This window comes from Gavia stellata, chromosome 4 (assembly GCF_030936135.1).
Source record: "Gavia stellata isolate bGavSte3 chromosome 4, bGavSte3.hap2, whole genome shotgun sequence".
Taxonomy (NCBI): Eukaryota; Metazoa; Chordata; class Aves; order Gaviiformes; family Gaviidae; genus Gavia; species Gavia stellata.
This window is the reverse complement of record NC_082597.1, coordinates 75,346,545-75,490,723: the sequence shown is the minus strand read 5'-3', so window position 1 is coordinate 75,490,723 and position 144,179 is coordinate 75,346,545. Positions and strand designations below refer to the sequence as shown.

Genomic DNA, 144,179 nt, shown 5'->3' with positions numbered 1-144,179 from the left:
CAGTTCCTTAGGGGTGTAGCTGGGCTCATTTTTAACTAGGCACTTGGAGAACCAGTGAGGTCCTGGGAGGGCAATGACCTGGCTTTGGGTGGCTGTCCAAAGCTTTGCTGTTCAAATGCCATGGGAGCACCGTACCTGGCTTTCCCTGGCTCCTCACCCCTTTTCACTTTCTTGCCAGCCTTGAGAAGGCATTTCATGACATCCCCACCGATACGCAGTGGTTGTGCTGGGGAAAAAATGACAACGTAGAACATAAGCACCGATATGCTGCGACTCCACAGGTAGTGGTGACATTGATAGAGGCAGACTTCTGAAAATACACGACAGACTTCAAATGTCAGGTTGCTTCTTGAGCCCTAAATAAGCCTGCTTAGACTGCTGCTTTTGTTTCTTATGGCTGCAAATTTAACTCCCTGCAAACACATCTTGTGATCTTTCCCTTAGTTCAAAGCTGTGGTAGTTGTGTGTTTGCATCTCAGACACGCTGTCTTCCAAAAGCCTTAAAATGGCCTAAAGCAAAGGTCCGCGTTGGCTGGGGAAAAAGCACACTTGCAATGGGATGCAAAAAAAAAAAAAAGTCAGTCGGGTGGCAATCGGATGCAAAATCATATGGCCAAGTTGCAGTCAGGTGCTCTCTGGCGATGAGCAGCTGGGGTCAGTAAACACTGCTCAGATGGAACCAGAGCCACAGCTCTGACCTCTAAAAGTGGCTGTCTGGAGAAGGAACGTTTTCAGCCCACAGAAACTCTCATCTGGGTCATACAAGATCTGTGTAATTCTCTAGACCTCAAGGTAGACTTACATAGGACAAGAGTGGAGCCACAAGAGTGGACAAGCGTGAGATACAGGAAAGGATTGGACCCGCTTAGCTTACATACAGTGCCAAGGAACGGCTACCTGCTAGCTAGTCCTTGATATATGGCCTCAAACCTGGGCTGAATGAAGAGCCCATGGCAGGGTGAGGTGTGTTACTTGACCTCTGTTTGGACTGGGACCACAGGGATGCGGGCAGAGGCGTCCCTCCACCGGCAGCGAGTCTCGGCCACCTGGAATTTGCAATGTAAGCATCAAGCTAAACTTCAGAAAAGTTTCTGAGGACTTTTTCTGGGGCAGACATGTGCTTCCTCAGCAGTTTTGGGAAAAAGCCATGGGGACACAGGAGAGTTGACAGTGCTGAGCAGCCAGGGGCACTGCTTGAAAGCCCTTTTCTGATCTGCGTTAGCACTTCAGTAGGGAAAGGCTGCAGGAGAGCTTTACCCGCTGCAGCTCCTCAGGCCTAGCACAAGCTCAGCCTCTCTCATCTGCGTATCTGTGGCTCTGTAACTTGCCTTCAGAAGCGACTTCACACACCAGCTCGGTGCAACGAGGACTTTCGCAGGATGCAGTTACGTTCTGTGGAAGCATCTGCATCAAGCACTTGCCAAAGCAGAGGTCAGGGTTGCTCTGCTTTCTGCAGAAAGCCTGCAAATTGAGTGACAGCCACTGAGATCACCTCAGCAGTCAAAAGGATGGCATGAGACAATTATCTCTTGCAGTGTGTGGTACCGTTATGCCTTCCCTAGCAAAATAGTCCAAGAAATCACTCCATGTTGGCAGCATCTGTACTCGTGAGCATGTCGGCTAGGGCCTGTTCTCTGGCCCTGAGGTCAAGCAACAGTACGCAGAGCCCAGCTCGGGTCCTCGGGGCTGACCTCGTTTTCTCCCAAGGACAGGGTGAGCTCACCCATTCTGCGGTCAGGACCAGCCCCGGGGCTGCCAACTGGGAGAGCCCAGGGTATCACAGGCCAAAACTGTGGCAGGGAACATGCTAACAGTTAAAAAGCATGGAGGGCTGCATGATGCTGCTTGAGGCTGTGCCCAGACCCTCTTTGGTTTACTGGTGTAGATATCATCACTGGAAATAAGAGTCGCTGATGGAAGCGATGCTCTGCTCATTTGTAAATGAGGCAAAAGCTTAAATTATTGTCCCTTCCCCCAGCAAACTGCCTGCCTATGCAGGCTGGCTGGGGAGAGCTTTCCTGTGCTACATGGCTGCATGGTCTCTCCTCTGCCCCGGCCCCTCTCTGCCTCTCCTCCCTGCCCGCTCACCAAATAGATGGGAAACATGGCACAGGCGTCAGGCACAGCAAGGCTTGTCTCTCAAAGCCCAGGAAAGATGGCAATTTTACAGTTCTGTGCTATTTACGGAGGAGCTTGCCGTGGCCTCTCCGCTGTACCAGAGTCTGTGTTGTGTGGTGTGGCTGAATCCAATCCCTCCAGTTGAGCCACATCTCCGTGTAATCCTGCCGGCTGCACGGGCAGCCAGAGTTCAGAACCTGGCCGAGCTGCTTCCCTTGAATGACAAAGGCATGAGTCAGTTACAAGCTTGGTGTAACCTACTTATTTATAAAGACTGTATACAAAGATGATTTTTTTCCCTCCTTGGCTACTGCATCCCTTCCAGCAGGGAGAAGCCTCTTTGCCCTGAACTCATGACAAGTCCCCCCAGCTCTGATGAGGCCTCGCTTCTCTTTTTCTTTACAGGATCCAGTTGGATGATTTGCAATCCATGGAGTTAGCAGTGAGCCAAGCACGCTTGTTTGCACTTTCTGATTTGCAGTACGTGCCCGAGGCAGAGCAATGGCTGCAGGAGTCAGGCTGTGGGCAGGATCATATCACGCGTGTAGCTACCTACAGCGTGACCGAGAGGGAACCAAAACTCTCAAGTCCAAAGTTGTGACCCCTCCAAAAAACCACACCCTTTCAGTTTCCACCTAACTCTAGAGGCAGTAACATTCTTTCCTGACCTTAGTTTTTTCTAAGTGCTGCATCTGTGTAATCTGTGTAATTCAGTAGACCACGTCTCCCTCCTGCCGTGCTCCAGGTATCGAAATGACATAACAGGGCAGGGCTTCAGACATGCCAAGGCCACATTCATTTGCCTAAATGTAGTCACGTAGTGCTATTTTAAGCACGTTCATTTACCCTGCCCAGCCTCTAACTGGCTGTTTTATACATCCTACAATACCCAAAACACCCGTACGGGCCTGGCATGTCTCACACGCAACCCATGAGAGTCCCACGCCCTTCTGGACTGGCAGGGAAGGGCTGAGCGGGATACACACATATGCCTAAAATAGCACTAGACACCTCTGCTTTGGCAGCTAAATCCTTCCCACCACCAGCTTCAGCATTTCCCTGGCTGGTCTGCACAGTCCCGCTGGTCCAGCTACTAAAGCCTTACTAGTAGGGGCTAATTTTCCATGTCAGTGCGATTTTAATTTGCCAGAGTTGCACCTGGTTAGGACTGGTTATTTATTGTTTCAGCAAGAGCAGGACTTGATGAAATGTTCAAAGCTATATATAATAAAGTTCAGGATAACCTGGCGTGCACAAGAGCATTGAACAGTATAAAATGCCAAAAGCAATATAGGGCTTGATAGGACTTGGCTGCCTGCATGGTGTGACTACTTACAGATCATGGACCTGAATCTTTATGGTGCTGCACCTTGTGTGGTTATTTATTAGAACATAAAATGGGAATAAGCGTTAGCAGTCAGCCTTAGAAGTACTTCATGGCAACTTTGCACCGGAATAAATGACTGTAAAGCATGCTATCATTTGGTACTTTCAATCTACTACTGCAACAAGATTTTCCTACCTTAATATTTGTGTTTTCTCATGATCAGGTTCCAGTTCTACTTGCCTTTTGGAGGAAAACTAGCAATCTCTGGATACGCCTGTATACACAGGTAAAGCGATAAACTTGCCTTGCCAATTGCATTGCATCAGTAGGTTTTGATTACAATGCACCCCTCGTGCAAAAAGTGTCTCATTACACAAACCAACTGTTGTTGTGGTAGAAGGAGCAAACGGACCCACGGTCTAAGTAGGTTTGAGCTGGTGAGACAGCGCAGCTCCATGGGCACCACGGTGCTCACTCTCCGGCAGAGCTGCTCCACAAAGCTTCGGCTTTTGAAACTTTGACATCAGCAGGAAGCAAAGGGGGAAAAGTGCAGGTATGCAAGAGCAGCTCCCCCTTTTTAGCTCACTCTGCTAAGCCCGACTGACTGTCACTGCTGGGATAGAGGGTCTGTGTTCAACACGCGAAAATGCACGAGCACCTCGCGGTTACGTACGGTGACTTCGAGCACGCGGGTGCAGGGGTTCAAACCTACCTCTGGCCACGGCGCTGCCACCATTGGCCCCGTTGGACGTCTCAGTAGAGGGGCAGAAGGAGGAGAAGACTTGAGGGCCAGCTAAGGCGGCCAGCCAGCCCGCGGCGGGCCCTGCAGCGGGACGGGAGGGTCCCCGCACCGACTGCCCGCGCCTCACAGCCGTGCCGCCGGCAGCCCTCGCGGGTACCCACCAGATCTTTAGCTCCGTACCGACCTCCCGCCGGTGCTGGTGTTTCGGGAGCGGCCCGATGGGCTGGGATATGGGGGGTTACAGCAGCGAGGCCGGCTGAGGCCGGTGAGCCGGCGGCAGGAAAGCCGCTGGCGAGCAGAGGGCGCTCCGCCACCGCCATCCCCCGCCTCCCCGGGCTGGGCCGCGCGGCCCCGCCGCTCCCGAGCCACCCCGCCGCTCCCGAGCCACCCCGCCGCTCCCGAGCCACCCCGCAGCGTGCGGGGGGCTGAGCCTTACCGGGCTCGTTTAATACCGCCAGAGCAGGGCAAGGGCTGGCCGGCGGCCCTTTGCAAAGCCCACTCTACAGGTATGTCTGTCGGAGCCGCTCATGCATCGACTCCGTTTCTTGGGGATGCAAAGACCGAAATGGTTCATTCTTGCAGGCCAAAAAAAAAAAAAAGTCGAGTATTAAAGGTCCGCACTCTTCTCCCTGCCAGCCGAAATGGTGAAACCAGGACGGGAGAAGAAGTATGAACTGCAGCTTTGAACTGTTACCTTCTAATACAAGAACCCAGTTGTACACTGGGTGCTGAACACGTTTTCTGCTTTTCTCCGGCATGCAAATGCAGCAGAGCCGTGAAACGTCAGTTAACATGAAAACTGAAACCTGCGGCCTGTGGTTCTCAGCTTTTTGTGTTTCCTTTTTCTTTTTACTCTGCATTTCCTTCTCTCGCCCTCATCGTACAAGCCCTCTGACAGCCCGTCAGGCTCAGACAAGTCACTGGGGCTGCAGCGAAAGCAGTGCTTCCAGGTTGCGACAGCTGGCAACCATTTAGCTGCTATACAATATCATGGCCAGCGACGTCCTGAAACCCTGCTTGTCCGCCCCCCCGGCCCCCTCTTTGTACCACGCGTCCCCAGTTTAGCCCGGCAGTGCCTGCACGGGATCTGCACCGCAGCACCTTTGCTTGCTGCGGGTTGAGGCACCGTCCTGCCCTGTTGGGAGGTGGCTCATGCGGCTGCTTTTGGTCGACCTGCCGGGGCCCAGCAACGCCTTGTCTCTGAACGTGTCCCTGCAGAAGGGTCACAGGTAAGCTGGTAGGCATATTTTCAGACTAAATGGACAAATTTTTTTTTTTTTTGTAATGGTTGGACTTGATGATCTTACAGGTCTTTTCCAACCTTAGTGATTCTGTGGGAAAATACTGAGCACGGGCAGTTTTTAAGCATTTGGCACTTTTTGTGATCTAAAAAAAGAAATTTACTATTGTTACTGTAGCTGTTAATGATAATAAAAGTAGGTCCTGATGCAGCATCCCCTGCGCAGATCAAACCCGCATTTGTCACAGAAGTAGGACTCCTCTGCCCTGAGAGATGCTGGATGTGCGATTAGATCTTCTTCCAGTTTGAAAGTTGTTTTTCAAGAGCCACTCCCGCCAAAAGAGTGAAGAACAGCAAGAGAGGGATGGAGGAGCAGCAGCCACTCTTCCTTGGTTTGTTTATAGCACAGCTCTTCTTGTGAATGGCAAAGAGTCTTCACACTGAAGACCAAATAGCAAGGGAGCTCTGGATGTGTTTAAATAAAGCTAGGTTTAATTAAAGCTGTTAAAAAATTAAATGCAGAAACACAATGTACTTATGTTTGCACTCAAAAATATATTAGATCCTCAGGCAGATCTAGGTCAGCAGAGCTCAAGCAAAATTACTGGGAAACGCGGCGTGTGGAAAGTATTCAGTTTTGCCTGTTCAGTGCGAGTGGGTTAACTCTTACAACTGCTGCAATACCCACACCCCCAACACTGGCCTTCAGTATCGTGATGCGGCACAGCTGATGCCAAGAGTTCAGAAATCTTTAACTATCATTCATACAACAACTTCTGGCTTGTTTTCCGTTTTAGTTTCTTTCTCTCTCCCTACTTGTGTCTCCTTTACAGCTACCATAATGTATCTTCCTGCATAGTCACGAGATCCAGAAACATTTTCCTTTTCGTTAATTAAAGCTGAGATTATGTTATATGACTCAGAGTGCCATAGGTCTAAGAAAAACACCCGATAGCTGAGCCTTGAGATAAATCCCCATATATTGGCAACTCCAAGTTGCATTGCTAAGATGTTACATACTAAAAGTAAAAAAAAAAAAAAAAAAAAAATTTGTTTCCTAAGAAATACTCAGGCTTATTGGTTATGTCTCCTGTCCCCCAAGCGCCAGCCTGCAGGTCTAGACTCTGCCTAAGGAAACCAAGCTGCTTACCCCTGAATCACTATTTATGTGGATCGCCTTGTTTTGGTGAGGTCAGGACCAACTGTGGCAGGCGTTGCACAAGCCTGGCAGCACGGCGGGAATTTGGAGGTTGCGTGGATGGGCTATCGGATCAGCTGGGCTTGAGGTAAGGCCCCGTGACTGCTGCAGAGCACGGGAGATCTCTTTCCTGTGGGCCCAAGAGATCCCTCCTTCTGCTGGCAAAGGAGGGAGGGTTTGTGCTTTGCTAAGGAATCAGGGCAACAGTGTAAATTCCAGGAGTTGTCGAAATTCCAGATTTTTGTGCCAAGAAATCTCAACATTTTCTAATATTATTTCAGAGTGAATCAGCAAAAAGTCAACAGCAGTCCTCATTCTTAATTTGGCCTCGTTTGAAATAAAACACTTAACTTACAGAAATTATAACAGACCTAAAGGAGCTATTTGAGTAGCCTCTTGGGATATAAAAAAGCAACATTTTGCTCCGCAAAGCACCTTCGGTTTTTCTGCCTGGCAGCGATGTCCAAGGGGAACTGCGTTCTCAGAAATTTTTGGACAACTCCAGTAAATACAGAACACTTGCTTCTGCAAAGAGCAGTGCTGCAGAAAGCGGGTGCTCAGGGCATCCTGCGTTTATATTCTGGGCTTCCCTCTCCGGCCCAGCCGCTGGTCCAGCCTGGAGCCGGAGGCCTCCCACCCCCCTTGCCCTCCCCACTCCGCTGCTTATTGCCCGCCCGTGGTTTGCACTGTCATCTGTTGACCCTGGCATGACACACCATTGACGTCCACAGTTTCGAGGGCCCTATTTGTCTTTCCCACCCCACCTAGTTCCAGAAATACATCAGTGGGAGCACGAAACGTGCTGCTTTCGGCCCGGATCTGAACCCTCTACAAGGCCGGGGGATGGCTCCTGGCCCCCTCCCGCAGCCAAGGGCAGGCCCCGCACTGAGGCAGTGCCTTCAGCGGCCTCAGGCGCACGGACGCCGCCCGAGGGTCTGCCGGCAGCCTGAAAAGCAGTGCAGTGCGGAGCGGAGCAGCGCAGAGCAATGCAATGCAGAGCAACGCAGGGCAGCGTAATGCACCGCACGGCAAACCCGCCCGGACGCATCCTTCTGGGGGCGGGAGGACGGCGGCCCCGGGCCGTGCCCCCGCCGCTGCCCGCTGCCGGGCGCTGCCTCTTCGCCGGGAAATGGGTCACCGCACGCCTTGCACAACCCGCCCCGCCCCCACGTGACCCGCGGGCCCCGCCCCGACATGCAAATCAGCCGGGCGGTGGCGGCCAATGGGGAGGCGCCCTGCGCCGTTGTATTTATAGACCCTATTTAAAGAGCCCCTGGGAGTCTCTGTGCGGCGCTGGGCGGTGGCGGCGGCGGCGGGGCGGGCGCTCCGCGGCGAGGGCACGTGCGCCCGGAGGGGCGCGGGGGAGGGACGCGCGCGGCCCGGCCCGCCGTTGGCGCGCGAGCCCAACCGCCGCCGCCTCAGGCCGGGGTCCGGCTCTGTGGGAGCGGCCGGGCCGCGCTGCGGGAGGGTCCGTTCGCCGGCGGGGGGGAGCCGAGACAAGCCGAGGCTCAGCTCTCCGCTGCGGCCTCTTCCGCCCGCTCGCACGGCCGCTGCGCGCCGGGGAAGGTCCCTCGTTTACAGCCCGGGCCGAGCGTCTGGTGGATTTTGGGATGTGTCCTCTCAGTATGTACAGACCTAAAGTTAAAATCCAGCGCTCGTCAAAGGTAGCTGCAGTCAAAAGCTAGCGATTTTCCAAGCGGTGGCGTTTTTTGCTTTCAGATCATCCTCTTTGGCCACGAGCTTTGAGATGTGAAAATCCTTTTTGCCACTCCCCTCTCTATCCCCTTGGAAAAACAAAAAAAGTCTCTTTATTGGGCCTTTCTGTGCGGTGGGAGTTGGAAGGGAGACATAAGGCTTTAGGGCTGATGGAGGTTTCCCAGCGGCAGGATTTTGTGATCATTCTGCAGTGAAATAAATGACTAAGGTAAGCGAGCGGCAGTGGTGGTTTGAACCCAGTCTTGCCAGCTCGCTCGTACACAAGTCATGTCTGAGGAATTGGGACCCAGGGAATTTTCTGTCAGGCATGAGAAGAACAGCAGCTTTGCGACTTCTATCTCCATAAGTAATGTGGTTTTTTTCCCCTCTTACGCAGCATTTGATACATACCTTGCAGTCCTACTGAAATCAATAGCATTTTCCCCTTCGCTTGGAGACTAAGCCTTCTATTTCTAGGTGTACGTGTATTCGTACAAATCCTCTCATCCAGTTGATGCCTGTGCTCCCCTTTCCTTCCCACAGTACTGTTGAGCACTGACTTTAATAAGAATTGCAAATGTCTTCACTCCTGATTTAAAGAAAACCTCCACAACATGCTGTTGGCAAGGCAGCTGGGTTACTCTGCTAATGTGTAATTGAGAGAAGGATGGGGACAGGAACTGCTTCAGCTTTTGCTGTTTGGCCCACCAGAAGCAGACTGATAGGTTTCCCTCTGGCTTTTATTAGGATTTGCCTCAAACCAGGAAAAGAAAAAAACACCAAAAGCTTAACCCACCCCCCCCCAACAACCCCAATGCCTACCCGTATTGAGAGCTGACTGGCTTTGAATAGCCTTAAATACCTGCTGCTAGTTTTTAGCAAGCAATTTACTTCGATGGTACTCTGAAGTACACAGATTGACTTGACCCCTGTTTTATTAGAGCATGGCAGTAGTTCCCAGGATAAAACCTAAATGGACCTGGGAAAGGGAGAGATGTGAGTAAATCAGTAACAAGGACAACAGATTACTCATTCTTGTTGTGCATTTAAAACTATAACCAATGCCCATTCAATCTGTGCAGAGACTTACTAGAATAGAAATTTTAATAGAATTTGGGTCAGGCCCTTGAAGAACCTGTGTGCTAAAATATTGTGATGGGTAAGTGCATCTTGCAAGGACTTTTTGAAATGCTTAAGCTGCCCAATTTTCTTTCTTGTTAAGGGTCTCATCACTGCCACAGTGGGCGAGAGGAAGAAAAGTATTTCATAGATGGAATGTGCTTCAAGTGAGTTCATTTTGTTTGGTTGGGTTTTTTCTTCTGTTTTCTCTAACTGCACTTTTGTTAGCATCTACTTGAAAAATGACTGCAATGTTTACATTAAGTTTTAAAGCTGAAGGTTTTAATACCCTCTGCAGTTTAATAAAGTGAATATAGGGAAATTTCCATAGCAAACTGCTTGACCGCTTTAGTGTATGACGTTGACTAGGCCAGTAATTCTGCACCTTCTCCATCCTCTGAATTCGAATTCATAATAAATGAAAGCACAAAACAAACAGGTCCAAAATGAGTGGGGTTAAACTGGTTGTGAAGCGTCACTGGCAAATGCCATCTGCATAGTCATATTGGTCAGTAACACAAAGGATTCCCAGTTCCCCACCCCTCTACTCGGTGTGTACAAAGACATGAACTGCTTTCAAATTTAAAATGACCATATATCAGTGGGGAGGAGAGAAAGGATGGAGGCTTTTGCACATCCCAGTTTAAAAGTGACAGAGCTGGGCAACGAGGGGCAGACATGCATACCCGTCCCCTGTGGCTGCTGAGCAGAAGGCTTTTGTTCTGCAGGGCAAGATCAGGTGGACAGGCATGGTCTGTGCTGGCAGAGGGGACGAAAGCAAGCTCCATCTGTGACAGTACAGCCTGTGAGGGTAACTGACTTTCTGAAAGGCTGTGCTGAAATTTAACAGCCCCCGGTGTGTTCTGGCAAGGGACTCTTACTTCTTGGTGAGCCACCAGAATCGGGGAGTGATGCTGAAATCCCTCTGTCCCTCTCCCAGGTACTCACCTTGTGTGTTTGCCTACCTGTTGTTCTACTAAAGATTCATTCTGGTTATAAGCTCTGATACAGCTGAAGGTGTTTTTTTAATCACTACCCCTGAAAACTGAATAGCATAGGGGATGCCTCAGGTTGTCAGTGTCTTGTCAGCAGGCATGCAGCTCCACTGGTATAAAGTTCCCAATAGCTTTGGGAAGAGCATATGCTTGTTTACCATAACTGTGTCCGCACTGAGATGTGTGCCAATAAAGGTCTTTGGTAAAAGAGACTGAATACTAATCAATGTAGTTTTACCTATAGACAGGTGTATATATAGAAGGGTGTGTGTATATATAAATATGTGTGTGTATATATATATAGGGAAAAAAGTCTGGTTTTGCTTCTTTGCAAATGTTTCACAAAGGTTTAAGTTTGGGATTCTTTAAACATGGAAATTGTCTGCTTTGAACTGTATTGGTAGAATTAAAGCACTATGGGGCCTGTGACAGGGATACTGTTACACCAGTGTTTCTTACTAGTATTTGTTCTCTTAGATCAAAACAAAATAAACGTGACTCTTTGGAGTTTGTAGCTATGTGGTGGGGACTGTGCAGATCTAATGGCTTGTTAGCACCAGAAGGGGGGTGACCTGTTCCCACCCTTCCCTCCGAGGCGGGTGAGGGTGATACTGGTCTGTCCCATACATTCACTGTCTCTGTTGCTTGTCTGCCCCCAGGTAAAGCTGGCTGAATTTACTCATGCAGCAAGAGACTACTAGTACTAAGGCTAATCACAGAAAAAAGTCACTAGTTCTTTGCTAGATTAATGAGCTGCATTGTTTCCCACATGTTTTGATGAGCAATAGAGGCAATGCAAGTGGCAGACAGGGGAGCCTGGAGAGGGAAAAGGGGAGGCACTACCTGTTTTGGAGGCCACAAGCCACTAGCTAAGTGCAAGATGGGGCTGGGCAGCACAACTAAGACATTGTACCAGAATTGCGACATTCGCTTTCCCAGTATGGTTATTTCAGTGAGGCTGTAGGAAGATGTCATTTTTCACATACAGCTTTTTGACTGTTTGTAATTGTCTCCTGGGCGAAGACTGCTGTTCCAATCGAGCTGCCGGTCTGTGGGAGCACATCCTAATTCTTTTCAGGCAAAAATCAGGCAGGCTGGTTTGAATAGTTGCAATAGTGGGTCTGAGCTCATCTGAAGTGAAAGGAGGAGTGCTAGCTGGAACGGCTCCATAGGCAGTTGGATGAGGCCAACATCCAGCATAGGGGCTCGGGGTGGTAACAGATTTTACCGGCACAGCCAGATTCAGAAGATGACATAAGTTCACAGCCAAAAAAAATCACCTCTAGATCCAAAATACATCATAGCCTTACAAAAAGCAGTATTCAAGCCTTCTTTAGAGTAGCACTCAAGACTACTTTGAAGTACTTTTTGTTGAATTTTTCTGCCTGTAAGTTGCACTGGTCTTCGGATCCTTATACCAACTTCAGTCATGTCTATCAGTAGTGGCTCTGGGGGCATTTGAGCATGTGAAAAGGAGTCAGAGTACAAAAATGGGACTTTGAGTTGTGGAGTTTGGCTTGCCATCTGCCTGACAGCGTCAAGGAAATGCAGGAGTAAGGGCATGCTGAGCAGGATCCCACAGGAAACATAAACCCAGCGCAGTTGTTGAGGAAGGTAGTTGCATTTTTCACTTATGCTAGAAATCCGAACAGGATTGTTGTTTTTTAGCTGAATGAAGTACACTCCAAAGGAACATTGTGAGAATGGGTTTTGGCCTTCTGGAGATAGCCCTAAACGTGGCTCTCAATGCGGTCTTCCTTTTCTTTTTTTCTGTCCTTCTGTCTGTCTTGTTAATTATTAATCCAGTGTGTGCGCATTCTTCTGAGCAACTCCTCCCATGTTTCCAACCTGGGCAGCTTGTCTTGCACTATTAGTCTGTGGACTAAAATTGATCCTTCATAAAATACTGTACTCTGGAAAGAAACCCAGGTGGCAGAGTGTACAGAAGGTGTGTCATCCAGGTCTTGTAGTGTGTTATGAGAACTGCCTTGGCTTATCCATTATGCTGCATTCTTGAATGACCTCTGCAGCATTCAGTAAAATGGCCTCAGGTTGTTGTGGACTTTGTGGTCTTTTCAGCACATGCAATTAATCAGGAGGGGAAAATAAATCTAGCATCAGGATGAGTATTTTACTGGAACTGAATTGCAATTTCTGTGCATAATTTAACACTTTGGGGAGTGAACATTCTCTGCTTGCTTGAAATAATTTATAGGCGGTTTTGAAATAGAACACATTTGTGTAAACACATCTTGGGATTAAAGATCTCATATTTAGTTTTCTCCAACATTACGTCTCTGTCTATAGGATGTGCCATGCAGTAATCTCTAAGCTCTGTTCTGCAAACTGTTTCTCTTATGAATAGACTCAAAATAGTTCTCCTGGCATAATTTCATTTTTTTCCCCCTAAATAAGGGACTGTAGTATAAAACCCAATGCAGAGTAATTCTGTGCCTGTTCTATCGATGGGAAAACTGAGGAGAAGTTTGGCTGAAACTTGAAACTTGCCACACTTCAAACTACATCTAGTGGCTCACATTTTTCATTACTTCGTGAGGAAAGCGGGTGTTTTAACACGTGGGTTACCCCAAAATTGCAACCTGAGTTACAGGTTGCGATCTGAGTTACAGGTCGCTTTTTAAAGCTGTCCCAAAGTTACCCAATTAATCTGTGGTAGACCCGAGTGTATAGTTCAGAGGCTAAGTATATAGTTCATTCTGTGTCCTCTCCTGCATTAGTAATACAGCCCAATTTGTGGACCCTTAGTGAGAGATCCCACATTGAAAAAGTTGATAATACTTTTTGGTATGAAATTTGTGTGAAATCTAGTGCGAAATTTGCAAATATGTTCAGGTCCATCGACATGTGCTATTTACAAACACCTTTGTATTGCCCTTTGTTTCTTGTGAGACTAGGGAGCTTATCTGGGATCAGGTGTTGTTTGAAAAGCTCACTGATTGTGTTCAGGGGCTGAAGGATCTCTCGGCATGCACCACCACAGCAGGATCTGAATCTCTGGCAACAAGCATTGGTGATGGCATTTAGAGATCACTTTTTGCTGTGATGGTGTTGTGACATTTACTCAGCTAAGAATAGGCAGTTGTAATAAGTTTTCTGTATATGCTTTCAATATCAGTAAACAAAAGCTCTCTCAAGCAAATGAGTGACAGTGTTTTTGGTTAATGCCTTTTCAAAGCTAGGGCTCATTTATTTTACAGTTAAATAAAACCTGTTGGGTAGGTTAGGGTGTAGGTTGCCACACTTCAAACTACAGTAATTTACACTCCTTTGCCAGTGGCCTCAGCATTTACCTTCACACATGTTATCTGTAAGAGAGCAGAAGTTCTGAATTTCTCCAGGACAAGGAACCTCCTTGATTAATAGAAAAATCCATTTTCAGATTTCTGGGCCAGGCATATTTTCTGCAGTGTCAAGTGGCACCCTGGCTATACCCATTGCATGAATGGTGTGGTGCTGCCTTAGCCTGGTGGACCTTTTGTGTTGGTGACTTGGAGCTACGCAAAGCACAGAAAGCAAGAACCAGTGAGTTAATTCACTATATATTCACTATAACTGAGTGCTATAGCTGATACATGGTTTAGGGGCCAAATTAGTGTTTAAGTGGAACTGAGGGGGCACCAATCTAAGGCTGTCACCTGAAAGTCCCTTGTTCAGCTGCTGCTGAACTCCAGAGGTGTCTGTGCTCGGGTCGCACTGCCCTGTTCGACTATGGGGTTTCCAGCACCGTGGGTTCTGCCTCGAGAACTCGCACGGCTGTACCAGCCTGAGCCGTCCTGCCCCTGCCCCCAGTAGGGCACAGCCGAGCGGGGTGTCCACACGAGGCAGCCCTTTGCCTGGCTCGCTCTGGGGCTGCTCAGGAAGCAGCCTCAACTCACGCTCAGCATTTCTTGGGAGGGTCAGGGTGTTTGAGTCACCTCCGTCAACTCTGCAGAGGGGATGTAATACCCAGTGGTTAGAGCACCTGCGCAGAGATGAGACATAAGGAGGTGTTATGCCCTCTCAGCCAAAGGAGGTTCAAAACCGTATTTCCTCTTCCTAGGAATGTGCTCTTACCACTGTAATATCAGATATTTTGAATAAGGGCCCTCTTTTCCTCCTCTTCTGAAGGCCCTGTGAGTTTGATTTTTTTACTCCAAGTTTCCTAATGTTCCTTTTGCAGACAGGTAAGCAGCTTAGCTGTCAGGCTTGGCATTTCTTATCCCATCCTAGGAAATAGGCCCCTGAAGATGAGGCATGTGAGACTTTCATTGGACCCAGCTCTGTGCATTTTCATTTGATGCCTTGAAGCTGAATCACTGTTGCTCAGTGGAAACCCGCTGCTCTGAAGCCTGAACCCAATAGCTTGCTTGTGGGGTTACGCAGTCAGGTTCCTGGTTCATCAGATAAGGCTAACCTTATTTTTCTATTGATCAGCTAAGCAAGAACTTTCAGTCTGCTGTGTTCAGGGTACAGGATATTCAGGGCTGCAGCAAGGCATGCTCCTGTCTGGGGCAGGATAGTAATTCAGCACTCCCCTGCTTGCCCCCCTGCTCCATGGAGGCTCCCTGCGGGGTCTCCCACTGATGTCCAAATTCATGAGAGCTGCTGTGTTTTGTTCTTTTCCCCATTTTGTGTCTTTGTTGGAGGAACATCCAGAGCTGGCTTGCTTTCTGCCTCACCCTTGGTACAGCCCTGAATATACTAGTGGCCCATGGCTCCTGGAGAGCCTCAGAAGGGAACCACAGGATTTGTTTTGGCTACAAGTGATCAAAATGGGGATTTTTGAACAGGTGTCACAACGGCTACTAATAATAAGTTTTGGAGGGGGATGATTATTTCATTGTAAAGCAAGTTAGAATTTTGCCAGGAATTAATTTGGCCAAGTGTTTTTACTAAACCTCACAACTGACAGCAAAACACCACTAGTACAAACCCCATTTTAGTCTGGCGAGCTGTTGTTAATAGCCAGGGGAAAGGTACTTCTGCAAAGCAGACAAAAGCTGCATTAAGCTACCTGCATGGAGTGGCACACCGAGAAAGAAGAGCACGTTTTACAGAGTAGGGAATTGTTATGTCTAAACCAGTGGCTAACTTGTGAGATTGAATACCTTGAGCACTCTTCTCTTGCCTGGCTGGGTTGTGTGCACGCACTTGGAGCATGAATTCTTGCACAGTCAGATCTGAAATTAATTTTCTGCAAATGCTTATGTGTACAGCTGAGGAAGTGCACTGACTGAAGGTTTTTGCCCAGGCACCTCAAGTGCTTGCAGAAACCTACCACAAAACACTGTGAAGACTGACAAAAAGATTAACTGAACAAACTATATATTACAATATTTGTATTTTCCCCTCAACCCCCTGCTGTAACAATACCTTGTAGCTGGCATTTGCATGAAAAATGCGCAGGCAAGGAATGCAGAAACAAAACCACAGCAGTTACTGACTGTTTCAGTAAACAGTTCACGCATACAAAAAGTTAAGGCTAACAATTTCACATGGGCAGCTGCTGTTCTGTAACATGTTATCCCTCATCAAACTGTGAAGTAATGAGAAAATGATATGCTGGCAGTTCCTATCATTATCTTGTAACTCTTGGGCTTTATTGCTGGGCTGTTGCAGGCTTACTGTGTCATCTTGAGCAAGTGATTTGAGCCTGTGGTGCCTCGGTTTCCCCTGCTGCAAAATGGAGGCAACGCCTACTGCACGGGAGTGATTTGGCCTTGGGAAGCAGCTTGCAAAAGCAACTTGAGAGTCTTTGTTGAAACAGCCCACCGGTAAGATTGCAAAATGTTATTCCGCAGATTGTTTCTAAAAAGATCATGATGAAAAATCAGCCTCATTTCTTTGAGTCTAGACATGAGCCCAAAGTCCTGGCCAATACCCATTGCCTGTAAAATGTACAGTGTAGTATATGAGGTGTTGCTGAGAACACATCTGCTGCCACACTTTCTGTACATCCATGGCCATTAACAGCTAGTTCATTAGTACAAAGGCTCTCACAGCTGTAGTATAAGACACAGTGTACTTCTGCTGTGTCTTCTACTTGGCTCACTTTGTATCACAGGATAAGTGGAGCTGACTTTTCCTTTCTTCCTTCCTTCTTCCTTTCTATCCATCCATCCATCCATCCATCCATCCAATGAATGTAGTTCTGGTGGGGGCAGGGACCTGTTTCTGAGTTCATTGGGTTCTTTCATTCAACACATGTAAAAAGTGTTGGAAAAGTTAAATGTTTCAGTTAATTTTGAAATACTGTTTTTTGTTTTGGGAATTACCAAAATAAAATAATAGCAAGATTTAGGACTCTGGAAGCAAAAACATGTCCTTTTTGAGATTTAAAAAAAAAAAAAAAAAAATTTTCTTTGATCTAAATTGAAAGCTTTGGGGTTTTTTCCATATCCATACAGAAGACAAATGAAAAAATCAAAAAGGCATGCTAATCATTGTGAGGCATTATAAAGTAAAAATGTACTTATGCCGATGGTAAGGGAAAACAGAGTCTGAAAATAAGAACTAATTCAAACCAGAACCTGAGATCCAAACACTGAACGCTTTTGAGGACTTCTGAAATCCAAACATTGGTACTTCAGACTTTCAAAAAATAAGGCAGAACCATATGAAATGTCAAAAATTGAGATTGTTTTTTAACATTTGGCTCTCTGTTCTTCAGCCTTTTGTCCTTTTTTCTCTAATTCTTTTTCAGTAGCTATAGTGGCCACTTGGGCAGTCTCTTCCAAAGAGACACTACAGAAGTAAAAAAAAAAAAAGGGGGGGCTGTTCTGTCAGTAGAAAATTTCCCCTGATTTCACAGTGCTTCTCCACTCAGCAATACTGTCTTCTGCTGCATCGCGGGTGGTCAGTCTGCTTGGAATGGGTGTATCGGAGGGCAATATGATAGGCTTTGACATGGCCTGCACCAGGATGTATTACCACCCCGGCTTTGGGAAATATCAATGGAAGGAGCTTTTGATTAATTTCTATTCTTTACGCAGTCATTATTTCAGAGTATTCTACTATAATACTGAAAACACCCCACTACTTTAAGTTGTATTACTGAGGTTTGGGAGAATTGCAGGGATTACTTCTCTGTTATTAAATGCTCTTTTACTTATCATATTATCTTATGATTTTATAGATAGCCTAGTTTCTACTTTTATTTATGCCAGCCCTTATCTACAGCTTTTCATGTGTTTCAGTTTTAAATGGAGACAGTAGCAAATGGAGGGTATGGCCTATCTTTCTTTTGTTGTTTTCTTTTTAAAAGCATAATTTAGGCATGATAAGGGAGAGAACATCACAGAAAAATTCTCTCACGGGGACTTCAAAGTCTTTCTAGCACCCTGTGGCATTCTCTCGTGTGGTTTATTTGGGGGTGAACATTGTGAAAATGCCTTTGGAGACTTCATTATAGTTTTGATTGCTAAAAAGAGAATGGATGTTTGACTCCAGGGTGGAAATGAGAAACAAAGAGACCAGTTCACCCCTCCCCAACACTGTGACCCTTTAATGCCTGTGAAGCTGTTCAAAGAGGACATCACACAGTAGAACTGGCTTTCTTTGGAGTTCCATGCGGCAAGAGAAAGTAAAGTAGTTATCGGCTGCCTGTGGTCCTTCTGTTACTCCCAACATGGGTACATGCCAAGCATGGAGAGGGTGAACGGGGCAGAGGTTACACTGAGAGTGTTTGCCTACTCCTTTAGATATAATCCTCCAGCTGTTTTAATTTATGCTGAACGCAGGGCTGGTCTTGTGAAGAGCCAAACATTAGAAGCCACCGTGGTGGTCTAGAATAAGGGAGGTGCCTTGATGTAGAGTCTGATACAAGCCTGGAACAAATCATATGAAATCCTTTCAGCTCTTTGAGCTTAACGTAAAGGTATTAAGGGTGAAACTGATGGCATTAAACCCCTTTCTGCTTTCTTAGTTGCCGAGCAGGCTGTTTACAGCAAAGATTATAGACCATGGAAAATTGATTCAGGGAGCATTGACCTTGAATCACACTGCATTACTCTGTTGAAATCATTGCAGGACCATTAGAACTGAGTACTAAGTGCAAGTGTTTTCAGTGCCACACAGGACATAAGGACACTTTGCCTACCGAAAGAGAATTGTCTGGCTAGATGCATTATAGAGCTAAATTTCCCAGTTAATGCAGAACCAGTTTGTAGTCACACACATATTTTTGTCAGCTTATATTATGTAACTTGGAAGCTCTAAGATGTACCAGCTGATCGGCTTTCCTTTGGTGATGTAGCAGAAAGTGTTTTTTCCAGGGAGAGCTGTGCTGGAAAGAAGTGGTTTGTTCCCACATATTCACACAGAAACTCCTGCTCTCCTATAACTATACTGGCTTCATTTCTAATTGCAGACCAGGACAAAGACTTAGCACTTTGACAATTAGCAGATGTAAATAGACATGATGTAAGGACCAACTTTTACTCACGCAAAGTTCTATTTTATGCCTACTTTACATGTGTAATTGCATGTACAGGCTGAAAAGTAAATGAGCATACGCTTCTTAAAACCCATTCCATACGGTAAATTTTCTTCCCCCTCTTCCTTTGGAATGAGAGTCTGAGCCTTTTCACTGGGACTGCAACAGGATGTGCCTGAGCCCTCAGAGTTTAGCACCAAAGCTGCTAATGTTTCCCAGATAGCCTGATGCAGTTGGAGTGCATGGTTATAAAACTCAGGGATGCTCTGGTCTATGTTGACTCTCCTGTCCTAGAAAGGAGTTGCTAAAGCTGCGGAGGTTATGCCACCACGCTGATGGTGAGCTAGGTGAGCTCTGTAACCTTGACTTTGAGGCAAACTCATGTCAGTTCTTTGGATGTTGGTAATGTTGGATATGTCTGTTAAGTCTAATTGCTTTTTAGTTCTTGCAGCTGTTGTTTTTGTTGCTTTACAGAGATTATCTCAGCTGCAGTTCTAGATTTCAACTTCCCCGTTTTTTTTTTAGTTCAGTGCATTGTTCAGCCATCACCACAATGGGTGGCAGAGTAGAGAAAAAAAATGGGACAATATGTTTAAACATAGGAGATGAAATACTCGATTCTTTGTCTGTGCAATAGTCTGTGATGGGAGAAATACTGTTGTTTGGTATGAAAGATAGTACTAATGAACGTGAGGGTGATGCTGTAGTGCAGGAGACTGATGTGGTCTTCAGACAGTCTCCAAATCTTTAGCAGTACTGTGGAAACAGAAGTAGATGCAGGAGGGGACTGTATGAAAGCCAGCAATGAGGGGTTTCTGTGAGACAATTAGGTCAATGTACAAAGCTTTGGAAAGTAAAGAAAAAGAAAAGGGAAGAGTCATTCTTTAGCAAGACCTCATTAGGAGATACAAGAAAGCTGCCTTCTGTTCTGCCAAGAGCAAACACAATTTAGGTGGGGCTGCATGACAGCTGGAATACATGTGCATTGTGTGAATGCTGCCCCTGTAGCCTTTCTGTTTCCTTGTGAATCTGTCCCTGGCTAGGAGGTGTAGTCTTCAGCTCCAGCATAACTGGGAACACACGGGCAAGAACTGTAGTCAGTACAAACTTTCACTTAAGTTGCTGATGGCTTGTAGGTGTAGGAGGTTGCTCGTCTACTTTTGATTGCAGGATCTGGGCCTTAGCTGGCAAAAATTCTTCTGAATTGCTACTCCTGGAATCTGTTATTTCTCAATCTTTCAAACATGCCAGAACTTGGCTGGCAATACACTATTCTTGCTGGACAGGAGCATATAAAACTTTAATAGAAACCTCTTTGATCAGACTGATCACTTGATTAGATTGTCTCTCAGGGAACTAATTTGGTGTAATAATCATAGTGAATGGAAGTGGCTCTTGCTTCACTGAAACAGGATTGTTCTGCTGTAGATCTGCTCATTGGTGGGACTCTTTGATCAGTGTTCAAGGGTTATGCTAATGGAAGTTAGCTGGTGTGTAACCAGGTGTTGAGTAGATATTACACTCTCAAGTACATTTTTGATGAGGGAATGAAGAAATGAAGGTGAAATATGAGTCTGGTTTTGCTCTTGTCTTTTGAGTAATCATAGCGTTCTCCTGCAACTTTTAGAAAATCTAACCTCTGAAATGGTTTGCCTCTGAAATACCTGAAGTAATACACCCAGCAGAGATAAACAGGGAGTACAGGAGGCAGTGGGAGGTTAGAGCAGGTGACCTGGGTCCTGTTTGCAGCTCAGATACTGATTTTTATGTCCATTTAAGAAGTTTACATACAACTTCCTGTGCCTTATATTTTTATACAATGGGGATAATAGTATTTCCTTTATTTAAAAATAGTGATCTGTATTCATTGGACAGTGTGCTATTGCAGTTAAAAGTACTGGGCATGCATATTAACCTGTATAGCTCCCTTGTGATAGGACATACATTTACTCTTCAATGTATTATGGATGGGCCAAGTCATCTAGTACTCCTTCACCAAGGTACAGTCAGTCCAGGTTCCTCTCGGTCTGAAGGGTAGGAAATGCAGTCCAGCACGGGTTAATGTACTGATGACCTTTGCAGCTGGACTCCAGCTGCTGGTCCCAGCTACCAGTTGCAAAGAAGGGAAGGGGGTGGAGAGAAGTGCTGCTAGTCCAAAGGTAGGAGAGGCTCCCTGTTGCAGAAATAAAAGGTCTCTATGCTCATTTGCCTCCTGAGAAGCTCATTGTACTTCATTTTCTGCCTTGGGAAGGAAGAGCCCTTTCTAAACTCAAAGGTATCCTGGAAAAGATAGAGACCATCCTCTATAATGAGAGCAAACAAAGCACAGACTGTGCAGAAGAAGTGCCTGAATATGAACTAACTTTCCCATACTGAAGACTCACCTATGCCTGACATAGCCTTGGATCAGCTCTGACTTCAGTCTAAGCTAAAATTGGCGGTCTTTGTTCCAATTTAACTTCCATTCACTCAAATGGAACCTTTTTTCCTGGGGACAACTGAGAGACTTCTTCCATGGATCTGTATTTTTTTCAGATATATTTCTCTAGGGGGTGCAGAGAGAAGCTTAATTGATTTGTGTAAAGTCTAGGAGTCATAAACTCTAAAAAATGTTCCAGAAATAGTATCATTACAGATTTTTACTGTCAAACCTTGTTTCCTTAGAGACCTAGAGGGCTGACAGCCTCTCTTTAATGTGACATTCATTTTTTACATCTCTACCCAAAGATCTGAAAACAGACTATATGTTCACTGTAATTATGAGTCAGCCTTTACTGATGGTGACTCAAATATGCAACTCTGGCACCTGTTTCATGTCTGTCTGGGTTTCGGATAGCGCTGATGGTGGCACATAGAGCGAAGGTAAACATGAGTGTGTTCCTTCCCAGAAGCCATTTGCTCAATGCGTTGGATGATAAAGAACAAAAGCTGCTATAAAAAGGTGCTTACAAAATTGCAGCTGTAATAGTGGGGCTTTGTAGGGGGTGTCTTATATCACTTACTTCATAGTGGGAGCGGCCTTAGGACTGGAAGCCAGTGACTCTTAACACTTCCTTTGGTGTTTCATTTTGCCTGTTCTATGTACATTCAAGGGGAAGGAGGAGGGAGAATTAAGTTAGCTAATTGTATTAACACGAGTGAGGCACCTTGTGGATGAAAAGTGCTATTTAAGTGTTCAATATTATTATTATCAAGGGAAAAAAAATACTCAAGAGAGGAAACTGTTCTGCATCTTGCCCAGTCATACAACTGCAGACATGTGAAGGGGAGGAAAATCAAGGAGCCACTTTATGGTTGTAAACAAGGGGGTACCAAGTGTTAAATTTAGGTACATAATGCTGGTTTTAATTTGTCCTGGCAAATTTACAATGTACATCTCCAAATAACACTCCCAAAGCCAGAATTGGTTGCTCCGCTTTCCCATGGATATTATTGCCTCAAGTAATTAATTACTGTTGTGTGAAATCTCAGTCATGAGCCAGCACTGCACAAAATAGGCATAGGTATCTGTCTGAAGTGTGGTTGTTGATGTGCCTGTTCATGTGAAAAGTAAGTTCAAGTGTAGGGAAATGCTCCTCACTGAGTTGGCCCCACCAGGTGAGAAAAGGCATTTTACACCTCCTCAGGGACAGTTATGACACATCAGGCTTGGCAAAGGGATTAGTATTTGCAAAAAAAGGTACAGTTTCAGGAGGTGAAGTGTGAAACCAGTTCTTTAAGAAGAAATCTATAATGACTGGAAGCAGGGCCAGTCATGGGAGAGATGTGAAATATGACTCTGAGCAAGTCCTCAGACAAACCCTAAACAAAGGTAAAACTACAGAACTGGTGTGGTTCTAACCGCCTGCAAATGCTGCCTGAGGGCAGGAGTGTGCACAAGGATGAGTCCTGACCATGCGGGTTAAGAGTGGATCTACAGCTTATCAGCTTATGGGGGAGGGGGGAGAGGAGGATGATTTAAGGATTTGGTCATGTGATAAATGGTTTTCTTTCTGTCCTCTTTGTTACCTTTATAAATATTTACAACATGTTATGGATTTTGGATTTTGTACATAAATGCTCTTATTTGCTTTTACCTTACTATGGCTTATGTTAAAGGCAATTGCAAGGTAAGGGCCTACCATCAAGATACACCCTACCTGCATGAGTGGCAGTCTTAAAATCAGCATACTAGAATACTATTACTGTGCCCAACAGCTCAAAACCTTTCTGCGGAATATCCAAAAGCTCTCCAGTTTTTCTCCAGTGATCCACACGGGCCTGTTTATGTCTCATAATTCAGGAGTAGATGTAGAAGTGTTTTCTGGTGGCTGGCATTAATCATGATAGTCAGAACAATGCCCAAAGCCCAGAGCTATGAAAGGGATTTTATGATTGTGATAGAATTGCGTAGGATCTGTGTTTGTTTGCCAGTTAGCATGAATCACAATGTACTCCTGATAAGTCCAGTGATAGCTGTAGTGTTTCAGTGACAGAAAGGGAAAATTACAGTAGTTTTGTTTTACCTGTTTATTTTGGGTGTACACCTTTGCTAGCAGAAAATACAGTTTCAAGAAGCATTCTTTCAGGGAGGTGGGGTACAGTCACAGAGGAAACCTTTGGTAGAGAAAGATATGCTTCTGCTTATACTCAGAGGTGCTTGTTTTGGTTTCTCAGGGAACCAAAGATATCATCTTGCACCTCCCATGTGTCACAAAGAGTATTGTAACTGGGGAGGAATAACCCCATGCACCAGTACAGGTTGGGGGCCAACCAAATGGAAAATAGCTTTGCAAAAAAGGACTTGGGTTGATGGACAAGTTGACTATTAGCCAGCAATATATCCTAGGGACAAAGAAGGCAAGAGCATTAGGAAGAGTGTTACCAGGAGGTTGAAGGAGGTGATCCTTCCTCTCTGTTCAGCAGTGGTGAGACACATCTGGGGTGCTGGGTCCAGTTCTGGGATCCCCAGCATAAGCGAGACATGGAAATACTAGAGCGAGTCCAGCAAAGGGCCACTACGATGATTAAGAGATTGGCGTATCTGTCATACAAGGAGAGGCTGAGAGTGTTGGGCTGAGGAGGCTTGGTGGATTTTATCAATGTGTATAGATAATTGACAAGGGGATATAAAGAAAATGGAGCCAGGCTTTTCCCAGTGGTGGCCAGTGACAGAGGCAATGGGCAGAAACTGAAATACAGGAAAATCCACCTTAAACCCAAGGAAAAGGTTTTTTACTGTAAGGGTGATCAAACACTGCAGCAGGTTGCCCAGAGAGGTTGTGGAGTCTGTCCTTGTCCTGACTCAAAACCCAGCTGGGCATGGTCCTGAGCAACCTGCTCTATGTCACCCTATTTTGAGCAGAGTGTTGGACTAGATGATCTCCAGGGGTGCCTGGAGAAGTGATTAGCTTTCTGTAAGACCAGCTAGACAAATCATGATGTACTGTGTTGGAGTATGTGTGGAGTCAATATATCAGACTGAAAAATTTAGAAAGCTCTTCAGAGAGAGGGGCATTGATGGCGTGAGGAAAAGCCATAATGAACTCAAGAGTGTTGCTAATTGCATGTGACCATACAGAAGCTGTTGGGTCAGGTCAGTCAGTCACAATTTGGGATAGACAAAAGCATCTTTAGCTTACCTGTCTGGTTGTGTGGCAAAAGGGACTGAAATCAAAGCAGGCAACATGGGAGGCTTAAGCTATTCTAAGTCAGGTGTGGGAAAAGCAGACGCCCACCAGGAAGCCTCAGAAGCGAGGTTTGGGGAAGTGAGTGGAACTGCGGGAACAGGGACAAGAAGCCAGACAGGCAGAATAGGACACAGTTGCAACAGAGGCAAATTAGCATCCAGCATCTCAGGAGCAGCTCACCTATTGCATCATCTGTCTGTAAGGGACTGTGTTGCATTACAAGGAAGACTCCTGTCAGGGTGATATCTCGCATCTTTCAAAAGGCTGGGTGATGGTTACATGTTACCTGCATTAACTCTCACAGTGAGAAGGAGCAGGTTTGGCTGTTTTCAGGCCTCTAAGTCCATAATGAGTATTACTTACAGAAGCTCCTTTTGCCAGGGATACTTCACCAGAAAATCCCAAGCTTCAAGAAGCAAAAGGATGCAAGTATCATGGGAGTATATGTTAAATTTCATATCTAAGCTAAGAAATTAGTTACTAACAAGAGAGCAGTAAGAAACAATGCATTTTGCCTAAACAGGGGACAGAAGGGAAAGAAATCTGAGGTTATCAACTTTCTTCAAGAACACATCCAGAAAGCAAAAGCCCCTTGCTTTTTCTCCCTTCCCTACATCTAGCTGACAAGCTGTGGAAACTTCCTAATAAATACATTCAGACATTCAGTCCTAGGGTACATCCTATGTCTTTAGGTTGTGTTCAGGTAGGAAAATTTCAGTCTGGGAAGATATTCTAGCTTTAATATTTCTCCCCACATTTATTTATGTACCCTATATTTACCTCCAATTTATATTTAAGGCAGGCAACTTGATTGAATTCTTCCATTTCTACCCTTTCCCTCCCCTCCAAATATTGATCAGAGAGCAATTTCATCATTTCCCATTGATTAGCCAGGCTCAGTCACCTTCTGGGCTTCATCCCTGATAACCCATGAAGATTTAAACTGCTCTCTGCCTTTCTCAGCAATGTGCTGACCTCAGTCTGAGGTGTGTCCTCCCTAAATGTATAGATGTGTGAACTGATGAGCATACTTCATGCACACTCACATCTGGGATCCATGCACTGAGCTCTTGATAGAAACTACATCCCATGGCAGTCAGCCACTCTGGTTAACAAAGGGTGTGGCGTGAAGAACATTCTATTAGAGCGAGACCTTTACAAATAAACAATTGGTGTTTGTGCCACATGGGTGGGCTGCTCGCGTGCTTTAAAAGGCTTTCCAGAGCACAGAAGTGTTTCAGAAGCAGTGGTGTGCTTTGCCCAGAAGCAGAAATGAGAGGACAGAAAGTTCTTCATGTTGTGGGGATCCCAGCAGCTAATTAACAAGAAGGACATGCTCCAGATCGTGGCCTTGACCACACCTTCGCCCTCTGAGTAAAACCTAGGGAATCCAAGGGGACAGAAGGCAGCTCATTGAACTGTAGTATGCATAGGTGGAAAACTGCGACTGAAGTAATTTTTTGCACTAAAATCTTTTCAACTTACTGAGAGAAATTTAGTTCTTCCTACATACACATCAACAAACAACTTGATCCCACCCACGAATATGCAAACAAATGTATAAGTTAGGCCAAGTATTTCTCCTTCTAGCTGCCAAGTAAGAAAGGGAGATTGTTACCGTGACTTCTATTTTTAAATACTTGGGAGGTGCTCCAATACTACGGCTAGGGGGACTATATAATACCTAGACTCAGGCTGAAAGAGCTCCAACAGCAGCTCCAAGGCTCGCTGGAATAGCTGAGTGGTGCGATTCTCCATCTAAATGATGTTAGCAGAACCATACCTTCTGCTTTAAGTGAGTGCACATATCAACCTCCTTGAGCGTAACTACCTTGCTAATTGCAAACAGGCTACAAATATCCTAACTGCTGTTCCACAGCTTTGTTGCACATGAAAAACCCAGACCATTAAAACATAGCCCAAACCTTGCCCATTACTCTATTCTATTTTGGGCTGTGGCTAGGTGTACGGACCAAGCTGTTTCATTGGAAAGAAGCGTGAAGAAAAGGACTGTTGTTCTGAATGGGAGGTGCGTTAGGTGACACGCTGTACGAAGGATGTGTGCTTGGAAGGCTGACGTGCAGAAATCATTAGTAGGGTGTGTACAGCACAGAGTGGGAACCCAGCCACAGGAGGAAGAAGCCAGGGAGGGCACAGCAATGGAGGATGAGGGTGGAAAGAGCAGGGGTGGAGGGACAGAGACTAAGACAGTAATTGGGCCTACAAAAATCACTGCTGGATGTAAAATACCTGAAGACAAATTCAAAGGCCTCCTTTGGGTTGCCTAAGGGGGTGAGAATTGCTCTTAAATGCTGATTTGATCACCTTAGAAGAGCTAGATCTTCAGGCCCAAATGAGCTGAACTGAATGCAGAACCTGTGGTGAGAGTTAAATCTGTCAGTTATCTTTCTGTTCCCTTAAAACTTTGCAGGGCTGGGATCAATTTGGCTCCAGGGTATTTAATCCCATAGCTTCTTTAAAATGGTCTCATATGAGTGGTTCCGTTGCAGGGGGTGCCTTAGGTCTGGCCCAGTCAGTGTCCTAAAGAGTTTTCTAGTCTGGGTTGGGAGCAGGTGGCATGAACCATCTTTATACCAAATCTGGATTTCTCTTAGTGTCAAGAAAATGCCAGCCACTCTTTTAGGACAGCCCTTTGCCTTGGTACAACACGAAGAGGTTAGCACTGGTAGCCAGAGCTGAATTTGGCCCATGATTTTAAAGGGAGTCTAAATCACAGAAGGGAGATTGTGCAGCAGAAGCAAACAAGAGGGTGTAAATTGAAGACCAGAAATGGACCTTCCTGTTTGCTCTGCCTGCTCCACACCTTTTCTGCCCCCCCTGCTTAGTTATACCAGTGGCTTAGCTACTAGTCTCCCTGGAACCACTAATTCAAATCCTGGCAGGATTGACTCAGCCCCTCTGTAATTTTGAGGTTGAATGAAACTGTAAACCCAAAGATTTTGTGGCAAAATGTTTGCCCCAGTATGTTTGACCAAAATTGTCCTAATGCTGTTTGTACATGGCATGCTGAGCTGATTGGTGTCCTCTCATGCATTGGTTCTTAATTTCTTCTAATGTATTAATTACTTTAATTACTTTACTGCCTCAGTATTACTGAATTAGTCACCTGTTTTGAGGGAGGTAGTGTAGTATATGTTTACTATCCACATCTTCAGTGAGTGCTAGTTGATGTAGTTCTATTGCCATTCCTGGAGTTATGATGACTTGTATGAGCTGAAGATCTGCTCATTAAACATAACCATTAAAATTCACAACAGCGCCTTGATTTCAGTTTTTAAGGATTATTATCTGAGATGGATTATTTACTCTTGAATATGAAACAGGCCTCTGGGCAGTATTAAAAGGATAAACCTGAAATATCTCTTATTACCTGTCAAGCTGGAAGCAGGTTAGATGGGGATTTTGTTGCTCTTCTTTAAGGGAAAAGAAAGCAAACATGGGTGTCAAAATGTGACCCAACCCATGCTTTTTAAAACTCTCTCTTTAACTTTCTAAACTTAAAAACAACCTTCTATGTTTTTTCTTTTTTTTTAAACAGAATATTGCTAAAAATATTCTTCTGACCTAAAAGCTTTGACTGCCAAGATTCAAGTCTTCAAGTATGCTTTTATAGCCAAGTTACAAATCCATGAAAAATAGATTTATCACCTAAGTAGAAATTAACTTGAACATCTCTAAGCCAAAATCCACATGATTCCTTTATGTTTCAGGATGAAATGTCTGCTGTTGTCCGTTTTCCCTCCCAACTCTTGTAAAGGCTGTCTATAAAAGCTAGGTATAGAGACAAATGCTTTTTAAAAATATGTCATAACTCAGGTTGTTTAAAGATAAAGCTCTCTAACATAAAAACAACTCAAAGCAACTTATCATTCAGTTCTTTCTCCAAAGGTCTTCCCTGCTCTAAACGAAATAATGAAAACTAACTTATGATGTTGCCAAATACAGTGGTGAGTAAGTGGACTCCTGAGCAATCACAGCAGCAGCAGCATTTAACTTGTTGCTCAGGAGACCATTTAGTTGGGTTTCTGCAAATAAAATTCCAGCCCTGTGGGACAAAGGTTTCACTCTCTAGGTCTGTGGGACTCCTGGCGAGAACATCTACATCACTCTTTTCATGTTCTTTGGGGGCGGGGGGGCGGTCCTGGCTGTGTACCACAGTCTGAAACCCCTTAGATTATGGTGGTTTTCCAGCACATAAAGCTATCTTTACAGTACCTCATATGGTCTGTGTCCCAGTCTAGCTCATGTTCAATTCTGAATTCAAAAGTGAACAAAGTCATTAACAAGTAGCTTTGTGCATGGATACATGGCTCACACAGCTCTTGGGGAGGCCCAGCACCCCTGCAACCGCTCCCCTACTGCAGCAAGTCCTTCCAGGTCTGTTGCGGACGTCCCCAAAGTTCAAAGAGGCTTCACCAGCAGTAAGCACACAGTTTTGAATTGAGCTACCATATTTCTAACAGTAAAAATGAGGATGAGGAAGGTAAAGGTATTTGATAGGGTAGTAGTAATAAGTAGCATTAACCCTAGTCACACCCCACTAGAGCCCAGATGTAACTGGGAATGCCTGGGAAGGAGAATGTGCCAGGCAAATCCAACTTTGTCTGAGCACTGGGCATGCTAGCTATCCACCCATCTTGTCTCAGAGCCCTCCTGCATTTCCCAGCCAGAGCTCCCATCCGCCAGTACTTCTGTTGCAGTTGCCTAACACCACCTGCCACAAAAGAGGTCTGCCCCTCCTCTACCACCACAGAGCCCTCAGCCCTTCCAGTTCCCCACTTCCCCCTCCGTCCTGCCAGGACTGTCCTTCCTCCAAAGCCCTTTTCCTAGCAGTACACTCCACTCCTTCCCAAGCCCAAACCCCTTCCTCTGAATATGCCCCAGAAGCTCCAACCTCTCCCTAATAATGCACTGCTTCTGTGTTCCTGGCTCCTCTAACTCTGCCAGCTGAAATGCTGTTACTTCACATGTTGACTCTCCTTGCCTGCTACCTGCTGCTGTCATACTACTGCCTGCCAGGCTCAGCCATAAATGCCAAAACCACGGACCTGCTCTCGTGGGAAGTGCAGAATACTTGGCTCAGCTTGCACTTCCTACAAGTATGCCCAGATGGGATGCTGGGAGGAGAAAAGGGCACAACAGAGGAAAAACTGGATCTGTGGTACCTCTCTTCAAGAGCCTTGTTTGTTGGTTTGGAGCAGCTTTTTGGAGTTGTAAAAGCTGTAAGTATTTGTCATTTTTTTCCCCCATCACAATGGCTGCAGATTAAAGCTGTTTGTATTTTAAGTATTTCTATAGCAACATCTCATCAGCATGAATTTTGCTAAAAAGCTGTGTTTTATCTGTGGTATTAGAGTGAAGTCTATAAAATATCACTCATCGAAGGCATTTCGAAATGCTTGTAAAAAGGGAAATCAGGGAAGATCGCATTTTATACAGCTGGATAAAGTTGCTGGCAGTTGGTAGCATAAAAGAGATAATAGTGACAAAATAGATTTTTTTATGTAAAATTACCCAAGATTTAAGTAAGCAATTCCAGAGTGTAATTAGGGTGGAAATAACCATCTCCACATAGGAAGTAGTGAGAAATACAAGCTATTACAAGCTATTTTTCCATGTAGATGTGTCCATGTGGCTTTAGCATAGGCTACTTTGGAAGTGGATCAAATTAAACCACAAAAAAGGCACTTTTAGTATAGAATAAGAGTGTCCATGTGGGCACTTAAACCACAATAACTAGATTCACACCTTGGCAAGTGTCACAACAGCTTCCCCAAACAGTAACGCCTAATTCTTGCAAGCTAACTGCAGCTGAGGACAGAGACTTGAAGGACTCCCATGATGGAGAGGTGGTTAGTGTCAGTTGTAGGCTAAAAGAGCTTGAAGCGACGGAAGAGGAAATGACTCAGGCTAAGAGAGGAAAATCATCCGATGGCACTGTTTATTAAAGGAGGTGGAGGAAAAGTATCCATAACATCATCAGGTCCATGCAAAGTATTTTCAAGGTATCAAATTGCTGGTATGAATTACATATCAGTAGATCAGAGGATCCTGTGTTTAGAACATACATAGAAAACAGCTGAAATGTTTTTTTCCCTAGCCTCCCCTCCCTTTTCCTCTTCTCCCACCCACTCTTTTCCTTCTCTGTAAACTTTGGTGGTTCAGATAAACTGAAACATGGATCTTCCCTCATCTCCCATTAGTTTGCAAAAGGAAATATCTGCAAGCAAGATGTTACAAAATCAGTACTTAGCCATGTGCATCCTTCCTTTATAGTGACTCCTCAGTTGTGGATTCAACCTTCAAGTTATACGTTCTCAGTGTCAGTAGAATATAAAATTAGAAAATGAAAGTATAAACAGTTTAATTGTTATATATTCATACCCCAATTTGTAAATGCACAACAGTTGCATAACTGCTTACATTAGCTTGAGACAATAAACCACAAAAAGAAATGCCTTTAAATGAACACAGATTTATACATCATTTATAGAAATTCCTTCACACAAAGAGATTTCAGAGCCATCGATGTACACTATGCACTGAGCAATTTTTCACCCACTTTTGTAGCTGTCTGAAGTAGAGCACGTTTTGACAAAGACTCAGTACATTTATGTTGTACAAACTTTGCAAAACACAGCAATATGGAACCTGCAGCATAGTTTTTTCTAGCTGAAACTAAGTAGGAAAGCTTGGTAGGCAGAGTGCATTTATTTGCTGAAGTTTGGACAGGATTTTGAGACTAACGTTACTCCTGCTAGGCTAGGAAAGACTAGGAATATGCTAGGAAGTAGAATTTAGGTAAAAGGTTCAGTGATTTTTATGTAGGAGCCAGCCTCCTACATAACGGGCTAAGAGGCAAATAGGGAATAAGCGTTCACAAATAAAAGCTAAATCTAAGCGTAACATTCTGTGTCTGGAAGTTCGCATTGACATAAGCACTTCACGCTGGCTTTGGTCAATCTTTGTGTATGGGGTAGGGCACCCAACTTGAGCATAAGTTTGAAAATTGTCCTCCATGCATTAGACTTTCTAACACTGGCTTCTTTCCTCAAGTTTCTGAGCTACTTGTTTGCCACAAAAATGGAGTGTTTAATTTATCCAAAGTTTTCTGTGTCTTTCATGCTTGTTTTTATCACAAGTTTACCAGTGAAGGAGTATGCTTTGAAAAAGCTTGAAAAAGACAATAGCATCTCTTAAGAGCTGAGGAGGGAGTCTTGATGTGACTTCATTAAATGCCACAAAAAATATTTCAAAAATTTGTGAGAACTGGTTCTTGAAAGGCTGCTAAAGAAACGATACATTCTTACCCTGCCCCCACATTGCTAAAACTCTGCTTTGCTAGGTTTAACCTTTGCAGCTCATGCATTCAGTGTAGGATTTGAGTACCTCAGCTTCCACTAAACCCCAGAAAATTCAAATAGTAAAATTCCTTCTCCTTTTCATAGAACAGCTTGTTTGAATGAAAATATGTGCTTGTTATTCTCAACAAAAATATCTTATTTCTACAATCTCATCCTCTACTTCTGTTCAAGACACATCTTCCCTCGCTACCTGCTTCTGTCATAGTACAACTGTTAAGACACAAATGCCTTTCAGGAGAGTGGCAGCAATTAAAGGAAGTAGGTATCAATTTCATTGCCAAGTGAAGCCCAGATTCTTTTTTCGGTATGATCACGTACACTGCTGTGCATATATAGTGTCACTCCAAGACTTGCATCTAGGTAAAATGTGTGTCTCTATAAACATAGGTGGAACAGATTTCTGTGCATATGTGTGCACACATGTGTGCATATGGACACGTGATCTGAAATCAAGGCAAGTCAATGGAAAGACCCACACTGACTTTACTATGCTTCATGTTAAGATCTACTTCTGTTAAAATTGATTCATTCTCCCTTTCGCCTTTACTGAGTTGCCAGGCAGGAACTATGTTTGTCTTTGTACAGTGTCTTGCACAATAGGCCTTTTGAATAAGATTTTACTTTGTGATTACTGTATATTAATGTATGTGATATAAGTTTAATTATTACTTACCTAGCCAGCCTTTATCTTTTTTCTCCTTGAAACAAAGGAACTGCAGAGCAGAATAGGCTTAAATAAAGTCAGATGAATTAGATTTCTGTCATGCACTCCAGCTGTACTGTTTGAGAACATATATATACACAACCTTTATTTCTGACTGTAATGTCAGATGATACTAATTCTTTCTCTGCCTTCAGTAAGTGAGTATTTTACTAATGAACATTTAAAGGAATGGATGGGCATAAGCTACAAATTTCAGGTGCTAATATGAGTTTATATTTTCAAAAAGTAATGTTAATTTTAACCTAACCAAGTCTTCTTCCAAATTAAAAAGAAAAAAAATCCCAGAAAAACATTGGCTTGAACATCATAGAAAAATGAAATTCCAGGCTGATTCCTTTCACAAAGCTCAGGGAAACTTAGATTTGAACTTTTTCTAAGGAGCATCTCTCTGTTAAAAGGAAAGCTTTGATAAAAATGTAAGAGTGATGTAAGATGATACTGGTCCATAAGGAGCAGGGGCTGGAGGAATATCTGTGACACATGTGCAGACTAAAGAAGAAGAAAATCAAAAGGCTTGTGAAAGCAAGTCAGAAATTACTCTTTCATTTAGGACTGTATGTGGCAAGGAGGAATTTTCATCTCAAAGAGAGCTATTGAGAGATACAGCTCATTCCCTGCTGCCTTCTGTCAGGCTGACTATAGGGTCTCAAATACTGTTTTAAATTGTAAGATCTTCTAGCTTTAAGATGATACAGCAAGAATGAAATGGAAGGGTAGACGGCAAAAGGGAATGTAGGAAAGTAATCTTGCATAGCATGTCTTAGCTGTCAAGAAAGCGTGAGTTAAGTGAACCAACTGGATAGGGGTGGGGTTCGATTTGTTTCTGTGATAGAAAATCAGAGAGAAAAAGCAGAGAGGAGAGAAATTATTTTACTGCCTTGATTACTACCCACCCCCCAAAAATCTCTTTGTTCTATTTTTCACAACCACAAGCCCTAAACAAACATCAGCATCCTCACTAATTATGTATGTCAAGGTGCTCTGAGAACTGCCTGGAGGCCAAATATATTCCATGGTGTCCTAAACGCTGTGTTCCACGGTCACTCCCTCCCCGTAATTGTAGGGTGAGGACAAGGGTGAGTCTTCAGGGTCTTATTTTTGGTGAACTACACCATTTGTACAATGACATCTTGCCGTCCTATATCATCTTCCTTTCCTGGGTTTCAAGCAGATTTATAGGCTTTACCAGCAGTGATGCTCGACAGGAATTTTAGAGGAATTCTTCGAAAGTCAGTAAGTGACATTCCTTGTATATGAAGAATTGTTCTCCAAAAAAAGGAGAGCTATGCTTCTGTGTTTCTTTGTCTTGATAGAAAATATACCTGTCAGCTCATACGCTTCCACTGATCTATTGCTATTCACATCAACAGGCTTTCACTCTTCCCCTCGCCCCATCCATGCTCCCTGCTGAAGCAGATTGCTCTCCTATCTAAGAGTTGTTCCTTGCATTGGCAGCAGTGGTGGCCCATGAACCCTCCCTGGCAAGCGTGCTGGGGCAAAGAATATAACAAGTATGTCTCCTACAGAGATGTATTTGCCGCAGCAGCTTTATCCCTTTATACCGCAAAGCTTAAATCAGTCCACAGCATGAAGAAAGATTTAGTAGCACTAGTAGGTGACTCCTTTACAGGTGTATAAAACCTCAGAGCTTGCTGCAGAAATGCCTGGGTGAGCTTTGTTCTGTGCTGTGCAAGGTGTCAGACTGGCCACCATCTGCCAATGCAGAGAGTTCAAACCATGGTGGTCATATTGCTCATGACTATCAATGACTTACAGTATTACTGATTAGAGGGCCACTAACCCACACACAGGACCTACTGGGAACAGAGAGTGTAAATGAATCATGATTGTCCTTTTCAGGCTGATTTGTGAATGTGTGTAGCTGCTCCCTGTCCACAAAGACTCACATGTGTAGAGAGCCACAGAAATAAATAGCCTTGCCCTGTTAAATAGATGTGGAAACTTAAAGGAGGCTGTATAGAGCCTCAGAGTCCCATGTTGCCAGTGTGCTCAGGATCACTCATCTTTATGTGCCTTTTCAGCTGTCATGAACGAGGCTTTCAAACACTTACACAGTGCTTACGATACGTGGCTCATCTCAGTGAAGAGTGAGGTGGTTCCAGTAAGAAAAAGAAAACATTTGAGGCCTTCATTAACTCTTTGGCTACATCCTCTGTAAAACTGTACAGTCTCTGTTCCTTAAACCCCAGTTAACATTAGTAACCAGAGACTACATCTTCCAATCGGGCCAAGCAGAAAAGAAGCTCACACAGTGAAGCCCACATCAGATGCTATGTCTACACAGACAGTTTAGCCCCACTCTCAGTTCTCCAGATTGTTTTAACACTGTTTGCATCCAAATGGAAAGAAGCTCCAAACTGCATGTAAGTGGCATTCCTTAAGCATGCCTGTGAGCCAGTCTTATCTCCCCGCATCCAGGACACAGCAGGCCTGTGTCCTCCCCTGTGGTCACAGCCAGGACTCAAGTCGCCCATCAGTACCACTGCTGGTGCTAAGTTCCTGCAGGACAGTGCCCTGCTGCTCCCCACTCCCGGTAAGGTCTCAGTTCAGCCTTCCTGCAGAGGCGGGGTACAGACTGAAGTAGCTTACTTTATCAGGTATTGTCCCCTGGATGCCACTGCTCCTGTCCCTGGCACATGCTGTTGTCTCCACGATTGGCTATACCTCCCCATGGCTGCTGTGCTCAGCGGGAGCTGCGTGAGTCAGAAGCCCTGGCCTGTCACTGAAGTTAAGATCTTGCCTGTGTGAGGAGCAGGAGTGCCTGCCATCTGGACAGACTTCAGACACGGCCAGAAGTATGGCTTGGCCACAGCTCGGTCATGCTCAATCTCAAGCCGAAGGCGAGTATGAATGCAGCAATCTAAGAGTTGACAGGGTGACAAACCCAGTGACTCATGTTTCTTCCTTAACCACAGTACTTTTCATCCTTCTACCTGTTCAGTGAAGGTCCACTGGCAAGGAGCTGTTCTAGATACAGCAGTTCTCTCTGACACAAATGAAGTGAAATGTCAGCTATTCACGAGGGATTATTTAGATGTCTTTGAAAAGTGAGAATGTGAATTGACAATTCAAAGGGCAAATTTGGGCTGGAGATGGGCCTTATGGCAGGAGGACAGTGTACGGAATTGTTGATGGTTGACAGGCTGAAGCTGATTCCCCTAGACTAAGTCTTACGAAAACTTTAAGTGTATTTGCACCCTCAGTACATCTGCAAAATTAAATTGGCTTATTTATTGCATTTCCTCCAAAATACATATTTCTATAAATGGCAGTTTTTTCAGGAAAGGATGATGAAAATCTGACAATAAAGGAAACGTATTAGAAAAATTTCACTTCCCCCACTCCTTCTGGTGTTAATGAAGTTTTAACAATATATTATTACAGTTAGTTCTGATCTCACTTTTGGTAGGGTCATTCCCAAGTGGCTTCATTGACTTCAGTATCCTCACTTCAGCTTATACAGCCTGACTGATCACAGAATCACAGAATCACTAAGGTTGGAAAAGACCTGTAAGATCATCAAGTCCAACCTAAAAAAAAAAAAACAAAAAAACCAAAAACCAAACCACACAAAAAAAAAAACCCCACAAAAAACCAACACACCAAAAACCAACCCACCCAACACCACACACCACCATGCCCATCAAGCTACATCCCACAATGCCACATCCACACGCTCCTTGAATACCTCCAGGGAGGGTGACTCTACCACCTCCCTGGGCAGCCTATTCCAATGTTTCACTACTCTTTCAGTAAAGAAATTTTTCCTAATAGCCAGTCTAAACCTCCCCTGGCACAACTTGAGGCCATTTCCTCTAGTCCTGTCACTTGTCACTTGGGAGAAGAGGCCAACACCCACCTCTCTGCAACCTCCTTTCAGGGAGTTGTAGAGAGCGATAAGGTCTCCCCTCAGCCTCCTCTTCTCCAGACGGAACAACCCCAGTTCCCTCAACCGCTCCTCATAAGACTTGTGCTCCAGACTCCTCACCAGCTTCGTCGCCCTTCTCTGGACACGCTCCAGCACCTCAATGTCCTTCTTGTAGTGAGGGGCCCAACACTGAACACAGGATTCGAGGTGCGGCCTCACCAGCGCCGAGTACAGGGGCACGATCCCCTCCCCACTCCTGCTGGCCACACCATTTCTGATACAGGCCAGGATGTAAAATACTGTCTAAAAAGTCTAGCATGCTAACCTCTGTCTTCTGTTTCTTGTTTATAATTGCAAAGTTCCTGACTGCACTGAGATAGCAAAATGCAGTTTAATGGATGTGTGTAATGCTACAATTTGCAACGCCTTTTCAGTGGCTTTTTTTTCTCTTCTCTATTCTAACTCTGTACTTACATAATATTTTGAAAGTCACATTTTTCCAGACGTCACCTGGTTATGAAGACCTCTTTAGAGATAAGCATTTCAGTGAAGCTTTTTTTAGAATTACTGTCCCAAGCACCATGCCAGTTTAAAAAGCTATAGTACAGAACTTTCTTCTGTAGGCATTGAGAAAGGAGGAAGACTATCTTGTCTGTTCTTCTGATCAACTGCAACTCTATCCTCATTTTGGTTTAACACACTCTCTGGTGGTTTGTCTTGTCGAGTTTTAAATGATTCATACAGTAATACTTGAGTGTGAGATAAAAGAGCAGTAATTTCCTGGGACAAATATTTGGAAGTATATATTTCCATTTTTAACAGCAATTAGGGAGAATAAATGAAGAATCTATAAAGTAATCAGTTACTTGATCATATCCTTCTTGCTTTACTTAGGAAGCAGTTCCCTGAGGCTTGGTTCTTTTCTCTTTGCCACTTGTGTAATTATGGATCAACTCCTCTAAGTAACTGGAGTCACCCCAGAGTAAAACTGACATACGTGAGAGCTGAACCAAGCATGATGGAGCTACCTCTCCAAGAAAAGCAAGCAGCAGGCAGGTCTTAGCTAAAATATTTCTGCCCCTTTGCCAAGCAGCAGCAGATTTTGATGTCTTGTAGTCAGGTTTCCTCTCTAAGAGCAGGATACAGAGGTGCTGACTTGGGTATTTCCTTAGGGTAATGTGTCTATTTAAAGAACGTACAGACACTTGCTGATTACCACAAGGGTGGTTATAAACAGCACACAGTCAATTCCCCTTCGCAGAAACACCACAGCCTTGTCGTAAGAAACAGATGCTTTGGTATCCTTTCTTTTCAGGGCACTCGCAAAACCAAGAGGCAGCTGTTTAGACACATCCAGCACCCCTTTCTCTCCTCCCTCCCCGCCGTTGAATGGGGGAAACCTTTGCCCAAGGCTCTGACCCCATGGTGTGGAAAAGTGGCTGGATCATTAAGCCTGGCTTTTGTATCTGTGCTGTGTTACACAAAGGACGCTCAGAAAGGTCTAAATACTTAGACAAAGACGAGAGCTTCAACCCACAGAGTATCCTTAACAATTTTGTGTGTGTGGTTACTGCTTGGGATTTTTAACTTTTCTGTGAAGAATTTTATCATGGGTGTGATACATCATGTGCAAACTATTAACTCCTTTCACCATAGCCATGTATGTTCAAAAACAACAGTGCTCTTTATGAAAGCACTTAAAAATAGCATTCTAGTGCAAAAGGTTATCCAGTGCCTTTCTACTGTAGAGTATGTCAGCAACTCTTCGACAGTTTGCAGTGCATGTCAATGATTTATTTTTGAAATTCCTAGAGAGCAGGGGCAAGCTGCATAAAAGTCTTGATGCGTCAGATTCAACAATGTGTAATAAAAAATGTAACAGCTGATCATGCAAACGTATTGAGGAGGTTGCAAAGAAGACTTTTGGTCTGCAAAGCTGTTGAATGTTGGGATATAAGGACACGCAAACAGGGATCAATTCTGCAAAGCTCAACTGTTTTTTTAATGTGGTCAGGGAGGGACTCACAGGGTGGTGGAAAGAGAGGAAGAGGCTGACATTTACTGACACCTAACAAGAGACAAGGGCTGCTACCTGGCCGCACAGCCCCACTGCAGATGAGAGCTGGATCTGATCCTAAGACAAAGCCCTGGTCTTACCTTGATGCAGGAGTCTAGTAATGCTGACTCTCCTTAGGGCCTCAAATCACCAGCTAATGTAAATCAACATTGCTGTATTGCTTTCTATTGATAGAGGACATAGGCTGGTTCCAATAATTTCAACCTAGCCTGCAGATTTACACCAGCTAAAAACCTGGCTCCGAGCAGACTGTGAGGGAATTTCCTTGACTTTTCTCCCCCTTCCCTTTAGAAATAAATTACTGTTGCGTGTTTTCCATTTTCCTATAAGCTTTCTATCCAATGACCCAAACACTCCAAAATAAACACATACATTTCCTTCCTTGGTACTCTATGTCAGGATCTATTTAACTGCCTCTGCAAGAGCAAGCGATCTTAAACATCTCACCATTGCGATTAAACAGAAGTTTCTTTTATTTTTAGAACCATCTCTGAGAGTACGTGTTACACCTCAGCAATACTTCCCGCCGTATTCACGTTCTTGCAGTGCTTCTAGGTGCATTTTCTAGGGCTGTACACTTCTATTGGACTTACTAACCACCATTAGACAAATTTTGCTACAACTTGTTCTAATTCACGTCTGGAGTAAATGCAGCCATTGATGAATAATTCTAAGTGTGTAAGCTGATAAACATACAGTGGAATCTCCTGAAATGAAATGAGATGAAAACTGAATTGCAGTGCAGCAAAGGAGAACCTGTGATCTTGAGTACAGTGACCTTTTCTTAAAATGAAATTCTAGCATTGGAGTGTGTGTATGTGTGAGGAAGCAGGTAAGCAAACTGCCACTGCTGCAGATACGTATTACTTCTTCCTGTGTTTATTTATTATTGCTGGTATCGTAGTAACAACCAAAGGCCTAAACTGAGATCAAAGAATTGTTTTGTAGGTTGCTACAAAATACATATATTAACATACATAATTTATTTGGGCTGGCTCTAGATGTAGAGCGAGGACAGCAGACCAGGACGGTAAGGGAAGAGGCAGGAACAATGTGGCCCCACTGTCTTTTTTGCCCATGCCTGTGACAGCATGTGGAAGCTGCTGTGCCGAGGAAGAGCTTGGTTGTATGGGATAAAGGTGACTAATATGGTTGGGGCTGGCCGTACCCAGCAGTAGCAACTACTGCCCTGTGCCTCCCTGTGCCTTGGCAGCAACGGGAACGGACAGCTCAGCTCGCCAGAGGTTTTGTCCCAGTTCCCACCACAGAAGTGGCAAGGCCCTCTCTGCCTCTGGCCACTGTATCATTTGAGTTGCAAGGTGTCAGCACAAAATTTGGTATATTCAAACTTGGTTTTCAGTTTACAGAACAATCTGCTCAGAGACCAGATGTGTTTTAAGTGCCCCATGACTGGAAACGTGGGTGCATGCTTGCCCCTCTCTCTGTGTAAAACCACACCACTTTGATTTAGTTGCCTTGTAAATGCACCCTGTCCACACAGGTTTTGGCACTGGTGTGCATGAATGCAAAAATCACAGGGCACGGGGCGTCTAGTCCTGCATCGTTTGGACGGGCCAAAAATACCATTCAACAGGCCATATTTTAAGCCTTTGGGACAGCAGGGAATGAAAGTCATTGACAGTGCATGAAGGTACTACAGCAAGATACGCATGCTTCTTCATAGAAGGTGCAGGACCACATCTTCCATGGGAGAGGCTATGTAAGATGAGGCCAGCATGCTCCCTGCCATCTGCCTTCAGGGTGTGCCAACAGGAGTTAACGCAGTCCTGTGCTGATCAAGCTTCCGCTGGCAAACAGCTGCATCCAGACCATGGCCCCAACAGAGAAACAGGGATTTGCCAACCAGAACTTTCTGTGTGAAACTGGTGATTTCAGTTTAAACTTCTTGCTTCCCTGTCCTTTGCTTTGCCAGGATCTTGGGCTCCAAACCTGCCAGGCAGTGCCCTGGACTGCAAGCCCGGGTGCCTCGGCTTTTCAGGCTCTGAGCAATTCTGCTGTCTGAGAGATCTGTGGACCGCTGAGATGAGGGGCTTCCAACCTTCCCCAAATCTGCAAGTTGTCCAGCGTCTCCAGTGGCTGAGTCTCCCAGGCTGGTTTATATCCCCTTTATATCTGACTCCCAAGCACAGCAGTTTGTGAGGAGGGCTGCCCTGGGATTCTGCGTCCAGTTTCCCAGGGGGGCTGGGGAAATACATCCTGTCCAAGAAAAATGTGAACTGCTACTGCTGCTGGAATGCTTTTTACTTGTTTGAAAAACGTTAGGTCTTCATGCATTGTCCTGAGCTGTAGCAATCTTCTTGGCTTACAGGTCTAGGCAAAATAGGCAAAAGACTGTTGGGGTGGAAAAAGGGATGTAGTTTCCAAAGTGCTGACAACATTTTGATTTTTTTTTTTCCTGAATTAAAAAGACTGCAGCAAAAGAGTAGCTGTCTTGGAAAGAAAATATTTCATTCTTTTTTTTCTTTATGCACCATTTTAATATTTTTCCATGTGTTTCTGATCATCTCAGGGAGATGTATAGTTTTACCAAAGTCCAGAGAAATAAAACTCTTGGTGAGCTAGAAATCTGCTAGATCTCAAAGATTTTAATAATACCAAGGGATACGAGGGGAGGCTAGTGCTGAAGGGTAGGCAATGCTAATATGTAAACCCAGGCATAAGCAAGTGGCAGAACTGCCACTGACTGAGAGCAGGACTGAACTCTAGGTCATGCCAAAAGGCAAAGTCAACCCAGTGTTTTACTTTGTTTTCACTCCCAGCCTGACTCAGCCGCACACACAGACCCCTTTCGCTCATGGACAGGGTGCTTTTAAGCAGGATGGACTTAGCTGGAACCAAAGGTTTTGCTCAAGGCCTGTCAGCTCTGCACTGAGAGCACAAGCTCTGCCAAGACACTAGTTATTCTCCACAGTTCTTCCCTGTCGAAGAAAGCAAGACACAAAATTTGTTAGGAGAACGTCAGGGAGCAGCTGACCCTAGCACAACACAAAAAGCACGGGATGTATTAAAGTATGCTGCCATGCAGCGCTGCCATGTTTCCTCAGCATTTCTCCCACCAGCTAGAGCCGAGGGGCAATTCACAGAGCCGGTCACTGTGTTGTGCCTGACACACTGACTCACGAGGATGGGAAGAGGAAAACACGCAGGAGAGAGGTGGGAGCTGCCTCCGAGGAGTAGGTCATGCCGGGGCTGGCATTCTCTGTTCACCTCCTGCAGGTTCCACTTGAGGAGCAGATGTCTGGCATGTGTCAGGACTATGTTTTGCTGCAACTGACCCAGTCACACTGCAAGTGTGTGGTGTGGAGCCCCCTGTGCTGCTCTTCCATGCTGTCTCAAGTAGGAGAGACCTACTTAAAGTCCTTCTTCCTAGCGTTTCTTTTTGGCACCCTAAAGGCATGGGTGCAGTGGGATGGCGAACTTCCACTGTGTCTAACGCTCTCTTTTTCTCCCCACGAGGTAGTCTTCAGTCCCTTGAGAGACCCGTTAGATGTGCAGTGTTGCATACTCAGTCAGTTTTGGGTGCTGAGCTGCGGGTGCCAATAATAGAAATGAGGCATCTAATCACTTGGTTTAGAGAGGCAATTTGGACACCCCATTGATTTTTCCAAACATTTCTGGGCCTAATCGGAATGAAGCCCATTAACTTCAGTGGGCTTTGGATGATTTCCTATATACACAAAACTTGAAAAATTATGCTTTAAAAGGAATACCAAAGTTAAATTGGGAAATTTTAACAATTCTTTTTGTATTTTAATTCAGTGGCTGTATGCTGACAATATAATAAAAGAGATGCTATGTTAATTAATGCCAGATGACATTAGTGGGATGGCAAAAGCATCGAGTTTTCTGAAGAATAGTTCACAGTTGAACTCTTCCTCTCTCCCCACCCCATTTTTAGCAGAGAACTATATTCAAAAAGTCAGACAACTGAATTAAACCAAAAGTCAAACCATTTGCAAATACCAGTAATGTGGTATATCTTAGCACATTACTTTCAAGCCAAATCTAATGTTATTGCAGAAAAATACATTAACCATGTTTCCTTAGCACCTCCATATATAAAAGAAGGAAGGTTTGCAGGACCTTGCGCTATTCTTGTGTTTAAAGTGGGTAGTGAACAACCTAGCTGCCACTGAAGCCAACGGACCAGAACCTAGACTTGTGTTTTATACAGCTGAGCATTTAAAAGGTAATTTTGGTTTAGGGTTTGTGGATTTCTTGGGGTCCATCAGATAATTCGAAAAGGATTTGCAGTGACAAGTCAAAACATGTTCACATTCAGTGTGAGTCCATATATGCTGTGTTCATATACTGTGTGAGTTCATCTATGTTAAACTTCAATCTATACATGTAAAATAGCAAAATAAAAGGTCCATACCACTATAGGAAATTCGATAGGGCACAAAAAATAACATCCCATGAGAACTGTAGCCTTTATTTTAATATAAACTCACATATTTAAAATTGCATATATAGAGATATTTATGTATGGATGTAAATATTTGTATAAATTCACTGCTTGCTGTCCTATATATGTCTTGTAGATCCTGTCTTGAGTAGAGTTAGTGAGTTAATTGTATCCTGCTGTGTCAGCAGACAAAAATTTGTAAGGGCGTTTGCACTGCTCTAGATAGGACTTAAAAAGAAGAATCTTCTGTAGGTGGTCTTAACAACGATAGGGCAGCATAATGAAGTTGGCAGGACGTCCTTAAAAGTCTTAACTTTCCTGGGAGAAGAACAGGAAAAGGTAAAAACTGAAGGCTGGTACATCCCAAATGACAGGAATGTCTCAAATGCTGCTCCTGGGCGACACATGGAATCTTACAACAGAGCAAAATAATATGCCTGCATAAAACAAAACACAGCCCATATAAACGCATGCAGCCAGGTCAAATGTCTTCAAAAACTGTCATGTAAACACTTCACATGTGCAGGCTGATCAGGTAGTCTCTGTCCTTGCACAAAGTGCCATAATGGTGGCCTAAAAGCGTGAAACCACCATTAACGCCAGCATTGTGGCCTCTGGCTAAACCAACTGAAGTATAACTATGTGCTTGTGCATGGCCAGGAGTGAATCCGTATTGGTGATTATCAGACAACATATGCATCACTACTGGCTGTACGGGCCAGGGACTCTTGGCCTATCTATGTGTGACAGAAAAATTCTCTTTACTAATATTCCTAATTTATGGCAGGCGAACTTGAAGTTGCACAAACCCACTTATCTTCCTGTAGTAACTCTACATTGGCTTTGCATCTGCTTTGCATAGAGTTCAATGCCAGGAAAAGCCACAGGAAAATTAACTCTTGTCTCAGCTTGTCTGACACTGTCTGTTAACAGGGAAAGCTTACTATTTATCTTGAGGCTGGAGCTGTATTTTACATTTCCTCCCCCCCACCTCGCAACTGCTGACGGGTGGTGAAAGCTCATATATTCTCAAAGTTAAAACGTCACTGAATTTATTGTATAATGTTTAGGATTGGGCAAATCTGAGTAGCATAAATATGTGGCTGACGGGATTATACTTGGCCTAGTGCTTGATATCATAAGGGAAGCATCTTGTCAGAGTAAGGAGCTGTGATTGGTGATTTGCCCTCAAAGATCCATATCCATGGAGGATCCAGAAGACTGGGACTGGAATATTTTAATGCAAATGTGAAGAAGCCTTTGAATTGATGAATATGCTTTAACTTAACAGAAGTATTTCGCTCTAGCACACTGAAGTGTTTTGGGATTTGAGGACATGCGTCTTCTTTGCCTGTGTTCACAATTCTCTGTGCAAACTGCACTGAAGAAACAATCGCTAAAATGAAGTCGGTAACTCATAGAACAGCACTTGCACAGAATCTAGGAGGTTTTGCATCGCTTGTGCTGACTTTTCACCAGCTTTCATATCAATGCACTCTATGGATTGGCACTTAATATTTTTGATCAGCTCATGTATTTCGGTTTGTTTTCAAACCACTTCACACATATGCCTGAGAAGATATTTCTAAATGAAATTTAATTAAAGCAAACAGCAATTTCATAATAGACATTTCTAAACAAATTTGTGCACCAAAAAAAAAAAAAAATCAAGCTTTGCATTCTGCTTTTTCCAGAATCCCAACAATTAATTTTCCTTCCCAACTATATGCAGAATGATTGTTTGCACATTTCATTGAGACTGTATGGAGATGCGGTGGTTCAAGCTCTCATTGGGACCTAAAGTTTTCACAGAGAAGGTTCTACCAAAGGCAGCTGCTCTCTGGATACTCTTCTGATCCCAGCTGGGACTGTGTGGGTTTAAAGATGAACAGCTTCTCCCCATACAAAGCCCTGTAGATGAGAACAAACCATCCAAGCTGTTTGTGGAACACCAGCATTATGTGCAGAACTGGGCAAGTTTTCCTGTTACGCAGGCGTTTTCCCACTGTATTAGGAAGAACCACAACACTCAAATAGTTTTCCTAGGGGGGCCAAAATAGGAAAGTGAGATCCGGCTAGCCTAAAATTGCTGATCAGGGCGTTTACCTCAGTTACCAAACATCTGCATTCAAATCCTTTCTTTGCCTCTTTCACACCACAGATGGGAATGTGGGTTTCCCACATCCTAAGCTTGTGGTTTTACCACCAGGCTACTTGTTCTTTGAAAGCAGGTCTGTCTTTTAGTTTTTACATCTGCTCATGTGAGGTAGTCTACTTAATTAGCAAATTGAGTCACTCAGTTTTAACTCTTAATTTGCAAGATGATTTCATGTTACACCGTCATATGTATTTTTGTGAGTTTTTTTTATTGAGGCTGTTGGGAAACGATCTAGTAAGAATATTTAACACACAAATGACCAGGTTACTAACACCTAAATCACTGGGAGAGGAGAAATGGGGGTCATAAAGAGTTTCCCAATTTCATTTTCTCCACAGTTCATGACAACATATACCCTCCCACTGCATAGGAGTATCCTTACAGAAGCTCCCATAGGAGTCCATAGGTCTCTGTCACTGATTTCAGTGACAGAAAAGACTTGTTTCAGGAATACAAGAAAAGCTTGTCTGATCTTTTGTGGTCTCTGCTGGAAGAGACAGCGTTTCTCACACAACAGCTCAAAGATGGGTTTGTTTTCCACCTGAGTCTTAACACCTTGGCATCAGGGAGTAGTGCTGAACACCACCGCAGGGGCTTTGGCTAATTTACGTGAATTAATCACAGGAACACACTTCTAAATTAGACGGCATAGTCCCAGAGGGTTAATGCCTTCAATGCTCAGCTGGGTACGGCCCAAAAGCACAGCCCCCTGGATGCACACTGAGAATGAAAGAAGCTGGAAGTTGTCACACGCAGTTGCAGAGAACAAAGCTCCAGACTCCTAAATTAAAACTCTTGCACACCAGATGTGTAGACATTTATTTTTGACCTTCCAATTTAAAGAGGGAAAGCAAAACTGCCCAAATTAATCCCTTGTGTGAGCCGGTCGACATCGCGGGCGTTTACCCTCGGACTAAGCTTTGTTAGGAATAGGGTTCGTTACCTTTGTCTGAGACCTGGCAACGTGTTTGGAAAGAATCTTACTGCTTGGGATGTAACACAGGCATACAAATGACACTATAGTATATTAATCTACACATTAGAGCCTTTCAGTTACAGGGGATTATGTTTTTGGCCTTTTAATAAGAAAACAGGCTTCACCATGCAATTGTTAACTTGCTTTCAAAAAACCCATGTTTATTAACTTTTATGCAGCGCATCCCGGAATCTAATAATAAAGCCTGCGTTTTATCTTGAAACAAGCGAAAGCCGACGAACTTCAACGGGCGCCTAAGTTTCGCAGCAATTCCGCAAGGCCTCTGCTGACATTTTTGTAACCGGCTACGAATAAAAATGCTTTTTATGTTTAGGCAGGCACTGTCTTATGCCTGCCCCGGCCGGGCAGCCAGCGCGCTCCCCTCACGATGAACCGGTAGAAAGCCTTACGGCAGCAGTTAAGCCTCTTTCCCGCAGTCCCCCCGCTCTGAGGAGCTACGGCGGTGCGCGCCGGGTCCCCGTCGGCGACGAGGGAGAGGGAAATGGCGAGGAAACGCTGGAATTGTACTTATTTCCCTTCACCACCCTCGAGCGCACGCTTCCCGGCCAGGCTTTCCCTCACGCTGCGACACAAAACACCGCCCCCGAGCCTCCGGTGCCCGCGACGGGCGGTCCCGACCCCTCCCTCCCCCTTCCTCCCACCGCGCCGCCTCAACGGCCCGCGGGCCGTTGAGGCGGCGCGGCGGGAGGAGGGGGGAAGGAGGAGGAGGAGGAGGAGGAGGAGGAGGGAGGGGCTGGGCCTGCCGCAAGGGGCGGGGGAGCGCGGAGCGCATCGATCGCGCCCATCCATCCACCCTCTCGGCGCTCGGCTCCCTCGGCAGCTCCAGCCCCAGCCCTCCCCGTCCCCCGCCATTTCAGACCGGGACGGAAAGGGACGCGGAGCGACCGCCGCGGCGGGGCGGGCAAGGGAGGCGCCGGCGTGCTCCCGCGGCCCGCTGCAGCGCCAGGCAGGTACCCGCCTAGCCCTACCCCGCTGAACCGGGACGAGCCGCCGCGCTTGCTTTCTTCCCCCCTTTCTCTTCGAGGTGGGGCAGGGGGAAGCGGTGCGGCTTCCCGGAGCCGGGCACCCCTCTCCCCGGTCCCTCTTCCTCCTCCCGGCGTTGCCCCGCGGAGGGGCAGAAACGCCGTCAACTGGGCGGGGGCCGCCTCCCGGTGCCTGTCCCGCTGCCGCCCGCGGGGCTGCGCCCTGCCCCGCTTCCCCTCCGCCGGCATCCCCTGGAGCAGCCTTCGCCTGCCCCTTCGCCGTCTTTCCCCGCGGCGCGGGCGGTGGCTCGGCGGCCGCGGGAGGGGGCGGCGAGACAGGTGGCCAACGCCCTCCGGGAGCCCGGCACCCGGCGGCTTACGCCGAGTCAACCCCCTTCCCCTCCCCTTTGCCTCATATATTTCTTTTTTTTCCCCTCCCAAATCCCTAAAACCCCCGTGCGGGGGGCCTGGGCGCCGGGCCGGAAAGTTTCGGCGGCCCGGCCGCGTCGCTGGCTCCTGGCTGAGGGGAGCCGGGGCGGGGCGGGCAGTGGCACCCCGAGCCCCGGGGGAGGTGGGGGGGTCCCGCGGCGGAGCTCGGGGGGTGGTCGCGGTGGGCTCGCCTGGGGAAAAAAAAATAATTGTGGCGGTGAAGCCGTCAGGTGAAGCTGTGGGCGCACCCGAGCCTGTCCCGTCACAGCCGTTTGCAGGAGGGGGGTTCCCGGGTTTGTGTTTCAGCCTGAGGGGCGCTCGGTTTGGCCCGGGTTTCCCAGAGGAAAATCCGGGAGGTCTCCCAGAGTCACCGGGGCTTTGGGAGAAAGCAGTGAAGAAAATCTTTGCTCTGCAAGAAACAGTCTTTGACCTTTTCCAGAATTTAACGTATCTTTGCTTTTTTATCTCTTCGTAATGAGTGCTTTTCAGCTTAGTGCCCACACTACGTTTCCTATCTATAATTTTGTTAGAGAAACAGCATTCCCTTACAGCTTTTTGTCTTGTCTTTCAGGGAGGGAGTTGCTTTCCGGTAATAGTAAAGGAACGGGATACTGAATGAAATGCACCAACAGCATCCTCGTTAGTCGGAGCCTGACTCTTTCTGCTTAATGTTGGTTTCTTTGTCATCAGGTCTGCTAAAAAATGACAGAATATAAACTTGTTGTCGTTGGAGCTGGTGGTGTAGGCAAGAGTGCCTTGACAATACAGCTAATTCAGAATCACTTTGTGGATGAATATGACCCTACAATAGAGGTAAACAATTTCATCTTACACTTCTTGTGAAGAGAGATTATCAGTATTAATGGTAGTTGTTTGCTTTTGGGCATTTATCACAAAAACATAGAACAAGGCTTTGTATTAAAAAGGGCTCAAAGATAATGGTCAGCATTGGACCAGCATTAGAGAGGAAATTGCTGTGCTGCTTGATCTGGCTGTGGAACAACAGTTGCAGTAAAAAATTAAAAATTTTGATCAATTAAAGTATGGTGTTAATTGCCGTGTTTTGTTGGACAGTTTGGATGCATGTTTTCATGATCTCTGTGACAAAGTATTTTCCAGATTCACTTGACAATGCTTGGCAAAACTCTTCATGGCTTTGCATGCAACCTTTTAAATGTGACTTTCCTTTTTGATATCAAGAAGGAAAATTTGTAGTTCTGAAATGTATGCATCAAGCTTTCTCAGCTCCTATCATTAGGATCTGTTTCACACAGTGAGAAATGTGTCCTGGAATGTTATGGTAAATGAGGCAAAAATTTGGAGCCTCTTTTTTTTTTTTTTTAAACACACCAGTGTGTGTTTCCATATCTAGAAAAAATGTTACAAGATAGTTGTTGTAGTGGATTCTTTGAAATACATGGCACAGTTCCTCAAAATCTGAAATTGTATTTAAGCTTTAAAAGTTGTGATATTGTAAAGATTTCTTAATGAGCAGGCAACCTCTGCCTTTTAAATATAAGCAGAATACTAGTGTTCTCTGAAATCTCCTGTGGATGGTTGGATTTAATAACCTCAGACAGTATAAAAGGAGAAATGACGCTATAATTTACCCAAGATTTTTATGTTCCCGGCACTGAAGCTCCGTAGCTTATGACTTCATTTATATGGTTATACAATGAGGCACTTCCAAGCTCACTTGAAGGAATCACAAAGGTTTAAATCTAGGCTTAAAATGGTGACTCGGAAGATGGCTATGTAGTCATTGTCAGGTAGACATAAGTGAAGGAGCCAGTGCTCTGAGATGCTAGGAAGCTGTCTTACTTTAGCAAAGTACAGGCCTGAGTTCATGTGCCCCAAACAGAGATGTGTTGGCTTGAGTTTGAGTTTACCTTAATGAGCCTTCTTGTCTCTCTGTTGCATAGCTGAATAACCTCATGTATGCTTGTAGAAGATCTTGTGAATAGACCTGTGGAGAGAGGAAGAGCGTTTGACTTGCACTAGGAGAGCAGCTCTTCCAATTACTAATATGTGAAATTTAAAAACAACAACAACCCAAAACATGCTTAAACAGAAATCACAGAAAACTCATTGAGAGGAACAAGCAAAATGGGATTTTACTTTTTCTGCACAAGAAACTTCAGAGGATGTTGGTCTTTGTAATACTTGTTCATAATTATCTGGGTTTCTCTTAGGTTAGAGGTGTGTGTGTGCATTACAAAAAGTACTGTGGAGGTTCTATGTTGTAAGTTGTCGTATAAAGCCAGAACTGTGTGAACAATTTAAGAACACAAAAACTTAAATGCCAGTATTCCTAAATCATTTGAGGGATTTTGCAAATCAACAAGCTGAGTATTTTGAGGAACACCAAATACATTTTAATGTAAAATAATAAAATGAAAATACAGTTCCTTATAGAAAGAACCTAAAATCCCAGAACTGTGGCTTTTATTCAGTAGTGTGTAGGATGACTGTAACACTGGTGTGGTCCAGAATCAGCATGTTCTTCTGAAAGAAAGAGACCTTTAACCTAATGTGTTTTACCAGCATCCACAACTTGTCACATGCAACAGTATTAATCTCCTTCAACTCCTACAAGTTCTTGTCTGAGTACTAGTTACCATTTTCATCTTGTAAATCTGAGACCTTGAGGATGGAGCCTGTATCTTCCTATTATGTGGTAAATCACCTTGTGTGTGCTCACAGTGCTATAATCACATAGGTAAGCTTGTAGGGAAGACATAATTCAGTTTTAATAAGAGTGGTCTGTGATTTGGAGTGGCAAACAGGTTGTTGCAGAGGATGGGCTTGTAATTGGGTTTAAACGCTTCAGTCCTTGCCTGGGCAGAATCCCATTCAGTTGAGAAGGGTTGCTTGATTGTGCTTCCTGTATAGATGCAGTTGTGGTGGTAGGGGCTGATCAGAGAACAATAGCTGTAGAGTGGTTTTTATGCAGTGTGAGGAAATAAGGCTAAAGTTGCTTTGACTGGTAAATAATAACAGTTAAGACAGTTCAGTATTGTCACTACTATTGTTTCTCACTTACTACTGTTTCTTTCATTGCTTTATGGCTGTTGCCAAAATACTCGTTTTCCCTTGTAGATAAATAATCAAGCTAAATATTTTGGGGTAGACAGAGAAGAGTTCAGTGTTTGTTATCTATAGTGAATTCCATAACTACACAGTTATTCAATAATTTTAAATCTTTCCTGTGATTAACAAAATGAAACTCAACACTTCTAAAATTGTCATGTTGTGAAGACATGATGCAGTTGAAGAGAGGAAAAAAAATGTACTATTACTTAATCAGAGATGCATTTACAATGTTAATGTTGTTGCCGTTTTCAGTGGAATAGGCTTAATGATTCAACAAGTAACTTCTCTGGAAAATGTCACATTTCATGGCCTGCTTGGGTATTTTATTTACTTATATGCAAGCATAGTAGCTGAAAGGGGGCGGGGGAGGAATTAAAATGAATCCATGTTTGGGTGGCTGCTGTTATTCAAATATACATGCTGTATATGTATTTCACAATTTCATATCTTATTTGAAGTAGATGTCCAAGGACAGATTTATAGCCAAGCAATTTAAAGTATTTTTTTAACTGTACGTGCACTGACCCTTGTAAATCTGGCCTAATACACAGACCAGTTGGATTAGTGCCCTCTACTGGTCGAGGTTTGTTAAAACTTTATTTGCAATATCTTGTGTGATTATAATAACAATTTTTAATTTTTTTTATTTCTTTTACAGCTTCAGCATGTTTTAGTGCTAAATATAGGTCATCTTTTAAGTGTCCTAGAGAAAGAACAGCTTTCCTAGTTGCCTGTCAGAGGTTTTTCAATTGGATTAGCAAAATCCCTCGGCTGATTTAGGAATACTGATATTTAAGTCTGTGTTCTTAAATGACCTATGCACCTGTGAAACTTCCACCAATATTTAGTAATAGCTTAGTGTTAGTAGCTGTGATATTTTAATACTAAATCGCTGGTATAATGGATTTTTACAAAATGTTACTTGCTTAGATGGAATTTATTAAGCAGTGGGATTTTTTTTTTTTAGATAATTCCATATGTAGTGTATAGCTGAGATTTCCTATCACATTTTCTTATCAGTGCTTGTGAACAGATGGAATTATGACTCCTTAAGCATAATTCATGCTGATTTTTATGGCTTGTGAAAGGCCAATAAAAGCAGGTTAAGCGATTAATGAAATTAAAACTTTTTGATACAGATATGCGGAGTCTGTATACTGGGGAAAAAAATGCAAATTCATATTTGGAGTTGGGTACTACTTCAAAATTAAATTCTAGTTTGCATTCTGTTTTTACTTAATAGCCTTATACTGGATGTTTCTTCATTGTTTCTTCATTGCATTCATTACTGCAAATCTTCCAATGTGCAGTAAAGCGACTGGATTTTTATAAATTATGAAATTTATAGGTTATAAGGTTGTTTTTTTAGTTGTTGAAGGGGAGTCTGGCCATTTGGGTTCTGCAGTTGCATTTTTGAAGCAGAAGTGCCACAAGTACTCTAGTGGCGTAACTTTTCTTTTTGGTACACCCTACATTCTGGTTTGCAGGACTTGATAATTTTTACAGTATTGGGACATTTAAATAAACAAATTTTATCTTGGGTATGTTTACATTGGTATTCACCATGATGGGGGTGGGGTCCCAGTAGCCTGAGCTTCTAATGTGGTGCTTTAGTTTTCTTGCCTACAGTGACAAATGTGATTTCAGGTTTGATGTTTTTTTGGGGGAGGGGAAGGCAAAAAAGCAATGTGTTTATTATTTCAATAGCTCGGAAGGAAATCATAAGGTTGAATTTTCTCTCCCACGTCTTTCTTTTCCTTCCACCTCAAATTCCCTTTCTACTTAGTGACAAAATTTTCTCTCCAGAAGTGGGCTTAACAAATGTAATCTCAAAGTGTTCCTTCTTGTACCTGTGCTGTGCTTTATGCTGGTGCATCTTTGCTACTACTGCTAATGTGGTAGGCATGCTAAAGCCAGCAGTTAATTTAAGAGAAAAGAAAATCACTTATTTTCTTTGAAAATTACTTAAAGCTTTTGTTTAGAGCTCAGTTGAGGGGAATTTCTTTTCCTTTGAAGTGCTAAGATGTAGAGGAATAATACAGGCTTTTTCAAGTACTGTTTTTCCTATTTTTAACTAGCAGTCAAATTGCAAGAAGAGAAAATGAAAGCTTTGTAAATATGTCTGGTACAATAATAGCAGTTATACTAGTACTTCACTGTGAACTGTGATAAAGGTATCATAGGACATGGGGGATCTGCTATTGAATTTAAGTGAATTGGAATAAAGCTGTGTCCTCTAGGCTGTTTTTGGTGTGCTGGCTTTTTTTCCTTTGAGCAATAAGATAGAATATTAACCTTGTTTTAAAACACTTTGGAGCTTGTGTCTTTCTCTCAGCTGTATCAATATTTTAATGTGGCTTATATGTTTCTAAAGTAAGTTACCTACTTCCTACTTGAACACTGAATTTGCACTTCTGCGCAATAAATACTTCAAAAATCATGTTGGAGGTAAACTTTTACCTTTAAGGTAAACAGTCAATATTGTTTTACCTGATACTGTTAAATGTCATCCAGGCTTGAGATAAATGTGAGATTACAGGGTTTGTTCAGTTTAAGATACTGATTCTATACAATTATCTCCTGCTTGTTTTTTAACATGAGCAACAGGAAAGAAGAGAGCTTTTGTAAAAGTACAAATAGATAGAAAATGCACAGGAGTAGGTGTACTGTGCCTTAAAATGAGTACAAAGGAAGGAAGGTCATTCTGAATTCATCTTGAAGTTGGCTAGAATTGCAACTTTAATTCTTTAATTCCCTTCCCAGTAGTTTAAAGTGTTAAAAAGAACAATAGCAGTATTGTGTTAATCTCTAGCTAAAGGATCTGAAAGGTAATACTGAGATTTTGTGTTTATACCTTTTATTTGTTACAAGTATTGTTTACTGAGAATAATTCATAGCGCTGCTCAATGACCTATTTTTAAAGCTTATTGACATGGTTTTATTTCGAATATATATGTTTATATAAAACAGAGTTATTGGGAAAGTAATGCTTATGTTCCTGTCGCTAAAGCTATGTACTCATAGAAGCCTAGCACCAAAAAGAGCTGTAAATAGAAATTAATATCTAGTTGCTTGGGACTTTGTACAGATTTTAGCCACTTGAATCAGTGACCTGAAAACGTTGAATTGATAGCATTGAAATCACTTGTTCCAACATCTCTGTGAACCAACTCATCAGGGCTTTTATATGACTCTGTGTTGGTCTGTCTTAACTAAAAAGCTTGAATTTCAAATATATCAACTCAACTTTGATAACTTAATAACAAATATCATTGTATGCACCTGCTTAGGCATACAAAACAGCCTTCCTGTCCCAAACAAGGCTTTTTATACTTCATTTCCTTTTCAGTGGCATAGATTTTTGGTTTTGAGTTGTCTTACTTGTGAACTCTATGTTATTATTTTGTACATTGTTGTGGCACAACACTTCCGTAAACATCCATAGAATGAAGGTCAAATTTTAATTTTTTTAAAAAAAATGGTAAATTGAGTGAGCTTAAAGTCAAATCTTTTAAAACCAGGGGAGATGCTTTTGATCTGGATCCAATTTGTACTTTCTGTCCTTTTGTGCAAAATAAGAACAGTGTCTTTTTTCTGTGTGTGTGCGCACATGTACTGTTAGTCACTGAAGATTCAGAATACAGATAATAACATGTACTTTCAGTGCTCTTTCCACTTCTGGATTAGTGTATACATGTAAATACGTGACACTGTTTTCCTACGGTCATTTGCCCATCTGTAAAGTTGGATTTTAACTCCTAAGTGTTTTCAGTCATGCTCAATTACTGGTAAACAACTTCAATATCTCCTGAGTTATAGGTGTTTGAAATCTTACTTTTTTGTGTTTAACCAAAGTTTATGTTTTTTTCTGTTCTTAGGATTCCTACAGGAAGCAAGTAGTAATTGATGGAGAAACCTGTCTCTTGGATATTCTTGATACAGCAGGTCAAGAAGAATACAGTGCAATGAGGGACCAATATATGAGAACAGGGGAAGGTTTCCTGTGTGTATTTGCGATAAACAATACAAAGTCTTTTGAAGATATTCACCATTATAGGTGTGTATATTGAAAGAAAATCAACTAACTCTTGTATTAGGTGGATAGGTTGCTTGCTCTTCCACTAGGTAATAGAACGATCTCTTATGAAATAGCATCTAAGGGGAAACTTGCAAATTAGCAATATTGCAACTTACTTGTGCATCTGTAGGTCTGGAATTTTGGGTAATCTGAAAATCTGCTGCCTCGTTGGCAAGTTAGGCAGACAAAATACCTGAAAGCTCTTTTGGTATAAACTAATGTGACTTAGTAGTTCTGCCTGTTCATAGCGAAGACTTACCTAAAGGTAAACTCTGCCTATTCCATAGATAAAATTGCGTGCTAAGATGGAAAAGCTTATGCAACTGAAATTGTACAGACAATAATATCAATTGTTAGCTTTTATTCTGGGGGTGGAGGGGAAATACCTGTGGAATGTGTTACTAGTAGAGTAACATGTGTGAGCCCTGATGCCCAAGAAGGGCAGAGGCACAAAATCAGAGCTCCAGGAGGACTGCTAAAAACCAACCTGTTATTAAAAAAAACCATAATATGAAGAAGCTAATAATTAGTTAAAAATTTCAACTCATGCTTTCTTTGTCAACTACACTAATGCAGACATAGAAGCAGTCTCTGGTGATTACCATACCAGATCATTTATAACTTAGTAGCTTACTAATATTGAATTCTCCTTGGGTATTCTGTTAGAAGGCAATGCAAAGTCCACCAAAGATCACTGAGTTAGCAGCATCAGTTTAAGATGAGTCCCAAACACATAATGTTAAGCTATTCATAGTTAGGCATTTATAAATGCTGTCAGAGCTATGTTGCTGTATGGTGGATGAGTGTTTTGCTATCAGTATTACCCACAAACCCAACATCTACTCATATGCTGAAGTTGCACATTTTTGTTACAAATAGAAGTTACAGTTCTTCATTTAAGGTGGGATACCATGACAGTCCAAGGTGATGGAAGTCAGGAGGTGCAACTGCCCTGACCACACAGTTTCATTTTCTCCTGTATGCCAGCAAACCAGCTCATTTGATTGTGTAGCATGCTGATGTGAATAGCTAAACAGGTAGATGCCTACCTACAGAAATAGTTTACTGCTGGCTTATGTCCCTGGAGCAGCAGCGGGATCAGGGGAGTACTGCTGCAAATGAGGGGCAAAATTGCTGCATACTAACCCAGGGAGAGATCAATATTGAGAATGTGGGCACTTTCTTTCAGGACTGTTTATTTTTTATATTTAAATTGAGCTAGCCAGCCTTTGTATAAATTTCATTATCTATAAAATGTTCTAATTAAATGTACTGGTGACGTAAAGGAAAAGAAACAAGAGTTAGCACAGCAGGGATGACAAATTTAAAAAAAATAATTATCAATTGCTCTCAGAGAAAACGTAAACTTATCTTCATTATCTAATCAGATTATTACAAAGTGTAAGGGGAAGAAGGAGCATAGAGGTTTTCATGTGGAATTTTTGTTTTTAAAGACAGAGTTGCAGAGTTGCATAAGAAGGCTTTCCTAGTTTATTTCAAAGAGTGTGACTTGAATGCTGGAGTTCCTACTGTGCGTTCACACACCTGTGAATGTGCAGACTGAAGCTGAAGGCTTATAAATAACTGCAAACAGTGACTATATTAATTAAGGAACATACTGCAAACAGTGACTATATTAATTAAGGAACACACTGCTAGATTATTTGGGAAGGCAAGAGTAATGAAATTATGATTGTTATTTGAGATTCTTGACAAGTACATCTAACTAGTATTTCAAGATGCTTTCTAACTAGTGTTTGAAAGGACTCCCTTACCAAATTCTCTTTGTAGAGAACCAGACCAGTGGTCTTCAAAGTTTAAAAAACCCTGTCTAAATGCAGAGTTTTTAATGCTGTCTTTAATTAAAAAACACCCCCCCCCCCACCTCCCCCTGTCGTGTCCCCCCCAAACCAAAATTGAGACAACAGGCATAGGGCTTTTGACAGTATTTTATCTTAGCAAATGAATTGAGTATTAGGAGTGTTGAATATGAGGTAAGTAGTAAGATTTATACCAGAGCTGCTTAGGCTTGTTCTGGCATTAGCTGTTAAACATGTGTGTAAAAAAAAAAAAAAAAAAAAAAAAAAAAAAAAACCACCCCCAACAAAACACCATCAAAATCTATAGCCGTTTGCAAAATGTTAACCTCATTTTTTAAAAAAATACGATGATACACTGGATGGTGACAGGATTGGTCAGTTTATTTTTGGTGGCTTCTAAGAGTGTATGTGCAGTAAATTAACATAAATAATGATGTTGGAATCTGTTAACTTAATTCTGTTTCATTGTTTTAAAATCTACCATATAAACTATTAATATTAATTCCTGTTAAATGAAATGTCTTTTATTTGCTTCTTTTTAGGGAACAAATAAAGAGAGTTAAAGACTCTGAAGATGTTCCAATGGTGCTAGTAGGAAACAAATGTGATTTGCCTTCCAGAACAGTAGATACAAAACAGGCTCAGGATTTAGCAAGAAGTTATGGAATTCCTTTCATTGAAACATCAGCAAAGACAAGACAGGTAAAGCTCAAAACTTACCAGATACAAATGTAGAACTCTCATCTGAGTGATAATGTTAATTATTCTAGGCATTGACAATTGCTTGGTAATATCAATAGATATATTTCTCCAGAGTAGAAATTCTTGTGGTGTCTCTGTCAATTCACTGACAGCTGGTAATTGTTTTATTAATGAGTGATTCACTTCAGTTGTGCAAACTCAAAGAATGAGACCTGGGCTGCTATTACTCTCCACTGTCAGATGGTTGCAGTATTCTTAACATTGTGACAGGTTTTAATAGAATAAAAAGCACTTCTCCTTGGAGGTGAAATGCTTTTTTCCTCAGCAAGAGTATTAAGCAGACAAACAGCTAATTAGTTTATTCTGGTCCAAGTTTTTTCATTAATAATAAAAGGAATTTTTCTTTAAGGCATTGATTCAGCATTAGTGGGGCATGCTTGATACACCTTTTTATAGCTAAGCAATTGACCATAAGTCTCTTTTGGTATTACTGGATTAATTACTTCTGTAAACTGATACTCTTCTAAGACTTTAGAGCTCACTGTTGGTTTATTGTACCCCACTGGTATAGGTGAAAGAGGTAGTCATTAGGGTCCTTTCAGTCCTTCTCTCAGGGCTTGCTGGAACAAAGGTGCATGTGGTGGTGGTACATCTATGTATTCAGGAGAAGATCAGCTATACAGATACAGATGAAACTGGTTCTGTACTTCTGGAAGAAAGCATTCTTTTTGAAAAATCCTGATTTGTGGTTTTTCTTTTAAGAGTAAAGGCTTACTCTCAGTACAAATTAGATCAGGCCTGAGTGGCCAAATAACTCATACTCTGCATAATCAGAAATGTCATGTGCAAGTTGTGAATCAGGAATTAGGTGTAGCAGAAGGAGGCAAATGAGCAGAATACTGCAATTTGAGTAACTGCTCAATGTAACTGCTGATAGATTCAGCTGCATCACTTGGCAGAATTTCCTCATAGAAAGTATGTAAGTTATTTTTGGATATAAGAAATGAATATTTTATTAGAGCAAATTTGCTATACCCACCCAAGTTTTTGACATGTTGAAACCTGGATTAATTAGTAAAACTTTACAGAGGAGTCAAAGGAATGCTAACTTTTGGCAACAGAGAAAGTCTCTGTTATGTAGTTCTGTTTTTTTTAATCCTATCTAACTTAAATGGCTGAGAATAAATTAGGCCACAAGAAGTGTTCTGAGGAATGTGGCATATAAGTGGACTGAATAGTTACAGTGTTCTTGTTTGGAAGGTCCTATATTAGTGGCTGTCACTGAGATGTTAGGATAAAAAGAACTCTGAAATTACGTTTGAGGTTTGAAATAATAGAAGTTCTGTACTAACATGTAGATTTTACTTTTTTCAGCCTGTTCTATAAAGTATCAGGTTTGTTGAGGAAATACTCCTTTTGCATAGCCACTTTTATTAAAAGGATGTTGATAAGATGGTGTATTTTCAAAGATTTCTTCTCACCCCACCTGCAGTTTACTCCTACAAGCAGCCTCACCATGTCTAGCCAGGACAAAATTGCATGCTCAAATATCACCACTCCTGTTCAGTTTTATAATCTTTGTTTACACAAAGTAGTATCTGCTTTTTTATCTTTCAGACTTTTTAAGAGGTCTGCCGGAGGTTTGTACTTGTTTCAGAGGACAATAGATCAGTCATATATGAACTGTCATTCTATAATTTGACTGCTTTTATCTGTGACTTTATATTTCTGGAGGTGCCAGCTGAAATGTTATAGAAGGGATCTGACTGTTGGCTTTTGTTTTTCAAAGCTGAGCTTTACCCTTTCTACAGATAAGGAGTCCCTGAAGGTGTCTTACAGATTTTAAAATAAAGATACCCAATAGACTCTTTTGAGAATGTTGGCTTCTAAAAGTTGGAACCACTAGGTATGGTTGCTGATTCTTTCGCAGTGCTGTTCATAACATGTTGTGTTATGAAACTGCTTCATAAGATGCTGTGTTAATAAAATATTTTTGAGAAGAGAAAAGAGAATTGGAGGAAGAACCTGATCTTTAGTTACAGGAAGATAATCTAAATATTCATGTGTTTGTGTGTATATATATGTGTATACATATACATTTACATATTATGATTTTTCAGTCATGCTGTCATATATTAAAAATATATGCATCTATATATGTGTGCTTCCAAAGTAATGTTTTTAATTAGGGGATTCAAACCATTTTGTGAGCTCTATGTGGCCGATGGACTATATTTTTATTGGGCAGAATTCAGTCCTTGGCTAAAAATAAATAAATAAATAAAAATCTGTTCCTCTCTGGTTACATGCAGAACTTCCAAGTATGAGCAGATGTAGCTGGTGGTCTGGTAACTTCTGGAGTCAGTAGAAAGTCTGACATGAATACTTAGAAGTACCTTCTTTCCTGTACGCACCTACCACCACACTGAAACATCAGCACTAAGGCCCTGTTGAAGGGGCCCTTGCCATCTTCTTGTTCCTTCCCCGTGTCCCGATTCTGCCAGAGCTCAGAGAGAATCAGGAAGGTTTCTGGAGATGGAAATAGAAAAGAGTTGGCCATGTAGTCTGTTTTGATTGCCAAGATGCTTTTTTAAATGATGGCATTGGTATGCTCATGCTGAATCAGATCTTCGTTCCAAATAATTAAGTTTTTAAGATTTTTTCAAAAAATTCATAGACAAGGTCAAAAATAGGAAAGGCGAAAAACACTGAAATGAAGTGCAGAAATAAGTTGTTCTAAAAGTTACTGTATTTGGTTTTATTTGCTTCTGACTGGCAATAAAGATGTAAACTTTAACTTGGTGCAAAAAGGTCGTATTTTAAGTCAAATCTCTATGTGAATTTTCATACAAATCATTGAGTTTATCACTGAAACATTAACTTCGTGGACCCTACAACTTGGGTATAAGGCTATAGATTATTAATTTTTTTAATCAGACCACTGACTGAAATAAATATGATGTAATTTATGAAAACAAATCCTATTTCTAAATATAAACACGTGTCAATACTGGTGGGTTTGTTAGGCATGTTGCATCACTTGTACTCACACTTTCACAATCCTTATGCAGAAGGGTGTGAATTTCTTATGTTTATTTTGATAGCTGTTTTTGGTTTTCTCTGACATAAGCTTTAAATTCAAATTCTTCTCTGTCCACATGAGCATATAGCTCCCAATATTATCAATGAGAGATGAGAGGCAAACTTGATTTATCCCCACCAAGGCTGCATTCTGTATTCTCTACTGGGCTTCCATTTGCCTGTGAGTTACACAAGGAAAAGCTGTTAAGGGTGTACCACAAACGTGGTTTGTAGGATTTTGTTTTCCTTGGAACATTTCAACTGTCCTGCTAGTACTGAATTCAAAGGGAAAGCAGATGTATGGGCATTGTTGTAAGCATAGTAAAGGATTCCCCAAAGCATTAGGTCTCGTTGAGAATATATACTTAAACACACTTTTGAAGTGTTTAATGAAGAAGTTGACCTAAATCACAAAGATGCTGTTAAAAAAAGCATTATAGTTATTTCATCTATCTGATGTGCAGTAGGTTAGATGCCAAATTTGTGACGAAAATATGTTGAGAACCTGTGCCTGGTCTGATGAAGTAATTGGTGTAGTATTTACAGAACTTCATTCCTACATCTCAATTAAGATTCATGAGTAACTGATAATTTACACAGTTTGCTTGAACCAACTTCCCATATTTTTTTAGGGATTTGTCATACCTTTTTAATGATAATGTATGTGTTTCACACCAAGCCATTTTTAATGTAGTTCATCTGTACAGGTTCCATTTTAAAACTTTGCTTTCAATTACCTGTAATTTTGTAAGACGTCACAATGTGGATTGAGTTTTTTCATGTCACTTGTTTGCTGCAAGGTAAAACTTTTCCAAAAAAGTTTAGTCTTTCCTAAGACCAAGGCCCCAAGAAAAAAAAAAGTTTTGATAATGTTGAAAACAAACTCTGGCATCCAACTTGTGTGCTGAATGACTCCAGGATGCTGAGGAAACAGGTTTGTTATTTATCTAACATAAAGGTGCAGCAAAAAAAGGATGTGCACAACGGGTGAAATTCAGGTAGGACAGACTGCTGTAATTCTGGCACTCTTAACTTTGGAGTGATTAACTTTGTAACTTTAATCATGATTTTGTGCAGTATTTAATACGAATTTACTGATGTATGTCTTTAGCAATTGTAAGATAACATGACCAGCTTAACACCCCCTCCCTCCCGAAACTAGTGGAGGTTCTGCATGTGGCTGAGTTGTAGTAATGGTTTCCAAACAGTCCTTTGAAGTATGTCTGTTTTAGAGACAGCAAATAATTAGCCTTAACCTATAAGCTAAATGTTATGCAAGCTAGTAGATTTTTGCAGGTTTGTGTATTCTTCAGTATTGGCTAAGCTGACCTTACCGCTACAAAGCTCTGTGTTGGGAGTGCTTCTATGCAAGTGAGTAGCGTTCTTTTTGCTCATGCCCTCATGAATAATTTTGATTTTATTTGTCTAACAGTTGGTTTTAGGAGACCAACTCTGATAAAGTGTATAAAGGTGGACACAGAACACTTCTGAGGTGTCAAGGCTAATTTTCATTAGTTTCCTTTGAGTGCTATTTACAGAAGCAGAACATGTGAAAATTCCTGTTGTACTTTGGTCTGTATTTGAAATAGTCTTTCTTTGCACATAGTCATATTTTAAATTGAATGTTTGGCTGTCCCCCAGGAGTGAAAAGCATCTTGAAAACATTTCCTCGAGGTCATGGGTTCTTTGGGCTGTTAAAGTTAATAGCAGTTTAGATTTTGAAGTTTTTAATATCTGCTAAAGGATGTTTTTGCTTCCAGTTCTGACAGCTAACAGAACTAGTTAATCATATTTTAAATATATGGTCCATGCTCATTTAAGGAAAAAATACTGAAGAATCTTAAAAGAAATTGGTATTAAAATGACTTCTTAAGCTTCTAAGACAGGCACCTGGCTCTTTAAAATGTCATCTTGTGCTAATGAAATTAGCAAATGTGTCTCTGTACAGATTTTCTTTCAGAATAACTTCTTTCAGCAGGATTCATAAGACTGTTCTTGGTGATGGCAGCAGTAGCAATTTCTTTTCTCACTCTGTCTGTGTCTCTCCCTCTCTCTGCATTGCTAAAGCAAATTACAGCTCCTATTGGTGATGGGAAAGTTGACAACAAATGTTGACTGAAGAATGGTTATCTAATTACTCATGTGAAAGCTCCATAATCAAATTGTGTATTTCTACTGCAAAACAGTGGATTTGTAAAAATGTTGATTCTTGTACAGCCTGTGCTTTGGCACGTAGCAGCTGATCAATGTTTACTGTTTCCTCTTCAGGAATAAACTTCCATTCCTTCCAGGAAAACATGAAAGTATGAGCTTTACTTGGTTTTTGCTGGGTTTTAATGGCTTCCTTTACATTTTGCAAACTCTCAGACCTGGAATGTAAGAAGACTTGTCACCTCATCAATACTTCACTATATCCTAACAGGGCACATTGTATATAGCAGAGAAATACAGTCCAAGAAATCAATCTAATTCACTTAATCTTTAAATTTAAGTGGCTGTAGTTCAGAAGAACCCTCAGATAAGCAGCAGTGTATTAAGAATGAGTCTTAAATGTGATGACCTATGGCACCGTTCATGCAAAATGACCCAGTAACTGGCAGTAAATGTTAGCTATTTTTGTTACTAGGTGCATAATCTGAAGATGGGTTGGAGAGATAAGTTATGGAAAATCTGCCAAATAAAAGCCCAGATTGTGTGTTTGGGTGGTAATAAAGTTTTGGGGCTTAAATGGTTGTACTGTTTTCCATGATCATCAGTCTGTTCTGTTTTTATTTTCACATAATGAGTCTGTATTAAATTAACAACCCTGTTGATCTGACTGAGCAGACAAGTAATGAAATTGACAGTAAGGCAGAGGAGAGATTTTTTTCCCCTCTTTAAAAGCTGCAGCTAAACATTTTGCATCTTGTTATAAGAATAACATCCTTGCAGATTTATCTAAAGTTTAAAGTTTATGTACATACCAGTTTAAGATAACAGATACTAAACTTAGAGCTGGTGCTGTATCTCTTTATCTTGCTTTTGCTTAAAGATATCTTCAGTCCTCATAATTTTTTTTTTTTAATGCTTATGGTATCCTCATCTCCAAGTGGCCTAAACACAAAGCTGCAGAAAGGTAGGGTGTGAGACCAGATAAGTAAAACACATAGCTCTGTGTCATCCATGGAACACTTGAAGAGCTCTCTTAACCAGAGAAAAACCCGAGCAGCAGAACTTCACAGGCTGTTTGCACTTAGCTGTTATTATGGGACCCTAGCAGTTGCCCATGTCTGGCCCAGAGAGAACAGGTGAGCCGTGCCTTGTACATTGTTGTGAACCAAGCTCTTAAACATGATAATAATGAACTTCTTGCTTTTTCTGCATGGAAGAATAACTTCTATAATTACAATAAGTAACTAATTTTGAAAGTTACTCTGAAATACAATCTATTTAAGGTGTTTCTTAAAAGCACTTTGCCAAGACTCAAATATCCCTTTTACTACATCTAATAGCGTAGTGCTTGCTCTGTAAAGTAAGTAGCTTTAAAAACAATATTGCACAAAATTCATTATTCTTAGAAGATTTGATTTCTTTGTAACCTCTTAGGAAATTACCTGTTTAGACTTTTTCTAAACTTTGTTAGTTTGTTCCACAGATTTTTGCAAAGAAAGTACACCTTGTTATATAAATAACAGAACATAAACGAGCTTACTTTTCTTTGCCTGCCCAAACAGTAACAGGTTCTCACTTTGGTTAAAGAGTGGAAATAGGTGGTTAACTGTGTGTGTTTTTAAGTACCCCCTGGTTACCAATCTAATAAAGTTTTGTGCCTGCTATACACATAGATGTCCACAAAAATGTGTGAAAAGATTCAGTAACACAAGTGGTATTATTTACAATGCAGTATGCAATGAAAGAAAATAATTCTTACTGTTTTTTGTCCAAGTGTTACCTTGCATAGAAAAAAAGGAGGGCTTGAAGTGTGTATATTCACAATAATTGGTAGTCAATAAATTATTTGAGTGTGTCTCTTGTGTGTGCATTAAAAAGTATTTATCAAGCAGCAAATGTGCAACCCTAGCATTTTAAAAATATAAATGGAGATCCATATACTTCGCTCAAGTAAAGCTCATAATTTCAGTGGTTTTGTTGTGATTTTTATTTTTTCCCCCTGCCATGGGTGTCCCAGTATGTCACGATTGTTAATGAAACAGTTTTAAGGAGTTGTGTTTTACAATGCAGAGAGTGGAGGATGCTTTTTATACATTGGTGCGAGAGATTCGACAGTACAGAGTGAAAAAAATCAGCAAAGAAGAAAAGACTCCAGGGTGCGTGAAAATTAAAAAATGCCTTGTAATGTAACGGGGTAAGTTTTGTAATGTAACAGAGTAAGTTTTACAAATCACTTGCCAAATGAAAATGATTGACAGTGTCTTGCAAATCAGACATTTTATGAATAATTGATGACATAATTTAAGATACAAATCAGATTTCAGTATAGTAGTCCAGAATATTCCTAGCAAACACCCAGTACTATGGATTTGCTTTGTTTCATGGGTTTTTGATAAATAGATTAACAAGAAGTGTGTACTGCATATCAGGTTCTCCATCTGTGAAAGAGACCTGGTTTTGTGTGTGAAGAAGTTAAGAGGAAAAAGTTTTTTACAGATAATATTGCAGAAACTGTTGAAGTGAATATTGATTGGATCTTCAGATTGATGAACTGAGGGGAGAGGATCATAATACTTATAGTCCTTCTCAGATGCAGAAACAGGAGGTTCCTAATCCAGCAAAGCAGTATCTGGCTAGCAGCTGGCGTGCAGGATTTCTTAATTCTCAGGCCCTTCCTTATACCATACCATTTTCCCTTGTTTTCCCCCAGCTTAAAATTTATCGTTTCTAGAAATACATTAGTTTTCTTTTTTGTTAACTATAATGCCATGAATCATCCAGATTTGGACAAAATGGTAGGTTTTCACTTTTTTGAGAGCCTTTACAAGGTGTGGGCAGAGGGGAAGCAACAGTGAAATAAAACTGGAGGAAGGGGACAGGATGGAACCAAAAACAACAACAACAAACATCAACAGCACCAAAACCCTCAATACCCAAATTCTCACAATTTATCTGTACAGTCCACTGTAAGAAAAAAAAAGGAGGAGGAGAGGGAAGAAGCAACTGTGATAGGGAAGAAGCGCTAGTCTAGATCACTTTCAGTGCTTTTTGAAAAAAACATCAGAATAGCTCCTTGCATATATTACTGTCCCGTTAATTCTTTACCTTTTACTGCACCACTGCAGAGAGTGGGTTGTTACTCCTTATGTACTTGCTCAACAGGAGGGTGACCTAGAATTTCCCATGGTATAAAAGAAAAACTGTTTGCTTTTCAAGGTGTTTTTTCACACTTCAGAACATCTTGCAGAGAAGTAGTGGAGTTTGACTTGTGTCCTAAAGAGACTGTCACAACTGTAGGAATATTCCCTTCAATAACGGAGTTCTATTCTTCTTTCCAGTGGGAGGGAGAACAAATTTTACTTTGTATTGCTTTTCACTAGATCTCCTCAGGCTTATTATATTCTCAGCTTTTAAGTGATGAATGACTGCTCTAAGATAATTCTTTAGACGTTTGCTTAAAAAAGATACACTTTCTTGATACTGTTTGTATCAAAGGTTTCCTTTGCAGGAAACTGGAAACTTCAGTTATGAAGCTCCCCAGTCTTGCATCCAAATATCTTAATAAAATCAATGCCATCAAAATACCTTGTTTTATTTTTTCCTAGTTATCAAAACCAACTAACAGCACCTTGGCAAGATTACTTTTGATGAGAACAATATGAATTAAATTGCTTAAGCCTCCTTCCTGTAGCTTTCTGAAAACTAACTTTGCTGTTTCTTGCTGTCTTACTAATGTAGCCATACCTCAAAGTAGAATTTCTTTTTGTATACTGGGACTTTAAAGATCTTGAATGCTGTCTGCTTTTCCTTTTTGTGGGCTTCCTTGGGAGAACAAGAACAGGATGGTGGGAGTTGTGGCTTTCATTTTTTTCAGTGGAAGCATCTTTTCAGATTAAGATTCTTTTTGATAGCTCAGCAAACATATGCTTTCTTTCCACCAGCTTCCTGCTTTCTTTCTGCCTATGTCCAAGAGAACTATGGTTTTGGGTTTTTGTTTAATTTAATGATTTTTTCCGTAGTACTACAGAGGTATATGAAACAATTTCTCTTCCTCGTGACTGATACCTGTGTGTATGTGTGCATATATATAAAATATATTTTAAAATATAAAAAATACTTTTTTCTACAATTTAAAACTTGTTAAGGGTCTATTTTTGGGGCTGGGGTATTAAGGAATTCCCAATTCCGTATGAATTCAGTGTTTCTTATTGATAGCCAGGTTAGTTGCCACGTCTCATGCATGCTTGTAACCATGCAACCACATATCCAGACTTCTATATGGTCATGGGACCACGTGGTGCTCCTAAGAAAAGTTGTAGCCGGGAGCAGGCTGTCTCTGTGGGAAGAGTTCTGATTTTTCTGTTTCCTTTGCCTTTTGTAGTTGCCCTTTGGAAAAACAAATGCCAGGAGCGAGCTCCATCAGTGCATCTTTATTGAGACAGTGTGGTATAGTTCTGAGCATGCACAGTGAATTTTGAGTTTTTAATCCTGGGCCTGGATTTAAAGCACTCATTTAGTACATCTTAGGCTTTCCAAAAAGCTTGCACACAATAACTCCATTGTTAGAGGGAGGAAGCTCAGCCGCATGCAGTCCCTTCTTACTGAAAGAAGTAACTAGAAAGGTTGACTGCCTTTGATCTTACAGTATTGGTGCCTTTAGGGACCTTCTGTAAATAGAGTATCCACTACTTATATTTAAAATTTAATCCACAGACTGAAAAGTGAAAGACCTCAGCTTATCTTGAGTTCTCCAGTTCTAATTCACAAATACTCTAAACATAGTTTAGTATGTCGTGTTACAGTCATTACCTGGATTTAAGAGGAATTGTGGCAGGACCAAACTACTAAATACATAATTAATAATTTTAAAGGCTTGATCTACAAAGGTATAAATGCAAGGACGAAAGCTAAGTGTTTTGCAACATGCGCTGTATTTGAAAGATGATCAGTTTACTAGGTAGAATAAAGACTTCAGCCTTAATTGTGAAGTCATGTGTTTAAAGGCCCATAATAGTCTCTGGATGTTACTTTGTACAAGTTATGTTCTCTGTATTTATTTTAAAGCCAGTTTAATGAGGGAGGGTTGCTCCTTTGAAGACTTAAAGCACAATTTTTGTTTAGCATGTCTCATTTGAAGACACTGCTGAAAGCCAGTGACTGCCCTCGTAATGATTATTTTTCTAACACATTAATGATGAGTGTGAAATACTGAAAGGTAGTTTTATAAGGAAATGTGAACAGTCTTGTAGAAGAATATTGTGCAGACGTTTTTCTTAGACCATTCTTGTGTTCTGAGAATGAAACTACTCTTCTGTCTGTTGTGATTGATTCTTAATGCTTTCCTCCTATCTGTCTGTCTGAAATGAGGACTGCGGTAGATAACACCTTGAACCGTCACTACTTCTAGATCATTTCCTACATGAACATTGCTAAATGTTCACTTTGTGCATTAATGCTAAAGTTGTAAGGAAAATACACTAGATCTCTGTAAAATAATACCAAGCATTTCTAATTCTCAAAAGATTCATGGGGGACATGACCTTTTCCAGAACCAAGGCTACTCTTCCATTAGGCATGCTACATCAATTTTATATTGATCAATAATATTTTAAAATGTAGAACAGGTTATTTGCAAGTGTATTTTGTGTGTTACAAGACCTTGCAAAAGTGTTCTATTAGTATTGGGAGATTAGTATTGGCTGACAAGGACTTTGGTTGAACATCAGTTATTTGTAAATGTTTTATGAACTTGAATGTGAAGGTTTTAAATAAAATTAGGTTCTGCTGGGACCATTGCTTTATAAGTGAAGCTATTTAACACCTCACTGTTGTTGGGACTTTCCATAGTAAGTTTCATCACCATTTGGTGTTTGACTGGAACAGAAATTAATTAGGTGATTTTTGGCTTTTTGTTGTTGTACTTTTTTCAGATTTCACTTTCAGTTCTTTTACTGAAGTAGGCATACAGGAGTAAACAGAGACTGTTGATTTTTACTAGCAGCTTGAAGGCAAATTCTGTAGCTGACAAGAGGTAGGAAGCTGCCTGCCAGTTATAGAGCTAAATTTCTAGACCCAGTTCTATAGTGGAGCAGTTGGCTGCTGTGATACATTAACATCACACAACTATTTCTGATCTGTCTAAAAGATAATATAAGGAGTAAGGCAGTGAAGAGTCAAGATCATTTTTTATCTTAATGATTTTATAACTGTCAGTACTCAAACTATTAAGTGTAAAGGCTGACTGAGAACATGGGTACTTGATTGAAATTTGGAATGACCTGAAAGCTAGGCAATGGAATAAACTGTTTCATGTAAATAAGTTGTCACAAAGTATACCATATAACATTGTACTTGATAATGGTTCATGTCAGGCTTTTAGATAATGCTGGTGTCTTTTGACCAGAGTTAATTCCCCTCAAAAAATGGAAAACTACTCAATGTGAAGAAACATTAGCTTTTGTGTCTGTACCTTAACTATTGGAGCTGTGGAGATTTTAAGTGATTGTACATGATACAGCGCCATAGATAATGTGTTCCATGTGTTTTTAACTATATAATGCGAATAGAATGATTTCTCAAATAATAATTTATCATTGGAACATGGGATTGATTTAATTGCTTTGCATATATAAAGATTTATAAAACTGTGGTATGATTACTGTATCAGTGTGCCTGAGAAATGACCTGAATATGTAGAACAATCGTAACTCTCTTTGGTATTGAATTCTTGTTACAAATATTTTTATTTACTTTTTAAAGCTGCATATAGATTATTAAGGCATAAATAAAGCTCCCTAATGCTTCAGAACTTTATTCTGTACTAATAATATACATATAATCGAAACATGTGGTACCTATACTTTTCTAGTTTGAGGTGGGACGTGTGCCCTCTTTGAGATGGAGAAGAGGGCAGGCAGTACACTAAATCACTTTCCTTATCATGTTAGTAATGGAATTGGCCCTATGGGGTATCTTGTGGTCAGCCCCTGAGCAGTACGTCACCTGCAGGCTGCTGTAAGCCCAGTTTGGGGAACAGCTGAGAAGGAGGGCAGGCAGGTGCTAGCTGTTGCTGGCATCAAAACAGTTCGTTCAGGTTGTTGTCGCTGTGTTCCTCAGAAATCAGGAGAGGAACAACCTGTAGCCAGGATTAATTGTTCAAATGATGGCAGCCCGCTGGTCAGATGAAAACAGGCTGTACCTAAGCAGGCATGTAAGTCTGTTAATGTGTTCTTAATGGGTGCATGTATGTGTCTTTTCAGGGTGTTGATGATGCCTTCTATACATTAGTTCGAGAAATCAGAAAACACAAAGAGAAGATGAGCAAAGATGGTAAAAAGAAGAAAAAGAAGACAAAGACAAAGTGTATAATTATGTAAATACAATTTATCCTTAAGAAGTACTTAAGTAATTTTTGTACATTACACTAAATTATTAGCATTTGTTTTAGCATTACTTTACTTTCTGCTTCATGATCCTGTTAGCTTTACCTGAATGCTTGTTTTAAATGACAGTGGAAACTTCATTCCTCTTAAAGTGCCAGTATTCTTTGACTGTTGGTTCTTGAACTAGCAATGCCTGTGAAAAAAAAACAACAAAACAAACAAAAAAAAACATAACAAAAACCTGAGAACTGTCTTAGGACTCTTTGGTGCATGCACAGTTGCTAACTTCCTATTTTTCTTACTGATTGTGAACTTCTGTCCTGTGTGCAAACCAAACAATGAAATGATGCTCTACACATTCTAACATCCACTTTAATTTTTTTGTTTTTAAATCTGGTTGGGAAAAAGGACTAGTTAGCAAAAGAGACTTTCTTTTCAGCCTTTCTTTTATTTTAGACTGACTGCAATATAGAGAGACCAGAAGCCTTTATAGTCTTCCTGTAGATTTTGCTTCTAGGCATCTAGTCTTGTAGCATTTCAGATCAACTTTAATGAATGTAAAGATAAAACTTTCACAAAAAAATTTTTCACCGCAATTTGTCACAGTCACTCCTTAAATACTCTATTTTTTCTATAAAAAAAAAGAAAAAATTAAAAAAAGACAACAATGCACATCTGGCAATGGAAAAAGTAAAAGTTCTAATTAGGTTGATTTGCTATTGTTGATGCATTGCTTTAAGACTTTCACTAACTTTTTTTGTCTGAAGACCAAGGTGAAATCCTAGCTTTCCGGACCCTCAGTGGCAAATCTTTAAGTAGCTTTGTTCAGCAGGTACAGGATTTCACCCTTAGCATTGCTGTTAAATACTAAAAGCCTTAACAGATGAGTTGATTCAAATTCTTAGGTTAATTCATACATGGATCCAGAATTTACCATAAGAATTAAATCAGAATGAATCCTAAATTATATAGCAAAGTAAAACCATTCTTTTTTTCCCCCAAGAGTGGCATTAAATATTTCCAGATGTCCATTTTGTGCAAAATAGGGGAGGAATTTAAAATTCTAGTAACATCGAGTGAAAGAATGAATGAGTTGAATTTAGCTGCTTCATGCAAGTAATTTGGAAATCCACTGTGCTATAAAAATGGTGTGGAATTTGCACAAACTGTCAGCATAGAACATGGTTTCCAGAGTCAGTGTTGTTTGTGTGATGTTCGTGAAGTACTAGTTTTGTTGCACAGATGAAATGGTTGGTGAGTGGCATTCCAGTGTCTCGACTGTCATGAAGCTAGACCAAGATTTTAATGTTGTCTTTCTCTGTGATTAAGTTCTCTTGTGATTTCCCGCCCCGCCCGCCCGCCCCCCCCCCCCCCCCCCCCCCCGCCCCTTCCCTGAATGGAATTAAGGCAGAATTTTTGCAGAAGCTTTCATTTTTGGTACTGCAGTAGTCTAGTTCTTCTGCACTAAAGTAAGAGCCAGTAATTCCAGTGTTGCCAGTTCCTGTTGTCTTACTGTAAGTGTTGCATTGTTTGAGTGTTTTATTGGGGCCTGGGTTCCTGAAGGTACACATCTTTATAGTACCTAACTAACTCAGCTGCAGAGTAAAATTTGAAAATGTGACTCTGGTGTACTCAAAAAAACCCAAACCCACAAGACGTTGAAGTAGGATAGTTCAGGACACTGTAAAGTTTGGAACAGGGAATAGTGGCATTGTCCTAACCTAAGGTATACCTTAGGTATACAATGATGTGGAAATTTTACATAGTACAATTTTTATATACCTGTGTAACTTTGACCATTTATATGATGTCAAAGGTGCGACTGCATGAGAGAAGTATTCTTTTGCTTCTATGAAATACTAACTCCACAGTGACTCTTGTAGGTGGAGAGCTGCAAAGCTGGCAGGAAACATACGCTGTCTGGATTGCTGTGTGTTCTTTAATTTCAATGTGGCTGAGAGAAATAATGCCTTTCCCTGCCTGCGCCCCGCCATTCCCCACCCTCCACCAAAATCCAGACCCTCTCCCCTCCTTTCAGCTTCTATGTGAAATATACTTTAGATTATGAAATATTCTGAAAAACAGTAATAGGAGAACCTAATATTGTATCATAAGGACCAATAAGGAATAAGAACAGATTCTTAACATTGCAAAACATTTTATAACTTTCAAGGTTAAAACATTTTGGAGACAGTTATTTGCATATTTTAGACACTCTTGATTATATATGAAGAATGTAGCAAAAGTGGATAGTGTACCTTGAGCAAATGGAAGTAATCTTAAGATTACTTGAAGATTTTTGGTAACTGAGTCACACTGCATGTAAAATTAGGGCTGGTCTAAAATTCTTATGTTAATTTAACTAAAAACTGTTAGGACAAATTTTAGCTGAAATGTCTTAATCATCAAATATGGATTTATATAGCTTTAATATAAAGCTATATACAAAATAGTACTTCTTTTCAGTAAATGTGACCTGTAGCTACCCATCTAATTAAATTAGTACAAAATCTATTTAGATTAGCCCTTTTTTTTTTAAAAACAAATACACATCCTTGCCACTGTTGTGCAGTTTTGTCTTAATATTTGTTGAGATTTTGTGAAGCATGTTGGATTGCAGCTTGCACAAGTTGATCTTATAATTATTCTCTTTCCCTATTTGAAATGCTTTCAAAGAACACACCTGGATGCTGTCTGTTCTGATAGCAACTACTAAATGAACATGTGAATCACTTACTGCGTTAATGCATTAAATTGCCATGTGTCAGGGAGTAACACCTTCTTACAGTAGCTTTATGTAACTCTGGTAAACAACTTTATGAATTAAGAATTGAATTCTTCTGACCAGTCTCATTACCCTAAAATTTTTGCTAACTTAAAAGTTTCACTGTATAGATTTTGTTAGAATAACAGAATCTCTGTAATGGGTCAATACTGACACACAATCTTCTGCTTGTCTATACTATGAAGCAATACAATTATTACCTTCAAAGACCATCAACCTGTAAAGAAATCATTTTGTCTCAAGTTTACATAAAGCTACATAGATGGTAAATCTTTCCTAACATTTCTTTATTCCACTGTCTTGTGTTTTCATGTTGAAAATACTTCTGCTTTTTCCTCTTGAGTGCCAACTTCTTACTAGAACGACTTCTTAATGTAATATGTTTACCTGGAATGTATTTTAACTATTTTTGTATAGTGTAAACTGAAACATGCACATTTTGTACATTGTGCTTTATTTGATGTGGAACATATGCAGTGTGATCCAGTTTTTCCATCATTTGGTTGCGTGACCTAGGAATGTTGGTCATACCAGACATTAAGTTAAAAAAAGAAAAAAAAAGACCACTGTTTGTTTTTAAATTTTTAATGTTTTTAGGAGTATGTGCTGTGAGGTGATCTGGAATTTGTCATTTTTTTTGTCAAACTGTACTGCTCCTATTTATTGTAATGTAATAAAAAATAGTTATTGTGAGTTGCTGTCCCAGTTTGCTTTTTCTCTCCAAGAATTTCAGTGCCTCAACTCTGAATTGCGTGTGTTTGGCAGTTGTTCTCGGTTTATTTCTTGTACTTCTCGTTGTCTGTCACAAAGCTGTAGGCTTGTTGTCTGTCACAAAGGGTAGGTTAAATTTTGTATATAGAGGTATTTGTTCAGAATAGGTTTAATGACAACATATTGTAGAGGAGTTAAGTTGATACGGAAGGACTTTCTCAAAACACTGTGGTGCTGGAAACTGAAGCACATACGTTTCATCACAAGGTACTGCGCTGCCTAATTTCCCATCCTTTTTAAAAATTCTATTCTGGAATTAACATGTGCGAAGACTTGCTATTGCCAACAGTTGTACTGCAGTGATTACGTACGTACCTATATTTCAAAGATTATTTCTGTTCTATCTCCAGTGTCATTTAGTTCTTGGGGGGGTTGGGCAGAAACACCAACTAACCCTGGTATGTGCAGTGTATCAGTTCTGGCACAAGTTTGTGCCAGTCGAGCCAAGGTCTACAGAGTTAGCCATGGAGCAAACATCCATAGTCAAACTTCTCTTCCAGGGGAAAGGCTCAAGTTCTATATTCCTGCTATAGCAGTTACACAACATCAGAAATCAGTACTAGCAGGAATTGTCTTCAGTGCTTAGACCGCTGATGTTACAATTCACCCCCTTCCTGACCCTGTAGCGTTCTCTGTAACACAGCACCTCCGCCAGCCTACCAGCGGGACTCTTGCACGTGGGGCAGATGTAGTCAAAACCTTTTAAGAACTTACTTTTGAGAAGGTGCTCATTTACGGTGAAAATGAATCATTAAATGTGGAAGACTTTCAAAACCAGATTAATCTTCCAGGTAACAAGAGAAGTGTAGCGCCTTGAATCAGCGTTCAAACACACAGCTATTGGGTAAATGTAAGAGCAGGTATCTGTTCAACATCCATATCAAAGTGAAGCAGAACAGAATCTTATTACCACTACTTCCTGCAAAATTGTTTTTAGACATAAAGTTTTAGTTCAAGGAGGTCAAAAGTAGTTGAGAAAAACCTATAACCCATATAATACAAAACCCAAATCCTTCAAGCGACTACTTACGGGGAAGCAAAGTCCTCATTTGTACTTTAGATGGGTTGGAAGGATTTACGTTTAATTTCTTCTGAGGTTACAGCTCTTTTATTGTTTATTTTTATGGACTTGTATCGTTACATGCAAAGTCATTAGCACCAGTTACTGATTGTCATCACTGTAGTAGCGCTGTTTCAGAGCTCTGTATTTTCTGAGAAAGTACAGTGCCTCCAACTCTTTTATAACAAACTCTCCTCGTGCAATTAGTTGCTTAATTTTTTCAGGATCTTGCACATCCTTATTTTTTAGAAAAGCTGCTTTCAAACGGCTTCTAAAGTAGTCTGCTCCTTTGGGATACTCCCTTCCAAGGTACAGCAGCTTGAAGAAAAAAAAAAAAGATTTTTTTTTAATAGATCGAGTGTGCAGTGAAAGGGTTTTGTCAAGTTAAGGAAAGTGCTTGTGGCATTTAAGACACTTACATTTTTGTATAGATTCAACACTTCACCTCTTAAAGAATTGGCCATTCTCACATTTCAGTGAACTCTTTATTCTCCTCTGATTTTTTTTTTTTACCTGAAGAATAACCAGTTTGACGTTAGCCTTCCATGGGAGTTGGTAAATCCCAGCCTCATCCTCCATAGGAACTGCGCAGTTTCTAACCAGACTCCGTTATCTGACTGAGCCCTGTTTGCTCTAACGCTGTTATTTTCTGCTCTCTGTCTCTTTGGCTTTTGGCTTCTTTTTGTTTCCATTTAGCTTCTCTTTCTCTTCTCCCCTTCCATCTGTCCTCACCTCAAACACAGAACAAGAAACCTCCGGAACCTTTCAACTCCTGCAGCCCTTGTTTCTCTCTGTGCTGCCCATGGGCTGCTGTCCTGCGAGCTCACGGTTTTCCACCTGGCTGCCAGCCCGGCAGCTTCTTCGGCTCTGCTTTGCTACAGACACATTTATACCTATATACATATGCGCACGTATACATACAGCGGTAAATACATATAAAATAAAACTGTAGGAATTCTTGCAACTTTGGCGTCCGTAAATTTTGCTTTTTAAAAATCGTTTAAGTGCGTTACGAATTGAGGCCAGCGCATACTGGCAAAACGTAACGTAAAAAAAAAAAAAGTAATGCCTTAGTCACGAAGTAAACCCATTTTTATTTTTGTAAATAAAAGCAACTGGAATCAAGTCCGGCTCTCCTGGCGCTGCGGGGACCCGCTGGCCTGGAGGCCCGGCGGGGCCGGGGGCCGTCCCCTCGGGCTGCCGCCTGCCCCTGCTTTGCCTACGGGGGCCGGTGCCCGTCGCCCTGCCTTGTACCTCCGGCGCTCACTCACAGACGACTCCCCTCCCACACGACCCCCCTTCCTTCCCCTCCCCGGCCGGGGCCCGCGGGGCGGGGGGAGAGGAGAAGGTCAGCGTCTCACCAGCTCCGCGCCGCGCCGCGCCGTAAACCCCGCCGGCGCCGCTGTACGGCAAAGCCGTAACGGGAGGCACCGCCCTTCTCCCGGCCGGCCGGGGGCGGGCGGCAGCACGGCTGCGCCTAGGGGCGGGGCGGTGGGAGGGAGGACGCGATTGGCGGCGGCGGGCGCGTGGCAGAAGGGGCTGGTCGCCTAAGCAACGCGGCGGCGGCAGTGGCGCCATGGTGAGAGCGGGACGGGGTTGGCGGCGGCGGCGGCGGGAGGCCCGGGGTGTCTCCCCGTTACGGCGGTTTGTTCCGGGGGCCCGCACCACGGCGGGCCGGGGCTGCCGCTGCCCGGCCCGGGTGACCGAGCTGCCTGCGCTGGCGGTGGGGGCGCGGCCTGCTGGGAACGGCTGCGGAGCTGCACCTGCGCCCTCAGCTGCCGCTGCTGTGGGCGGGCGGCAGCGGCCTGTGCCCGGGCGGTGGGCCGGGGCGGTTTGCCGGTGCCGGTGTAGCCGCAGGGCTTTGAGCTCCTGCAGGTAAAGGGGGAAGGCAAGAGCAACGGTAACCAGCGCCTTGAGAGGCTGATGAGGTGGTGAAGCGGGTAAGGGTTGGACCGAAGCGTTCCACATGGGCTGCTGAGGTACTGGTATATGGAAAACAAAGATTTAAGATTGAAAAAATCACCTGAAGGGCATGTCAGCTTTTCTGCAGTGCCCCGATGTAGCTCCTGGGGCTGCGGTTTGTTACTGTGGCCGCTTAGCGTGAAACCCAGCTTGGAGGTAACTAGAACTTCGTTGTCAGAATCCCTCTAGCGTAACAAACTTCTTTGCGTTCCCATGCGCAGCCTGTCCTCTTCGCCTTCCTCCCCCTTCTCCACCCCACAAGGAATATTCTTATGTGGGCCATTAATCACACTGAAGTTATATAAATTCATGTGGCAGTGTTTCTGTGTTTTTCTAGGTCATCGCATGATGTAATTTAGTGTTACTGGGAGTAGCACACAGTATCAGTTGATGAGTACAGAAAACACTGAAAAAATTTTTGACTAAATTATGTCTTGAACTAAATGACACATTTGATGTACATTGGTTTATTAACAGTGGGAATAAGTAGATATATTTCTATAACCATAAGTGTAATCTAGCCTGATAAATTATGATGGTCTGGAGTCATGTGTTAGTGGTTAATTTTCTGCTATATTGAAATTATTGTCATTATAGTTTTTCAATAGTTAATCTCATCTAATTTTACAGAACAGTTGTATTTTCTAATTATTCCTTTATACTTGATACTTTGTTCTCTGATGCTCACTTTCCTTTTTCCCCCCCTCTCCGATCTTCTAGGGTCCAAAAAAGAAAAAAAAGGTAGGTAGGCAGAAATGTGCTCTAGTTCACATACAGCATTTTGACACTTGCAGTGTTCATTTAGATAGTGTGCCAGCATAATTCTGTTATTTTGGAAATTATATGAGTAAAATTGCAAAGCACTTCATACTGAAATTAAAGTAAGCATCAGTTACTTCTGGACTTAATGTCTACAAAACATTATTTCTAAGAGGTTCTGTCATAATAAAGGTGCTGTGACACTGTAATTGTATGCAAATTTGCTTTTTAAAAAGAAAAAGGTGGGTGATTTTGGTTTTTTAGCTGTATTTCTTCTGAGCCAGTTGGTCAGGCTCAATCAAATTTGAAAGAGGAACGGGCGTCTCGGGGACACTAAGCTTATGTGCCTTTTGCAAGGAGGCCGAGTTGTGTTCCTGCAGAACTACTAGAGAGAAGGTGGCGAGCACAGCTGCTGTGCGTTTTGCTTGGCAGCGGATGTCTGGGCAGAGAGCCGGTGTCCTGGCTTTGAGCTGCAGGCCAGACACAGGACATGATGGGTAGGGGGGGACAACAGACAGAAGTCCACGGGAAACTGGATTGCATAAACTCGTCCCGTGGATTATTCTTAATTCAGTGATAATGAATTTATCTACCTCTCCCCCCCAGAAAGAATGCATTCAAATGTATTCCTTGGAGAACTGTGCGTCTCAATTTTGTCACTACTATATTAAGTCGTAAGAATGTGAAAAGAAGTTGACTAAAAAGTGATTATAAGTAATTGAAACAAGCAGATTTTCCATTTACACTGGAAGAAAAGTAATCAAAGATTTTCTTTTTTTTTTTTTTTTTAACTGGAAGGAACTGATTCTTCCCTGAAATCTTGATGGGTAGAATTGTGGTTTTTACTGACTCTGTTCTAGGAGAATTTTGCGAATAAATGCTTTGGTAACAAATGTGACAAGATTCACGCTAACTCTGATGGATGTATGTTTGTTGTTGGCACTAAATTTTCACCATTGTTTTTGTTCAAGCTTCGTGATAACCTTTGTATTCAAAGTTACATTTATGTATATATTTATTGCCATGTAAAGTATTGTAAAGTGAATAGCTTTCCAAGAAATTATTTGTATCTGAAAATATATTAGTCAGAATCAAAACGTGAAATAACAGTACTTGTAACACACTTTTTTGTGATGAATGGCGAAGGTTCTCCTGGGTTATTTCTAAGTTCCCTGTCAATTGGATTACTTGTAACAGCATTTACCAAATTATTAGGAACACTTGGGTGGAGTGGGTGGGAAGACTTCATAATACCATCGTGTTCATTTGCAGCTGTCTGGACTTAAGTCCTCTTTTGTTGTCCCTGACAGCTTTACTTGACCTCTTTCCTTATTGCCTTATTTACACCTGTGCAAGATGGGCACTATGCTACTGTGCTGGTTTGGTACCATTCTGTACCCATTTCTCTGCGGAAGAGAAGGATTGGATTCCTAATAGATGCCTTTGATCCTTAGTGCTTATTTACACTGTGATATTGCCCAATTATAGTCTCTTGCTGACACTGCGGATGGAACTCATACTGTTTTAGTCATTTTACCTTACCTGACTGAATCCTTGTAAGCCCTTGTCTCTCACCAGTGATGGCGTGAGGACTTGGGATTCAGCTCTCTGATGTGCAACATCCAGATTAGATGCCCAGGTAGAGGGTGTGTCTCCTCCTCTTTTCACATTGCCTCACCCTCCAAACCCGTTTACATTCCATATTTTCTATGTTTTAAAAAAGTAAACATTTGATTCGATTGTCTTTTGTTTGTGTGTGTCAGTGGCAGAATGCCATTGTTCAGCCAGTATGTAGATACACCATCGAATGCAAGTCATTGGTTTTCCTTGTCGTCTTGTCTTTTGACATCCATACTTTTGCTTTCAGCCTTAGTTTAGGCTGCTGTCACTCTTTGTTTTCTCTGTATGCTGGAGCCTATGCAGAATATCATGGTTTATTTTCTCATGTTTACAAAAAATAGCCTGTCCCACTCATAAACAATAATGTTGGTTGTGAATCAATTTTGCAGTTCAGTACAAAGTCAGCCTCCTTGTTTTTACAAGCTCCACAAACTTGTTTTGATTTGCTTCCTGGCCCATCTTTCTCCCCCAGCCCCTTTTTTCTTTCTTTCTTTCTTTCTTTTTTTTTTTTTTTTTTTTAAAATCTGCTGTATTCAGGCCTTGTCTTTGCAGCATCTGCCTTCAGGAACAGCACTTCTCCCTGGGATCATTCCATCAACCCCAGATGGAGTCAAGGCACATTGACTGCAAGTTTATTTTGCGTGCAATACAATGGCAGTGTTACCTGTGTAAAGACTGAGTAAAACTGAATAAAGATAATTTAGTCCTTAGTAACTATGAGCTTGGTGAGGACTGCAACCTTAGGCTGCTTTTGCTACTGCATTAATAGGAAACCAATGTTTTCCTCTTGTGTGTCTTTAAGTGCAGTTTTCTAGCAACAGTGCTGATCCTATGCCTTTGATTAAACATCCCAAGACTGTGTCAACACAAAAAACAAATGAACACAAGACCCCCACAAAATGGTAATTAAAAAAACCCAAACATCTAAGAATCTTCCTTTTGTGCTGGTGAGGAAAAAAAGTGAGGGGCCAAATCCAAATCTTCACATTCAGAGAGAATTATGCTTTCCACATCCTAGCTGTTCAAGTCTCTTGAAGACAACGTGGCCTCATGTGCACAGATCCAATTATCAAATTTTTATGTGTATCATCAGTGAGTAATCTATGAATGCTATGAATTACAGGACAAAAAAAAGTGTTCCATTTTGGTTAATTTGTTACATGGCAGTAGATTTTGCATGTTACTTACCTTGTCTTTTATTTTTTTAAAATGTATATCCACACTGCAAAGAATTGATAAGGAAGATAAATTCTGAGAAACCCAAATTTAAAATACAGGTATTCTAGGATTAATCTAGAGGTTGAACAGTTAACTGTCTTAGTTGCAGTTAGGATTTTATGACAGTAAAGAGAACTCTTTATTAGTTGTCTTGTGAATTAGATGCTTCTAAATGCCAGACTTGCCTATATCCCAAAATACATTTCCAAATGTATTTTGAAGTTGTAACATCCGCTTTCTTAGCAGATCTACCTGTTATTCAATTTCCACATTAAAGCAAGGGATTTTAATACTCCCCTAGTGTGGTGTGTTCAGGAGTGTCTAGCATAGACTAATACATTAATTGTAAGAGCATGTATTGCATCATGAAAATGAGAAAAAAACTGAGTCCAGGATGTGGATTGCCATTCTGGAGGCTTCATTAACTGTGTAGGGAGTCTAAAATCTTAATTCAGGGATCAGATTAGAAGGGCAAAGTTATAGAGGGCGAATATCTTCCAAAATGTATTAAATCATACAATAATTTAGGTGGGAAATGACCTTTAAGATCATCAAGTCCAACTGTAAACCTAACACTGCTAAGTCCACCAATATTAATGTAATATTGACATTTGTTTTCTTTTAATTTATTGCAAACATGAAGTCCAGTGGCAAAAAGAAGGTTAGCAAAGCTGAAAAACTGAGATTACAGAAAGAAGAGGAAGAAAGGAGGCTGAAAGAAGAAGGTACTGTGCACTTCATTTATAGGGAATGTGATAGCACAAATCACTTATTTTAATTAAATGGACAGAAAGTAATCTCCCACAGCGCATGTGCACCAATATCTATCTCTATTTCACAAATCCAGGTGATTCATCCCTCTTCTCTTGTGCGGGCCAAATTCTGTGTTACTTGTTACTGCCTCCCACATCTGTTTCTTATTAGAACCATACTCTTCTCTAGTGACTTCTACCATGATTAGGAACTTGGGAAGGAGGATGGCTGGAAGAATTAATTTTTTTTTTCTCTCTTACCATTACCTTTCGAATTACTCTCAGCATTAGAAATGCAGTGTTTTGTGGTTTTCTTCCTGCCCCCTTCTTTTCAAGCCTAGTTACCAGTAGACAAGAGAAATTTTCTGAAAAGGACTTTTTCTAAAGAAGGCCAACAGAATACTTCTGTTGGCAGGGGGCTAGCTGGTGTTCTGAAGGGGTAGCAGATAAGGTGACTACAAACTAGGATAGATTAAAGTGTAGTTTTCTTCTGTCTCTGCTGAGTGACTCATTCCTTCAGCCACTTCTTCAAGATCTTTCTATTGTATATCACTGTGTCCCTTAAAATGAAATCCCAATTGTATGACGTGACCTGTCCTCCCCATCTGAATGTGTCTGCTTCTGCAGTGTAGTATCACAACCCGATACCCCTGTCTGAACATGAGATCCATCTCTTCTACTTCCCTTTCTGCCATTAATCCATCCTGGTGGGGGCTTGGCCATGCTATGGCTGCCAATAACAGTGACTGACTACTAATCACTAGTAACCTCTGTGGATTGGGGTGATGGCTCAGGTGAGTACAGGCAGATTTGGGAACTGCTGTTCTCTTTGCAACACATATATTTGAAGTGATTTGCATGTAGGCGGTGACATTCAAGCCATTATTTGGCAACATCTGGATTGATGCATAGGCTGCGCTAGCTTAAGCTGAAGGCTTGGAGGTTGAAATCGATTTTAGTTTTCACATCCTCTCTGATTTTCTAGTGGAGCAAAGAAGAGCTAAAACTGTGATCAGGAGTAACTGGTCCTCAAGAGGATTTCAATGAAAAAATAACTATAAGATTGAGGTACCCACCAAAGGTTGTAGGAAAGGAGAAGACTAACTTGGGACTGAACCACTCAGGCAGTTTCACCAAAGACATTGGATTAAGAACCTGGGCCTGTTCAAGCTGTAGACAAAGGGAGACAGCACTCCTGCCACTGTTTCTGAGGGGAGAAAGAGGGCTTGCTGATCCTTGTCTCCACTTGTATTGTCACAGGATGATAGGGGTAGCACCACTGATAGTGTGTTTTAGTACTATGATTCAACATAATTTGGCTCACTTGGAAGATTTCTGCACATTATAAGCATACCTTCGTGTTGCTCATTATTATGGTTGTTTTGTCATTACAGCTAGTAACAAAATAATTTGTCTGGTTTTATTAAGCAAATTATAATTATGCTCTTGATATATTTCCCAATCTTCAGAGGAAGCCCGATTGCAAGCTCAACAAGAAGCAGCAGCAAGACTTGAAAAGGAGAGAATTGAACAAGAGCAGATGGAAAAGCTTGAGGCACAAGTTAGTTCATACTCAATAGTTACTGAAAATTTCTAATCCTATTTCTAAACTTGTGACAAGGTCTGTAAACCATTAATAATTTAGTGTGAGAATGGAAAGGCATTTCCTGATGTCCTTAGTGTTGGGAACAATGTAGAGGAAATTTTCTAGCATCACTAGATTAAAATTAATAATGAAAAATTTAGCCAAATCACTGAAATGTACTCTTGTATAAGATCCCAGAAGTTGAGAAAGTAGTGAGCTGGATTAGTAATTAAATAAAACACAATACATGTAAAGTCAAGAGAAATGTTGCTGAATTTTTTCCTATGGTATTCTTTCACTAAGCCAATATTTCGCTTAGTGTTGCTTTGATTCAGAAAAATTCTCTGAGACAAGATAGTCTTGCCTGTTTTTGATACATAAAGATGCTGTGGTTAAATACACTAACTTTGGGGGTATGTGATACTCCGGTTTGAATAAATACTTCTTTTTTTCTATTTCCACTATACTTTCAATTGGATATATTTTTTGTGTTCCTCATAATTAAATTTGGTACAGTTTTGCTAGAAAATTTTGGTATAAATTCTAGAAGTGGTTATGTATTAGGACAGATGCATTGATTTGTGTGCCTGCATATATATATATGTGTGTGTGTATTTGAATATGTATGTTTATTTTTCTAAGAAGAATGGAATTCAGAACAAAAACTGATTGGTAATATCTAAATATTTTTTGTTAAAAAGAGGGGAAAAAAAAAAAGAGATTTACCACAAGTTATTTTTTTTCCCCTCAGAAAAAAGTCACTCTTGCCTGTGCCTCTTGTCCTTCACAGAATATTTTTCTTCCCCTGGAGAGAAGATAAATTTAAAATAATAGAAATTATAAGAGAAAAAAAATCTTGCACACATTTTTCCAACATATGCTTACATTTTTCATCAGCTCTCATTAGAGGTAGTACCAGGATGATGATAGGGAAACTGTTCAATTGAGAGGTTAATGATCATATGACATGTTATGTTTATCATATGGCTCAGCAACTAATGTGATGACAGTAACATATTGCGAACTGCTGCAGTCTTCTCAATTAAATATTTCATAAAAAAGCAAGTTATCAATGTTTGGATTTGTTTAAATGATAACTCATTCAAATATCCTAAATGTTTTTCTTTGATATAAAATAATTATATATATCTATCTTAAACAGAGTAGTTAAATATTTGGTTTACTACTTTATATATATATATATGTAAATAAAAACAGGATCAAGAACGAAGGGAATCTGAACTAGCGGAACTTCGTTCACTGGAACAGAAGTTTTTGTCTGCACAGCAGTGGAAAACAGACAATAGAGCACAAGCAAAGGTAAGCTTTCTTTCTAAAATCTGCCCAGTGTTGTAGAGGTTCGACAATGAAGAGACTTTAGGCTGTGTCTCCATTACAGGATCAAAGAATGCTTCCACTTCTTAGGTGTGTGCTATGACTGCATTTCAAGTTCCATCTCAAGGTATTAACTGGCCATCCTCACTCTCCTCTATCCTCTATACTTTATTGTACATGGAAAAGAAACATGGGCAAAGAGAAGTCGGTCTGGCTGATCAAAGTATTGGGGCCTCACAGCTTACCCCAGCAGTCAGGAGGAGTTGTAGTTTCAGATGTTCTGGTATTTGTCCTTCCTTTTCTATTTCTTTAATTCATTCTACTTTTAAACATTCCACAAAAAAATCTCTACCAAGGCTTGAAAATACTTTTGTAGAATTTGAGACAATTGACACCATTTGTTCCAGTGATTCCTGGGTATCACAGATCATCATTCGGAGACAGGTTGGCCAAAACTTTGGAGGAAACAGCGCAAATCTGGGTCAGATAACAGGGCCTGAAATATGTGAAAATGCAGCTAAGAGTTAATGTCTGTGGTGTAGTGTGACATACATGGAGGTTGAATTATCACCCAATAGTACTATATGCCTGTAAAGTGAAATTTCAAGTAATAAGGTATGGAAATACACTAGTAGAACATTTCACTCTTTTAAATCCATCAACCATTATTCAGGAACTGTCTGATAAGGATATTTGGTCAGTTTGGTTCCAAGTAAGGTTAAATAGACTTGTAGACACAAGGATTTTATCTTTGTCTTGTGTATTACTTAATCCTTTATAAAGCCTCTGTGGAACAAATTTAGAAACATAGGATAAGTCATGTTAGAAGGGACTTCTGAAACTCATATGCTTCAGCCTCCTGCATAAAGTAGGGCAAGCTCTGAAGTTAGATGAAGGTGCCCAGCTGGGTTTTGAAAATTTGTAAGGATGGGGATACTACAGTATCTCTGGGCAACCTAGTTGACTGCTTTGCCACTCTCATTGTAATATTTTTTCTTTAAATCCAATTGGCATTTCCCTTGTTACAGCTTGTGATCTTTGCTTCTTTGTCATGCTGCATCATGCCTGTGCGACTCTGAGAAAAGTTTGCCTCTGTCTTCTCTATAACGCCTTTCTAGGTACTGGTAGATTGCAATTAGCTCCTCCCTTAGCTTTGTTAGTCCTCTCCAGACTAACAAAGCTCAGCATTTCCTCATGTGTCATTTCCTCCAGTTCCCTAACCATCTTAATGTCCCTCCTCTGGACTTTCCAATTTACCACGCTTTCCCTCGTACTGAGGCACCCAACGCTGGGTGCAGCACTGCAGATGTGGCCTCAGGAGCCCTGCAGAGGGAACAGTCCTGGGCTCGCTGGCTACACTCTTCCTGGTGTAGGCCAGCTAGCTTTTGTTGCAACAAGGGTGAAGCACGATGACTTCACAGTTATGTCTTGACACCTTTGGATGATATTTATTACCTTTTTCAGTTGATGACAAGCTCTGACTTTATTATGCTTGTGAATAAGAGAATCTATCGGTCATTTTGAAAGGGGACAGTTGTTGTTTATAGATGTTTCTGCAGAGTATTTCTTGGAACGAGAAACATAAGAATGTTTTTGTTTTGAAAAGTAATGGCAAAACAGAACTATTATTTTAAAAATAAATCTTAAAATAAAATACTGGTAGGTTATGGGAAATACCAGAGTTTGTGTTAGTCTGTTGTTAATATTTAGGGCAAAAGAAATACATAATACCAAATGCTGAGTTTCTACGTCCATTTCTGAACAATTTCAGTTCAGATTAACAGATACATTTAAAAATTATCATGAAATGTATTCTTTTTCTCAAAGAACAAGTGCTGTTATTTTTAAGGATGTGTTTCCCTGATGATGAAACTGAGGCTCTCTATTAAGTGCGAAGATGTAAAAAAAAAGAAATCAGGTGTTTAATTACGGGAGACTGATGAGTCTTTTATACAGGAGTTTCCAGTGCACTGAGCACTCACCTATTATTGCTTTTTTTTGAAGTCAGTGGAAATGGTGATGGAAGTGGTTGGGAATGCAATTATACAAGCGCTTTTGCTTTAAAAGATCCATTTTACATTGTAATGCAATCTTCAGTAACATTGCGTTGTTAACCTTTGCAGTAAAGAGGGAGGCAATGTTTCCTTAATATCTTACTATATGGATGAAAAAAATTACATTATAGGTGATAAATTGATCCCATAAGCCAATGTTAGGCTTGTGTAGAGTTAAGTGGGTTTAGTCTGTCGCAGATTTTTTTTCTTCCCCCACCTATAAGAACGACCAATAATTTATTTGAAATAAAATTATTAAAAAAAAAAAGCTGATCCAGGATTTCACATTCCCACCAGAGGTTTCTGTAACAGCTGAATTAGTGCTGGTAAGGAGGAGGAAGTCTCCTTCAGAGGCAGAGAAAGGAGGAATAAACATGTTGGAGTAGAAGGCTCTTAAGCAGCTTTATTGCCAATGTAAGAATTGTCAGTTTTGTTGGCAGTATCTGGTTTGAGAACCATCTGTCTCTTCCACCTGCACTGGTTCCACATTTGTGCTCTCAGTCATTTATTCTTTCAGCCCCTCATTTGTGGCAGGTACTGAATTAATTGCTTTTGTAGACATGCAAGCTCTACCTGGCAGAACAGAAACCACTGATAAATGAGTAAGTAAAAAGAGCAAATGTTAGGTGGGCAGAAGTATCTTAACACATTAATATCAAAGTAAACCATTTTTTTCTGGCATAGTGATAAGCCAGGTGGTGTTACAGTCCTGTTTAGATGCAGGTGTGAATGTAACACTACAATATATTTGTCTTTCAGAATATTCCTTTTTCTTGTCATAATGATAGTCATTTGCACCACATGCCCATATCTACTTTTCTTTGAACATTTTCTGTAGTGGGAGCATTACCTCAGTTGTGATGGAAGTCCTGACCCAACTGTACTGCCAGAAATAAATACTTTCATGAGCTTGTGGCGTGAAGATCAAAATGAGGACATTCAACACGTGATGGAAAAGGGAGAACAGGTGCTAAATGTAAGTGTTAAAATGGTATTTTTCAGTTTAAGCTTACCAGAACAAAACCTTAATAGCCCCCTCCCCCTTCCCTTTTTTCTTTTTTTTTTTTTTGTAGCCAAATGACTGAAATTGGCTATAACCTTCAAAACCCAGAAGTTTTTCATCATTGTTTACATTTTTTTTTAATTACAGATTTATTGTTAACTCTAAAGAAGCTGACTATTGACTTTAAATATGCAGTGCATTTAAGGAATTTGTGTGTAATGTTTCTACGCTGAGCTCTAGTATTCCAACATCCATCTTCCCTGCTATGTACACTTTAAACAGTGTTTAGCCAGAACATGTAAGCTCATGTCATATATAGATGCTTCAGTGGACAGCAGCCTTATTGTGTAACACAGCCAGTAAAGTGTCATGTAAGAGCAGGAGTTCCCAAAATGCAAGCCACCAACCATTGATGGTTTGTGAGGCAATTTTAAGCAATTTGGCTGCTCTGTAAATGTAGCATTTTATTTTCATTTATGCTAACTTTATAATGTTTTTCAGAAAGTTACATGCGGTCTTCCAGAAATTGGGGGTGAAAGTTGCATGCGTAATACAACTTTCATTGGCCTGGTTTTGTTCCGAGTGTTAGATTTCCTATCTTGCAATGCTTGCTGGGTGCTGCAATTTCCCCTTTCCGCATACCGCCTTTTTCTGAGCCAGTGGGGAATGTGCTGGTCCTTTCCAAGAGTTTCAGCAGATAACTCCTCCCTTTCTCTTCTACACTGCAACTCAAGCAAAAAGCCTGGCAGTTGCCCGCTTCTGTTCCTTGTCACCACTCTTCTCCCTGCTGTCATGCCTTTCCCCAAACACACTCTCCCTCCCTGCTCTATGTTTCCCAACCAACACTGAAGCAGTTACAGTTCCTGTAAATGTAAATACCTTGCTCTGTACGGACATTAGAGTATTACGTGATACTAGAAGATAGGCATTTTTGTTTCACCCCTTCTGGAAATGCAAGGTGATGTCAAAAAGATGGTCTGTCTTCTCGTCGTCTAAAACACTTAAGCATTTTTTTCCTATTCTACATGTTTTAGAGGAAACTGTTAAACATTCCGAACTGTAAGATCATGTAGGTCAGCAGTTCAGAGTTGACAAGGACCACCTCACTATCAAGGTAGACTATGTTAAAGGTGCAATACAAAAAAGACAGTAGTAGTTACAATTCTGCTGCTGTGTTGCCACACCTTTAATGAGCAGTGGCACTGTGATGCCACAGGCTAAGAGGAAGAAGAGTCTGGCAAGTCTGAAGGAAGGCATAAAATGTAATCTGATCTTCCCTTCATCTCAGTGCTGCAGCTCCCTTTGGCGAGCTAGGAATTTTTTAGTTCTATACAAGCATTTAGAGGTTAAGATATTAGCATGTAGTGGCAGACAACAATGTAATGAAAGAGTTCCAAACTTCACGCTAAGGATTGTTCTGAGAATTAAAATGTAGTAATTGCTGTATGTCTTCCTATTTTTATTTTTTTTTTAGGATTTCATAGTTGAGATTTTTACCATAGAAAATATGGTTCCAAAATAAAGCTGTAAGCTTTTCATTAAAACTAATTTTTGACCAAAAGGTTTGTTCGTATGACCAATCCAGTTCAATACATGATCTATTTCATAAGCTAAGATTTCACAGCCCACAGGTTAAGGAATGAAGGAATTGGACTAGAGGGAGACTTGACCTTGGAATTTCGAGCACTTTGCATGGTTGACTGTCTATCTGATAATGCTGGCTTAGCACAATTTCTAGAGGTATGATAGAAAAAGATTATTTCTGCAACCAAGATATGTTTAGGTACAAAGGAAGCAAGTTTGCCTCATTTTTTTTATGACAGAACACACAGTTTATTAAGGATGGTGCCAAAGCAGAGATACTTTTCCCACATATAATGTCTTCTAGTTAATTGAGAAGTTGCAGCTTCTTTTATTGGACACACCGCCAAATGAGATAACAGAAAAAGAAACAGTCCAGTACCAGGAATCTATTCTGGAATTGCAGAATCTGCTTCATCAGAAGTACAATGGAGCAACAGAACACCTGCTTAAAGTAAGGAAGATTTAATACTTTGAAGTTGTAATATGCCCGATGCACATAAGGTTAGTTACTAGTGTCTTGTTGTGATGGTTGGTTTTGTTTGTTCTTAAATTGTCACAGAGATTAGTATTTCAGTTTCCAAATTTAATATTTGAGTTTCCAAATCATGTATGTAGCAGATACCAGACTTGTATTTCTTCAAAACCCCTGCAAATCTTAGCTTTAGAGTGGAAATTCTCATCATTAAGATGTTTAATATTAAATTATTGTGACATTTTGTGAGATTTGGAGATGTTGACAACAAGGGGCACTGTGTGAAATTTGTTTCCTGTTTTGTCTCAATGATTTAAATTAAAGTTAGTTGTACAAAAAATTGAAAATGTGAAAAGCAGGTCATAAGGTTAACTTGTATGCATTTTTTGGTTCAAGTTAATGTGACTAAAATATTTTTTAAACTGAGATCTTGGGAAGAGTAAAGAGTATTTAAACAAGAAAATGAAAATGTACTTGGGAATAATTTTTCTGGGTTGCATGTATAGGTAGTGATCTTGCTTGCTATTTTAGGTATATTAATCATATATGTAAACATGTTTAGCAAAAGAATATTGCTAGAGGAAACAAAAAAGGAAAAGGAATAAAAGAAATCATGAACAGTCAAGACCCTCTGCAAATTAAGAAATGTTAAAATTCTTGATCGTCTTTACTGAGTTTAGGATTAAACTCCTAATGTAATTATGATTTTGCAAGTTCTATATTGACAAAAATATAAAATAATTAGTTCAGTGGCTGTGGGCTAGGTTGTGGGCTGTGCTTTATTGCTTAGTAAGTACTTTTTTTTTTTTTTTTTTTTTTTAAACTTGTCCTGAGAAGTATTTTTGAGGATGCATGATTAAGGGAGATAGGCAGTACCATTGAAGGGGATAATGTAAGATCCCATATTTGGCAGTATTTGACTGACAGAATTGATGAAGTCAGAGGAAGAAAAAGAACACAGTTCAAATTTTAACAAAGAGATTTGAGTTTGTAACTGTCATGTTTTAGTACAGAAATACAACATACCTGAGCTTGGTCTGGTGTATTTTTATTCCTATGTGTTCTTTTTTATTTATTCAAATGTAAATGTAAATAAATCAAAGTGATATAAATAAGAAGAAAACGTGATTTAATCAGCTTTTTTCTTTGTAGACAGCTAATATGTATGAAGATTCTGAAACTGGAAATATGCAGGCAGTCATAAAGGATAAAAATGTTACTTTCTGTATTTGGGCTAATCTGAAGAAGAAAGTAAGGTATAGCATACTGAAATTCTTAATTTGAAATGGGGCCTGACCTTGTCTACCCAAGTCAAGTAAACACCAAGAACCAATTTCTCATAATCTTTTTCATGTTGAATAGCATTCATTCTACAGATTCCCAGCTGAGGGATTTCATACCAACCTGTTGCTAAGGAAGGTACTGGTTACGTCAGAGTTTTGTTAAAGAAACAGGAGTGTTTTATGTATGTGTATATATATATATATGTAATTTATTTCTTAAAATGCTGCCATAGAACCTGTTACTGCCAGAACAATTTTTAAAGGAAAACAATAGAACTCATGCAGAGAATTGAAATTCCTCTGGAAGTAAAGTTTCTCGCTGATGCCTTAAATAGTTTCTAAGCTGTTACGGTTGCTTGCAAAGTGGTGAATGATGCTTTGTGCTCAGTTCTCTGTTAGACAAAAGATTCTAGAGCCTGGGATGCAAATATCCTCCATAGTGCATTCTGAATCTAAGATATTTTTTTTATTATTAGATTACCTTTTAACTGATATATTTTTCAAAACAAGATTTTTGAGCGGAATTCCTACTCCCACTCTGCAAATCATAGAATCATTTAGGTTGGAAAAGACCTTTAAGATCATCAAGTCCAACTGTAAAATATGAGGAATAAATTGGTGAAAGGACTTTGCCTTGACTAAGGACCTGTTGCTGTAAGCTTTGCTAAGATAACTAGAAGGCTGCGTCCTGAGCCATGTCAGACTGACCTGCAGGAAGAGCCCATTTGGGTTAGTGTTAAAGCCTTTTCGGTCAGCTTAGAGATGCACTTAAAATTTTCAACCAAGAATTAAAAAATAAATGTTGCTTTACTAGAAGATTTTTTAGAACTTGTGACCAGCTGATCTTACCAGAAAATAAGTATTATTTGAATTGTTCTGGCTTTGGTTGGGCAGGAATTGCAATGAGTAAGAAACTTCCATATCTGATGAAAGAACCCAAGTTCACAAGTTAGATACTTGATTTGATGCAAGTTGGCCTCCTATGCTGCTCTTGGCCTGTTTCCTACACCATCACAAGGATCGGTGGCTGTTTAATACTGTTGATTATCAAAATTGATTACCTTTACATCTGTGTATCTCTTTGGGGTTTATGTGGAAGATGCTGAGACTGATGTGACACAGACAGCTGGTGACTTCACCTATGTAGGATTTGCCCGTTAAATTAGTCAGTTTTACCAGGAGTGTGCTGTGTAGAAAAGCTGCTGTCAGATTCTGCCTCATTGTCATCCTATCAATCAGGACCATTATTTTTGCAGCTCCTGATCCCCTTAATGCAGTTACAGCTTTTCTGGAGGGGCTTACATACAGCTGTCAGTACAAGACAGGAAGCGTATCGTGACATCCCTCTCCATTTCTTAGACTGTGCCATGTGACGAAAGAGAATTTAGGTGACTTTTAGTGTAGAATATCAGTTTGAATACTTATGAAGAAATATAAACATAAGTGCTGCCAATCTTACTAGGGAATGTGGGTTTTTTTAACTGTTATTTACAGGTTCAAAAATCACATGTTTCGTGATGCACAGCATGGATTTGATCTTCCAAAGTCACTGGCTGTGAGCAGTGTTGCTGTTCGCATATTGCATACTCGTTATGATCATGTATCTCCTCCACTTTGGCTGCAGTATCAGAGTGTGTCAAAAGTGGAAGTCTTAGATAGCAAAGAGTTAACTCAGCATTCAAAAGACAATGTAGAAGAACCAGAAGAAGAGGAAAAGAACGCCAGAGAAGAGGCCAACATGCCCGCTGAAGAAGAAACGTGTTCTGATGGGAGAAAGGTAGGTAAAAAAAGTCTCACAAAAGCGTGTTCTGCAATGCTGCTGTTACTCGAGGTCCACTCGCAGTGCAACAGCTTCTTATTGTGTCCTGTGCCTGAGAGCGCCAGCTTCTTAAACGTTTTATAGAAGAAGGCAAGTTGTGTTAATACTGTGTCATAGATCTTCTCCAGGGAATGCAAGGATGAATGACCAATGATTGTCATACGGAAGGTAGAAGGGGAATTTTGGACAGGGTGTGGTAGTTGCCATGCAGTTGGCATGCCTGAGTCAGCATTTGGTTGCCAGTTCAAGAGTAGGATCAAGCCATGAGGAACATCAGGTGCCGTTGTAAGACATTTCCATAAATCTGTGATGTATGTCCAGATGAATGGATTCTGCTTCTGAGAAACTGACAGCCCCATGAAATCAGTGCAGGAATCCAGTATTAAGAAAATTTGCAGCATGCAGAACAGGATTCTTGTTCAGCCTGGAGAAGAGGAGGCTGAGGGGAGACCTTATCGCTTTCTACAGCTACCTGAAAGGGGGTTGCAGAGAGGTGGGTGTTGGTCTCTTCTCCTAAGTGACAAGCGACAGGACAAGAGGAAATGGCCTCAAGTTGCGCCAGGGGAGATTCAGGCTGGATATTAGGAAAAATTTCTTTACGGAGAGAGTGGTGACACAGTGGAATAAACTGCCCAGGGAAGTGTTGGAGTCATCCTCCCTGGAGTTATTCAAGGAGCGTGTGGACGTGGCATTGTGGGACATGACTTGATGGGCATAGTGGTTTGGTGGTTTTTTTTTTGGTTGATGGTTGGACTCGATGATCTTACAGGTCTTTTCCAACCTTACTGATTCTGTGATTCAGCGTTCAGCGGGTGTTGGCTGTGCAGTTACTGGGTTGTTCCGTGTCTGTATGCTGAAGCTTTTCCACCAGAGTGCTTTCTCAGTACTGTTCCTGGCTGCTGGATTCTCTTCATCAACGCTCTTCAATGGAGTATGTTGGCTTTAGGTGTTACGGAGGTTGCTTGGTTTTGTATTCTTACTGGGTTTGGGTTTTTCACTTTTGGTATCATCTGTGACCTGCAGATAAATGACTCGGGTTCTCTATCTAAAATTTCTACACAAATAACTGTAAAACGTTCTGTTTTATGTCTTCTTCATACGTTTGGAGCAACAATCTTTGCCTTTTTCCTTTTCAGTCCTTGACACCTTTGTAGTGAATCAGTGCCTAAAATCCCTTTTTTTTGGTTCCTTTTTTCTTTTTTGTGTGAGAAATCTTGTCTTTTGGCAGTTTTCACCTACGTTTTTCAGACTTTCGTCAAGCTCTTCATTTCATTCCTTGTCTTTTTGTTTCCCCGGTCTTATTCTCTTTCTCTGAATCCAGTTTTGTGAATTTTCCTGTCCCTCTGAAGACTCCACTTCTCTCAGCTACTGCAGCCTCTCGTCCTGTCTGGCTCTGCTTTGAGTTCCCCCATTTATGTGCATAAACACTTCTTTCCCCTCACCTTCTGTCCTGTTTCAGATATGTGTTCCTCCCATGCACTGGCAGGCACAGCACGGGGCACAGGAGGTGCCTGTCCCTCCAAATGGATGGCTCGCCCACTGAACTGCCGTTTTTCTACTGCTGTGCTTCCAGAGGAGTCTGCTGTGACAGGGATGAGTTTGTATCTGGGCTGGAAATCTAGGGTAATGTTTTGAAAATGGAAAACAGTGTGAGAAAAGGAATAAACATCATGGGCAAGGCGCAGGCTGAGACTGCAAGTGGGGGTTTTGGCAGATTTTCAGTGTGGTTTTGGATTCAACGTTGGCTTAAGTTTTCTTTGTGCCACTTCTAGCTGTGAAGTCAGCATAGACATAATTTGTGAGTGCACGCACTGTTAAAAAGATTAAGAGCTTGTACGAAACTTGGGGAGCTCGAGATGGAATTTGCTGTGGAAATGAAGTTGTTATTTTATGTTTATTTATATACTGGTTCCAAAGTTGGAGAGTACCTTCAATCAAAACTATTTTTGCTAGCTAGGTAGAAATGATTTCTCCTAAAACCTTGACCCTGTAGCAAGATTGGTGCAAATGTTGCTGGAGGAATGTGGCTATACTCCTTGGTCCTCCTTGAAGGAAGTGATGCCCTCTTCTTTATTGTGTCTGTCTCTGATTAATGAAAAAATGTCTCTTGCTTTTTATATAGAGTGCTATCTCTTTCAAAGAAAACAGCAATAGCATAGCTGATGTAAATGAGACAGAGGAGGAAATTGAGGAGAAGTCAGAAATCTTGGACATAGCAACACAAGGTATTTGTTTCGTTTTTATGGGCAGCATTACAAAATTATGTATTCTAAGTATTTTATTTTATATATGGAAACATTGTGATATAGATCTCTATGTGAATGGAACAAAGTTTATAAATATATTGATGTTTTGATAACACTTGAGTTTTGTTGACATTTCTATTAATGATTGTTAAATACAGGGAGAAAATAGGACAGATAAGAAAATGGATTTTGTCCCCACACTTATTTTAACTAATTTATTTATTACTTATGTCCATGTCCATATTTATTATGTTTATGTACATTTGTGGATTATTATGCATACATTTATGTATGTTTATGGGCGAGACAGACAATCTTTATGAGTCTGCCGGGCTGTCTGGTGAGATTGACTTCCTCAGAAAAAAATTGATCAAATGCATATAATGGTAGGCACGCAGGTAGTGTGAGTATTACTTAAATGTGTGCTTAAAGCAAGACACATGATGATATACTTTACTAAAGGAGGGCCTAATTCTAGGAACTAAAACTGTTTATCATCTGTCCTACGTAAGTTAAGTTACAAATTTTTTCAGTGTTGTGGTGTCCTTGGTTTAATAAGAGTGAGTGAGTTTTTCTGTCGTACTGTAATAAAATACTGTAATAAACTGACTAGAAACAGTTCAGCATAGTTTAGCTGAACTGTACAGTGAGAACTGCAGCATGGTCTTCTCTGGATTTAACTTCATTGTGCCAGTGTTAAGAAGTGGTTAATTTAGCTTGAGAGAATGTACAGTTTTGTTTAGAAGACGCGTAAATATTTTTGTATTATTATTTTAAACATCAAGTTAAAGCATAAGCGACCACTGTGGCTGGTAGTAAAACATTTTTTACTTCCTGTAAATTGTTCACTCAGAAGAACTGCAAAAGGACATTATGTTGCTGTATGAATACAGTAGAATAAACTCTGTATAATGCAACTAAATCTGACATTATAAAATTAACACCATTTTCACTTGTTTTTTTAAAAAGCTTGAAGACAGTTTATATAGATATTCGTCATTTTTTGAGATTATCTCATGCTTTAAAAGCAAATTTCATAACACTTACTTACAGTAGCTGTTTTTACATTATTGGGCACTTTTTCTTTATCCCTGTCAACAGTAACTTCCGTGCTCCTTCTGTAACATCCGGTGCAACATTTTATATGGGCTTGTGTTTTGGTTTTTTTGGTTTTAAAGAATGTATTTCTAGGCATTTTTGTCCATGGCCTTGATGCCTTCAAATAACATTTTCCAATTAATTAAAACTTACTTAAATTAATACATATATGTACGTAATAAATGCATAATTATGCATAGAAAAAAATAGGAATTATCTTTTTTATCTGAAAATTTTGTTTCATGTTAAATCCCTCTTGCTCTTCATAAATATCATCTGTCTTTCACCTTCAGCACATGACCTTAGGTGCCTTATATCTTTTTATTTGCCTCATTTCTTGTCATACCAATACAATCTTACTAAACCTGTCCAGAATCTACTGTACTGTATACTTGTGAAAAATTTTTCTGTCATTAATGATGTGACTCATTTTGTCAGTAAAACCTCATTCCTGTATAAAGCATTTTGAATTGACTACAAAGTTAGAGGAGAGAGTGATGTGTTAAAAAGCTCAGTACCAAAACAAAAGTGCTTTTCATTGTCCAGCTGTCTGTCTTTCCCCACATTTCAATTCATTGTTAAAAGATTTGGGGAACGCCAGTAGATGGTGCTGAAATGCTGCAGACTGTAAAGCGCTTCAAGCACATGGGCTTTTTGTGCAAAAGTGAAAAATATTAGCAGTGGGAAATTTCAGTGTCTTAGTTTAAGCACCAAGTTAACTCATGTTGTTTGGTTATATTTTAGTTCAGGATCCACTGATGCAGGAAGACACGAATGAAAAAGAAGAGGCGATAACTGATGAGAATGTTGTTGATTTACAAGAGTTTGTACCAGTGGGTGGCGTGTACCACATTGATGTACTGCAGCTTCCGCCTCAGGTCAAACAAATCAAGGACTGGAGTATGGTGGAGGTAAGTGAGGAAAGAGATTACACCCCAGGCACTCTTCTTCCTTGTCATCCTTGAAGAGCTGTTCCTGAGGTGTGTCACCACCGTACATACAGAGTGTACATAATTGATTCAGCAGCAAACTAAAGGACCAAGTTTTCAAATAATTTTTCAATTACCGATTTTTGAAGCAGCTGGGGGGAACAGAGCAGCCTGCACTGAAAAAAGGTGTGTGTTCAGTCAGTGCTCATCAGCGTGGCTGCACAGATTGTTGTGCTGGAAAATGCTCTTGGACAAAGTAAAAGCAAAGGGAGAAGTTCTTAGCTTTTTCATACGTGAAAGGCACACTTACTTAAAGAAGGATGGTAACAAAATTGCTGTGAATTCAGTTCCAGGCTCTGCAAGATATTTGAGGACTATAGCCAATGTGTTCTAGTTTTCCCACTTGTGGAGCCTGTTGCAGTGCTAACCTACATCACAGTTTTTTCTGTGATGCTGAAAAACTTTAATAAGAAGTGAAATTCCCATATAAACTAAGAAAGCGGGACTGTGGGCAGATCGAGGCATGGGATCTTCATTCTCAGCCAAGTACCCAGACCTGCATTAGCAGTTGCACATGACCTCTTTCATTCCCTTCGACACTGTGTGGACAAAGTGGAATTATATCTACTTTTGTCCCTCAGGTGCTCTTGTGGTTTTTTGGAGACTGTGGATCTATTAAAAAAGTGACTATGCCTACTCTGTGGCACTGCCTTAAGGGTGCCATCAACAGCACATGAAGGTTCCAAAGGCCTGTCGGTAGTTGCCCTTCTACTGTCTTCAACAGTGTAGTTGGAAATGTGCAATATTAGCAAACCATTAATACTAATAAATTTTAAATGGTGTGTGAGGAAAATCTGCAGGTGATTAGGTGTACTTAAAGAAAAAAAAAGTAGGCTACTGCATATGCTAATAAAAATGTTATCTATCCTTTCTTTTTTCCCATCATGCCAAAGTTACGTGATGTTGGGTTGGAGGCATTCCCATATCCGCCAGAAGAGGCTGAAGATGCCGCACATCCCCCCATACGGATAACCCTTAGGCTTTCTGACACTGTGATGTATTTTGAGCATCCTGTGATAGCCCGATGGGATCCTGCAGGTGCAAACTTAGGGCATAAATTTATTTTAAGTTTGAATAATGGAATCTATACCTGGGATGATTATTTCCAGAATCCAGCTGTAAAGATAAGAGCCAATTCAGAGCCCAGAATAATTTAGGGACTTCAATGTTAATTGATTTGGGTTTTTTTTTGTTGTTCTATTTTGCTTCTGTATCATATCTAGTAATGGACTGCTTCTTGAGGCTTTTTAATATGAATGGAAAAAAAATACACACCATTTAATGGACAGTAGTACAACTGTATATGACAAATCAAGTTTTGCAGGGGTAAATCCATGTAAAGTCCACTTTGAGCCAAATTAGCTCTTAACTACATGTATTACTATTAAGTTAAAATACAAAAATTAAATTTTAAAAACCAAATGTGATATTCTACTTATTAAATAAATACAACATACCTCTGCCTTTACATTCATGAAAGAGAGCAGAACCTATTAAAATGGTTTGATGTTTGAAGTTACTCTTGTGGACTGCTATATAGCAAGTAAGAAATGACAATTACATTAGTATTTGTATTTCTTTTGAGATTAAGGAGATGGTCTTCTGTCAAAATTAGCCCAGTCTTGTACTTAAAAAAAGACAATTAAAATGAGGGAAGTTTTTGCCTTAAATGAATTATCTTTATTTTGTCCCCAGTATTTTATCTTAATTGTAAATATTAGTTAACCTAGGATGTCTTTACTAATTCTTCTTCACAAGCAGAAGATTTACGTATACATCTTTGTATTTTTGCATCCCTTTTGTAAAGGCCAACAGTGGAGAACTGATGGCATCAGCAACATAACATATGAAACACAAGAAAAGAGCATCACCTTTGAGATGGGTGCCTTTTATACAATAGCACTTCTCCAGGATGCTCATCTCAACATGCCCTATCAGGCATGGGAATTGCGACCTACTGGTATGGATGAAGCACTATTTATAGTTACTACAGTGTTTGCAACAATTCAGATACAAATTAAGGTAATGTAAATAATTTTTTTATAAAATATTTGCAGATTTAAAAAAAAAAAAACCATAGAATTGTTACAGTGTTCTTTATTAAGAACCTGGAATGCTTTCACAAGAGCAATTTGAATCTCCCTCTACCCCAATTGATATATGGCAGATAATGTCTGCAATATCCAAAATAGAAAAAATATTGATACTTGATGCCTGAAGCAGAAAATAGCTTTCACAACCAGTAAGTTGCTTTCACTGGTTTGTACAACAGGATAATCAGTGTATGTTGTCTTCAGTAGTGGTGGAAGAGAAGGATGTGCTTTCCCACATGACAGGAAAATGGATGAGTCCAGCTGACCTAAAAGCAGTTTTGAAAAAAGCTGGTGTCAATATTTTCCCAGGGGAGTATTCTCACAAGTATGTCTCTGTGAACAAAAAGGTGGGTGGTTTTCCTGTAGTTTTTTCAACCTATTTTTCACATAGGTAACATTTTCTTGTATGAAGACCTGTCGTGGAAAGTATACAAGTGTTCTGCCAGCTTAGCCGGGGGATTCTGGTTAAAGCAAGCTTTTTCTTACATTTATATAACACAGGGAATTAGACTGAATGATATACACACACACTTTCTAAATTTGTACTTTTGCATTACAGGCTCCTCTAGCAGAAGTTAGGGCCTATCAACAGATGGCACTGGTTGCACCTGCTTTTGCTTTTGCCTGGAGCAAGTGGAATCTCAAAGCAGGCCCAGAGCAAGTAGTATTCAAGGTTTGTGGGTTTAGATGAAACTTCTAGAGAAAACCAGCATAGAACTCTATCACGGTTAAAAGAGACAAACAATTAACTTGTGTAAGTTACGCTTATCTCAAACATATTCTTCATCCCCTGACAGTGGCAGTTTTAAGACTTGGGGTTGACTCCTTAGCAATGTTCAATGTGTGTCAGTAAAACTTCAGAGCCTGCTTCTCCCTTGCTTCACAGCTCATGCATTTGTGAGATCTCTAATGGGACACACATCTCAGTAACAAAAACACTTGCAAGTGTGCTAGGATGTATAACTGATAGGTCAGCCAAAGCTAGGATGGTATAGCTGGATGCTGATTTTCATGAAGTATCCTACTCAGCAATCTGATGTAGAAGTTTTATAATTAATTATCTGTAAATTTCTTCTTGTCCATAGGGTTTTTTGTTTGTTCCTTACTGTAAAGGGGGGAGTAAGCAACTTAAGCATTGATTTGTTTCCATCTGTGAACTAAAATACATGTGGTTAAAACTTCTCCCAGACAGACAGAAAAATACTCCCAGTTGTGGTTGTAGTACAGAACATACCATACTGTTGAACTCTTGAGAAGCTCTCCCACTCTCTTGAGTTAGTTAAATACATGTGACATACAAATATTTAGCCTAATACTTAATCCCAGGAGCAAGAACTAAACCATATGATGCTGTTGCACCTAGCTACTCTCTCCACAGGAGTCAGGAGCAGCAAGAAAGCTGGAGTGGGCAAACCTTGCATTTTACAGCGGCAAACTAGATAGATACAAGATTTTGGTATTGATACACTACTTGGTACACAGTCTCTTAGGCACAAAAATGCTAATACTGTTTTAGGAGTTCAAAGCAGCACCTTGGTTTTGTTTCTGTATTACATGTATGAAATTTAGAATTTCATACTAGAATTTATACTCTCTTAATGTCATGGGCTTCATCTTACAGTGCACTTTTTTTTCCCTGCAATAGGTAAGTGAGCATCTTGAAGCAGATTCTGTCAAAGACAAAGGCTGGTCTCTTTACATGTTTAATGGTCAGAAAGCACAAAAGCTCAAGATCACCGAAACCAGTGAAGCTTTTTCAGAAGAGCTAGAAGAAGATTCTGAATTTCACTCCACACTCTGCCATATGCTTAAGGACTTTGCCAGCAAAGAAGCAACTGATAAAGTGGAAAGAGCTAGTTTCCTGTTTATTGACATTGTCTATCAGCTACTCCTTGCTACCAGAGTTTTAACATACTCTTAAATACTGCATGCTTTCCTTTAAAACTTTATTATCAAAACTTTCAATAAAGTTACATTTCGAGTCTTGAATCCTTTTCTATTCAAATCATTGGAACAGCTTCAATGACTAAAATGCAAACATTCTATTTTTATTAAAGCGAAATAAGTTCTTTATTCTCTCGTGGCTAAACCACTTGGTCATATTTATTGTTAGTTATGTTCAAAATTACTAACCTGAATGGAACTGAGACCCTTTTAGGTCAGAAGGGGAGGGTGGGGGGGAAGTATTTTTCAATTTCAAGTCATGCTTTAAAAAAACCAAAACCAAAAAACCCCAAAACACATCTCCCCAAAAAATACCCACAGCCCAACCAAACAAGTAACCTTAAATATACTATCATCTCAGCTTCTCATACTGTCAACCAGAACTCAGAGGTGTAACTACAAAAGTCAGAACCTTCGTTATACTGGGGGTGGTCCATTGTGTTGAAGTCCTGTGTACGGCCACAACAGTTGCTGTAGTGAAGTCCAGGAGTCCCCAGTTCCTACAGGTGCTGCATCTGCTGGTCTTTGCAGAGACAGCCCAGTGAGGAAGCTTGTAAGAGCAGCAAGCAGTACCAGGATGGAAACAGAAACCCAGAGAGTTTTGTTAGCGTTGGAAAAGGAAGTCTTGAAATGGGATGCCCACGATGACATTAAATTGCACCTGCACAGAAGAGCAAGTCATAGAGTGGTTCAGTTTTTCTTCAAAACTTGGAAGCCCTCCACCCACCCCCACTCTCCCACCCCAAAAAACCCTAAAGCAAACCAAACCTTACAAACAAACATACAGATCCTTAACTACCAGAAGTGGCAAGGTCATTACTCTATTGGGAGCTATGTACAGTGGTAGCTTGTGTTCTGGGTTTAATCTGCAGTCTTCAGTAATCAAGTTCTTGATAAGCTATTTAGGTGATTGACCTGAGCCACAAGCCCATTTCAGCCACCCATGCTCCCCGTACCACACTACGTTTCTGAAAAGGATTCACAAAAGCTGCCTTGCAGATCATCATAAGTGCTGGCCTTATGTTTTATTGTTTCCTAGGGCTTTAGTGCCTTCCTTGAGGTTAGGGAGAAGTCTTACCCTCACTGACTATTCAAATCCTAGGCCTCTTATGACATTGGGTACCTCCATCCTTTATCAAACAATAAAAAAATGAAATTATATTTCTTCTTGCTGTCTTCTCAGTTTTACACACTAGCATAGTTGTCTTGTCTCCCCCTTGATCAGGAATGGTCACAGTGTAGGATATTCATATGGAATAAACAGTTTCTCTGCAGAGGCAGGGGCTTCCAAGGGATACTTGTTTAGGACAGCACTCTCTTCCTCAACTTGAGATATTCAGAGAAATTAGAATAGTCTGGAGTTAGTCTTGATAACTACTTGTGTGCCAAAGCTGCTGTTAAATTTTGCACAGGCCTCAAATCCTTGATCATTTTTACAAGAGTACATATTAGCATAACCTAGTAGCCTAGTTATAACAGCTGTCACAGAGTAACCAAAAGAGGTGGGACCATAGCATGAGGCTCCTCTTTAGTTCACCATTTAGGATTAGTAAAGAATCCCTGGTGGTGTGAGCTTCTGGCACCTGAAATTATTCATACCCTGTTGGTTTGTCGAAGAAGTCAGCATTAACAACCAAACCAAAGCTACAGCTTTGCTTCCTCTTCCCATGTCCACCACCCAAACCATTGCTTTACCTCATGATGATGTGAGAAAACTTACGCTGACTCTAGGTTCCATTTTGATGAATATTTTCCTTTTTCAGAGATGCTTTCCTTCCTGGATGGTTCTTCTTGTACTTCAGCAGGTGATTCCAACTGCTCATTTCTGTAAGCAAGCATCAACAATTCCAAAGCTTTTCCATTAAGCATTCAATTTGGCAGAGCTCACAATAGCTTGACTTTATAGCCCTGATCAGGTGGTGGATAGTTAAGAGTTCATTAAAAACAAACCAACAAACCCTGCACACACACCTCAGAGGAGGTTGCAGTTGAACTTACTTTGTTTCAGAATGTTCATCTTCATACTCTGTCCAGGAATATGTGCTAATGAACCGCTGTAGTGAAGGACGCTTCTCATTCTGCTTTGCTCCTAGCCGCCCCCTGTCATATTTTAAACAAAATTTGCTTTAATTTCCCCATCAGATATATAGCAGGAAATTAGAAATTCAGCAGCAGTCTACTCATTTGGGTAGGCCTTAGACAAATAAGTTTCAAAATTAGTTGCCTGGAATTAGGTTTTTTAAAAAAAAAAATACACACACCAAAAACCAGATCCATCAATGTCAGCTGCCTAGTTTTCATATTTATGTTCTAATGCAGAAAGTTGAGTGAATTTTTTAAAGCTCTCAACCCTTAATAAAATAATAAATAAAAAAAGAAGAGCTTAAAATTTAGCCACAAAGGCTCATTTACCTATTGAAGCATGTGTAACTAATGTGAAAGATGTAGCCTAAACATTATTATACCTCAAGATGCTCCATAAGCTGCTTAATACAGGCACAGTTCGAGTTGAAAATATTTAACCCTATTCAAAGACAAGCCCAAGTAAATTTACCAACTGCTTGATCTCCTGTTGAATTTGTCACTCCGTTCATCTCCATCAGGTTCATGGAATTGGGCCTAGAGAAGAAGTGTGATGCACTTACTGCATTGGCATTTTCGTGCTTCAGCCCAGCCAGTTTTGAGAAGGTAAAGCGCCTCACCACCTGGGAACCCTTACTTACCAGCGGCAACCCAATACCTGCATTTCCAGCACTCCTAGGCAATGTTGCAATGCTAACTCTTCGTAGGGATGATGATGGCTATACAAATAAGAGGCATTACTGACTCTATCAAGGAATGACTGGGTTACTCACCAATCACATAAAATACCATCTGTTTTTATACAAACTGTATAAAAAAAATAGATGCTGATACTTAGCTCAAAGTTACACACAAATATCAAGTCATAAGCACAGCCCAAACCATATTCTTTAAAAGCAGCATCTTTCCACTTTAACTGCTTTTTCCACCTCTAAGCATCTCAAGGGAGGCTATTTACACAGCTTCCAGCAAAATACCAAAATTGAAGGCATCTAAATTCTCCTAATGGTGCTCACAGGAATTCCTACAGTCAATTTGGATTGCTTCCATCTGTTTTTTTCATCTCTCTGTGAGCTAAACCCTTCTTCTATAACCTCGATGAGAGAACCATACATGAACAATATTTCTTAACCACTGCATGAGAACACAGCCATTTCAGCTTCTGTGAACACTTCATCTTCTAAGTGGGACCACATGCAGTTCCCTCGGGCTGATGCGGGTAATTGAAAAAAATATATCCTCATGTTTGATGACATCAGCCCACATTTGAAACAGAAAACCACCAAGTCAAGCATGTAGCAGAGCACCAGCACATGACAAAGCAAAGAAAAAACACAAACACACACACTTGAAATTTCATGTTAGGCTGCAAGGACCATTACCTTAAAGTTAAAAGAATTTGGCAGCTTTTTATTCGTAGATTCATCTGTGAAGAGATCAAACATCAGAGAGGCTTATAGGAATGCAGTTAGCTTTATTTGCAACTAAAGGTCTGACTTTTTGCAGTATCTGTTTAAATGAAGAGTGTATCAGAATACTCTCAGAAAGCAGAAATAAGATTTCGGGAAAGAGCTTTCTATTTCATTAGGTAAGTTCATAATATTCACACGTTATACATCCTCTACAAGCATCAATTTCTGTTGCTGTCATTAAATGTATTCTTCTATTATTGAGGCAGCGTCCTATTACAGGACAATCTTTTACAGTTAGGAAGGAATAGCCAGTGATTCAGAAGGCTCCTGCGAGGATTTTACCAGTGTGTAAGGCTGCCCTTTTGGTTTTTAAAATACATGCTCTATTTTTCAGAAGAATTTAATACTTCTCCTGGCAAAGCCACAAGTGCACAGTGCCATCTGGAAACCTAACCACTGTACCATCTGCTTAGGGGGGGAAATTCAGAGCACCTGCACTTAAGGAGTCTGTAATTTATATTTACAAAAAAGCATCAAGCATTTGTAAAGAGCAGTCAGAGCTCAGCTACCTAGAAATAGGTACTGGGAATACTCCAGTGTGAGTGAGCACCCAAATTTACTGCTCACAAGGATCAAGATTATCATCACCACTGCATACAATGTGCTTTTCTAAAGGCCAGAACATTACTACATACTTGCAATGTTTCCCCCCACCCCGAGATTCATGACAGTTTACATACACATCTAATTTCAGAGAGTTGTTTCTAATACTGTTAGTAAATTGCTAATTTTTCCTCTATTTTTAGGAAAGGAGATACAACGGTCACATAACGCCTCCACCTGAGATGTCGAGCTACAATTAGATAAGGGTCTACCTGGCAGGTGCTAGAAGGAAAGGAGGAAAGATGAAGCAGCTTTTCTTATTTACCTCGATCTCCAAGAGAACTAAAAGATCTCTCGTTCTGGATCAGGACCTGTTTCAGCTCCTCAAGTTCTGCATGTTCTTTTGCGTACATGCGCTTCAGGTTTTCCACATGTTGAATCATTACTTCCACAGCCTTGCTAACACGGCTCTCCTAACAGAGTGAGTGCAACAGCAGTAAGAAAAAGAAGTGGCTCTTTGAGGAACTGTATCATGTTTAGATTTTAAGACTTTTTTTTTTAAAACCCCTTAACCATCTACTCTCATCTTGCATCACTGTGATACAACATTCTCTCATTTTTGTCCACCCTTTCAAAGTTTCACTACAACCCATCTCTCAACACATGTCCAAGTTACATAGGTCTCACTTTTCCAGTGATTACTCTTATCCTAACATAAATTAGTCTTCATCTTTCGAGCCCTTACAACTCCTCCTCATCTTTCTCTAATCTACAGTCTCAGCTGTCACCACGCATTCGCTTGTATTGCCAAGTCGTATTTTCATGCTGTTCATTGGCATTGTACACAATTACACATAACATTTGAGCAGGCCTTTGTAAATTTCCATAGATTAGCTTATTAGCTGCCCTTTCCGTAAGACAGAGAATTACCATTAGAACATCAAGACTATTGTTATCACATTACATTCTTGTGCTGTCTACATCCCTCTGATGCAAAGTTCTTTTTTGTATTTTTGCTTGTTTGTTTTTTGTTTTAATCTGTTGTTTGGTTTTGCACAATGCTAGTGCAATGTAGCTGCTCTCACTGTGCCTGGGATTCCTTATAACACCACAAACAGGGACCTGAGAAGAGAAATCCAGGACCAAGCTGTACTGGTCAGTCTGCATTACATACACGAGACTCTCATATCTAATTGTGGAATCAGAAGCCTAGCAAACAGATACTGCTATCCCTTTACATCTAGAAGCTTTTAACTTAGTACAAAATACATTTACATGGGAATGGTTACCTGATTAATAGCTCCCAACATCTCTGCTCTACTGGCGACTCGGGCTGCATACTGGCTAAGGAACTGCAAGCTTTTCTGCAGCTTCTTAATGATCTCCTGCGCTTGGTTGTCTTCGTCACACAAAGGAACTAAAGCCTAAGAGGCATATTGGTAAGAAAACCAGTGTGAGCTATTAGTAGAGAAAGAAGGGTGAACCCAACTGAGGGGCTGTGTTCAGGTTCACAGAGTCACAAGATCAGCATCCAACATCCTTGATCAGTGTAGCTTGATACAGACCTCCAGTGGGCAGAGACTTCAGCTTACCTAGCATAAAATCAGTTGAAGACAGGGGTTCTTGCCTGACACCTGTGCAACAGAAAAACTACCCACTGCCTGAGCACACAGTACACTCAGATGAAGGCTACACCTCAAATGCTAAGTCTCTCATTTTTCAAGTGCATCATTTAAGAACTTCATTCAGATTTGCTTATAGTGTATCACACACACACACAAATCCCCAAAAAACCCAAAACGTATTGAGAGACACTTTCACAACCATTCATCCCATCCACTCTATGAGCCTTAGCCAACACTAACCTCTAACATCTTTAGAGCATTTGTGATCTCCTTTTTCAAATTTTCTTCAGCCAAGTCTCGGGACCTTTCTTCAAGCCTCACTCTCTTGTCCAAGGTAAACAAGTCACATTTAAAACCTAAAGACAACCTCAGAAATTCAGCCTGTTGTGGGAGAGGAAAAGATTTCAGAACAATGAAAGTGATGCTGAAGATTTTAAAGTGGATTTGGATACTGACATGACATTTGGGACTATACTCCACGAACAAAGAAAAGAAGAAAAGAGAAAGAGAAAGCAAACAGGGCCTTTCTGCAAAGCCAGTCTTTCCCATCTGCAGCGATGGGGGAAATAATCTGTAGCCAGAATAGGTGATATCTTGGCAGCACACAGTGTGCCATCTGTGTCTTTTGACAAAACTGTCTTAAATCAGCACATTCTGCCTGGGAGGAGGTCACAGCTATGCTCCTTCAAGCTTGCAAACAAATGTTTTCGTAGGGACAAGCCTTTTGTTCAGTTTTATAGATTGCCACCTTTTCCCATCCTATCCCTTCCAAAATTCCCATTGGGATTGGAAAGACAGATTTCAGAAGCCACCTTATAGAAATACATCCAGTTTAAACTACTCAGCATCATTCTTTTATGTAGGACTAGATATCAATCAGGGCTCCTCTACAAGATCTTTCAGTTGTCTGAGATACTTAAGGATACAAGCAGACGAGACTTACCTCCACTTCTTTCTCATTAGGAGAGTCACTGTAGGATAAGAAGAAGCGATCATGTAACAGACTGCAGCTTTAAATTCATACCAGCAGTTGATCATTGAAAGTCAAAACACTTACGGCTCATTTTGCTTTGATTTATCTCCTTTAATGCCACCTGCAGTGGGTGAACTCCCTGAGAAAAGAGAAAAAAAAGTTCTCAAACAAAAGTGAAAAAACAGCCTCACAAAAACAGCTTGTGAAAGTCTTTTAGGGTCCAACAGAAGGCACTGGTAAAGATTTCCACTGCTAAGCTCTTGCCAGTAAAACCAATTTTTGTACCTCAGAGTACATTAGGGTTAGTGTCAGTAAGACACCACAGTACTGCCACTTGTATAAAGCCCCAAAAGTTAGTTGTTTAGTTGTCTTCAACTGGCATTTAATTAGTATAGTAATGGTTAACTATAGGTTTTGGTTTAAGTCCACAGCTCATAGGTTCAGGATGTTACGTGACTTACTACATCACTAACTTTTAGTGAACTCCAACAGCAAAAGGTGAGGTGATTAGAACAGTAGAGATGTCTAAGCACAGTTCAGCAGAAACTTCACGCTGCTTATCTAATTCATATTACCCCAAACTCTAGCTGGCATAAAGGATGCTGCTTTACAAATCTTTGGGCAGGCATACCAGAACTGTTTCAAATATGCCAACTCCTTTGCAAATCCTAAGAATTTTCCCCTCCTGTCTAGAGAAAGATGGAGCTAGTTAGATCAGTATCTGTAGAAATCAGAGAAGCAGATTTTACATGATAACATCTTCCCTCTCTCCACTGCTAATCCATTTTGATCTCTAACTCCGGCTACTATTCCTTAAAACAAAAGCCCCTTATAACAATTGGTGTGGGGCAGGCAGCTCTCTGCACCTCTTTACACAGCTCTTGACACGGGTGACCAACTCATGCACTCCAGTGAGTCACACAAACGTATTCAGCAAAAAGCTTTTACCTTTCCTACTGGGAACCACAGCTGGTACTTCCTCACTCTGCTCTTGATTATTTTTCTTTTCCTGGCCCACCTCCTAAAGGCATATCAGAGACTATTTATAGCAAGGGAACAGCCACACCACCACTGGAGGGGCCTGTCCCCTCCTGTAATGTTTTTCTTTATCACTGCTCAGCCAAACCAGTTCTACATTTCACTGGCACTAGGACTCTTACCGCGTCTCGCTTTAAAACATTTTGAAATGTGGTTTTGTGTTCTTCCATCATGGGGTAGAATTCCTTCTCAGTCAGATTCACTCCTGGGGAGAAACATTCCCAAAACCCAAATGTAACAAAAAGAACAAAACAAGTCTCCAACACCCAGTGTACTAGCCATGGACCAACAAGACTAAAAGAAATGGCAGCAAATGCCAGGAGAAGGCATTATGAAGGAGAGGCAGCAGCAAAGAACACTATAAAGACATAATTATCAGCACACTTCTTCCTTTATGTTTGGCTTGAAAAAAAATCCCTATTACAAGTGTTACATATCAACAAGTGAGAATATTATTCCTGGTTGTAGTTGCTTTAGTTGAAATTGAAAGAGTTACACAGCAATATTCCCTTGGATAAATAAATTTCATTATTTTGCTAAAGCACAGGTATATGTAAAAAAAAACCCCCATGCACGAACTAACAGAAGAAGTGATGAGTATTTGTAATTCTCCTCTTTCATGCTGTGGAATATCAGATGATGTCAAGACATAGATGCTACTTCAGCTGCTCTTACAGAGGAGCTTGGCATAACTGGGTTATGAAATACATACAATTGTGGTATTTCAGGAGTCCATAAGCTTCAAATATAGCCTGACACTTGGACTGTCCTTTGTACCTAAAAACTGAACTAGCAGGGTGCCAGTGGAGCCACAAAAGAACTCTCTTTGCCAGCAGATGAGTGGTAATGAACCGATAAATTCGGGTACTGATGAGGCCAGTTCAAATGCAACATAAACTTTCAAGGGCCTCAACTTAGAGAAGCTTTAAGGGAGGCAAAAATAACCTCCAGAAGGACAGCTATTAAAAAGATTTAAAAAGGAAAATATTTAAGAAACTGAAGAAAGTCTGAAAGTCACACTAATTTCTTGTGTAGCAGTAACTCTGGTAGCTATTTATACCTTTTAGAACATCTAGACTTTTTTTTCTTTTTCTGTTTACGTAGTCATACACACACACCCACACAGATGCAAGCCAAAGAAACGGCACAAGAAAAAAAACCACCACCAAACCTTCAAGTTTGAAGTGCTTTCTCTTTTCATCCTTCACATTAACAACATCCTCTGCTTAGCTCTCCCTTTTCCTGCTGATTTTTGCAGCAGCCCTATGTATCGGACCTCGCTCCCAAGTACCTTTATAAAACGTTGTGTGGTACTAGCCAAAACCACAAGTGGAGATTCATCAATGTCTCTGTTCTAATACTAGAAACACTTTCTATTCAGAGACGTACAAAAGGCAGCAGGATCTCAGACTTTAAAGCTATTTGGACTCTTTCTGACCCGTTTTGCATATCTGTTTCCTCCTTGCCAAAGGCACCTAGACCACATATGAAAATTAACTGCAGAGGCAAATTAGTAGAAAGAAAATATGCTTAAGCAAGGGGACTGAATTAGATGTCAGGAAGATAGTACTAAAGAAAGAAACAAAACCAAACAAGAAATGATGACAAAAAGTCTTATATTTAGGCAAAGGTTAAAATAATGGTTACAAACAAGCATGCACATGTATCCTGTGCTGCTTATTCAGATCAGCTTTTTTAAAAATAGCTTAAATACACTGTGTACATGTACTCCAGTTTTGTTTTGCTTTTAGTTTTTAAGTGAAAGAAGCACCATCAGCTCTGGTAAGAATAATTCTTCTGGGTGTTTATGGCTATAGCGAAAGACAGAACTATACACAAAGGCCTCTATCCTCATCTCTCTTCTTGACCCATCTCAGCTTCTTGTGTACTGAGCATCAGTTTTAAAGAAAGAAAAGCATTATTTAGCCTAGTTATGTGTCACCAAACCTTTTAAAACCACAAAAACATTCTTTTTCCCCCTCAAAATTGCCTAGGGTTTAATACCCACACAGTATTCTGCCAGCTAAGCAAGCATCAAGATTTCACTAAATTATTTCATGTTTAATAGTTGCAGTGCTGTAGGCCACCAGCCACCTGTAAGTAGGTGAAGCCTTATTCCTACTCAGTTTCAGGCAGGGTTGAGAGCACTTGCAGGCAAAAATATTTGCAAAAACCCAGAAATTCACAAGTTGTCATTAAGTTATTTTTCTTACTTAGCTTCCTCACTTCAGAGATGTGCTGGAAGCAAGCCATTTCCTCACTGCGTGAGTGCCCGTGTGCTGCAGTTGTTACTGTACCTGATACAGGACCAGCCAGATCCTTATTGTTGTTTTTCTCCATTGCTGTGGAAGTTGGCACATCTTCCCGTTTTTCATGTGAGCACTTGGGTGATTTTTCCTCCATAACAAGGCAGCCTATAATATCAGGCAACAAGAAACAGAGCTCTTACTGTTCAGTAAATGTGCAGACTTGAGCATATCCATTTCCAAGACTTTCAGTGCAAAAAGTTCACACATCTGTGCCCCAAATTAAGGGCTTACCTGTTCCTGGTGCAGTGCTTTCCAAAGAGACTGTAAGAACTTCTTGGGGTGAAGTTAAGTGATCACTGCCAAAACAAAATTCTTTCAGATACTCATCCATATTATACCACCTTGATAAAGGCTTTTAAAAGCTTGCACAAAATCTGACCTGGATGGGATCAGACTGGCTGGCAGTGTTGGCTCTGCACAGTCAACCTTAATGGAAAGTGAGAATTAGTATCAGGGAAAGAGTTGCCATGTGAGTAGAAAATTTGTATGTCAAAGTTTTAATAATTCCCCCAGCTGTGCCCAAATTATTTCAGCAGCAAAGAACTAGATAGTAAGCGCATGCAGATTTATCTGCTAGTCTAAAGTCACCCATACATACAGTATGCAGCTTAGCATGTTATCATCATTAGGAGTGATAACTATGTTTCTGCAGAAATATTATCTCAGGAATATCATACTTAGATATGTTTTTTGGTTCCTGACTTCATGTTTTGCTCCTAACGCACATTTTCAAATGACCAATGTACATGTTACCATACCACTGTTCTATTTCAATGCTGTGCATCAAGATATATCCCTTTTCAAGGTCTTGACCTCAAACCCCACAAGTGAGGTGCACAGAGCTTCACTCAGCTATAGATGTCGGACTCATTTAGGTAAAAGAAAGTGTTACTATTAACAGCTCAACCGAGCAGACGATTCAGAACACAGAAAACTTGCATGTTGCGTTGTATGTTTTAGCATATGTCTTTGAATGACACTGGTTTTCAATATTATATATAACAATTACCAAACCAGTTCAAAACGCTTCAGGCCTCCTCCTTTGTATGCAAACAGCAGAGAGGAATTCAGCAGTTAAAGGCTGGTATGTAGTTTTGCTCATGTTCCTTTAGCAGCTATAGTGCAGTTCTGGACCCAAGTTTTATCACATCACAGACAAAAACAACATGTTCTTAAGTCTTTTAATATGGCAAGGGAGATACTGAATTGGAAATATCCCTCTTCCTCATTTTCACCCTGGATATCCAGGGTGAAATGAGGAAGAGGGGTTAACTCCAGCTTGCTTACTCAATTGATAGATTGGTCTCTATGGGTGAAAATACAGGGTGAAACAGAGGTTTGAAGGGTTAAGTCGGTAATGATTTGTGATGAACTCCACCCACTGCTGAAAAGGAGTGCTGAATAGAAAAACCCCCAAGCCTATCTCCAAGCACAGAAGGTATGAGGCTAACCAGCTCTGGGTAGCTCCCTACATATCAAGTGTCCAAGAGCACTATTGAAGTGAGGGGAACACAACAGAAAAACCCTATCAGCAAGCAGTCATCTATGTTCTGATATCTTTCCTTCCCCCTCAAATATCCTCAGAGGACCCAGGAAACACAGCAAAGTTGAAAAGGAGATGACCAAAGCCCTCGGCCACTTCTGAGAGCAACCAACTGCTCCCAGCATCAGTAAGTGCCTTCTCTCTCCCCTCCACTCATCAGAGCTCGACCGCACTCGCAGAGCCTTGCCCCAGCCAGCCGGATGCTTCCTCTAATGCAAATCCAGGCTATTTTTATTCTTATTTGAATTCTCTATTAAGCTTAAGGAAGTACAGCACTGCATTTTTTTTTTGTTCAGGCCGTTAGGTCTACAAGAGTATTGGGGAAAGAGAAGGTGAAAATGAACAGCATGTTGGAATGAAAAGAAATCTAAAGGGCTTTCAAAACAAACATGCACACACCCCACACAAACAAAAAACCCCTTGCATTACCTGGCTCTGACTAAAGAAATACGTTATTCTACATGCCCTCTCCCTCCCCAGGTAATCACATAGTCAGTGGTTTCTCTTTGCAATGAAGGAAAATCCTCAATTCAGTTTTTAAAACGCCATACTGACTATTAGGATTGTGAGCTCCCATGGATTCTACAGGGTACACTCAAAGAGAAATAGCAACAACAACAAAACCCCGCATTCTAGATTTCCTAATAAAATCTGTTTGCACAGGGCATTAGAGAATAGTTCTTCTTCCTAATAAAAGGATTGTGTCAAAGAAGATCCTGCAGGACAATCCTAATCACTCCCCCCCCCTCCATTCCTTCAATTAGCACAATAATCCAAGGATTCTCTATCACAACAGACACGTTCTTGCCACAGTCTAGTATAACTCCTCCCAAACAAGCATTAAGATTTAGAAGGCCTATCATCTGTTTTTTAGACTGATATGACTTCCACATTTATAAAGCAAAACAAGTATAAAAAGCCCAGGCTTCATCTGGCTCTCACAAGAGCTCCTTTAATAAATAGCCCCTAAACTCCTGCAGTGACAATGCTTTGACAAAATAATTTGAGTTACTTACGTGTTGAAGGGCTCGATCTGCTCAAACACATCTGCAACCACAGTGCAATAATAAAAAAAACCTAGGGAGTCTTTTCCTATTAAACAAGGATATTCAAATTTTGCTGCACGTCACAGTTTTTAGAACAGATACTGGACACAGCCTGTTTGCCTTTTCTCTGGGACAAGCTTTAACACTTTAATTTTCCCCCTCTAGAATATTCACATGGAAAAATTTTTTTTAAAAAAAGCAAAAATGGAAAATGACATCTCTGAGCCCAGCTAGAGTTACAGAAAGCTCCAGAGCAATGAAGCACAGGCATTTCAAACAACTTTGCAAGGCTATGACTTTCCAGAAGGACTAGATAAAGCAAGAGCCCTTGAGATTATCTGCTTTAATGTAGCTTAAGTAGTAGCAGCACAAGCTAGGAGTTCCTCACCTGCTTTACCCCAACCAAGCAGTGTGCTGAAACCAAAGGCAGTCCCCATCACTCTTACTTTTTACCCTCACTGCACTTTCTGCCTTTATTTGCCGCTACAACTGGACCACTGCTGCACTTGCAGTTATCACACACCAGCTGGGGTTCCCTGCTCACTAGTCTTGCAAAGGTTATTTCCAGGTTCACAGAAACCACTGACAAGTATGCTTCCATCATCACCACCAACACCAATAATGGAGCTTGCAAAGCTAGTTAGAAGCCCTGCGTGGCAGGGCTGAGGTCTAGATTTCAATAGTGAGTATTGTGGCACTGAGCACAGAGCACAACTAGGTGTGCTGAGCTGCAGCTCATCTTGCTGTTGCCACAAGAAAGCCAACTGACAGCTCAAGCTGTAGATGCAGGATTCAATAAAACAGTGAAGGAATATCTGAGCACACCAGCTGAAGGAAAGTTTTCATACAGCAAAGATGTCGTTTCTCAGCTGTTACATCGTAGCTGTGGGGGAAAGCGCAGAGAAAGGCAGCATTCACAACTAAATCATCCTGTGGCTTCTTGCAGGTGAGAGTGAAATCACTCAGACTTCCCTGGCAGAACTGAGTATTACTGCAGAAACAGCACTGTCTCAAGCCTTGAAACCACATTTAAAATACTCCCCAGCTAGAAGCATGACCTAGATGCACGTGAACATCAAGACATTTGGGTCTGTAACTACAGTATTCCAGAAGTGTGCCCAAATAGAAGGGACTACCCCACAGAGAACAAGACGTCACAGTACCCTGCTGACTGATGCCAGCTCCATTCACCTTGGAGCAGGACTGATTTATAGCTGCTCAATCTAGATCTAGATATGAGAAAGGCACTAAACACTTGAACCCATTCAAAACCACCTCTTGGGCATCAGAGACAGCACTCACCTCAGTAAGTGAAGAGTCCATCATTGTAATGGAAACAGGAAGGTCTACATCAGTATAGTTACCAGCAGAGCATATTTTCCACCTGGCAATACACATTTTATTTGCATATTGCCCAAACAACAGTGAGATATATTGGCCATTTTCCTTAAGCACATAACAACTGAAGTCACCACTATCTGTATAGTCAGACAGCTGGTCTCTCAGAGAAAGACAAATTCATCACTAACATCAATCCCTCCTCCCCCGAACAGCAAGAACCACCACCAGTCCCTTCTCCCAACCTCCTCCACACTGCACAATTCTACAGAAAACCAGTGGCAAAAGCTTCAAGAGCTGCTGAGTCTTTTGCTGCAGACTGCCTGCCTCTGCATCTTCAGGAACACCCTTATCTTTTAAAATATTCACCGATAGTTAGCTAGCTTTCATAACCTTAAGTAGTTCAATCTCAATTTTAAAGATCTAAGGAGGCAGCTTGGTAAGCAAAGACCTCAGAACTCCTGCTCTAAACTGCAAAAAAAAAAAAGTGACTCCCAAAGCCAGTAGGATTTTGGCTCCTAAACAGGAGTGTCAGTTGCAAGTTAAATACTGAAAATAGACACAAGAATGCCTACATCATGCCTCAGTTCTCCAGTGTGAAATGGAAACAACATCACTGTATTTGGCTAGTGGTCATACCAACAGTTTCAGTAAAAAGTTTTAATATTACTTTTGTGAATTAGCTGACCACCTCGTGTCCAGCATTTCCTGTAAGAGATACCCTGCTGTTGAATTCAGCATGTGCTGGGGATATAGCTTTCCCTTGGAACCTGCTAGATTCCATGGACTTTTCCATACTTCACACCGAAGAGGTTATCCTACCACCTTACTTGCACCCCACTGACATCACATCTGGAGTAGACACATGTCCCAGGTCGCAGCTTTCAAGCGTGCAGCTGCCAGAGCTCTGTCCACAAGGCCGATTCCAGCTGTGCACAGAAGAGTTATTTGGGCATGAGGTTTCCAAGGTCAGAGCATCTGTTAAGAGAGACAAGTGTGAATAGTGGTGGTCATTGGCAAAGTTGCAGTTAGTCACATGTTAATTTTTGACAAAGTCTAAAATAATCAAGAAGCAGACCAATCAAATACAGATTTATAATAAGGCAGCTTCCATCTTGGTATGAAAGGGTTAGGTTACATGGCCTTAACATATTTTGTAGATGGAGAGTCTGCAGCACCTGGGGATGGGAATTTTCCATCAGTCAGGTTACAGAAACTTCCACATAGGACAGCTTTGTTGTAGTGAATTGTTTTGTGTGTTAGAGAGGGCTGGGAAATAGATCTTCCTTTTTGTGTCAATGTTTGATTGGTGCAAGCCAAGAATAGCTGCCTTATTTGTGGCTGGATCGTGGTATTACAGCAATATTTTAAGTTGGGCCACTGAAACAGCCCTTTCAGAGCAACAGTGCTCTTATAAGGAGCATGTGCAGTCAAGCAAAATCTTCTTCCATTTCCCCCAGTATGGCGTAGAATTACATTTGAGTATTTTATAGTTTGTGTGAGAATAGACACTGTTGTACTGGCTTACTCTGGAAGAAATGCTTTGTCTATAAAATCCCAAATGCACTCTGCAGTTCTGTGGCCCTGCAATGCATATGTGTCAGTGGTTGCTTTTAACATTTGTAAGGCTTGAGAGGTGCAGGGAAGTATGAACAGCTTATGAATGCAGGAAAAAATCAACAGATACAATTATTTGATTCTCAGTGGCTATGGTACCCATTAAAGTTTTTAAATCAGCACTGACCTCAGCTCAGTAGCAAAGTAGCAGGACATCGCTTGCTATCTCAGCCTGTGCCAGTCAATAGGGTGAATGAGATGAATATAACTCAAGCCCTCTCAACCCAGACTGGCAAGCATCTTGTCAGGACTATACTTGGATGTATGATTTATACCATTCCTTAAGCTTTTGGGGACTCCTGTTAGGTTGACAGGCAGCCACCTTCTCAGGCCTTTAATTGCAAGCATTAGAAACATGGTTCAGCCTCCTGGATTATATACAAAAGTAGGCTAAAGCCAACAATAGGTTTTCCACACTCTATCAGCATGTTTAGCACCAGTGATATTGTTCTCTACGACCTATCAACTCTTCCTATATTTTAGGGGAAAGACAGAAAAACATCCAACACCACCAGGTCTTACCTAGCAGAGGCGTACTATGCCAGTATGGAATATCTGAGGGCAGTGTCCTGGGAATTTCAGTGCACGAGGTGGGTCCTTTGCTCCACAGTCGTTTAGAGCAATAGAACTGCTAATTGAAAAATAGAAACTGCTGCTGTTGTTCAATCACGTTGAGTACATTAATGCCACCAACCCTCCCCACACATGCAGTTGCATCTGCATAATGTAATACTAACAGTTATACAGATACATCATCTGTTGCTTTTTTGCCTAGAAAAGCTCGCATCCTTAATGGGCAGAACAGACACAGGAAGAGATAGAATAATTCACCATTACATTTGCAACAGATGTGTTGGTTCAAGCTTGGTCTGGAACTAGATACTACAAAAGCAGGCAAGATGAGCAGGACAGGAGAGAGGAAAAAACAACAAATCCCAACCCGAAAACCAACCAAACCCTGTGAAAAACAAACAAAAACTGCTGCTGCCCCCCCCCCCCCCCAACAGACTGAGAAGAACATTCATCCAGTGTCCAGCACCTGCTACACAGGACAGGTTTCTCTCAGCAGGAGGGCAGCTCCAGCTGGGCTGCATGGAGGCAAAGCACTGTCCCCACCATCCCCTGCCCCTGAATGCACACCACTTGCTTGCTGTTTATTGCTGAAGAGGTGTCATCTGAGGATGGCTAGAGGAAACTTCTGAAGCAACACTTAAGCAACATTAGGTCAAATGCAGCTGTGTAAGTGATCAAAAATGGAAAAGAAATTTGAAGATGTAGTCTCATCTTCAGCCTCTGACCCTTATCAAAATACAATTTATCAAGTGCCTGTGTTTTGTAACAGTGACTGTTCAGAAGCAATAGGAAACTGCTTTTGCAATAACGTTTTGAATATACTTTTGTATGTGTGTGTACATGTGCATGCATGTATATATATATATATAAAAGTACATATCTCAAATTATTTGTATTGACTCTAACTCGGCAAAGTTCGTCACAAGAAAAGTTATTTATTTCTTTCAGGTCATGAAAAAAATGAGAACAAACAGAATTAGTGTCACATTTTAACAGGCTCTGCAATGGTCATAGCAAATACACTTACCTTCCCTTTTACCGGCTCAGCTGATGTGGGCAGCAGACTGTAGTTAGATTCTAATTCTGCATAGCACTGTTGCAATTGAGAAATAGTTTAAGGCAGGCAGATGTAGAAGACAAAAAAAAAAAAAAAAAGTAAAAAAGGTAAAAAAAAGGAACACTACTACTGATTATGAACAAAATTGAATTTTATCTAATTGAACTATTTTCAGCTATCGGGAAAACTACGCAGTTGTTTCTCCTTGCTACTTTCAGCCCTTAATTCTGCAGACCTTTATGCACAAATACAAGTTTTATTCACACGCAACTAGTCCACAGTTTTGATTCTACTCCTCTGATGCCTGTGTTACAGCCTAGGATACATTTTAGGATCTTCTGTTTGTCTTTATCAATACCTTGTTATTCTATGCTAAATCCAGACTGTTCAGACCCTGAGTTATAGCGTTCCTTACTAGAGCTGGTTGGGAAAAAAGTCCTCCCACAATATCTCCCCCTCCACCCCCTTCCAAACTTGAAGAAAGTATTTTTATTCAAAGCAAAGTACTCCAGAGCTATATAATTTCCAACATATTTCCACAGAGGGGTACAAAGGTAATAACTGTTTCACTGCCTATTCCAATGCCTGGGTACTGAGAAATATTTTGTTACACAAGATTTTAAATGTTTGTTTTCAAGACTATCTGCCAAAGAGAGGGCTGATTGTGGGGGACAAATCACATCAATGCATCAGGGAAAGCTTCCCTCAGCCCCATTTGATATGATCACCAGCAGTTGTTTACAGTGAAGACCAACACCACACCTGTAAGTTCTAGCCCATTTTTTCCAGAAGGCTGAAGAAGGAAAATAATGATGTGCAGATCAGGTCACGCAGTTTACTGCCTCCACAGTTGTGTACATGTTAGAAATGAAAAAAACAGATGCTACTAAATTACTTCCACCAGAGCACCTCCTGTGCAAGCCTATCTTTTCTTCTCCCACCAGACAAGCATCATACCTGACACAGCAATTCACAGAGTCGCCTTTGAAGCAGTTCCCATCTTAGTGTATTAACAGTTGCTATGAAGAGACATTTACAAGTCTTACAGGGTTCCTTACAATTTGATAACAAGCAGTCAGATATCATAGTGTCTTTAAACCTGACTACTGCCTATCACAAACCCACTGCACTTTGCTTTAGTCTTGTTATACCTACAACAGTTTTTCACGGGAAGGAGAATTTTAAAAGTGCATTTTGTTTTGCAAGTTCCAGAAAACACTGGGTACTTTTTCTTCCCTGTGGTTACATTTCCCCTTGCTATAAAGGGGGGGAATGTTTGCCCACATCATCAGCATTAAGGTGCCACGGTTCCCTGTAGAAATGGATGACTCCATTACAACTTGTTGGAAGAGAAGCATTTGTCCTTCCAATTTGACATCCTGTACAGAAGTTTTAAAGTCAATGGGCTTTACATTATACTTAGAAACATTCTTTGTTCAAGTTTGGTAAAGCCAGGGCCTGCCTCTCTGGTGACTTCTACCTTGATATAAGTCTATAATAGCTTTTATACCACAGCTAATAATGGGGGGGGGGGGGGGGGGGGGCAGGGAAGGAGAGGGGAGAGTTCATTAGCACCATCACCTTAGTGCCCAGGCAAAAATTGAAGGCAGGTCTCAGTAGCTCATTCAGCTTTTTCACTGGATGAGGGCTGTAGCAATTAGTGGCAAGGCATGATTGGACATCTGAAACATAGGAGCTGTGCCAGGCTGACTTAGGTTGAAGTAGCTTCCTTGGCCAACAGGTTCCCTCATTTCATGCGGTTTGGGGGGAAATAGGGGAATGGAGTGGGTAGGTAGGTGGGGAAGAGACTACAACCCAGCTCTTCAGTCAGAAGGGGCACTAGACCTGCCTGATTTTCTGCAGGAACCAATATAACGTATTGTCCTCCCCCACTCCCATCCTTGTTTGTTAGTCCCGTTCTTCATAACACCTTGCAACTTCTGTACACATTTAGCAGTTTATTTCTTTTTATCTACAAGAAAGAGATTTCTGCAAACTACCTGGAGTCATATAAGCCAAAGTCTCAGCCATTTCCAGGGTGGTGGTGTTTTCTGGGGGTTTGTTTGGTTGGGTTTTTGGTTGTTTTTTTTTGTTTGTTTGTTTGTTTTGGGGTTTTTGAGTCACAGTGGCACCAGTCTTTTCCACATGTCTGAGGTTCTCTCTCTTTTCGTTTACTCTAACTCACTTTGCGGAAGAGCTTTGTCTATTCAGAGCTGGGAAATGACATGCTATTTCCATTGTTATGCCTCTCACTAAAAAACCAACCCCACAGTTTGAAGGAAGTAGTAAGCATGAAAGCAACATGAGCACACACACACACGTGAACAATGCCAAAATATTGGTCAGAAGTCAGCAAGCACAGTCTGGAGCTCCTTCTGCCACATCAGTGCATAACAGTTGTGCCTTAGAGCTAAGACATAGGGTCCCATGTAATTTTTCCTACAAGACAAATTGTAGTTTCACATAAAGTTGTTTACAACGCACATACGCGTTGAGCATCAGTCACATTGCCCTGGGAAATGAATGCCTGAGGCTAAATGTTCAGCAGGCTTAAGTCAAGCAACATTTTTTTTCCTACAAGTGACATGCACTCCAGAATTTGGAAAGAAAAAGCCACATGTGCTGGAATCAAACCACTGCATTCTTTAATTACCCAAGCTTTTGAGGTGTTAATGTTAGCAAGTGAGCAATAGGTAGTATGAAGTTTCCATAGTTCCGTGGCAGAAGTTGCATGTGTATGATGCAATGATACAATTGCTTTCTACTAAAAAGAACAGCCTAGTACCATGCAGTTATTAAGAAATGCAAAGCAAATACAAGCAGAATGCAGAACATAAAACCCAGGTCTTTTTGGTACAGGAAGCTTAAGAAAGAGGGATGACTCTGTTAGGAATAAGGTGGGCTATTCAGGTGTGGGAACAGCACCTTTGGTAAAGGAGTGCCAGTGCCACCCATGGAGTTACTAACCCTTCCTCCTAGGACTGGAGATTTTGTTAGGAGGTTCTGCAGCTTTGGTCCTGCCCAATACCCGCTCATCAGGATCCCGCCTGATTCTCAGCCTAGATGCCATGGTTGCAGATCTCTTAAGGAGAATGAAAAATAGAAAGAAGGGAAAAGAAACCCCCACACCTCCACAGAGCATTTTACCGGCTTACCTGCAGGTCAGTCCTATTCCCCCTTGCCGTAAACTAAACCATAAAGGATTTGCCCATGCAAGAGTGAATGCTGGCACACTGCCAGTAGTTACTCACTTTTCTGGTCTTCCACCTTTTCTTGAAGCAACTGGCAAGTACTTGTTAAAGCTGCATTCACATCCTTGAGTTTTTGCTGCTCAGAAATGGCTTCCTCTAGCTTCCATTTCAAGGATGCGGCTTCCTCACAAGCAGAGTAAAAGGCTTTAACTTGATCCTCTGCCTAAGCACAAAACAATATTTAAGAAAAAAGAAGGGAAAGAAAAAACATAAAGCAGCCTGGCTAACACAAGGAGACTCTACAGTTCATGTAAATGAAACCAAACTGCATCTGTTCTTTCTCAGGAAGTGATAAAGCTCCCTCTGAACTTCTGCATTTCTACATTGGGGTGGACTGTGTATGGGAGCTATTTTTGGGGGGTTTTTTTGTGTTTTTTTTTCTTCTTTTCTTTTTTTTTTAAAGCCACCACAAATATGCAATGCTGCCTCTTTCATCAGCAAACTGTTGTCACCACCCCCTCAAATTTTACTTCCTCTGCTGGTTCCACTTTTGTAATGAGGCACTCCATTCTGCACATGCAATTTCCTTTCCCAAGAGCAGCGATGCGTTGTACGTAGCCTTTTGCATCTGCTTGCTTGTTTTTTGTGTAGAAGGAACTAGACTGTTCCTTACCTGTTTGCTAGCATCCTCAAGCTGCTTTGTAGCTTTTTGCAGCTCTAAGCCAAGGGCTTCTGCCTGGCCAGCAGTTTCTTCTTGTAACTGTTTGACAGTTTCTATCTCACGTTGCCTGCAGGGTGAGAGAGCACAAACCACAATCCGTTACTGACATTTTAGTGCAGGCATGCCTGGGAGATGACACACACTAGCTGTTGAGACAGGCATCAAGAACCAGATTCAGCTGTTACATTTTGCAGCTCCCCAGGATCCATCACCAGGGACTTCGTTCTTGCTAAACACAATTCAACTCAGTAGGCAGACAAGGCTTTTCTACAGCAGCTCCAGAATTAGGAAGGGGATGGAGGTTTTCCCTGGTTTCTCCCCAGCTGAATAGTGCAATGGCTGTGCCAACCCCAGCCAGCTAGGTACCATAGTGGAAGCTTGTGAAATATCCAGAGAACTCTCCAAGAGCAAGATCTTAGTGGGGCCAACTTTTGCAATTTGGTCAAAAGAATGCATTGTCTCATGGTTTGGAAGAAACAGTAATCGGATATAGAGTCAATCATTCTAGAAAAGGTACTCTGGAGCTATTACTGCAGATACACAGCTTCATCAGGTTAATTTCCCAGTGTTTCAGAGGGTATGTCACTTGACAGCAAGCAGATTCTGTCAGAACCAGTGCTAAAGACGATGGCTTTCAAGGAACCCCTTCTTTTCCACTATAGAAACCCTTTGCCCATTTCTTCTCTAACTCACCTTCAGATATTTTTTCTTGTTGCTACCACCAGAAACAATTTTGATAGAGAGGCAGCTTTAAGAAGCCAAGCCATCAGTATTTTTATCAGCTCTTTTCTGAGTGAAGGGAGAGCATGTGGGAGGTCTACATTAACAATGTTAAGTGAAAGAGAAGTCAGGCAAAAGTGAAGTATGACTGCTCTGCATTAGCTCTCAGGGATGCAAAGCCCTAGGAAGCTGCTTACACCCCAAAACCAGGTAAAGGCATACATGCAAAAATTTACATTTAGCGTAGGATAGCAGAAGGCTGACACTGTGAGTAAGCCTGGGTTCCACAAAGACAACAAATTCAGATTAGTTGTTCTGGAAAAAAAGACTTGACTAGCTACTTTTCTGAATGTCTGAGGAAAGGAGGAAGGGTGGACAGGCAGAGGTTTCCACCTGCTGCCTTTTGCTGCCATATTTGTAATGTCAAAACTCACAGAAGGAACCATGTGCCAATAAACTAAAATTTAAAGTTACATTTTCATATTTAATGAGATAACCCATTGAAGCTAAACCCTTGAAAAACTGAGACATTCTATTGCCTGGGGCTAGCAATTGTCTCCCAAAGCAATAATACCTGCAGGCATGTATTTTACAGGTCTTCTGCTTCACACAAAACCAGCAGTTTATTTAATGGTTGCACCTGTTAGATAGGCAGTGCCCTCTTACTTTAACTGCTCAGTCTGTGGTCTCCCTGGTGTTTTCAAAGACATCTCCAAGACTGTATGTTACTTCATACACAAACCTTAACTCCCACACAGAGTAATGTTATGCTAAAACTAAATCCACTCTCCAAAACAGCAGATAATTTCCTCTGTGGAAAAAAGTCTTCAGAATTCAGTAAACTTTGCTCCACAAGACAAGAAACCCAACCCAAAAAAACCCTCACCAAACAACAAAAAACACCAAACAAAAAAACCCACAACCAACCAAAGAGACACACATGCTTTGAAGGGGTACCTGGCAGAGAGCTCTTTCCTTAGGTGAAGTTGCTCTGTCTTGGTTCTCCTCAGATTGCCTGCCATTCGAATAAAATCCTTATCTAAGGATTCTTTGTATTTTTGCAAGAGATGAAGTTTCTGGATCCAAAGGTGTCTTTTTTCTCCTAGTTCTTGCTTGAGAACCTGTGGAATTTTGAAACTGAGTTGCCATGTAGTTAGATGAGGAGCAGAGCCAGAGAGTGAACCAGAGCCCCAATTGGCATGATGAGAATTGATTTCCCTGCTCCACCATTTAGTATCATCACCTGCATCCAACACTATCAGCAATAAAGGTGGATGATTGACAATATTCTGTAATCTACTCACACAGCATCTGGTTGGGGAAGGGCAGAGAGAGAAAAAAGTGAGGAAAAATACTGTTTAATAAGGAAGAGATCATAAACGAGAAATGGGTGTTTGTTTTGTACAAAACAGCATTTTGTGTAGTTTAACAGGTTAACGAAGCTACCTAAACTTCAAACCTGTGCCTTTTAACTCTTGAATCTGACAGGACATGGGGACAGACTGGCTAGACTCCTGCCAAGTGTTAGTACTTTAAGACTTTTTTAAGATGGAGCAATACATAACAGTTTGCAAAAGAAAACATAAGCCTTCCGTATGCAAGTTCAATTTGACAAATGGCTCCCACTTTTTTCAAAAGGTTACTTCTAAGTCAAAAGCCACACTCAGCCTTTCTTTCTGAGCAGATCTAGGGTACACAGATAGTCCTCTTCCTCTTTATCCCTTATAAAAGAAATACACAGTTTGCAAGTATTTATGGTAAGTGTGGCAGAAGATTACATGGTGCATGAGGTAGTCTTTACAACTTACCCCAGAAAACCTGCATCACAAGATACCTAGGTACAGCAACAAAACACATATTTCATAAGGGGAAGTTTTAATAACGACCATCTTACAAGAAGCACCAAAATTTATAATTTAGACTTCTCTGACCCTTTCTTCAAACTACAACTAAGTCTGTTGGCACCAACTGGAGTTTGTATTACAGCAAAACAAAAAAACCCAAACCAATAAATCCATATTTCAGTTTGTCATACATGCCTAGCAGATGAAATCTGTCCAAGGGATGACCCCTGTGACAAAGGCTTTCAGTTTCACCTCTGATTTGTAGGAAGAAAAAGGGGAAGATGGTAAAAACTAAGTGTTAAGTGACATTGCATCCTCTGTATTTCTCTGAACAGTGACTTGCAGTATAAAGTACCAAGAAGGAAGAATCCAGTCCTCTTTCTCTGACCTTGTTCAACTGAACATACAAAATAGATTCCTCAGCTTTTAAAGAATGCTTAATGAGAGTCAAACGGAGGTCAGATAAGAATGAGGTTCATATTTCTGGGATTTTACATTAGTCCAAAGGGGAAAACATCAATCCTACAAATACGGCAACGTTACCTACTTGCCAGTTAGAGTCTGATGTTATTCATGATCTTCAAATAAAAAAAGTGTAGCACATCAAGTATCATACTACAAAAGAGAGCCTGAGCAGTTTTTCTGGATAGGTTTACTGGGATGACATGGGATGTGACCATGTGAAATGCCCACATCCTGAAGATCAGTTTCTCAGCCAAGGAACAGGCAACACTTGCTCTTAGAAGTAGCATGGTTTTGACATAGAAGCGGTATAGGCTTATCAGGGCTCATGTGCCACAGTCTTATCTTCCAGCAGAAAAGTGAAAAAGTTTTTACTGTCACCATCTATATACGCTTAAATATATGTATATACATACAAAAATACAAGCACACTTAAAATTTACTTTATGTATAATATACTTTAAAACACTAAACCTCAGCAAAACATGTGCATAATATATTTCGCAGGAAATGGTGGGGAAGTGTTTAGGCTTCAAGTGATAGTGCATGGTCCAAGATTTAATTCATTTATCTACAAAAGCTTTCTCTGGGGGTGGAAGAAGTTACTTTGAAATTTTTTTTTTTTTATTTACTGTTGTTCAGCTCCATATACCATATTTCCCACATATCTGGCTTGTTCTAGCTAGGTGAATTGGTACATTTGACATGAAGTCACTTCCCATCCACACGGGTCCCAGAAGGACGGGACCTTTACTTTTTAAGAATCTTGTTCTTCCCTGATCCTCTGTTAGCTTAGTTCCCAAATACATCACTCTCTAAGAGTCAGAATAGGATTAATTTGCCACAATCAACTCCAACACCCACACCAAAAGTTTTTAGCGTCACATGTTTAACAGGAATACGATCCCAACATGAAAGGTAAGTTAACAAGCATCTTCAAAGCTGTCACAGCTGGAAAAGAGGAAGTTTTTAGTCAAGATCAAAAAGTTACAGCAATGCACAAGCCAGCAGTTTCCTAGAGTCTACCTAAAGTCACCCCAGGGTGAAGAGACTGAGAGACTTGCACCTTCTCCAAGGGAAGCTTTCAGGATTTACATAAAAAAGAAGAAACTAAAAAAGCTGGCTGCAGGACTGGATGGCTCCAGTGATTGCTCCCACCTGCCCAGGAAAGATTAAGAGGGCCAGCTACAAAATTTTGCAGCACTAGAGGAAAAGAAGGGTAGCTTTCTGCTTAAAAACTAACAGCTTAAGCAGCACTACTGTGGTGCCACCTGCTATTACCCAAGGTGGATGAATTGAGGTTTCTGCATCTATTAAGGAGCCAAAAGACAGCATTAATATACAGTTGGGTGCAGTTTTCTGTAACAGGGTTCCTAACAACAGATTAGTAAGAAGGAGCAGGTTAGAGGAAAAAGCTACATCCAGTAAGATAAAAATTTCAGAAACTGCTGTTACATGGGAGGGGAAGAGGGAACAAGAGCAAGAGAGTTCAGCTGTGTCCACATATTGCTGCTACCACACGGGGAAATTATTTTTGCCAGTTATCTTGAGCAAAAGCCTTTAATTTCAAGCCTCACAAAAGGTATGAGGAATAGTGAAAATACATTATGCAAGATTAAGTTGTAAAATACGTTTTTGTAGAAACTTTTCCTGTGGACCGTGTCCAGCAAAAGCAGAACTCTTTGCCTTTCAAAAGTAAGCAAACCCTATGAAGGTTTTTATTGGGAAATCTGGTTATAAAGCCACCTCCCTCCTCCTCTTGATGGTGAAACTAGCCACTACTGTAGTCAGATTCAGAGCACAGGGGAAAATGGGTGCTTGATGCACACAGAAACATGCAGTGGGCAGAAAAGCTTCATAGCTCACACAATATAGTGTTGTCATCTGACATAATTTTCCTCTTCAAATTGACTTGCTTCATCTAACCTTTCCTTCAAGCACAGTTTTAACAAAGTGAGCTCTTGCACAAGACAAGTCAGGAAAAACACAGCATTTAAGTGAAATGCAATCATCCCCTTCCTCCTCAGAAAAAAAGGTTACAAAAGATATTTCTTTCACTACAGCCACCTCTGACCCCCCAAATGGACTACCATGATTTCAAGTAATTAATATACACAGCATGCAGTGGTAAGATATCCACCTTAAGTTTTTGCACAGCCCCACCATTTCATAAAATAGCTTCAGAGAAAGTTACTTACCACAAGTTTTCTTTCCCAAGCCTGTTGCATGTTCACATCAGGATCTTTTACCCATTGTAAAGAAGTCATGACAAGCTCCTCTGCTTCAGAGGCTTCCTCTTGCTGAAAAAGAAAAAAACCGAAAAACCCATCAAAACAAACAACCAGTTACAGGGTTAGAGTAGGTGCCAAGTGATATTGTTAGAGTAAGTATGTCCCCCTCCACCCTCAAAGAAGCTATTCTTATTTTTTCAAAAGGAGTAAACATGATCTGATTATCAATGCTCGAAGAAATCCTAATTAAAAGGCTGATAGAAGACCACATCCTTGTTCACATAAGCTCTACCACTGACCAGGTTTTGCATGATAGTCTGAAATTTTTCTCCCGCGTATTCAGGTCCCTGAAGTAAAAACAGCACTTCACGGTCCAGTGTTTCATCCAGGGACGTCCATTCAATCTTGGTAATCTTTGAAGAGATGGAAGAGCCAGCTAGCTTATTTTGACATCTCCTTATTACAAACCAGCATCAGTGACATTTAGACTTTTCTGAAGTATCCCTGCATCATATTTACCAGAAGGTCAGAGCTACCGAAAGTTGAAGCTTGTAAAAGCTTTTCAAAGACATCATGGGGATTTAAAAAAAAAGCAAGCCAGCCAAGCTGCTGAGTGATCCAACGTACATTTTCATGTCAGGAGTAGACAAGAGAAAGTCAATAATTAGTTATCTTTATTCAGAAGAGTCTTTACCAAGTGATGAATAAGCAGAGTCTTTACTTGCTTTACAGGTGATTTGGTGGAATTGTATCTCATTACAGCATTTGAGAGGTAACTCACTGTGGCTGTGGGGAGCTGCAATAGGGGACAATAAGTTACTTTTGAAACAGAGCTGCCTAGTCAAGTATACCTCCCATTTCTGGGCCTGTAGTTTTAGTCCATTAGTAGATTTTTTTCTGTTGCAAATGCTAACTCTTTGCAAATGCACCACATACAAAAGCAAGTAGCAGCACAGTGAAGTCTTACAAGAAAAAATCACTGCAATACCATGTATTTGTTATCAGCTCTGCTGCACAGCTTGCACCTGAAGGGAAGACAGCACTGTAAGGAAGGATGGGACTCTATGGAATGTCTTTAGGAAAATGGGCACAGAACAGCTCAGATAAGAATCTGAACCAAAACCAAAATGTATATGTAAATTTTTTTTTATTTTTTTTTTTTCTTTTTAAGTAGTTCTCCATTGGAGTACTGGAAAGCTTCGATAACAGTAAATTAGAGCCAAAACTTCCAGTGTTATGTGAAGTGTGTCTGGTCAAAAGCGTAGTTCCCAAGAGTCACCAAACCACCTGCTGGGTGCTCTGCAGAGGATAAGGGGAACACTACAACTCCAAACCAACAGGCTCAACTGCAGTACTAAGATTTTATCAGCCTGTGCCAGACTCATCAGAAGGACACTTCTCCTGTCCTGAGCCTAAGAAAAAAAGAGTGGGACAGGACTTCTAAAGATCAGTCTCCATTATACCTGCTGAGGGGCAAGGGAATGGTACCTAGAGACAGATGCTTATCAGAGTTTCTAAAGAATAAGCTAGATGAGGACTCCACAACCTTATCAAGATGCTTACTCTAATGCTTAATTTTCTTTTTCACTACATTAGACTTCAAAGAAAAAAAGAAGCCTCCCCTCCCGCAACTGAAAAAACATTGTTTGTGTCTGGTGTAGGCAGTACAAGAAGAAACAGACTGTTACTTTCTTCTGCATAATAGCCTTTATATGGTTGAAAACTTATATCTTCTCCCATCAGTCTGTTCTTCTGCCAGCTAAATGCATGACCCTAGCTCTTCCAGATTTACTTTGTAGGTCTTATTTTCTAGATCTAAGTGTTTTGTTTACTTTTCTTTGGACTTTCTCCAATGTACTTGGGATAATATTGTAACCTTCACATTCTATGCTTGCGTGCTAAGATTAATGGCTCTGAATTCCAGGGTTATCTAATGATTTACAGAGAATGAGCTTTGTTCTTCCTTTAGTAATGCAAGACAACTGGAATGAGATTCAATAAAGATTTGATTCGTACCTCAGAAGACTGAGCAAGTTCCAGTTCACAGTGCAGTGAATTCGTCCTTTCAGGAATAGTACTGTTAAATTTACACAATGGGAAACTCAACCCATTTCTAAAAGAAGGAAAAAAAATGTATCAGCCCTTTTTGACTTTTGATGAACTGTATTTCCTCAGACTTGTTCACAATACTCACGAGAACAGCTCTTGCTGCATGTGTTGCATGTTCTCCAGTAGCTTATTTTTTTCTGTCCGCAAAGTCTAAAATATACATCAGACCTGGTTAGAGTGTTAGTTTGTCATGCAGAATAAGCATAGTATATACATGCTTTCCACTCATATAGTCAAAAACTGAACTCTGTCCCATACCTCTATTATTGAGGAGCACTCCACAATGGTTAACTTCAGTTCTTTGATGTCCTGCTCCTTCTGCAGACATTGTGGAGAAAAGAACCTTTGAAGTACACAACCCGACAACTAGCACATTGAAGTGATTTTGTAATATTTACGGCTATGATGCTTTATAACCAAACTAACACTGTACTCAAATCCTACATTACAGCAGTAAGCTATATGATTTAGGTTTGAGCAACAACCTAATTACATACAAAAATAGTTGCAAATTTAAAAGAATACCTTGCATATTGGCTAACAAAAAGCACTCAGAAGACCTTTTCTATGTAACTCCTGAAATTAAGGAGACAGAACAACTCTTTCCAGGTGCTGTGTTGTAGTTTGTTACTTACCTGGTTTCTGTACCAGCAGTAGCAGATTAAACTAGACAGAAGCACTCTAGTTTTAGCTGAAAACCTGGACTATATTATGCCTGGCATGAGTTTTAACCCCAACTGTCCCTTAAAACAAGTTGCAATGTTCTGAGTTTACTGTAATTAGTTTTCACGATTAAAGGCATATAGCATAGCACTCTGCAGATTAAACACTGCCTAATGGAAGGGTTGATAAAGAACATATCAACCCTCATGGTAAGACTGAGGAGTGAGTTAGTAGAAGTAGTAGCTTTCTTAGCATCACAAACTAGCAATGGGCTTCAGTCATGTTATGTCATTACAATAGAAAACACTGCACAGATAAGCAGAGCATTTCTTAGAGAAAAAAGGAACTTCAGGTAGGAGCTCTGGTACTCTCACCCTTTTTATGACTTCTTCCTACTCTTCCTCTTTAAAAATAGTTGAGGTTTTTGAAAGAGATGAAATACACAGCAAGCTAAGCAGGAGAAGTGAAGTTATAGAAACAGGTTTCCAACCTTGGCAGAGACAACTGATGTATGGTGCTGAAGGTTTTTTTTTTTTTTAAAAAAAACGAAACACAATCAAAAAAAGGAAAAAAATAAAGTGTTTTCTATCTTCACATACCTTCTACAGGCCCAGAAGAGAAAGGTGGTTATAATAATTTTCAGTGACATTCAATCCTATCCAATCTACCTTTAGATAAAGAGCTATGAGAGGGGGTTTTTTAGCTTACAGGTAAACCCTTATCCCACAGACCCTAATGCCAAAGTCAGTTTCCACACCAGTTTCCTCACGATTATACAAACCAGTCACCTTTATCTACAAGAACATGCAATCTCGCAGTTTGTTTGCAAAATTCCCATTTAGTCAATAGACTAAAAAAGCCTTTTTAAAATAAAAGGATACTACAGAGGCCACAAAAGCTTTTAATCGTTCAAGAAGGAGAAAGCGACAGCTATTTAAAAATAAAAAAGGTAATTAATTTGTGTCCTTAAGCTGCTTCTGGCAAAAAAACCCCCACAACACTTAAAAAAACACTCAACTACAAAATTATCAGCTGGATCACGTTGAAGTTAGATTCTCTCTTGTCACTATTTGAATTCAGCTGCACTCATTTTTGCAGACAGCCTAATAGTCAAATATTTCATCAGCTGATTTAGATCATGTTCTGCTAAATAGAAACTCCATTAGCCTAGAAGGCTATTTGCATAATTCATTAATCCAGTGAATGCCAACACCCTTCTGTGTGTTACGTCTCTCTGTTTTCTAGTACAATACACAAGTTTAAAAACAACATCAGAAATGTTCACTCTTCAGCAAAACCTAGATAATTACACCTCAGTAATGAGAAAGGGCAAATTTGCTTTTCCATTGGGCTCTGAATCACCATTTCTAATTTGACACAAAAATTAAGCAATTTAAGTAAAAGACATGAAGGCAAGGATCTTCTAAAGGCTACTTCCTTCAACAGTTGGTAGAAGAATGTACCTGCAGAAGTTTCTGTACGTTTTTCTGAAGTTTGTAAGTTTGTTTTAATAGGTTGTGATTTTTTTTCTTTTTTAAAATAAAAGCAAAATCCTGAAACCTTTAATTGTGCTGACTCATAACCAGGTCCTAAAGCAGATCTCGCCTACTTTGAAGCCATTTATAGCATCAGATTCTGTAGTGTGAGAACAGTAGAAATAGAAGTGCCACAGTGAAGACTATTGCCTTGCCTTTATACAAATCATCCCATAGTCAGTATTTTCAGTCAAGACAGTAATGAAGTAAAAGCAACTAACCTGGATCAAGCTTGCCTCTTTATTCACCACTGTGCTCTCATAGATATGTGCTTGGATCTAAAGAATGAAAAGATCAAAAATAATTCCAGTCATCAGTATGCACTATGATAGAAATAAGTCTGTTCCTATCTTCTACTTGGAAGGGAAAAAGGGTATCAACATTCCTTGCTTAGAAAAATCAAATCCTTCTTTGAATACCTTGCATGGTATATTTCAAAGTTCAAATCTTGCACCCTGTTAAAAGTGAAAGCGTTCTCAGCTTTCAGTCACCTTCGTTTCCTCTTGTCTGTCCAGGCTAATAGTTTCAGCAACATCAGCCAAAGCATGACTTTCTAATATATTTTCTCAAATAGTGTGGAAAAGGCTTCCTAAAAGTTGAACTCTGAGGCATGAATGAAACTGTGGATTGCTTATATTAGCCGAGTTGTTAGCCTCCAGACAGCAACTTTCTCAGTCAAAGCTGTCGCCCTGTCCAAGCTATGATTGCACTGAAGTTCTTAACACAGACAGGTTCAGGGCTGTCTACCTTCCAGAGGTAGAAATTCCCCTCACTAGACCCAAGTAAACTATAGGCTGCCTTTTTGTTCCTCCTAGAGTTGAAATGCTTACTTGAAGCTCTGCTGCATTTTTAGACAGCTCCAAAATCTTCTTTTGAAGTCCATCGGTGTCCATGCTATTCCTAATGTTCTGAACAAGACACAGAGCGTTTAGACACAGCTGGATTGACAGCTTCTCCTTGAAGAAACTAGGCAAAATGACATCTCCACCCCCAAGCTACTGCCTACTCTAAAGCACTGCCAGAATTTATGCACGTAAGTTGCATGTGCTTGCCCCACCGAAACTGTTTCTGCTCCTTTTTCCCCCCATTTCTCCAGAGCACTGTTTGAAGAGAAAACCTCAAAACATGATTTATAAGTACTACCAGACCTAGAAAGCTAAAAAAACCTCAAAACTTTCAGGCCTGCAGCACGAGAATTATTTTTGGAAAGATGCAGTTTAATAATTATTTGCACTTATGAGCTTTTTGGAAAGACTAATCTTGCACATGGTAAACATGCAAAGAACAATGACTACCATGTTGTTATAATAGCTAATAGATTCCCGAATCTGAGGTGCTTCTTTTCTTTACTATGTATGATTTAACCTGTTTCTCTGTTTCATCCTAAATAGTCTAAAATACAGGCTGTAAGCATGTATTAAAACATTTTATCACCTAATAATAACTGGTTTATAAAATATTTACTTTAATGAAATAAATAGAAGAAAGTACGAATGAATAGCTCTCCTCTGAACAAAAAAAAAAAAAAAGAAAAAGAAAGCCTACAGGTATAGCTTCATTAGCAGTATATTCCCTACAAGTCTCCTGCAGGTCCTTGGCCAGTGTCAATGGATCCATCTGTGAGGGGAGCCCCCAGCCACTGCATTGTTTTGGAGTTACAGCTCTATACAGGGCTCCTCCTTTGGATCTTAAAGGAGGGAAACAGAAGTGGATAGGAAATAAAAAGTGTTAGAGGGAGATTATTTCAATATAGATTTAGTATATTTATAGCTCTGTTAATTAGAAATATTTAGAATTTGTCTATAAAGCTTTGAAAAAGAGGGAAAAAAAGCTGTTTGTCTCCCATACTGTCTCCCATACTTTCCAACCTCGTATCCTTACTTACCCAGCAAATGGAAAGTCTGAAGCACAGTGCAACTTCAAGATATAAAGTTTTATGATAAGTCATCCTTGTAAAATGTAAGATATTTTAATAACTAATTAGTATGTCAGGCTTCCAAGTCTGACAAACATTTCATTTGTTAATGGTGAGCTTTTAGCTAGACAAGAACATGTACTTGCAAAGTCATGATTTACTTTACCTCTTCCTGGAGAGAAGTAATTTGGATGATGAGAGACTGATTTTCTTTTTCCTGATCAGGTTTATTTAAAAGAAAAGAAAGAGAGAGAGAAAAACAAAATAGTTGTTTTTAGCATGTCAAGTTCAACATTCAAAGCCAAGCTAAACTAAAAAGCAACAGACCAAACACACTCAGAGCCCAATACAAAGCTATGGTGTTGCATTCCTTTGCTTTTTAAACCAGAGTAAAAACTCACACCACTAGATGACAGGAAGGAGGTATTCAAGGACTGAGTGAGCAAGGCAAGTTGTGTTCATGCTTGAGTTAAGACAAATCTGGAAAGCCTATGTGCCACACTACTTTTTTTTTTCCTATCAAACACAAAGAAAGCTAGTAGTATCCCACTCAGTGCCTCCATTGCACGGCGAACAGTAACTAAGGGACTTAAAAGCACAACTACAAAACTTCTAATAATATTTGTCTTTCCCATCCCACCTCCTTCTCACAAGGTGAGTTGTGCACGTAACCTCAAATTAAAGGAAAACAAAACATACACACACTGCAGCAGGATAGCACCAAAAAAATCTTGTGTTCTTGCTTGGCATGGAAGACTTTTTTTGATTTCTAAATACCCACCATCAGCAGTGCACAGAGCTATGGAACACCAACTTACAGCTACGCCCACATCGTAAGATGCAGAGATGCCACTGTAGTGTGAACAACACGTATGGCAACAACACAAACATATGTTCTCTCAAGAGCCTACGCGCTGGTGTCTGGCAACACCTGCTAAAGCTGCAGCCACATCAGCCTTGTTAGCAGGCTGCTTTACACCTCTTACAGTCACACAGGTTTTGCTACTCAGACACCTGGGCTGCAACTGAGATGCTCTCATGTAGGCAGCTCGTGCCCTTTGAGACACACCAAGGTGTGCTGCCTGGCTGCCAGCTGTCAGTCCAGAATGTACAGGTTTCTGATAGGCCCTTGTCATACCTGCTAGCCAATATGGACATCGACAATAACCTAAGGGTGTTTTGGAAAATGACTCTTGTGTGGACATCCAAACCAAGTGTCCTGTCCCTGCTGGTTCTAGAGAAGTCACATGAATTTCTGGCAGAATATCACCAATTTCAAAACAGACAGAGCTCAACGATGGCAGCATGAGAGCTGTTATCTTTAAGCACAATTATATGCGAGACTGGCCCTTTTAATTTTCTTGATTGTAACTGACAAGTCAAAGAAACTTCCTTGCAAAAACTCCAGTGTTTTCATAATACTAATAAATCGCATTTCAAACATCCTCGAAAAGCCTCAGTACCTACTGACACAGAGAAGGTCATACTGCTGATTTTTACAGTCTGAGCTGTCATGCCATTGTTATACCAAGGTATGAGACATTGTACAATGTAAGCTAAGAAATAAGAGCACCTACTAGCTGTTTATTCTGGCAGAGAATCTGCTGTCTCTTCTCTTCTGACAGGTTCAGGTTGCTTTTTGCTTCTTCTAGTTCTTCTTCCAGTGATTTGGCTTTCAGCACAGAATGCTGGATGCTGCGTGGGGGGAAGAAAATCCAGAGAAAATTTGGTGAGTTACTGTTGGTATTTCAAGCCTATCTAATGACCAATAGTATTTTTAGAAGCCACCAGGGACAACTTCTTTGGCACAGATACTTAAAAGAAGAGCAACAATCAAGTTTAAGCCCATCATTTTTGTCCAGTAAGTAAAGGCTCATGGACTTACCCTCTATTTATCACCCCCTTCCACTCTCACAGTAAGGGATGAAAGCCCAGGCAAACATAGCATCCAAGATTTCATGCTTTTGTTTGCATCCCACCTAACAATCTAGCTTGTTATGGTCAAATATATCAGGTTACGTGAGCACATAAGCTCTTTACAATACTTAAGATCTTTACAATACTTAATTGTTAGCAGTTAAGGAAACCATTTCAGTTCAGTTTTCAAGGATAAGCTATGCATCATTTTCTTACCCTGATACGATACCCCAAACAATGTATATTTAACAAATGGGGCAAAGCCCTTTTCCTGGCTTGCTCTAGGCTGCAGAGCATCCCAGAGCACATTGTCTAACATGAGGGCACATATCCCATGCTAGTTATGCTGCAGGACTCTTGTCTTAATCCCCCCAGAAGATACTGGGAATGGTTTGGCAGTTGACATAACTATATTTGAATTAAATGGGTCAGATGAGCATTATGAACTCATTGTAAAAATAGGCTCATACTTGTGGCATTGATAGGTCCCCAGGCTGCAGCAATACTAAGCTAGTGAGAAAACTCACTTTAGTTCCTCAAGGGACTAGCAAAATAGCTCTTACGTGCTCATTTCCCCTCTGCTTGGCAGCAAGCGTGTGGTCTAGGATTGGAAGTCTTCCAGCATTTGGCTGTTCTCTTGGTAATATTAAGTCTTTTTTTTTTTAATTTAAAAAAAATATTGTTTGTTTGATTTTGCTTTATCCTAAGACTTTGCCAGTATGCACCCGCAGCACCTCATGCTGTAAGAGCCAAGCTATAAGATGAATGACTGAATTTATAAGAACCAGGAGGTACAGAGCAGAGCAATCAGGTAAGAGGGATAAACCTTACAGATACTGCATTAAGTCAAGAAAGTTGCTGTCATGAAGCACTGGTGAGGCTAAAAGCATAAAGCAAGGCTGGACCACTTGGAAGAAGATAGGTCTACCCATGGCCATTACACTGTAGACCTGGTGCCATCAGGGTCTCCCACCTTTTTATTTGTTGACGTAGATCTTCATTATCCACCAATAGCTTATTGTTGGTCTCATCCACAGCTTCCAGTGTGAGCTTCAGCTTGTTGTTCTCTTCCTGAAGCTTCTGGTTGTTGTACTGCAGGTCCGCAACACAGGTTATCAAGTCAGAAGTCTCCCTGTTCCAGTAACAAAACCAGGAAAGACTGAGAAAGGTGATGTGATCCAATTTAGACTTTTTAAAAATCCTGATACTGTGCTGCACTGATTAGAGAGGTGAAAGGAGAGCCCACAGAGGACTTTTAACACTGCAGTGTACAGTTATTTGGTCTGCACAGAGATATCGGACCATCTTCAGATCAGTTCTGTAATTCTAAGGACACCAGGAACTGTTTTGTTTTTAAGCACTTTTTTTTTTTTAAACACATACTCCCTGCAATTGAAGTATGCTACCAGACAAGTGCCACATCTGGATGTCTGCATGACAGTATCTTAAGCCTCTGCTAATCACCTCTTAGGCCACCACTAATACTTTTGTATTAACTCCACAACTTCTGGATCCTTTCTTTTCCCCTAAACCAGCCCCCACTTACACTTTCAACTGAAACTTGAACAAGAATCACCTCTTTGAGATACTAAGAAATGATAGGGAAGCATCATAAGGCAGATCTTAAGATTTTTGACTATGCATAAAATGCGAAAGTTATCTTTGAAATTTCTGGTGTTTAAGTGCTTTGCTATTAACAGAATCCAAGTCAGAGTCATGACTATAAAAAATAAAACACCAAACAAAACCAAGGACCAGATTTTCAGAACATAATGTCTTCTATTGTCATACACCTAAGAACTTGGAGGAGGAAATAAACCAGTTTAAAAAGAAAGAGAAACACATGGCAAAACTTTGACCACAAGAGAGTAAAAATGCAAGTGGACACAGAAGTACCAAGATATCAGTAGAAAGTTACTAGTGTGTTTTTAAGTTTGAGCAGAAGCTACGAGGAAGAACGTCATAGCATCAAGAGCTAGTGCAGACTAAGGTCAGCATTGGAAACTCTGCCAAGATAGTTTTCCGAAACAGTGGTTCTGGGAAATGGTCTCAAGTAATTCAAAGCTAGGAGTACTAAATTCTGAGAAAGAATTGCTTAAATGGACTTACATGTCTCCTTTAGACACATCACCCCCAAAGGCCTCCAAGCTTCCTGATGTAACATTCATCTGGACATGCATCTTTTTTGCTGAAAGAGGTGGGGGTTTTGGTTATAAAGTAAGAAAGTGGAGTTTTCCTGAATAAAAACAGAATAAAATGGTCTGCACCTTCAGAGGTGTTTGCATGCACTTTAACTTCCCAGTCTTCCATGCTTGCTGTTGGTTTCTCGGTGGCACCATCTTCCCTGAAACAAGGAAGCATCAAGAGTCACAAAATCAGTACGAAACTAGAACGCTTAACAACTTTGTAACATTTAAAAGCTTTCAGCCAAAACCCACACCGTGGTCACAGTATCCTGATACCATCTTTGTTCCAGAGTATGGAAGGCTCAAGCTACAGGAGAACTTTCTACTCTCCTGTTTTCACAGAAGCTTTTATGAGATACATTGATAAAGAGCTATTACCATTTTCTCTTACAGTCTTCGATCCACTCTTTCATGATGGCGTGATATGTTTCCAGGTCCACGGAGACGTCTTTTTGATCTGGGTCAAGCATGTTGCACAGCTCTTCAAGGCCACTATCTTCCGATCCCCGACTAGTTGTATGTCTCAAATAATCAACTATCTTGGAAACTGCTACTTTTCCTAAAATAGATACAGGTGTCCATGAGCCAGACTCTGAAATCTAGTAGGCCATTATAAAAAGCTGTATAAGGGCATGCAACTGATCTGCACTAATGTGTATTCAATTGCCCTCAAGAGCTGTAGACAAGCCACTGATCCCTGCAGTTCTAGTGTGACCTGTAAGGGAATAATTTAGACCTTTTGTTTGATTTTTCTAATACAGAAGTGTGAAAGTCCAGTTTACTACAACAGTTTAAGAAAAACAAACTCAACACATTTGCTATACTACTACTTTCAGGTCTCTCATCAAATTGGGCAAACCCTGTGACTGACATTATCTTACTCTGCTAGACAACTCCTTTCTTGACCGCTTTTAGTCATGTTTGATATGGAACTTGGAGGAATTATCTCTTGTTCTGAAGTTTCCCAAAGTTCTCTTTTCTAACAGGAAAAAGCCTTAGAGAAGTAAATGGTCATTCCCGACAAGGTTGATTGCTAGAAGCATGGTGCTCCTCTACTTCCTCTGTGCTAAAATACAGCAAAGATCAGCTGGGGGGGGAGGGTGGGCGGGGAGGGTGCAGGGGAAGGAAGGAGGAGGAGGGAAGAGACAGGCACCATGCAAAAGAGGCACAGACATTTATTCTGCATCTGCCACACGTACAGCCACCCAGCTAAGGGAGCTAGTCAGCCTAAGCATATCACAGATTCACATGTCTCAGGAATCATAACACAATCTCAGCCTTGAAAGTTTGTTGAGAGGAGAATAAAACAGATCAATGAAAAGCCACTGACAAACCTGTATGCTCTATGTCACATGCACAGAAGATAGTGGTCAGTAGGTCTTCTTCACAGATCAAGCTCACATCATACATATTGTCAGATTTGTACCCCAGGGACTGCTTCCATCCTATGAAGAATAAATTTGTTATTGTCCATCTTTATTTGCTCATAGTAAGTTTCATGCACCACAGCTTCTAACTACAATATTATGTTTGCAATAGCACGAGCACACCTAGCATACCACAGCTTGAATGACACTTTTTTTTTTTTTTTAAGGATGATTAAAAAACCCCCCCAAAAATGACCAACCAGCTTCCACCCCCACCCCCCAGTAAAAACAGAGCTTTTACTGCCAGATAACACCAGGAACTCTTCATAGCTGGAGCCTCCGTGTTGGGAACTGCTTTACATACGCATCTACTTCTACACATGCGTTTTTGGCAACTCCAGCTATTCTTTAGCATGAAGTAAACATATAAACCAGAACATTTTAAGAGTCCAGCTAGTTTTCTCTCCCCCTCCAGATATATTTTAGAGAAATCACCATGGTCTGATTAAGTTATTAAGAAAGCAATCCTTTAAAAAAAACCAAAAAAATCCAAACAAAAAGCCACACCCAAATTCATATCTTTTTATATTAAAGGCAGATTAAATTAAGAGCCATATCTCTTATCCACAAAAAGGAATTGGCAAGTTTGGAAAAGTTTTTGACGTGACTTATTACTTCCTCACTTTTTAATTTTCCTTTAAAAAAATATTAAAGTGAATTTAAGATTTTACTCAGCTCTTTTGCAGTCTTATTGAATTTGAGTGATTATAAAACATATTGTTACTACCTTAAGTAGTAAATAAAATGTCATCTATGTAGGTGGAATATTTGGATGTCTAGGATTTTTGATTGGGAGAGGTTTTCTTGCCCAGGAATTTTACCTCTTTCACTCAAAGATAATCTCTTTGGCACAGGAGATTGGATCACAGCACTTTCTGACTTTTTATCAGATGTGAAGAAATATAAATTTGGACTTGACGTAAGATACTTTTGTTCACGAAGCACACCTTTAGATTCACCATTTGATAAAGCACACAGTTTGTTCTGGGTATTTGCCTCTCTGGATCTGAAGTAGGATGGAGAACTATTCTCCATGGAGCATACTGGCATCCATGAGTTGCTGGATCTCTCTTCACTTTTAATGATTGAATACGTAGCATTTGCAGAACAGGGGTCAGAGATGCGCCCGAGACAAGGTGACAGCAACTGCAAGTCTGCAGAGAAAACACTGTCATTGCTGGGACTGATTAAGTGCGGACCAGTACTATCATGACTTCTAAAAGTTCTTTTCTTCAGTATTTCTTCTAGATTTTTTTTGATATTGCACTGTGGGCTGTCAAAGTTCCGGGACTGAAATTTTGGTATCTGCAAAGCAGGGTTAGAGACTTGGTCCATCATTTGGATAGATTTGATCTTTCTGCATATACTGTCCACTGGGTTATGATGCCGTTTGTTAGCTCCACGATCTGAAGACATTATAAATTCGCCTTTTTTGCCAAGTACCTGGAAAGAATAGGGGCAAGATATAACAGTCAGGATGATCAACATACACATATCCTTTGTGCCAATTTTTCCTTTCAGCAGACAACTTGGAGCTTTGGTATCAAGTGATTTAAAAATCCTTGGTCCACATACCATCTGTGACAGAAAACTTCAGTCATGATGTTTAGTTCTCCAGGGAACTAGAAGTGATGTTGATTTGGAAAAGGTGGGGAAGAAAGACTTTCTGAAATCTCACTGCTTATTCTTATAAATACAATAACCACATCAGGGATGGGGGCAAGGGGAAATAAGAGCTGAAGAACTCCCTGCAACCTAGCAGTTGACTATCTTTTTAGATTAAAGGAAGCACTAAGCAATATTACTCAGACCAGCTTATCCCAAATTGGGTATTTCTTTTTTACATAAAAAGTGTTCATTAAAAAGAAACAAAAACCTCACACAACTTTTGTAACTATTACTTCTGTTTGCATTTGTAGCAGGTACTTCCTCCCCTGGTTCCATGGCTTTTTGCTCAGGTCTAATAGCAGCAACTGTCCAGCTATTTACTGAAGGTATCTCCTACAGCTATAGACAGTTTCTGATCTCTTTCAGTAGCCTCCCAGCCAAACCCTGCAGCTAGAGCTACACAAGTCAGTTGAAGTATTCTGAGCCTGCAGCTTTCTCGATACCATCTCATGACAGGTTTCAGAAGCCAAGATTTAAATGAAGTTTACTTTCAGGAAAATATTAGGCTGCCTTTCTGGGTTTTCTCTTTGTGGGTACTGGCTTGGGGGATGTGGGAAAAGCGAGTGCAACAAGAGTTTCAGCATTTCAATGAGCCTACCAGAACAAAAAACCAAACCCCAGTTGTTTCTTATACTAATTAGCCACAACTACAGCTGTCACACTACGACACAGGGAATTACCCAAGAAACATACCCTACAGAAGCACTTCAGCTCTATTTGTATTTTTATTATCTTTTTAAATATTGTCAGGAGACTAGATATTTCCAATAAGATAAGCATGCGTGTGGGGACCAAGGTATGGAAGGTGTGTTTTGCAGGCATAAAGCCACGTTTCAAGTGAGATATCTGCCTCTACCTTGAGATTTGCAACCTTCTCCTCTGAACTGAGTAGTTGGGAGCTTTCATTTGACACTACCCCACTGTGGACTTCACTCACAGTTCCTCACCCCAGAAAAGAGCATCTGCTGAAACATCAGCACTGAGAAACACCATCCAACAGCCAGCATAACTCAATGAATGTTATCAGACTTGAACAGAGCTCTGTGACAGCCATCGGCAGCTTGACTGAATCTTTGTCATTGGAAAGAAACAAGAGGGAAACAAGCAATGCTATTGGAAGTTAACTATGACATTTAGATCATTATAAGAGATATATTATTCATAAAAATATGCACCAGATAAAGCTAGCCAAAGCTCCCAAGAATCGGATTTTAAGCGATATTTTGCACCCAATATTGCAGCTTCCACCACACTATCACTTTCCACTCATCAACTCTGAAAATATACTGTATTGCTTCTCTCGAGAAGATTACATACAATGTTAAAAAACAAAACCCAAAACACACGCAAAACCCAAAACTTGCATTGAAGTAAGAAGCAGGGACGCAGTCAAGAGTCCAGTGTATGTTAACTGCATAACCTACATGACCAGCAACACCAGACCTCAGATTGTCCAAGGCTGGGTTATAGTTGTAGCCAGCCTAGCTGAATAGTACCATTACAGATCAGAGTTCTGTTAGGGGTAGCAGGAGAGGAAAATTAAACAGTCGCTTTATAACTAGAGCGCACGAGGTGGTATGTGCATGTGACAGGGACTGACGTGGTTGCCTGCAGGGGCAGAACAGCAGACTCTTTGACCCTGAAGGGATTTTCCCCTGCATAGTACAAAAACCAACTTGCCCCCAGAAGGATATAGACTTCACTGAACTATGCCTTTTTACTCAAACTGTGCATCAAGAAATAAAATGAAGCAACTGCCCCAAGAATTTAGGTCCCTGCTTTTCTTTTAAGTAGAAAAAATAGTTCTTTTCTCAAAAACAGCAACATGCTTCACTAGCATTTAACATAAGAGTTGCCACTTGTATAATCTTGTGAAGCAAAGAGGAAAAATCACATGTAAGTATTTATTAATCTAGATTGCAATAGACATAAATACTCAATATTTTACTTAAATTGGTTTACTACAAGCTTTCTACAAGCCAGCAGCTCCATTTTATATATGCAGAGTCAAGATCTCCAAATTTATTTTTCTACTGTTGTTTCTCTAAGTAGTAACATTTACCTTAATGAACATGTCTTTAGCCACAGGAAAACTTAAAAAAAAAAAAATAATAACATTAGTAAAAGTCTCAGAATAATTCTAGAGAAGAGACTGCTTTTTATTATTATGGCTGATTTAAAAGATTTACTCCTTAAAAATAAATGCCAGGAATTTGAAGCAGTATCCTATATTAAAGATACAGAATGTCTTTCCAAAGAAAAACTTAAAAACATTACAGTTAGATTCAAGTATATTCTCTAAGTGCACAAGAACCTTCAAGCAGATACAAGTGACCCCTCCATTAAAGAATATTAGCCCTTTTAACTACAATGTGTTTTTAAATATTGCTTGTAACTCCCCATAAAAAAAACCAAAAACAAACCAGTCCAAAACCTTATACTTACAATAGCATATGGAAAAATACCTTCTAGTCCTCTCCGGTAGTGATAACACAGGATAACAAAAGGTATTTTAGCTGTTCCTCTGAGGAGGACTAGCTGAATGAACTTTGGTACTCAAATTAGCAGAGGGCTCATTTGGTGGAAAATCAGCTTTACAAGGTACACCTGTTGCTGCCTGCCACTCAGCAATCAGGCTGAGAGGGGCAATGAGCTGCCATGAGGTGCAAATCAACCATCAGTCTCCAGCCTTCTAGCCCTTCTACTTGTTTTCTCACGGCTCTCCTGCAGCTGTTAAATGAATTGCCTGGAATTTCAAGGCATCCTGAAGTCTCCCTGCTATCCTACCCTTATTTTTAAACCAGTGAGAAAAACAATGATACAGCTCACTGCTGTGTCTGAACTCAGGTACCTGGGATGTTTCTCACTTCTATTAGCAGTTCTTTCTTCCTTTTCCCACCTACTGCAAACTTTCAGACAGGAGCAGATCTCTCCTAGTTTCCCCTGCGACAATTTGAGCAGTGAATCCAGAAACTGTATAAATTTCATAGCTCTTACCACTTTTTAAAGGAAGGCAAAAGTTGAAATGTCTTGGGCTGACGGTGTGTTAAAGAGTCTCTGCATGACTGTCTGCTCTGCACTTGGTTCTGTGAGCAAAAAAAAGAGTTTTGTCATTAGGACTGTTAACCAAGTCCTCTTTTTAGTATTAAATTCTCAAACAAGATTTGCATTTTAACACTGTGGATCTTTAGATATATGCTGTACAAAAAACTGGAAATAGAATAATGTTGTTGAGGGAATACTACTGCCTACCCGGTACCTACTCACTGCACAGCCCATCAGACTTCTCCAAACACTTGGAGAAATGACACCTCCCAATTTACCACAGGCTATTTCAGCACTCCTGGAAAAAAAGTAAGAAGTGCTCTCACAGGTGCTTTGTGATTAAAACCCAAAATGTGGAAGTGAGCTGACATTGCTGTTCCCTGTTTTGTGGGAAAACTGTTAAATAAAAGTGAAAACTTGGCACTGTCACCCAGCAGCATTACTAAAGTCCATGGAGCTGATGCAACCAGTTCTGGTTTGATAATCAGATGGGTTTTTTTGACTAGAGACTCTTTCTTCCAGGAGTAAAGCTGATAATAATATAAAGGTAACATTTCTGAGATCAAACCAATCCAGATGAGGATGTCTTCTCTTTTCTTTGAGAGATTTATGTGTATGGGAAGATTTTTAAATTATTGGTTTGAGGATAAAACCTCCAACATAAAAACAGCACCCCTATTTTTTCATACCTTGACAGGAACAAGTGATCTCTACTCAGGGAGGCTCCTCCAGGTGACAATGTTATTTATGCTGCTGTACAGCTAGCATAGTAGGCAGTGAGCAGAGGCAGGAGCAAACGACCCTTGCGTATTGTTGCAAATGAGTGGTTGAGGCTGCTTAAAGAATCACCGTCAAGGTTATTGGTAAAAGCTATTTTAATAGAAGTTTATAAAAATGCGACTTGACAGAATTCAATGGCAAGGTTCACTCTACTATTTATGAAAAGATACAAAGGAAAATCAAATTAGAATCATCTCAGAATGATTTATACATAGACACTGGA

General features: G+C 40.8%; 3 protein-coding genes across 6 annotated transcripts; 2 read left to right on the top strand and 1 right to left on the bottom strand.

The window, feature by feature from the left end:
* The first annotated feature begins 48,261 nt into the window (after positions 1–48,261).
* Positions 48,262–74,461, top strand: KRAS (KRAS proto-oncogene, GTPase). 3 transcript variants are annotated; one of them, XM_059817248.1, is made up of 6 exons: positions 48,262–48,400; positions 54,559–54,737; positions 57,121–57,280; positions 64,583–64,698; position 65,678; positions 69,772–71,217. In XM_059817248.1, the coding sequence occupies exons 1-6, from the start codon at positions 48,290–48,292 to the stop codon at positions 69,886–69,888; spliced, it is 684 nt and encodes a 227-aa protein (XP_059673231.1). In that variant the 5' UTR covers positions 48,262–48,289; the 3' UTR covers positions 69,889–71,217. The 3 variants fall into 3 exon arrangements, with proteins under 3 accessions (XP_059673231.1, XP_059673232.1, XP_059673233.1); XM_059817249.1 differs by lacking the exons at positions 64,583–64,698; position 65,678 and adding an exon at positions 72,571–74,461 and having other exon boundaries at positions 69,772–69,884; XM_059817250.1 differs by lacking the exons at positions 64,583–64,698; position 65,678.
* Positions 74,462–80,700: 6,239 nt separating this feature from the next.
* DNAI7 (dynein axonemal intermediate chain 7) lies at positions 80,701–100,398 on the top strand. 2 transcript variants are annotated; one of them, XM_009821259.2, is made up of 14 exons: positions 80,701–80,794; positions 82,291–82,382; positions 83,625–83,726; positions 86,634–86,771; positions 88,687–88,833; positions 90,007–90,110; positions 91,632–91,914; positions 94,079–94,181; positions 96,045–96,211; positions 97,183–97,327; positions 98,097–98,311; positions 98,562–98,729; positions 98,942–99,055; positions 100,028–100,398. In XM_009821259.2, exons 1-14 carry the CDS (start codon positions 80,707–80,709, stop codon positions 100,301–100,303), a joined length of 2,142 nt encoding a protein of 713 aa, XP_009819561.2. In that variant the 5' UTR covers positions 80,701–80,706; the 3' UTR covers positions 100,304–100,398. The 2 variants fall into 2 exon arrangements, with proteins under 2 accessions (XP_009819561.2, XP_059672270.1); XM_059816287.1 differs by lacking the exon at positions 98,562–98,729 and having other exon boundaries at positions 80,707–80,794.
* A 335-nt stretch (positions 100,399–100,733) lies between these two features.
* Positions 100,734–139,894, bottom strand: IRAG2 (inositol 1,4,5-triphosphate receptor associated 2). Its single transcript, XM_059817040.1, has 39 exons — positions 139,285–139,894; positions 138,371–138,481; positions 137,415–137,595; positions 137,118–137,194; positions 136,960–137,038; positions 135,824–135,982; positions 134,511–134,628; positions 133,100–133,150; positions 131,849–131,926; positions 131,240–131,296; positions 129,079–129,138; positions 128,906–128,970; positions 128,728–128,824; positions 127,011–127,124; positions 126,679–126,780; positions 123,132–123,295; positions 121,407–121,521; positions 120,794–120,956; positions 118,500–118,561; positions 117,513–117,578; positions 116,435–116,543; positions 115,126–115,273; positions 114,260–114,341; positions 110,748–110,794; positions 110,600–110,664; positions 110,357–110,473; positions 108,182–108,264; positions 107,970–108,042; positions 107,106–107,160; positions 106,992–107,019; positions 106,289–106,429; positions 105,713–105,847; positions 104,749–104,896; positions 103,791–103,834; positions 103,050–103,127; positions 102,881–102,945; positions 102,325–102,426; positions 102,047–102,151; positions 100,734–100,987 (listed from the first exon to the last, which is right to left on the bottom strand). Exons 1-39 carry the CDS (start codon positions 139,877–139,879, stop codon positions 100,744–100,746), a joined length of 4,383 nt encoding a protein of 1,460 aa, XP_059673023.1. The 5' UTR covers positions 139,880–139,894; the 3' UTR covers positions 100,734–100,743.
* Between the last annotated feature and the right edge of the window lie 4,285 nt (positions 139,895–144,179).

Coding starts and splice junctions, on each gene's coding strand:
- KRAS (XM_059817248.1), top strand. CDS start 48,290: ATGACAGAATATAAACTTGTTGTCGTTGGAGCTGGTGGTGTAGGCAAG. Junction 48,401..54,558: donor AATATGACCCTACAATAGAG/GTAAACAATTTC, acceptor TTCTGTTCTTAG/GATTCCTACAGGAAGCAAGT. Junction 54,738..57,120: donor GAAGATATTCACCATTATAG/GTGTGTATATTG, acceptor GCTTCTTTTTAG/GGAACAAATAAAGAGAGTTA.
- DNAI7 (XM_009821259.2), top strand. CDS start 80,707: ATGAAGTCCAGTGGCAAAAAGAAGGTTAGCAAAGCTGAAAAACTGAGA. Junction 86,772..88,686: donor AGGGAGAACAGGTGCTAAAT/GTAAGTGTTAAA, acceptor AATGTCTTCTAG/TTAATTGAGAAGTTGCAGCT. Junction 94,182..96,044: donor CTTGGACATAGCAACACAAG/GTATTTGTTTCG, acceptor GTTATATTTTAG/TTCAGGATCCACTGATGCAG.
- IRAG2 (XM_059817040.1), bottom strand. CDS start 139,879: ATGTCTTCAGATCGTGGAGCTAACAAACGGCATCATAACCCAGTGGAC. Junction 137,596..138,370: donor ATGTGACATAGAGCATACAG/GTTTGTCAGTGG, acceptor TATCTATTTTAG/GAAAAGTAGCAGTTTCCAAG. Junction 121,522..123,131: donor AGGAAAGAGCTCTCTGCCAG/GTACCCCTTCAA, acceptor CTCACCCTGCAG/GCAACGTGAGATAGAAACTG.